The 119,878-nt window shown below is 43.0% G+C and overlaps 2 protein-coding genes and 2 long non-coding RNA genes across 5 annotated transcripts; 3 read left to right on the top strand and 1 right to left on the bottom strand.

Moving 5' to 3' along the window:
• Positions 1 to 28,276: 28,276 nt before the first annotated feature.
• On the bottom strand, positions 28,277 to 109,447 carry LOC144597306 (uncharacterized). Of its 2 annotated transcripts, XR_013547732.1 has the most exons (5): positions 109,222 to 109,447; positions 48,547 to 48,629; positions 42,367 to 42,462; positions 38,803 to 38,945; positions 28,277 to 29,064 (listed from the first exon to the last, which is right to left on the bottom strand). It is a non-coding gene; the product is annotated as an uncharacterized LOC144597306 (long non-coding RNA). The 2 variants fall into 2 exon arrangements; XR_013547731.1 differs by lacking the exon at positions 42,367 to 42,462.
• LOC144600716 (interleukin-8-like) lies at positions 54,143 to 57,991 on the top strand. The gene is made up of 3 exons (XM_078412632.1): positions 54,143 to 54,251; positions 56,561 to 56,693; positions 57,063 to 57,991. The coding sequence occupies exons 1-3, from the start codon at positions 54,188 to 54,190 to the stop codon at positions 57,163 to 57,165; spliced, it is 300 nt and encodes a 99-aa protein (XP_078268758.1). The 5' UTR covers positions 54,143 to 54,187; the 3' UTR covers positions 57,166 to 57,991.
• Positions 78,745 to 81,468, top strand: LOC144600710 (uncharacterized). Its single transcript, XR_013548172.1, has 3 exons — positions 78,745 to 78,863; positions 79,764 to 79,893; positions 80,163 to 81,468. It is a non-coding gene; the product is annotated as an uncharacterized LOC144600710 (long non-coding RNA).
• On the top strand, positions 94,757 to 105,390 carry LOC144597302 (immunoglobulin J chain-like). The gene is made up of 4 exons (XM_078406484.1): positions 94,757 to 94,924; positions 99,126 to 99,252; positions 101,439 to 101,519; positions 105,071 to 105,390. The coding sequence occupies exons 1-4, from the start codon at positions 94,861 to 94,863 to the stop codon at positions 105,165 to 105,167; spliced, it is 369 nt and encodes a 122-aa protein (XP_078262610.1). The 5' UTR covers positions 94,757 to 94,860; the 3' UTR covers positions 105,168 to 105,390.
• Positions 109,448 to 119,878: the final 10,431 nt, after the last annotated feature.

The raw sequence follows: 119,878 nt of genomic DNA, 5'->3' as shown, positions 1-119,878 counted from the left end.
TAAGTTCACACAATCTGTGTAACAAAACAATTTTTACAATATCCATCTTTCTTCATATGAAAGTATAATGTTTAGTTTAGTTTAGAGAGACAGCGTGGAAACGAGCCTTTCAACCCACCGAGTCCGTACCAACCAGCGATCCCCGCACACTAACGCTATCATACACACACTGGCGACAATTCACAATTATACCAAGCCAAATAGCCTACAAACCTGTACGTGTTTGGAGTGTGAGAGGAAACCAGAGGTCTCGGAGAAAACCTACGCAGAACGTATAACTCTGTACAGACTGCACCCGTGGTCAGGGTTGAACCCGGATCTCTGGCGCTGTAAGTAACAACTCTATTGCTGCGCCTCTGTGCCGTGTTTTTATACACTGTTATCATTGCCAATTATTTGTTGTTCATACACACTATTCCGTTGTAAATCATGTACTAAGACACCAGAGTAGACACAAGGAACTACTTGTGCTGGTTTATAAAAAAAAGACACAGAGCTCAATTGCCTCTCGCCATTGAGATAATCTATTTTGTATTTTCCTTGCCAAAGTGGACGATTTCCTACATATATTGCATTTATGATATCTTTGTTCACTCACTCAATCTACATTAATCACTTGTGTAGGAAGGAAATGCAGATGCTGGTTGACACCAAAGATAGACACAAAATGCTGGAGTAACTCAGTGGGACAGGCAGCATCTCTGGAGAAATAAAATAGGTGACATTTCGAGTCAAAACCCTTCTTCAAACCCTTCATCGCCAGAGATGCTGGCTGTCCTGCTGAGTTACTCCAGCATTTTGTGTCTACCTAAATCACTTTGTAGCCCCCTATTCCACTCCACACTCTCCCCACTTATACAATCTGCAAAGTTTGCAAACATACTTTTGGTGCCAAGGATAAATCGAGGCTCCAACACTGACCCCTGTGGTACACCGAGTTACTTACATCCTGTCAACCAGAGAAAACCCATTAATGCATACTCTCTCCTGTTTGCCAACCAATGTTTCATCCATGCAAATACATTAACTCCTAGCATGAGCCTTTTGAAATAATAGATAGCAAAATCAGATAACAGTTTCAAATGAATGCAAACAAATCTACCAAAGCCCTTCTCAGATAATCAAGCGCAAGTTTATTGAAGGTGGATGGAAGAACCAAATACATTTTCTTCAGAATCTTCCACACTTACATGGTGTTTTGGATTGTCTACATTCCATCCTTAATGTGTGGAAAATCAGGAGGTTTCTTTATGGGTGTGCAATTCTGCCAGACCTTAATTTCCATCAATAAGGGCCCCACGATGGCGTAGCAGTAGAGCAACTGCCTTACAGCGCCAGAGACCCAGGTTCGATCCTGACGTCGGGTGACCTGTCTAACTGTTTCTTAAACGTTGGGATAGTCCCTGCCTCAGCTGCCTCCTCTGGCAGCTTGTTCCATCCACCCACCACCCTTTGTGTGAAAAAGTCACCCCTCAGATTCCTATTAAACCTTTTCCCCTTCAGCTTTAACCTAGGTCCTCTGGTCCTCCATTCCTCTCATGATTTTATGCACCCCAATAAGATCACCCCTCATACTCCTGCGCTCCAAGGAATAGAATCCTAGCCTACTCAACCTCTCTCCATAGCTCACACCCTCTAGTCCTAGAAACATCCTCATGAATCTTCTCTGTACCCTTTCCAGCATGCCAACATCTTTTCTATAACATTATGCTCAGAACTGAACACAATACTCTGAATGAGGTTCATCGACCTGAAACACTGACTAATTTTTAGCTGCTGAACATCTCTCTTCTGTAAAAAAATAATCTTGCAAGTAAGAAAAGTACTTATTGGCAGAGATCGCAACTTTTACAATGTGTGTGGTAAATGTTTGGGCAACTAATGTCGAAGGTGCTTTATACACCACTTACAGCATTTTGCATGTTCAGCAGCTTCCATGTCATGCCATGGGAGACCCAGATCAAACACTTGGCAATGTGCTGGATGTGCATAAAAAGTGTCCAATTCCATCTTGTAATCATAGATAAAATTTGCAAGTAATTCGTTCCCTGGCCTTCATCTGGCACTGACTGTTCCGGGTGATACTGTTGAATTTAAGAGAAGTAGGCTACAGAAGGAGTTACACAGTTCGGGCAGCAGGGTGGCACAGCGGTAACGTTGCTGCCTTATAGCGCCAGAGACCCGGTTCGATCCTGACTACGGGTGCTGTCTGTACGGAGTTTGCACATTCTCCCTGTGACCGCGTGGGTTTTCTCCGAGATCTTTGGTTTCCTCCCACAGTCCAAAGACGTACAGGTCTGTAGGTTAATTGGCTTGGTATAAATGCAAAATTGTCTCTAGTGTGTGTAGGATAGTGTTAGTGTGTGGGGATCACTGGTGGGCACGAACTTGGGCCGAAGGGCCTGTTTCTGCACTGTAACACTAAACTAAACTAAACTAAACACAGAAAAAAAATTATTACTTGTGCTGGAACAAATATATTCATTAGGTGGAAGGCTGATATTGAATAAAAGGGATACAAAGGGTCTCAACTATTTATAAGTAACTACATGCATCTGAATGATGTCATCTAACACTTTCTTTTAATCTTTATAGTCCAACATCATCACTTATATCAATGAGGCTTGGTATTGTTTGAGAGAAGGAATAAGCTTGTTACTAACATTTGTATTCTTATTTCTGCTCCAAAGAAACAAATCGAATGGAATTATAACTGCTTAACATGCAGGGAAGAACGATTGACAAAGAGAATCTGGTTTGTAAATGACAGGAAATTTAATTCTTCGTTTTTGAGTTTCATATACTGATTTTGAAATTGATAGTTTCAGGATGGTGAAGCCTGCAATTAGTTTCGAGTTTAGTTTAGAGAAACATGGAAACAGATACCTGGAAACAAGTCCCCACCGACCTGCAATCACCTGCAATTTCCATGTTGCCCCACTTCCGCATCCTACACACTCGGGGCAATTTACAGAAACCAAATAACCTACAAACCTGCACGTCTTTGGAATATGGGAGAAAACTTTTTTTCGCCTTCCATCACAGTGAGGAATATGGAGGAGTCACTGTGGTGGATGTTCATGTTAAAACCTATTTTTGTGTGTTCTGTTGCTTTTTTATTGGTATGACGGTTTTTTATTGGCGGCACGGTAGCGCAGCGGTAAAGTTGCTGCTTTACAGCGAATGCAGCATCGGAGACTCAGGTTCGATCCTGACTACGGGTGCTGCACTGTAAGGAGTTTGTACGTTCTCCCCGTGACCTGCGTGGGTTTTCTCCGAGATCTTCGGTTTCCTCCCACACTCCAAATACGTACAGGTATGTAGGTTAATTGGCGGGTAAATGTAAAAATTGTCCCTAGTGGGTGTAGGATAGTGTTAATGTACGGGGATCACTGGGCGGCACAGACTTGGAGGGTCGAAAAGGCCTGTTTCCGGCTGTATATATATATGATATGATATGATATGATATGACTGTATGGCAAATGAAATTCCTCGTATGTTGCAAAACATGCTTGGCTAACAAAGTATGATTATGATGATTATGATGAAAACTAGAGCCCACGCAGTCACAGGGAGAACGTCCAGACCTTACACAGACAGCACCCGTAGTCAGGATCGAGCCCGGGTCTCTGGCACTGTGGGGCAGCATCTCTTCACCGGCACCACTGTGTCACTCAGATATATTCTATAGTAGAATATAGGTAAAGATTGTAGAATTGCCGTAGAGAAAGGTATCATCTGTTCTAATTTAATTTGGAAATTGGGCATGTGATGGCAAGTTTCGCACATTCACATAAGGAGAGCTGAATGTTCATAAACCCTAAAACAAATAAATATTGACAAAAACATGTCAGATAACACAACATCAAAGCTGATTGTAGACAGATTGATTTGCAAAGAGATGAAATGAATCTATTCTTGTTGTGTTATTTTGATAGGGTCCTGCATTTCTGTACAAATGGAAGCAAAGGTCTACATTTCTGTTGGTAAGGGCAGCACAATGGCACAGCTAGTAGAGCCGCTATCACATAGGCCCAGAGTCCAGGTTAGATTCTGACCTCGGGTGCTACCTGTTTGGAGTTTGCACGATCTCCTTATGTCCATATGGGATTTCATATGAGTGCTCCAGTTTCCTCTCACATCTCAAACATTGTTTGGGTTTGTAGGTGAACTGACCACTGTAAAATTGCCCCAAATGTGCAGAGAATGGAAGAGGAACTCAGATAACATAGAACTAGTGTTATCCCAATCTCGTTGTACCCCTGTACAATGATAATAAGGATATATTGTATTGTATTGTAGTATGAACGGGTAATTGATGATCAGCGTGGACTCAAGTAGGCAAAGGGCCTATTTGCATGCTCTATTTCTAAATTAAATTAAATTAAAATGAACATACAATCAACATCTGCAAAAGCAAAATTCCTCCACCAGGTTGCTCTTGTGATACAATACCACCCTCTGAAAATAAAGATCCGAGACAAGACCCTGCAAAAGATGGATCACTCCGCTTACCTCCAAAGCCACCTGCTGGCAAAGGCAGGCATTGATGACAAAATTCACCACAGCATTTCAGTGACATAGTCTTTGGCTGTATGAGGCAAGATGTATTTGTCGACATGGCAGCAGTGGACCCTGCCTTTCTGTATAGTTCTGATTTATGAACTATCCACTACATGACCTATAAACACCAGAGCGAAACCACAAATGCTTCCTTCAAAAATTCTTCAAATACACTGGCAGATGAATACCCAGTATTAGTGTTTGCTCCAACACCACAATCCCCAGTTCTGAGGCTTGGTTGTGTTTGATTGGTTCCACTGGGACAAGCACATAGTCTGCCTGACACTAAATTCTTGAAGTAAACACACTAATCCATAGGGAATTTCCAGGAAAGGAACTATAAGGTGGACGGAGGAATAAGTTCAAGGATGCTCTCAAATCCTCTTTGGCAAATATTGGCAACGTCTCCATTGGCCCCTGGACCATGGCCAATCGAAAGAGAAGTACCATCTGGGTTGGCACTACGAATCCTGAGAGTACTGGACATTTGGATCACCCAGAAGCCTAGTGTAAAGGAGGAAAACATCACCTCCTTAACTACCCAGCCACCGCTCCTGTGACAACTCTGACAGAGTCTGCAGATCTTTCATTGGTTCCATCAGTCACCTCAGGAACCCAAAGAACTAATGTGGAAACAAATCACCCTCAATCCCAAGGAACTGACTAACAAGTATCTTATATATTTTATTCCTTTATTTTGGGGGTTTAAATACATGAATGTCTACCTGAAAGGAAAGTCTTAGAAAATTTGACATTGGTTGTTCATTTTTCACATCAAGTAACTCAGGCTAATTTGGTAATAGTCTCCGACATCAGATATTTTTACATAATTACCTTTAAAACAATCCATTTCAAATTCAAAGTCAGTCTATGAAGATTCAAATTGAAGAAATAAGTTTCCAATTTGTGAATTGAAAATACACGATGACATTATTCCAAGAAATGGCAGGGGGTGGATGAAAATGAACTGAACAGATCAATGATAGACACAAAAAGCTGGAGTAACTCAGCGGGACAGGCAGCATCTCTGGAGAGAAGAAATGGGTGATGTTTCAAGTCGAGACCCTTGTTCAGACTCAAATCAAAGAACAGATCAAAACTTCTTGTACTTTCCATAGATCAAAGCCTTAGAAATGTTAATGTTTTAGAAATCTTCAGACGAGAGCTGGAAGAGGGATTGGGCAGGACAAAGTCTGGGTAGATGATCGATGCCAGACATGAAAAGACAAAAGGTGTGAGATAAGGAGATAAGGATAGAAGAAGTGCAAAACTTGAAGCCAGAGGAAGGAATATAAGTGGAAGGGGAAAGGAAGAAATGGATGCGTATCTTGGTGGGGCACAGGGAAGGGGGAGGGGGGGAGGGGAGGGGAGGGGAGAGGGATATTCATACCATTGGGTATGAATGGCTGTATATTGAATAACATATTAAGTAACCTGTTAGAGAAATCAGCCATAATAAGCGGTCGTAATGTAGAAGCCATTAATACAACGAGAACAAATTATTTCCAGATGAAACCTTTAAGTCTATAAGTGTTAATCAGTTGTGAAATTACTTAAGGAGCGCTGTGTAAACTAACAGAACTGCCCGTGAAAGTGATTGCACTACCCCGGCTCAGGGCAGGAGGGCAATTAATAGACATGCTTTGGAAGCAGACATGCTTCAGAAATGAGACATTCTCGTTTGTATTAGCCGAATGTACCATGTTAATTAGCTTACATCAAACCAGGCATCAAAAATCTTCAGCTGAGATCTTTCGCAATGCAGAGATCAAGGATGGTTCCCAACCAGGCTGGCTACTTTGCCAATTACCATTCCATACATGGTCACAGACATACTTGTTCTGACAATCAATACAGGTCCACCACCGACTTTCCGGCAACTGGTGGTTCGGCACCTCCTTTAATCCGGACAAAATCACGAGAGTGCACGTGAAACCCCTCCCGGAAGACCCCCTGAAAATGCAGTGCCTAGTCCGGGTGTGGAGGCCGGTCTCCACCTCATCAGCACTTCCGCGATGAAGAAGGGTCTCAACCCAAAACGTCACCCATTCCCTCTCTCCTAGATGCTGCCTGACCTGCTGAGTTACTCCAGCATTTTGTGATACCTTCGATTTGTACCAGCATCTGCAGTTATTTTCCTACAGCACTTCCACGCTAATCGGCGGGTCGAATTTGTCCCCTGCGGTCGGAGCTCTGGAACACCGGCCCAGCCGGAGTTGGCAGATCCGTTCCCATAGCTGACCTCTGCGGCTGATTGCCGGGTCAAATTTGTCTCCCGCACCCGGAACTCTAGAACTCTGTCCCGGCCAGAGCCCGCAGTTCCACTCCCACAGCCAACCTCTGAGGCTGACTTTGCAAGCCGGTATCTCAGCTCCTCGGACAATTCCTATACCGTTGGACTCCTCTCGGAGACCGTGACCTCTGTTGCTCCAGCTAAACCGATCATCCAGAGGCTTTGGAACCAAGGATGCCACAAAATTGGAGGTGGACCTGTATGTTGGAAGTTTTGTGTACCCAGAGAGTCAGTCATCACAATGCCATGGTAAAATAGTTTGGATAGCTGGGTTTTTATTCTGAAAAGCTTTTCCAAAATTGATGAGGACTACTTTATTCTAACAAAGGTGTTTGATATTCAGAGTTTAGCCGGTCAGTTAAGATGCACTCCCATCATAAATGAATCACCCAGCAAAACCATTTGTCAACACCTAAAATATTGAAGTAAACTTTGCTAGTCTGACAATTGGAAATTGCCTGAAGCTATCTTTGTACTTTAAGGGCATAAAAACGCAATGTACTTTGAGTTCAGGGAGATATTATCAAGGGATTCTCCTAACAGGGTCTCCCCTGCATGTCTGTTTGTGCTGCGTAAAGACCTGTTACCGAGAGTTCTAGGCTAATGTCAGCCTTAATTGAAGTTGCCTGATAACAAATGACCTTAAAAGTGTAGAATGCAGTGAATCAGAAGATTTATTTTGAAAATGGAATTGTGTTTATTTATAAATCATAGGGTACATGAGAGAAGGACGCAAAAGGCAGGAGTAACTCAGCGGCGCTGTCCCGCTGAGCTCCTCCAGCTTTTTGTGACTATCTTCTGTTTTAAACCAGCATCCGCAGTCCCTTCTTCCACATGAGGGAAGGAACCAGAAGATCCTCTCTGATGCTGCAAAATGGCTGACTATGACTGTAATAAAAAATATAATGTTTGCTACTTTACTGGTATCACACACACTTTTATATAGAAATATGTGTTCTGCGGTGGTATGTTCTGATATAAATTCATTTTCCAATGTTGAATTCTGCATGAAAAAATATTTTCAGTTCAGCTCAGAGGAAACCGGCCCTTCGGCCCACCAAGTCCGTGTCGACCAGAGATCACCCTTTACACTCGCACTATCCTACACATTAGGGATAATTTACAGGAGCCAATTGACCTATAGACCTGTATATCTTTGGAGTGTAGGAGGAAACCGTAGCACCCTGAGCAAACAGGGAGACCGGACAAGCTCTGTATTGACAACATCCATAGTCAGGATCGAATCCAAGTCTCTAGTGCTGTAAGACTGCAACTCTACCGCTGCACCACTGTGCCTCCGATATTTCTACCACAAAATATCTGCATTACTTACAGGCCTACGATGTAGTTGCAGGTCTAACTGCAAACAGTAGTAATAGCTGGAAATGCAGCACAGAGCAATTATGATTGGAAAGAGGCAGCATTGTGGTGCAGCAGTTAGTCCTGCTGCCTCAGAGCACCAACGACTGGGTTCCGAACTTCATAAGTTCAGAAAACATAGGAGCAGAAATAGGCCATTCAGCATATTGTGTCTGCTTTGCCATTCAATCATCGTTGATATATATTTCCCTCTCAGCCCCATTCTCCTGCCTTCCCCCTGTAACCTTTGACACCCTTACTAATCAAGAACCTCTCTATCTCCGTTTCAAAAATACCCAAAGACGGCCTCCATAGCCTTCTGTATCAATGAATCCCTCAGATTCACTACCCTCTGGCTAAAGAAATTCCTCCTCCTCTTCTCTAAAGGTATGTCCTCTTATTTTGAGGCTACGCCCTCTGGTCCTAGACTCTCCCACGTCCACTCTATTTAAGCTTTTCATTATATGCTAAGTTTCAATAGGATTCCCCCCCTCATCCAAAACTCCAGCTAGTACAGGCCAGAGCCATCAAACGGTCATTATATGTTAAACCACTCATTCCAGGGATCATTCTTGTAAACATCCTCTGGACCCTCTCCAGTGCCAGCAAATTTCTCTTTTGATATGGGGCCCAAAACTGCTCGCAATACTCCATGTGATCTGACCATTGCCCTATAAATCCTCGGAGTTACATTCTGCTTCATATTCACGACCTCTCAAAAAGAATGCTAACATTCCATTTGCCTTCCTTACTATCAATTCAACTTGCCAATTAACTTTTTGGGAATCCTGCATTAGCACTCCAAAGTCCCTTTGCACCTCTGATTTCTGAATCCTCCCCCCATTTCGAAAACAGTCTATGCCTTTATTCACACCTACCAAAATCCATGACTGCACGTTTTGCTACGCTGTATTCCATCAGGCCTTTGTCCACTCTCCCAACCAGTTGAAAGTCCTGCTGCAGAGTCCCTGCTTTCTCTACACTACCTGCCCCGCCACCTATCTTTGTATCATCTGCCACAATATGGCCACAAAGCCTTCAATTCCCTCAGCCAAATCATTAATTTGGTGAAGAGTAGTGGCCCCAGGACTGACACCCGCAGAACACTGCTAGTGAGTGGCAGCCAACCAGAAAAAGCCCCCTTTATTGCCACTCTTTGCCTTCTGCCATCTAGCCAACCTGCTTTCTACGCTAGTACCTTCCCTCTGATACCATGGGCTCTCATTTTGTTTAGCATCTTCGTGTTCAGCAAAGGCCTTCTGAAAATCCAAGTAAACATCATCCACTAACTCTCCTTTGTCTATTCTGCTAACTACTTCCAACAGAAAGAACTCCAACATATTTGTTAGGCAAGATCTCCCCTTCGCAAAACCATGCTGACTTCCGCCTATTTTATCGTGTGCTTCTGCGTATTCAGAAGCTTCGTCCTTAATAATGGACTCTCCAATCTTACCAACCACTGAGGTCAGACTAACTGGCCTAGACCTTCCCCTCTATTGCTGCATTCCCTTCTTGAACAGTTGGATACGGGATTAAAGGATTGGCCATGCTAGAGACAGGAAACATGTTACCAATGTTGGGGGAGTCCAGAACCAGAGGCCACAGTTTAAGAATAAGGGGTAGGCCATTTAGAATGGAGATGAGGAAAACCTTTTTCAGTCAGAGAGTTGTAAATCTGTGGAATTTTCTGCCTCAGAAGGCAGTGGAGGCCAATTCTCTGAATGCATTCAAGAGAGAGCTAGATAGAGCTCTTAAGGATAGCAGAGTCAGGGGGTATGGGGAGAAGGCAGAAACGAGGTACTGATTGAGAATGATCAGCCATGATCACATTGAATGGTGGTGCTGGCTCGAGGGCCCGAATGGCCTACTCCTGCACCTATTGTCTATTGTCTATTGTTACTTCCCTGGGTGAAAGTCTTATCATAAGACATAATTTGTAATCTGAACTAATTGAAAGAAAAATGTATTCTTAAAATCTATAAGGTCATGACCAGATATGTGAAGAATCAAGGAAAGGGAAGAGTGGGGATTAATTTTACTGGAAGTCTTGGATCCACATTTACTCAATAAACATTCCCCCACTGAACTGAAGAGGCATGAGATTACTGCTTAACGTGTCCACTGGTCATGTTGTTCTTGGCTGTCTGGTGGAATGATATATTCTTTCCATTTGAGGTTTGCAGCTTTTTGACAGGTTAACTAAGTGTCTTCCAGGTTCCCTGTGTGCATGGCCTCGAAATAGAAGCAATACGCACCCGTGATAATGACCAAATGATAACATTGCGTGTTTGAATCCCACTTACTTTATGTTATTTTTTGCATGTGGGGCCAGGAAGCGGTGTCGGCCACTCAAGCAGAAATATAAGCAGGAATATTTAAGCAGGAATATTCTAACCGTGAATATTTAATTCCCATTCATCTCGCTTGAGCTGGGTTTCTCAAATTGTCACTTTAGGAGAGGGCAGCACAGTGGAGCAGCAGTAGGGTTGCTGCTTTACAGTGCCAGTGACCCGGGTTCGATCCTGACCTCAGCTGCTGCCTGAATGGAGTTTGTACGTTCTCCCTGTGACCGCGTGGGTTTGTCCGGGTGCTCCAGTTTCCTCCCGCATTGCAAATACGGGCAGGTTTGTCGGTTAATTGGTTTTGTTAAAAATTGTAAATTGTTCCTTGTGTAGGATAGTGTTAGTGTACGGGGTGATTATTGCAGACTCGGTGTGCCGAGTGGGCCTGTTTCCTCACTATATCTCTGAGGTCTAAATGTTAAGTCACAAGATAATCCCATTTGGATCATACTTAAAGTTCACGTGCTTCCATGGCCTTGGCCTGCACAGTTATGAATATGTATTGCAGGCCCAACTCAGTCTGCCTCAGATTTTTCTGTTTTCCCTACTTCCTTCTGATTTCTCCTAACGTTTCTTGTCCCTTTCCCTGCATACTTTGTCTCTCTCCATTGATCCTTTATATTGGCCGCTTGGCTCCTGTTAATCTAGGCTAAATAATTCCCCAACTTCCTATGATCACATTGGTCCCTCCCAGGCATCATGTAAAAACCTCTTCAGTGCCTCACCCGACAAAGGAACTCAAACAACTTACCTCTCCAGACTCCAGAGACTGGCGAGGGTTGCAGGAGCTGAAAAGAAGTCTGGAAATAATATTATTGCTGTCTGGGAAATAACTTCCTGATATCTCCTGGTGAGAACATGGTCTAAAGATTGGTGACAGTAGGTGTCAGAGACCTAGAGATCAGTCCCGGTAAGGTAGATGTGAACAGATGGCCAAACTACAACTTTGCTTTTGCCAGCAGCTTTCTTCATGAACTTCATGCTGCAAGTTCTCCTCCCACTTAGAACTAGGCGAGGGTTCCCTTTGTCCCCACTTCCCACTTCAAACCTCAGCGACCAAAGTGAAATACTCTGTATTTTCCTTCATCCCCCATATAAGGCCAGGCGTTTATATCATTGTCCCCCCTCCACCAGTTCACCAGCTCCCCCCCCCCCCCCCCACACCACCATCTCCAGGTACTTTCTCTCTTGGTCTTCCGAGATTCTTCCCTACAGGGTGCTTTGCTTCTTTCTTCCACCAATGTCCACTTCTCCTTCCTGCAACCACAGACTGTGTAGCACCCAACCTTCTTGAATTCCAGGCACCCACACTTACGATTCAGATGAGGCCACGCTTTTTGAGCACTTCCTCCAATCCAAAGGGCACTGTAATGGGCACTCAAAATACAACCTTCATAAGAAATGCAGTTTTGCATGATGTAAATTATTTGGTATGTTGGTTTTGTGGGCGGAATTTTGGGGGATTTCCTCCAGTGTCTCGGTGAATGAATGTGACTGGATGACTGGGACTACCGTAGTTTTAGGAGCTTACATGGGGTGGAATTTGTTCAGTGTGTTCAGGAAAGTTTCCTCTGGAAATATGTGGAGGGCCCTACAAGGCAGAGGGCAAAGTGTGACACATTGTCAGGTAACAGGGCAAGGCAAGGGATTGAAGAGTCAGTGGGCAAACACTTTTAGACCAGTGACTATAGTTCTATTACTTACACCTTACACTTCCTTATCTCTGTATCTCCCTCTCCCCTGATTGTCAGTCTGAAGAAGGGTCTCGACCCGAAACGTCACCCATTCCTTCTCTCCAGAGATGCTGCCTATCCCGCTGAGTTACTCCAGCAATTTGTGTCTAACTCCCTTGAAGAAACCTGCAGCTACCAAGAGTGGTGGGTTGGACCCTAATGCTGGACCAGCACTCAACCCTGGGTTCAACCTTCCTCTCACATTCTATGCCCTAACCTCATACAACAAGAGTTAACATGAACAAGTAATGAAGTCTTTAAAAAATTATGAATCTATTTGAAGTCGTTTCTAACATGTAATCATATTTTGATGTCATTGCTGTGATGAGGCCGTGTAAGAATTGCTAACGCCAATGCAACATGTATTAGAGCTACGAGGAACTGCAGATACTCAGATTTAAAGGACTTTCCTTTAGGAAGGAGATGAGAAGAAATTGCTTTAGTCAGATGGTGGTGAATCTGTGGAGTTCTTTGCCACAGAAGGCTGTGGAGGCCAAGTCAGTGGATATTGTTAGGGCTGAGATAGATAGATAGATAGATAGATGCTTGATTAGTACGGGTGTCAGAGGTTATGGGGAGAAGGCAGGAGAATGGGGTTAGGAAGGAGAGAGAGATCAACCATGAATGAATGGCGGAGCAGACTTGATGGGCCAAATAGCCTAATTCTACTCCTATTCCTAATGACCTTATGACCTTAACATGTTCCCAATGTTGGGGGAGTCCAGAACAAGGGGCCACAGTTTAAGAATAAGTGGTAGGCCATTTAGAACGGAGATGAGGAAGAACTTTTTCAGTCAGAGGGTGGTGAAGGTGTGGAATTCTCTGCCTCAGAAGGCAGTGGAGGCCAGTTCGTTGGATGCTTTCAAGAGAGAGCTGGATAGAGCTCTTAAGGATAGTGGAGTGAGGGGGTATGGGGAGAAGGCAGGAATGGGGTACTGATTGAGAGTGATCAGCCATGATCGCATTGAATGGCGGTGCTGGCTCGAAGGGCTGAATGGCCTACTCCTGCACCTATTGTCTATTGTCTATTGTCTTACTGGAATCTTGAGTAAAACACGCAATGCTGAAGGAACTCAGCAGGTCAGACAGCATCTGTGGAGGGAATAGACAGAAAACATTTTGAGTCAGGACCCTTCTTCAGACCGCCATTTGCCTCCACAAATGGTGCCTGACCCATTCAGTTCCTCCAGCTCTTTATGCTTCGAGCTACATATATTAACTCTGTATTCACATGTGGTAGGGTCAGAAATTAAAGAGAAGCAATATAAACTACAAAGAATGAGCTGAAGCAGCAGTGTGATTAAAATTGAAGACTGTTAGAATGTGAAGTTATATTTGAAATAGATGCACAGATCCAGGGAGATGCAGAGTCTCTTGCCCAGAGTAGGTGAATCGAGGATCAGAGGACATAGATTTAAAGTGAAGGGGAAAGATTTAATAGGAATCTGAGGGGTACATTTTTCACACATTGGGTGGTGGGTGTATGGAACAAGCTGCCAGAGGAGGTAGTTGAGGCAGGGACTATCCCAACTTTTAAGAAACAGTCAGACAGGTATATGAATAGTACAGGTTTGGGGGGATATGGACCAAATGTGGGCAGGTGGGACAAGTGTAGCTGGGACATGTTGACTGGTGTGGACAAGTTGGGCTGAAGGGCTGGTTTCCATACTGTATCACTATGACTATGAAGCAGACAGATAACTGGTAGGGAACAAATACATGAAGTTTATAAAGAAAGTGCTAACATTGTACAGCTTTTGGACAAGACAGTTGAGGGGCTGAACACCAATGAAGACATTGAGAGGTGCTGAAACATGCAAGAAACATAACATAGAAACATAGAAAATATGTGCAGGAGGAGGCTATTTGGCCCTTCGAGCAGCACCGTCATTCATTGTGATCATGGCTGATCATCCACAATCAGTAACCCGTGCCTGCCTTCTCTCCATATTCCTTAATTCCGCTAGCCCCTAGAGCTCTATCTAACTCTCTATTAAATTCATCCAGTGAAATAGCCTCCACTGCCTTCTGTGTCAGAGAATTCCACAAATTCATAATTCTCTGCGTGAAAAAGTTATTTTCTCATCTCAGTTTTAAATGGCCTCCCCTTTATTCTTAGACTGTGGCCTTTGGTTCCGGTCTCCCCCAACATTGGGAACATTTTTCCTGCATCTAGCTTGTCCAGTCCTTTCATAATTTTATATGTTTCTATAAGATCCCCTCTCATCCTTCTAAATTCCATGAATACAAGCCCAGTCTTTCCAATCTTTCCTCATATGACAATCCCGCCATCCCGGGGATTACCCTCGTGAACCTACACTGCACTGCCTCAATAGCAAGGATGTCCTTCCTTAAATTAGGAGACCAAAACTGCACACAATACTCCAGATGTGGTCTCACCAGGGCCCTGTACAACTATAGAGGACCTCTTTACTCCTATACTCAAATCCTCTCGAAATGAAGGCCAACATACCATGAGCTTTCTTCACTGCCTGCTGTACCTACAAGTTTCATTTCAGTGACTGGCGTACAAGAACACCCAAGTCTCGTTGCACTTCCCTTTTTCCTACTCTGACAGCATTGAAATAATAATCTGCCTTCTTGTTCTTGCCGCCAAAGTGGATAACCTCACATTTATCTACATTATACTACATCTGCCATGCATCTGCCCAATCACTCAACCTGTCCAAGACACCCTGCAACCTCCGAGCATCCTCTCCGCAGTTCATACTACCACCCAGCTTTGTGTCATCTGCAAATTTGCTAGTATTACTTTTAATTCAATCATCTAAATCATTAATATATATTGCAAATTGTTGCGGCACCAGCACCGAGCCTTGCGGCACTCCACTCGCCACTGCCTGCCATTCTGACAGGGACCCATTTATTCTTACTCTTTGTTTCCTGTCTGCCAACTAATTCTCTATCCATGTCAACACCCTACCTCCAATACCAAGTGCTCTAATTTTGCCCACTAATCTCCTGTGTGGGACCTCATCAAAAGGCTTTCTGAAAGTCCAGACACACTACATCCACTGGCTCTCCTTCATCCTTTTTATTTGTCACATCCTCAAAAAATTTCCCCTTCATAAATTCATGCTGACTTGGACCAATCCTTTTACTGCTATCCAAATGCGTCATTATTACTTCTTTAATAATTGACTCCAGCATCTTCCCCACTACCAATGTCAGGCTAACTGGTCTATAATTCCCTGTTTTCTCTCTCGCTCCTTTCTTGAAAAGTGGGATAACTTTAGCTACCCTCCAATCCACAGGAACTGATCCTAAATCGTTAGAACATTGGAAAATGATCACCAACGCGTACACGATTTCTAGAGCCATGTCCTTGAATACCCTGAGTACCCTGGGATGCAGACCATCAGGCCCTGGGGATTAATCAGCCTTCAGTCCCTTCAATCTACCCAATACTATTTCTCACCTAATGCAAATTTCTTTCGGTTCCTCTGTCTCCCTAAATCCTCTGTCCTCTAGTACATCTGGGAGATCGGTTCTGTCTTCCTTCGTGAAGACAGAACCAAAGTACCTGTCCAACTCTTCTGCCATTTCGTTGTTCACCAAAATAATTTCACCTGTTTCTGCCTTCAAGGGACCCACATTTGCCTTTACTAATCTTTTTCTCTTAACATACCCAAAGAAGCTTTTACTACCCTTCTTTATATTCTTGGCCAGCTTACCCTCGCACTTCATCTTTGAACCCTGTATTGCCCTTTTTGTTACCTTCTGTTGTCCTTTAAAAAATTTCCAATCTTCTGGCTTCCCGCCACTCTTTGATATGTTATACACCGTTTCTTTTAGTTTTATTCCATCCCTAACTTCCCTTGTCAGCCATGGTTGCCTCTTACCCCCGCTTAGAATCTTTCTTCCTCTTTCGAGTACCAAGTTACTTCAGCAAAAATATCGTGACCAGTTCAGAGAGGATGAGAATAGAAATTCTTGGCAAGGAATCTCGCAGTTTATGAGAAAGCAGACAAGCATGATAAATAATAGCTCAATCTGCAAAAGAAGAAGCAGGCCTCATAAATGAAGAAATATTAAATGTAGTATTGAAGTGACAAGATGCAAGGTAGCTCAGGAGATACCATGTTAAGTACAAGTACGATCAAAGAGTGGCACAGTGGCACACCGTGCTGCATTACGGCGCCAAAGACCCAGGTTGGATCCTGACCCTTGAGCGCTGTCTGTACGGAGTTTGTACTTTCTCCCTGTGACTGTGCAGATTTTCTCCGGGTGTTCCAGTTTCCTCCCAAAAAAAGCAGGTTTATGTTAATTGCCTTCTGTAAAATTGTTACTCTGTGTGTAGGATAGTGCTAGTGTACGGGGTGATCGCTGATCAGCGCGGACTCAGTGGGCTGAAGGGCTTGTTTCCACTCTGTATCTCTAAAGTAAAGTAAACTAAACAAAACTAAAGAGAAAGTATATAAAATACAGAGTCACTGGCAGGGCACGCGTAAGGACCAGGGGAAAGAAAAACTGCAGTCAACAGGACACAAGAGGAAGTAAAGATGCTACTGCAGCCACTCAGAGGGCGAACTTTGTTGTTATTTTTGGTAAGTTTTAAAAGTATGCGTTAATGTTCTCTGGTTTGTTTTATGTTGGGGGGGGGGGGGGGTGGGGGAGGGGGTCATGGGGGAAACTTTTTTCAATCTCTTACCTTGCCGGAGATGCGATTGTTTTGTGGGTCGTATCTCCGGTCGCTCTGCGGCCTAACATCATGGAGCTAACGGCCTTGCCTGGGGCTGACTTTGAGCCCCCGCGGGGCATGGACTTACCATCCGAGCATGCGATCCCTTGCCTGGGATCGACACTCTAATGCGGCCTGTGGACTAACATCACGGAGCTCGCAGTCTCGGGTTGAGACAGGTCGGGAGCTCTAAAAGCCGCACGATGTTTGACTGGTCCAGACCCGGGGTAGATCGCCGGCGCGGGGGAGCTGAGATCCCCCCCCCCCCCCGATGCAGGAGCTGGATCGCCCGGACGAGGAAGGCCCGCCGCCGGCTACGGGAGTCAAGATCGTCCCGTCAACGGAAGGTCAGAGGCCCCTGACCGCTGGAGGACAAAGAAGGGAGAGATTGAACTTTTTTTCGCCTTCCATCCCAGTGAGGAATGCAGAGGAGTCACTGTGGTGGATGTTCATGTTAAAATGTATTTTGTGTGTCCTGTTGCTTTTTATTGTTATGACTGTATGGCAAATGAAGTTCCTCGTATGTTGCAAAACATCCTTTACTAATAAAATATTATTGTGATTGTGAAACTGCTTGCGGAATAATCTGTGACTATCATTTTTCTTTAATCATTGTTTAATCCATCATCAGAAGGGTTGTTGTCATGAGGGAACAAATTGATTTTTTTGGATTGAACTACATGTCATCTACTTTATGATTCTATAATGCTGCATCAGCTTCATTTCAATAGTTCTGATTGAAGACTCATAGAGTCATGGAGTGATACAGTGTGGAAACAGACCATTCAGCCCAACTTGCCCACACTGGTATCCTAGCTACACTAGTCCCACATGCCTGCATTTGGTCCATATCCCTCCAAACCTGTCCTATCCATGTACCTGTCTAACTGTATCTTAAACGTTGGAACAGTCCCTGACTCAACTACCTCCTCTAGCAGCTTGTTCCATTCACCCACCACCCTTTGTGCGAAAATGTTACCCCTCACATTTCTATTAAATCTTTTACCCTTCACCTTAAACCTATATCCTCTGGTCCTCCATTCGCCTACTCTGGGCAAGAGACTCAGAGCATCTATCAGATCAAGTCCTCTCATGATTTTATACACCTCAATAAGATCACCCCTCTTACTCCTGCGCTCCAAGGAATAGAGTCCTAGCCTACTCAACCTCTCTCCATAGTTCACACCCTCTAGTCCTGGAAACATCCTCGTGAATCTTCTCTGTACCCTTTCTAGCATGACAACATCTTTTCTATAACATGGCGCCCAGAACTGAACACAATACTCTAAATTAGGGTCATCGACCTGAAACACTGACTAATTTTTCTCCACAAAAAGCGACCTGGCTTGCTGAATATTTTCAGCAACACTTTTTTTTGGTTTTCCAGCATCTGCAATTTTTTTTTTAGTGCATGTACGCATAATGGCTAGTTTCATGTTAGCTGTTGAACATCTCTCTTCTGTAAAAAAATAATCTTGCAAGTAAGAAAAGTACTTATTGGCAGAGATCGCAACTTTTACAATGTATGTGGTAAATGTTTGGGCAGCTAATGTCGAAGGTGCTTTGTACACCACTTACAGCATTTTGCATGTTCAGCAGCTTCCATGTCATGCCATGGGAGACCCAGATCAAACACTTGGCAATGTGCTGGATGTGCATAAAAAGTGTCCAATTCCATCTTGTAATCATAGATAAAATTTGCAAGTAATTCGTTCCCTGGCCTTCATCTGGCACTGACTGTTCCGGGTGATACTGTTGAATTGAAGAGAAGTAGGCTACAGAAGGAGTTACACAGTTCGAGTGCAACGGTGGCACGGTGGCACGGTGGCACAGCGGTAACGTTGCTGCCTTACAGCGCCAGAGACCCGGGTTCGATCCTGACTACGGGTGCTGTCTGTATGGAGTTTGTACGTTGTCCCCGTGACTGTGGGTTTTTTCTGAGATCCACGGTTTCCTCCCACACTTCAAAGACGCACATGTTTGTCAGTTATTGGCTTGGTATAAATGTAAATTGTCCCTAGCGTGTGTAGGATAGTGTTAGTGTGCGGGGAACGCTGGTCGGTGCGGACCCGGTGGACCGCAGGGCTTGTTTCCATGCTGTATCTCTAAACTAAAATAAACATATGGTCAAGAATGTCCACTATCTTGGCCTGCCCCAATTTGCAGCTGTACTGATCAGTCAAGGCTATGACTTCTTGGATTTTCAGGGCTGCACGCAACAGGTAATTATTTTCAGTCTTCCATTTTTTTTAAAAAATAAAAATCATCAAATATACAAAATATTCATAATGATTTTATTTTAAATTGCAGATGCTAGAAATCTGAAATTAAAAAAAGAAAGTGCTGGAAACTATTAGCAGATCAGGTAGCATTCGTGGAAAGATAGTATTAAAGTTCAGGTTAAGCAGGAACTTCATCAGTTCTGATGAAGGATCTTTGGCTTGATCGGTTAACTGTTTCTCCTTCCACTGATACTGCCTGCCCTAGAGTTATAATATCAGAGAGTCATATAGCACAGAAACAGCCCTCCAGCCAACTTGTCCATGCCAACCAAGATCCCCATAGACATTAGTCCCATTTGCCTGCATTTGACCCATATCCCTTTGAGCCTATCCATGCACCGGTTCAAATATCTTTATTATTATTACACCTGTCTCAACTAGTTCCTCAGGCAACTCATTCTCTATATATATATACCACTCTGCTAAATCTTTAGAACATTTTCTGCTCTTATTCTTTAAAATTGGCAAAATCTTGATTGAATTTGTTTGATGTGCAATTCCAATGCATTGATTTAAATTTTAATGCACACTTTTAAATTGAACATCATCCATTAGATGCACTAAACATGGTTTACCAATAATTCAATTAATTCAATAGCACATAATCTAATCCAACCCACAGGTTTATTGACACGCATTAAACGGAATCCAATCTATCTGCTTTGAGAAGTATATTGAATTTGGCAATACAGGCATTTATTTTGTTGGATTAAACAATATGTAATCTACTTTTTAATTTCATTATGTTCGACTGGGTCCATTTTACTCTTGAGTTTATTACATTTTAATTGATTATAATTGCCTGGTTGTTCCCACAATTGCATATTGATAGGTGGAATTTAATGAAAATATCCAAATTTATACGATGACAATGCATAACAAAGTGAATGCAGAAGTGGAAAACTACATCATGGGGAATCCCATCATCTCAAGAACAATTTGTGCTCTCATCTCTGGCACCAGGGTGTGAGATGAATATAACTCGTGACGGCTTTAGTTTAGTTTAGTTTAGTTTAGTTTAGTTTAGTTTAGTTTAGTTTAGTTTAGTTTAGTTTAGTTTAGTTTAGTTTAGTTTAGTTTAGTTTAGTTTAGTTTAGTTTAGTTTAGTTTAGAGATACAGCGCGGCAACAGGCCCTTTGGCCCACCGAGTCTGTGCCGACCAGCCATCCCCGCACACTATTATTGCTTTTATTGTTGGACTGTGTTTTTGGGGGTTTTGGGGTGTGTGATTTGAATGTCTATTTAATGCTTCTATTGTTGGACTGTGTTTTGGGGGGTTTTTGGGGTTGGGTAATTTGGGTGCCTGTTTAGTACTTTTATTGTTGGACTGTGGGTGATTGAATTAACATTTTGTTCAAGATGGCCGCGCCGTTGTGTTTGGCTGCCTGCCACTGTATGTTTCTTTTTTTCCTAGTCAGATGTGCAGCACTTTGGTCAACGTGGGTTGTTTTTAAATGTGCTATACAAATAAATTGACTTGACTTGACTTGACTAATGTGCTATCCTACACACACTCGGGACAATTTACACTTATACCAAGCCAATTAACCAACAAACATGTATGTCATTGGAGTTTGGGAGGAAACCAGAGATCCCGGAGAAAATCCACACAGGTCACAGGGGGCGAACGTACAAACTCCGCACAGACGGCACCCCTAGTTGGGATCGATCCTGGGTCTCTGGCACTGTAAGGCAGCAACTCTGCTGCTGCGCCACCGTACAACGGATGGGTTCTTCATTCCCAGTTGCCATTGCATTCAATTGTGTAAAGTCCATAGGGGCCAGGATTGGAACTTCTTCTCCTTCCTCCACAATGATACTTTATTGTCACCTGTGCCTATGAACAGTGAAATTCTTTATTATTGCATACAACCTGGTAATATCGTGCAGCAGACTACACCTAGACAGTACACAAAGAGTACAGTCTTACCTTCCTGCAGCGGTGAACCCAGCTTGCCCTCCGTGACCCTCTTCCATCTCGCCACCCCCCCCCCCCCCCTCTCCCCCCCTCTCCCCCCCTCTCCCCCCGGTCCCTCCTTGCTCTTGGCAGCTCTCCATCGGGACCCTCTTCGATCTTGCCCCCCCCCCCCACTTCTGGGTCACTCCTTGTTCTCGGGGGCTCCCCACCGGATCACTCTTTGATCTCGCCAGCCCCCCGCAAGGTCCCCCCTTGTTCTGTACTGTGGCCCACCGGGTCCCTCTTCGTTCACGGCAGGTCTCCGCCGGGTCCCACTTTGTTCTCTTGATGGCTCTTCCGCGGGTTGGTCTCGCCGGCTCACCCGCCAGGTTGCTCACAACCCCGCCAGTCGTTCTGCTATGTGGTGCATCCTGGGAACCTTCTGCCGCCCCGTGATTAAGTATGACAAGCCTCCATGACAGAATTGTGCTAATTCGGCCAAGGTGGGAATGGTAAAGCAAAGATGGGCCAGGGGATGTCCGATGGGACAGGCAGGTGGACACTTTGTGAGTTTGGGTGTCCCTCCCTCTGCAAGGTTCCTGGGCTTTCCAATGCCATTCCAAATGCTCTTTCCCCACTTTGAGCAGCCACGCACTGGGGATACACAGGAGTTGCTATGGATGTTGGATTTCTTCAAGGAAGCTTTGACCACATCATTGAATCCTTTTCACTGTCAGCTAAAAAATCTCTTTCCACGATAGGGCTCAAAATGGAGTGCCAGTTTCATCAGTAGGAAAGAACTGCAGATGCTGGTTTAAATCGAAGATAGACACAAAATGCCATGAGTAACTCAGTGGAACAGGCAATATCTCTGGAAAGAAAGAATGGGTGATGTTTCGGGTCTGAAAAAGGGTTTCGACCCGAAACGTCACCCATTCCTTCTCTCCAGAAATGCTGCCTGTTCCACCAAGTTAGTCCAGCATTTTGTGTCTATTGGCAGTTTCATGAGGCAGCTGTCAGCCATGTGAATGGTATGGCCAGCTCATCATGGAAGGCTGATATCTTTGCTTGACAGCGGGGATGTTGGTCTGACGTTGGTCTGGAAGAGGATACTGACATTGGTTATTTATTCTGCCAGTGAATTTGGAGCATTTTCCTCAAATAATGTTGGTAGCACCCTACTGTCCTTGAAGTGCCCATTATAGGTTGTACAGGACTAAGCGCATGGGAGGACACAGTTCACAGCCGCTCGGTTAGCCTTGAAAGGTGAGGAGGAGGAGGAACTTCTTTAGTCAGAGGGTAGTTAATCTGTTGAACTCTTTGCCACAGAGGCCAAGTCAGTGGATATTTTTAAGGCAGAGGTAGACAAATTCTTGATTAGAACTGGTGTCAAGGGCTATGGGGGGCAGGCAGGAAAATGAGATTAGGAGGCAGAGATCAGCCATGATTGAATGGTGGAGCTGACTAGATGGGACGAATGGCCTAATTCTCCTCCTATAACTTGTGAATTTGTGAACATTCGTTGGTGCTACCAATGCTGGGCTCTCCACAATCAATATTCTGTGGTCACTGTTAACCAAAACCAGTGAACCATCCACATAAATACTGTGGCTACGAGAGCATCACAAAGCCTCAATATCCCATGGTGAGTGACGCACAAAAACAAGGCACAAGGTAGGGTAGACGATCAGAACCTCCATTCCGCAGTGGAAATGTTAAAAACATGGGGGCATAGGCTTAAGATGTGATGTGCAAATTTTATAAGAGAGTTCAGGTCAAGTTTTTTACACAGAGGATGGTGGATGACTGAAACGTGCTGCCAAGGGTGGTGGTGGAGGCAGATACAATATTGGCATGTAAGAGGTTTGTAGATATGCACATGGTTATGTAAGGAATGGAGGGGTGTGGGTCATATGCAGGCAGATGAGATTAGTTTAGCTTGGCATTATGTTCAGCACAGACATACATATAGGGTCAAAGGACCTGTTTCTGTCCTGTACTTTTCCATGTGGATTGCAGACTTAATGTATTAAAGCTTTATTAATTAATGTTGTTAATGGACAGTAAATTATACACCAAATCCAATTCGTCCAAGCCTCAATGATAGAGAAAATATCTGTTTCCTGCACGTTTAACAAAAAATTATCCAGTTAGCAAATAAGCATTTTTAAAAATTAGTGCAGATCATAGAGAGAGAATCAATTTAATGGTTTCATGCAAAACCCAGCAGCTGTTTGCCTAACAAATTGAAATAGCCAAGCAAAAATAAGATCTCTGCTTTTCTTTCCCGAGAATTTTGTATTTTGATTACATGATATTGATGGTTTCCCAGTATCCACCTCCCCTCACATCCGGAATCTTGGAATCATCTTTGATCAAACCCTCTCCTTTGACAAACACATCAAACACATCACCAAGACAGCCTTCTTCCACCTCAAAAACATCGCCCGTCTCCGTCCATCCCTCTCCTCCACAGCTGCAGAAACCCTCATCCACGCCTTCATCACCTCCCGTCTGGACTACTGTAACAGCCTCCTCTATGGTTCACCCTCAAAAATCATCAACAAACTACAACACATCCAGAACTCTGCTGCCCGTCTACTCACCCACTCCCCGATCCGTGACCATATCACCCCCGTCCTTTACAAGCTCCACTGGCTCCCCATCCCCCAGAGAATCCAGTACAAAATCCTCCTCATGACCTACAAAGCCCTCCATAACCTGGCCCCATCCTACCTGATTGACCTCCTCCACAGACACACTCCAACCCGTAACCTCCGCTCTGCTGCTGCTAACCTCCTGTCCCCCCTCCCCCCCAACCTGGACCAAACTCAGATCCTGGGGGGACAGGGCTTTCTCCATCGCTGCTCCCACACTATGGAACTCACTACCCCAAACCGTCAGAGACTCCTCCTCACTCACCACATTCAAAACATCACTGAAGTCTCATTTGTTCAGCACTGCCTTCAATTACTTATTTATCTATTTATTTTCTTTTATGTTTTAGTAAACCTTGTAAAGCGTCTGAGTGTTTAGAAAAGCGCTATATAAATGTAATGCATTATTATTATTATTATTATGATTATGGATTATTATTATTATTTCCTCAGGACCCATGTTACAGCAGACCAGTATTTGAGCTAGTTAAAAATACAAATATACAAATGTACATGAAGGTCAGCAAAAATCCAGTGAAGAATAATTAATTTTTTTGAATAGTATAGAGCAACAGTTGAGTGGCAGCAGGAAGGAACAAAATATTGATTTCTATCTGCAAAATGCTTGGTGGGAGTGTACGGTGTGGGCAAGGGCAAATATTTAGAATAGCAATCAATCTTATCAAAAATGTGCGTCAGTACAAGTCAGGAGGTTATTAAAAAGGTGAAATGAAAGATTTACACTGTAAAAGCAATATTGCAAAGGTGGTCAACCCATCTGGATAATGAGACCAAACATGGCCCAACTCTCTAGTTATTGACATTTCAATACGTATCTGGCTGCTTCATATTTCATGCAAAGGTGCACGTAAGAACCTGTCCTTGTCTGTAACCTTGTTCAAGATTCCAGCAACTGTAAAGAGGGAGCCTATAATTAGCTGATATGCTGTTCCTTTGCTTCTCCCAAGAGATGATCATCACTGCGCCCTCCTCCTGCCTGGACAGGTGTGACAGAAACGCTGAAGTGGCAGAAATAGATTAATTATATGCACATTAAATGCAACATGAAAAATAAGATATTTCACTGTGTTCTGACAACAGCAAAAAAGGAATGGTAAAGTACAGTAAAACAACTCCTACCAGAATATCTGAAATCCAAATGCCATCTGAAATCCCAACTTTCTCTCAGACAAAGTCGCATGCCGGCTGCTTTGTTATGGCCATCTCACATTAAAATAAATCACCAATCAGCAGTTTGTATTCCTCAAAATGAAGCTGAGGAACTGAATGGAACTCAGAGACACTCCCAACAATAGAAGACCAGATCTTCACCTGCTTTCTCAACCTAGGACCTCAGATGCCCTGACTTTGACAATGTTGGCCTGAGTAAGACATAATGGACAGGTTTAGTTTAGTTTAGTTCTAAGGTCATAAGGTCATAGGATTAGGAGTAGAATTAGGCCATTCGGCCCATCAAGTCTTCTCCACCATACAATCATGGCTGATCTATCTCTCCCTCAGAACTCCATTCTCCTGCCTTCTTCCCATAACCTCTGACACCTGCACTAATCAAGAATCTATCTATTTCTGCCTTAGAAATATCCACTGATGGCCTCCACAGCCCTCTGTGGCAAATAATACCACAGATTCACCACCCTCTGACTATAGAAATTTCTCCTCATCTTCCTAAAAGAACGTCCTTTAATTCTGAGGCTCTGACCTCTAGTCCTAGAATCTCTCACTACTGGAAACATCTTCTCCACAACTACTCTATCTAAGCCTTTCACTTTGAGAGATACTGCGCGGAAACAGGCCCTTTGGCCCACCAAATCTGCACATTAACACTATCTTACATACTCTAGGACCAATTTACATTTATACCAAGGCTATCAACCTACAAACCTGTGCATCTTTTGATTGTGGGAGGGAACTGAAGATCTCGGAGAAAAACCACGCGGTCACGGGGAGAATGTACAAACTCCGTAAAGACAGCACCCGTAGTCGGGATCGAACCTGGGTCTCTGGCATAGAAAGCGATGTAAAGCAGCAACTCTACCGCTGTGCCACCGTGCCTCCCCAAGTGCCGGCAGGTGATGACAAACCCAAAGAATATGGCAATGAGAGCACTTTCTTCTGGAAGGGAAAACCTGAAGTGGAACAATATCTCTAAGGAGAAGATGGTGCCATCACGAATTAGCTCATCTAACAACTCAATGACACCTCCAGTGGAACAAAGGGACATCGAATGACATCTAGTTCACATTAACCCAGCACATAGCAGTTGTCAGTGCATCCACTCTGTTATTGGAAGCTACAAACAAGACCAAGGAGAATTTCTACTCCAACCTTGAGAAGACCTAGACCATGGTAGGCTTTTCCCTTTGAGAGTGGGGAAGATTCCAACAAGGGGACATAACTTCAGAATTAAGGGACAAAAGTTTAGGGGTAACATGAGGGGTAACTTCTTTACTCAGAGGATGGTGGCTGTGTGGAATGAGCTTCCGGTGGAAGTGGTGGAGGCAGGCTCGATTTTATTATTTAAGAGTAAATTGGATAGGTATATGGATGGAAGGGGATTGGAGGGTTATGGTCTGAGAGCAGGTAGATGAGACTAGGTCAGAGAAAGTGGTCGGCGTGGACTGGTAGGGCCGAACGGGCCTGTTTCCGTGCTGTAATTGTTATATGGTTATATGGTTATATGAGCTGGCATGGAGATAAGCTAATCCATCTGAGTGACTTCAGTGCCAGCCTCAGGAAGGATGCTAACTTCAGGCTGGACATGATTGCCCACTTCAGCATTTATGTCACACCTGTACTTCAAAATGAAGTTCTCCTGCGAAGAAATGTGTAGGACACAATCTTGTGACAACCTACGGCCCGCTTCATCGGAGGGATAAGAATGAGGACATCCTCGATCTAGGCACTGTCACCAGTTATATTATGTTATCGTCTAACCAAGAAAGCATGAGGATATTTGTATCATTTGAACCATGACAGCAATAGATGGCAGTTGGATTCACCTTGTCTAATCCTTGCTGTTGTTTCAATTAGCCAGGTACCAAAATAGTGGTGGCCACCAAAATGTTGCAGCAAGAAAATCAACATCAAACATCTCGAGAATCCCAAACCCCACCAAGAATCCTTTTCTCACTCAGAACCTGATAAACGATCTGATGCCCACCACCACCACTGCCTCACACAACAAAAAAGAACAGAACGTGTTGTGCCCAGAATCAGGTTCACCTTTAAGTCCATCAGCCATTTCTTAATAAGATGGTAGTTTCTTTACAAACCTAGAGTCCTGTGCTACCATCTAGTGGCTCGGCTTGAAACAAGTTAACTTAAAGGGTCAGGCAGATTCTCTGGAGGACATGTTTTGGGTTAGGATCCTTCTACAGACTGATGCTAAAATGTTTTGAACTCGCCATTTAAACTGCTCTGGTTTGCATCTGTGCAATTGCTGTTCTGAAAAGTGAAAATAAAACAGATTCTTTGCAGCTATATTTTTTTACTTTTACACTTGCTGACTGATTAATACCATTAAAGATTTCATTAATGTTACTTCTGATATAATACTCAAAGATGTTAGTGAGGCCACATCTGGAGCATTGTGTTAGGTTTTGGTTACCCTGCTATAGGAAGGATGGTTTTCAGCTATCAAGAGTGCGGAAAAGATTTATGTTGTCAGGTCTTGAGGGCCTGTGCTATAGGGAGCAGTTGAACTGGCTAGGACTTTATTCCTTGCAGCACAGGATAATGAAGGAGTGACCTTACAGAGGTGCAAAGATTATGAGGAGAAAAGATATGGTGAATGCACAGAATCTTTTACCAGGAGTAGGCGAATCAAGAATCAGGGAAATAAGTTTAAGGTGAGAGAGGAAAGATTTATTAGGAATCTGACAGGCAACTTTTTCACAAAGAGAGCGGTGGGTATATGGAACGAGTTGCGAGAAGAGGTAATTGAGGCAGGCAATATAACAACATTTAAATGACATTTGGACAGGTACATGGACATGGATTAGAAGGTTATGGGCCAAACACAGGCAGGTGGGACTAGTAGAGATGGGCCATCTTGGTCAGCATGGGCAAATTGGGCCAAAGGGCCTCTTTCTATGCTGTAGGTCTTTATTACTCTATGACTCTAGTAACTTTTCAGAAACTGGATGAAAATCAACAAAGATAGACAAAATGCTGGAGTAACTCAGCGGGACAGGTAGCATGTCTGGAGAAAAGAAAATCAACAAGCTGCCTCAGGACAATCAATAGTACCATCCACTGAATATATTTTGAATGGATTGGTTTTCAGTTGCATGTATCTCATGAGGCATTTGACTCTATTTTGTATTCACTTTTAAATGTTAAATATTGCTGCTGTTTGGAGCTGGTTGTGTTAAATCAAGTTCTTTACCTTCAGTCTGAATAATCACACGTAATACTGGATCAGCACATCAGATTTATTCCACAGTGGGGTTCTTCCCGCGAGGATCTCCAGAAATAATACTAGTGTCTGAAAAGGTCTCAACTCAGGGGAGGGGAAGAACAACTTTTCCACGATTGTTTACTATTTTATACAGAAAGGAAAAAGGGGCGTAACAGATAAAATTAAGGACCAATTACAAATCTAATACAATTCCCATGGTTACAGAGAAAACAAAATCATTGATACAGGTCACATGTTCAGAAACCAAACCATTAATATAAGTCACATGCTTTTGGAGAAACGCATCAATTTACCTAGAGTGGATTCAAAAATGTTCCTACTTTCACACGCACCCATATAAGGAGTTGTTATTAAGAAATAAACTTTCTTAAACTCTATACACGAGCAATCTCGCAGCTGCATGACCTTGCTTTACCGTTTCAATACACAACACTCACACAGTCAGACAGAGTAGTGGGAGAGTAATTTAAGGACAATAGGCCCATCTCTTCTGTACACTCCTTATCATTCGTAAAGGGACAAACACATTCTGTTCCCAAGGATAACATTTCTGCCACAAGCATCCATCTTACTGCTTTCCACTGAAAATAAGCATTCATTTTACATTAGCTAAAACAACAAAAGAAACCATCTCTACTACAACAAAATATCAATATCTCTAATTGACTATATCAGCTAATAGCATAGATTCTCAGTTGGATGTCCTACCAATGTGAGCCGGCTTCATTCATCTTCTTACATTGATTGCAGATCAGATTCCGTAGAATGCATTTCCAACATCGACTGCACATCCTGCTAAAAAAATACTGACTTCAACTTTAGCTTTTCAAAGCTTATTGCTTGCGCGTTCCTTACACAGTGAAGTGAATACTTCCAACGGCTGTTAATTGCTTATCTGTACGTGCTCAATGTATGTTGTATACCGTTGAGCAAAAGAGGCCAGTATATGATTGCAACACCAAAATGGAGCTCACTCCACACAACCCAATGCGCATGGCAAACTGAACGTTCCTGATCATAATTTTTCCATTCCCTTCTCACTGGCTGTGAATCTTATTCCTGAATCCTTTAGGAAGCCCCAACTGGTTGTGGGCAAGAGTACAATGTCAAGAGTACAACTTCGGAGTGTCAGGATCAGAAAAGGTACTAACTCCATCCATGGCTTGGAAGGGCAGAGGTAAATCACAATGCACCTCTGCTGATAAATTGCTTGGAGGCTCATATTGTCGACCCCCCCCCCCCCCCCCCCGTGGTGAGCCCTGTCAACTGACCTCAGTCAGGCGGAACGACAACAAACAGAGACAGCAGAAGCAGAAGCAACATACAAGCAACATACTAGGAGAATGGAGAACCAGCTGGGAACAGACTTCGCGACCTCACTGTCGCACCGAACACCACAGCCCCACCCGGCTCGGACATGCCCCGCAAAGAGAGGGCCGCCCTGAACAACCTCCGTACAGGGGTCGGCCGGTTCAACGCCAACATGCATCGTTGGGGGTTGCGTTCATCAGCAGCCTGCATGTGTGGAGCAGACCAGCAAATAGCGCAGAACGTCATTTTCGACTTTGCTGTCCTACGCCCTCTGGTGGAGGGATAGATCTTACGGTCCTCGACAACAGCACATTAAACTGCATCTGGAGGGCGTTACATTACTTCTGCTGCCTCAAACGCAAGAAGAAGAAGCTTGGAGCACAATCTTATAACAATCTACATTCTGTTCTAATCAGAGAGAAAAGAGGGCGAACACCTTAGATCCAGGCACTGGCATCTATTACATTATGTGTGAAGAATAGACCCAAAACATCCAGAGATGCTGCCTGGCCCGCTGAGTTACTCCAGCTTTTTGTGTCTATCTTTGGTGTAAACCAGCATCTCCAGTTCCTTCCCACGATACGATACGATACAATAAATCTTCATTCTTTCCCGGAGGGAAATTGGTCTGTTGACAGTCACAACACACAAGATACACAAAAACGAAATTAAAAGTGAAAAGAAAAAGACAAACGACTGTTGGTTGGCTGGCATGTGCACAGCTCCTTCACTGGAACGAATGAACAAACAAATAAACAAACACAGACTTATCCCATGGGCAGATTCCAAACTAGAGTCCCCCCCCCCCCTCCCCCTCCCCTTATACCGGGACCCCTTTGTTTCTCCCATCGTCCCTCACAGCGATCCCCCCAGTCCTCCATTGTTCTTCACAGCAGTCTCCCCAAGCTGGGTCCACATTGTCTTCCCCTCCCCCCCTCACGCTCATCGACTGCGAGGCCCCACCGCCATCGAGGCTCCCATTGCCACTGAGGCCTACATTGCCGCCAAGGCCCACTCTGCCGCCTCCAAAGATGTCATCTGCATATGTGGCACTGAACCACAAACTATGGGGCATCTATTGAGATGTCCTCTATTGGAGCACGAATGCAAAGCTGAGGACCTTGCAGAGAACGATCATATTGCTAAGAGTTGTGTTCAGCTTTGGCTGAAACACAATATCTAGCATGTGTGGACACGACAAGAAGAAGAAGGAAGTTAGCTGGATCAATCACTGCCTAATTACCATTTTTGGTTACATCAGTTGACGTCAAAAGAATGGTGGGCCATTGCTCTCTAACAAAATGTTTAAGAGAGGCATGAGGAGATAGTTTCTGAGGGTGATTATCGTTGGTTTAAAGGATGCATAGGACTAAAGCCCTTATGTAACTGGGATCAGGAATGAGCAGTCCTGTTCCTCCCAACATTCGGGGGCAAGAAACAGAGTAACACTGTTCATCTGTTTGGCCTATACAGATGTAGGATTATATTCAGATACCGACCGGTCCAGTTCACAACCAACGTGAGAATTGTTTTGGGATTGTGATTTGAACATTGCACCCTGAGGTTTATGTATTGAAGAGCCCCTCTCCACCCTTCACCTGCGTGCACTAGGAAGAAAATCCTGCATTTAAAATGATGATGGGTGGAAGCTGTTCAGCAGCAACATTCCTACTGTGGACACAAAAAGCTGGAGTAACTCAGCGGGACAGGTAGCATCTCTGAAGAGAAGGAATGGGTGACGTTTCGGGTCGAGACCCTTCTTCAGACAGATATTCCTAATGTGTTTGAGTTCAGTGCAATACCTGGCAAAGATCTGCAGAGAACTTTTAATACTAGATCGATTAGTATGGCTGCTGGGAATTAATTGAGAATTATTGCATGGGCCAAGTTATTTTTGTTTAATTCCTATCATAATGCGAGATCAATACCAATTTTTTTTAAACTGTATGTAGAAAGATTTGGCTGTTCTTAATTAAGGGCAAGCTTAATTTATTTCACTGTATTTAAATAAGAAGGTTATAAATGTCATTATTGGATTTCCCTCACCCTTAAGTTATGTTCAAATATAAAACATATATGATATCCCTCGTAAAATATAGGGAGCAGAATCCACATTCATTTCTTTATCTCTCACATTTATAAATCAACTACATTTTGGTTTAGTTACCAGTCAGTTATCTCTTCTGAGCATTTTTCAATCTGAATGGAGCAACTTTCTTCGGTCTGTTATAGAGTCATAAAGTCATCTAATAGAGAAACAGACACTTTGGCCCAACCTGTCCATGATGGCCAAGATGCCGCATCTAAGTGGTCCAATTTTCCTGTCATTGAGCCCATACTCCCTCTAAACGTTAGAGAAACAAGGTACTGCAGATGCTGGTTTACAAAAAAAGGTACAAGGTGCTGGAGTAACTACAACAAAAAAAAAGACACATAGTGTTGGAGTAACTCTGCAAAAACAAGACAACAAGTGCTGGGATAACTCTGAAGATGGGTCCCAACCTGAAAATCAACTATCCATGTTCTCCAGAGATGCTGATTGGCCTGCTGAGTTACTCCAGCACTTTGGGTCTTTTTTTCCCCCTTTAAACCTTTCCTATCCATGTACCTGTCCAAGTGTATTTTAAATGCTGTTGTAGTCCTTGCCTCAACTACCTCCTCATAATTCAAATCCCCCAATACTGAAAATCAACTCAATGGCATTGTCTTCAGGTCTATAATATCCTCTCTATTTCTCATATGGGAAAACATGGAAAAGAAAGCAAACAATCTCACCTTTCAGGCAAGTATAGTGATGAGCTCATATTTCACCTGGGCAGTTTGCAGCCCAGTGGTATGAACATTGACTTCTTCAACTTTAGATAGTTCCTCTGTCCCTCTCTTCCCCTCTCCCTTCCCAGATCTCCCACTGTCTTCCTGTCTCCACCTATATCCTTCCTTTGTCCCGCCCCCCTGACATCAGTCTGAAGAAGGGTCTCGACCCAAAACGTCGCCCATTCCTTCTCTCCTGAGATGCTGCCTGACCTGCTGAGTTACTCCAGCATTTTGTGAATAAAGATCTAATCATTACCTCTGCTGATTTGCATTCTAGACTTTGGCTGTGCATTTCAAAGCTCTATTTGGTATTCTTGATTACTGCTTTGGCACAATTGGATGGATTTATAACTGAAGCTAGTTTCTTTCAATTTCCCGGATTATCTTAGAGTAACTCAGCGGGACAGGCACTGGAGAGAAGGAATGGGTGATGTTTTGGGTCGAGACCCTTCCTCAGACATCTCAGATCCAAGACGATTCAACAGATTTGACAAGCCTAAAACGTCAATTCTGTTTCTCTTTCCATGGGTATTGCCATCCATCTTTCTTTTGCACCTGGTGGTACTTCATTGTTATAAGGGCTAAATTCTATTACTTCCACTCCTTTGCACTTAAATGCCTTCTGTAGATTCTGGATCGGTTACATCCATTGCCATACACCACCTCTCACCCCCCCCCCACCAACCTCCCCCTCCCCTCCACCAACCTCCCCCTCCCCTCCACCAACCTCCCCCTCTCCTCCACCCCTCCCCCCCCCCCCTCTTCCTGCCCTCCCACCACCTTCTCCTAATTTGTAATCAGCTCCAAAGTTAATTTAGGATCTCATTTCTAAATCCTGGTCACTTGTTTATATTGGACAATAGTATCTTCTTTGCAGAGCATAATTGTAAATTAATTTATTAATTGAGCAATTACAATAAAATAAACAGCAATGCAAATCACTCTGACAAATACTGTAGTTTCCTATCCTTCAAATAATTTTGTATTTACTCCCAGGATTTACCTCTCATCTCCTCCATTTTCACATCTAATGAATAGACTTCCATCTGGAACAAGTTTTTCTGAAGCTATTAGTGAGGATATTGGTCTACCTGGATTGTCTGAAACCATGGTGACTGCCGTTCACTATGCTTTTCATATCATATCATATCTATACAGCCGGAAACAGGCCTTTTCGGCCCTCCAAGTCCGTGCCGCCCAGTGATCCCCGTACATTAACACTATCCTACACCCACTAGGGACAATTTTTACATTTACCCAGCCAATTAACCTACATACCTGTACGTCTTTGGAGTGTGGGAGGAAACCGAAGATCTCGGAGAAAACCCACGCAGGTCACGGGGAGAACGTACAAACTCCTTACAGTACAGCACCCGTAGTCAGGATCGAACCTGAGTCTCCGGCGCTGCATTCGCTGTAAAGCAGCAACTCTACCGCTGCGCTACCGTGTCATACAGTTAACCCTCAGGTTAACAAAGTTAATTATTTTACATTCAATAGGAATAAGAACAATGAACTGGCTGTTACTAGTGAAAATCCGGTACAAAAACTCTGAAAGGTAAACAGAATATACAGACCTGTACAGATCATATAAGCAGATATGGAAAGAACAACAGAATTCACATGTGTACGAAGGAACAGGAGATGTGTAAGAAAGAACTGCAGATGCAGGTTTAAAATCAAAGGTAGACACAAAATGCTAGAGTAACTCAGCGGGACAGGCACTGGAGAGAAGGAATGGGTGACGTTTTGGGTCGAGACCCTTCCTCAGACATCTCAGATCCAAGACGATTCAACAGATTTGACAAGCCTAAACCTTCAATTCTGTTTCTCTTTCCATGGGTACTGCCTGATCTGCTTGGTGTTTCCAGCACTTTCTGCTTTTATATTAATCCATTGCTGTGTCAGGCTGATATATCAACATTGTAAGTGGCACTTACACTTACCATATCAACATAGGTATCATTATAGCCTCTTTCAACTATCCAGGATCTCTCCTTGCCGAGTAATTCCTTCGCCATCAGTCTGTGCGTTTTACAAATCTTCCCTCGTTACTTTCTGCAATCCAGATTCAACTCTATCTCTCCTCTGAGAATTATTTACTCTCAGTTCATTTATCTAATCTTGGACGTTCATCCTGTTTGTCATAAAAAACACTTTTTTCCTTGGGATATCTTTGAAAAAGTCCATTGCTCATGTATTGTCTTATCGATTCTTGAAGGAAGTAGCTATTAAGAATATTTATGTCCTAATATTTGTCAATTATCATTCTCTATGGTTTACAACCTCCCATAGATTATCCTCTCAATTTTATTGTTGAGTTTGAAATAAATCCTTTTCATTACATTCACCTCCAACTCTACATTTTTGAGATCTCTCTGAGCATCTTTTTATCATCGTTTAACCGTATGCTTGTAAAGTTTAGTTCAGTTTGGAGATACGACGCAGAAATAGGCCCTTTGGCCCACCGAGTCCGCACCGACCAGCAATCCCCGCACATTAACACTATCCTACACAATCTAGGGACAATTTACATTTATACTACAAACCCGTACGCCTATTAACCTACAAACCCGTACGTCTTTAGAGTGTGGGAGGAAACCAAAGATCTCTGAGGAAACCCATGTGGTCACGGGGAGAACGTACAAACTCCATACAGACAGCACCTGTAGTTGGGATTGAACCCGGGCCTACGCTACTGTTAGCGCTGTAAGGCAGAAATTCTACCACTGTGCCACCGTGCCGCCCTAAATATTTTTTGAATCCCAGTTGTCCCCTTCTAAAAGCCTCAAATCAGGAGAAGGCAACCAAGAAGACATCAGTCACTGGCAGGAGGGAGGGGAGGAGAGCCTGCCTGAGACTACTCAGCATCTCAAGGAGGTCAGCAGCAGAGTTGAAGGTGGCATGACAATTCAGAAAGCATGGGAGGACTATGTGGGCATTTCCATTAATTTACCATTTAATAGCTTCAATTTAAAAAAAGGAGACATGGTCCTGTAGAAACAAGGAGCTGCAGACACTGGTTAATACACAAAAGGACACAAAGTGTGGAGTAACTCAGCAGGTCAGGCAGCATCTCTGGAGAACATGGATGATACATGGTCACATGTGGACACACGATCGCATACAAACAACATGGATACAGGATCCTGTAATTTTGTGGAAGGTCATTGGGAATGGTCATTGGGTCTTGGTGTAACGGAAGGGAAGCTTGGACCCATGGAGATCGTCCCCTGTGCTACATGGAAAATCAAGAACATTTCCAATAACTGTTGTGACCTTTCTCTGCTGGACATAAATCCAGCTGCAGCTGCTGGGTAATTGTGTGATGGAGTTGGAACTGCAGTTGGGTTCACTTTGGACCATTCATGATGCTGGGATGTGCACGCTTGGCAATTTCACAGGTGATGACTCCACAGGTACAAATGAGAATTGATGATCGCCAGGCTAGGCAGAAAAGAGCAGGAGGTGTCGAGCCATCCCCTTCTCCGGCCAACAGACTATCTCAAGAGAAATGGGAGATGAATTCAACAGAACTTCAGTGATCTACCATGTCATCTTTTATCCGATTAATTCAATCATTTGATGACTATTCACTTGACATCCATTGATTTTTAAATCAATTACTACAATTTAAATTGCTCCTGGTATTTTCCTAACTTTTAGTTGTTACTAGACAAAGTGGACCCGTTGGGCCCAAACCTCTCCTGCATTGGTGCAGCACCCTGTCTTCCCCCCCCCCTCCCCTCTCTCCTCAACCCCCCCTCCCTTCTCCCCACTCCCCCCTTCCCCCTCCCTCCTCCCCACCCATCCCCTCCTTTTAAACTTTAAAATGTGAATAACTTTAAAAATATAACACCGATTTCAATAAAACTACTTGCATTATCACTAAAGTGACAATGGTGAGTAAGGTGGGCCTACAATTGTTGCGCTATCGTGTACCGTTTTGGCTGATGTTCAGTCACAAACAAGATAACAAAATGAGAGTTTTAGTATATAGATTAAGCTTGAAAATAGTTGCAAGTTGCTGGTTGGATGACGTTTACACAAACTATCTTAAATATTGAGCGGCACAGTGGCGCAGCAGCAGAGCAGTTGCCTCACAGAGCCAGAGGCAACTGAAAATAATTCTTCAGACTGGGTCTCGACCCGAAACGTCACCCATTCCTTCTCTCCAGAGTTGCTGCCTGTCCCGCTGAGTTACTCCAGCTTTTTATGTCAAGCTTTCTCATCCTTTGGCACCAAGTATGGACAAAGGTGGAGGAAATCAACCCATCTTAAATTTTATTAGGATTATGTAAATCGGCTAAATAAACGAATCCGTTCTCATTTCTACTATAGCACTTCACTAAAAATCACCCTCTAAAACAAAAGTAAATTTTGATTCATTTATATTGTCTTGAAGCAAATTCTGATTTGATTCTGTATACAGTATATTTATTTTTTATTGTCAGCTCAATATAAACATTTATTGTTCAACTCCAGGACGTAAACCATTTTATTAAGTAATTATAACAATGTTGTTGAAAGCTTCAAGTTCAGGGTTTTGCTATGTATAGTGAAGTTATGCTTCCTAGTTTAAGTTTCAGTGCTACCTTATAAGTACAAGATGTTATGCTGAACAAAATAACTGAAAATGCCCTAAAGGTGTAATTAAGTGAAGTAAGGAATAGAATTATGGGGTCATATTAAGAATAAGTGCAAACATCACAAAATAAAAGGTTATATCATTCATCAAATGCAAACTATTTTAACTATTGAGGCAGTAGAGAAGGTTCAGTAATCATCTGTGGTGAACTATACACAAAACTAAACGTGGACTTGGATTATATGCTTATTTGAAAACACTTTCAAGTTTGCTTGAAAATGTAACCTTTCATATTTGGATGTGTTTACATATCTCAAATTTGGATGTGTTTACATATCTCAAAACAAATGTTGGATCCTATGCATAGATAGATAATAATATTTCTCAATATTTAGTTTAGTTTAGTTTGGTTGAGAAATGTAGCATGGAAAAAGGCCCTTCAGCCTACCAAACCCATGCTGACCATCAATCAAAGGCTTCAAAGGTTTCAAAGGTCTTTTATTGTCACATGGACCAATTGAGGTATAGTGATATGTGAATTACCATACAGCCCTATGAAAAAAAACAACAACACACACAACTAAATAAAAGTTAACATAAACATCCACCACAGCAGATTCCCCCCATTCCTCACTGTGATGGAAGGCAAAAAAAAGTCTCATTTTCTTCCTCTTTATTCTCCAGCAGTCGGGGCAGTCGAACCATCCGTCGGGCGGTCGAAGCTCCCGCAGCCGGTGGTTGAAGCCCCCGCATCAGGGCGGTCGAAGCCCCCGCGTTGGGGCGGCCGAAGCTCCTGCAGCTTGGTGTTCACGAAGTTGGTCATTAACCAGAGACCGCGGGCTCCATGAGGTTAAGTCCACAAGCACCCACGGTTGGAGCTCAGAGGTCGATCCCTGGCAAAGGGATCGCCGGCTCCGCGATGTTAAAATCCCGCAGGCTCCCCGCAGTGGAGCTCTCAAAAGTCAGTCTCCAGCAAAGGCCGCCAACTCCTCGATGTTCGGCCGCAGTGTGAACGGTGATACGATAGCGGCACGGTAGCGCAGCGGTAGAGTTGCTGCTTTACAGCGAATGCAGCGCCGGAGACTCAGGTTCGATCCTGACTACGGGTGCTGCACTGTAAGGAGTTTGTACGTACTCCCCGTGACCTGCGTGGGTTTTCTCCGAGATCTTCGGTTTCCTCCCACACTCCAAAGACGTACAGTATGTAGGTTAATTGGCTGGGTAAATGTAAAAATTGTCCCTAGTGTGTGTAGGATGGTGTTAATGTGCGGGGATCGCTGGGCGGCACGGACTTGGTGGGCCGAAAAGGCCTGTTTCCGGCTGTATATATATGATATGATATGGAAAGAAATCGCATCTCTGTCGAGGTAAGAGATTAGAAAAGGTTTCCCCCATCCCCACACCACCCCCCCTACATAAAACAGGCTAAAGAACACTAAAAACATACAGTTATCACCTACAATTAAAACACAAAGAAGGAAGGGGCCAGACAGACTATTGGCGAGGCAGCCATTCCTCGGTGGTCACTAGTTTTATGTTATCCCACTTTCTACTTCACTCCCTACACTAGGGGAAAATTTAACTAGAAACCTGTACGTCACAGGGATTGGGAAGAAACTGGAGCACCTGGAGGACACCCACACAGTGACAGGGAGAACATGCAAACACAACCCAGACAACATCTGAAGTCAGGATCTAACCTAGGTCTGTGTTGTAGAAAGGGAGGATGATAGAAAGTAAAAAACATAAAGAACCACAAATTCAAGCCCAACCAGCACCCCCCTCCTCCTTCCCAATCTTTGCACACCCCCAATCCTTACTTTCTGCTCGTCTTTAATTTCATGTTTCACGTATCTTGTTGTGTTTTATGACTGTTGGCAGACCAATTTCCCTCCTGGGATAAATAAAGTTCTATCGTATCGTATCGTGTCGTGCCGTATCTTCATCCCCACACTTCCTGATTCTAGTTAATAGAAGATGGAAAAGAGAAGATGGAGGTCATTCACTGCCAACAACGGGGCCTCTTACTTCAGTCGGGGTGCACGCCTTATCATTCTGTCTCAGCTTCAGTTGTAACGTTAGCCAGGCTGACAACGGGAATGACAGCAGCTGAAGGGAGGACGAGAACTACAGAATGAAACTGAATACATTTCCGGCACCGCCTGCAGGCAAAGAGAAGTGTCTCAAGCAAACATTTAAAATATCCCAGCAATTGATAGATCTTTCTCATCCCATCTTCTGTTGCCCTCCACCGCACACAACCCCATTTGCTTGCCCCACACTCTTTTAGGAAGCCGCCTGTGCTTTTCTCTCATCCTTCTACTATCTCTCCAGGCCCCTTCTTCCCTCCACTCCCAATACATCCCATTCTTCTGTTAACATGCATCTGACTTCCAATGTGTTCCTCCAGCCACCATGCTCTATCGGGCCACCCATCTGACAGCCAGTTCCTCTCCACCATTCTTTTCTGACTACAACTGCTGGATAGTCAGTTCTTTCAATAATTTGAGAAGACCTGAGAGAAGCCGATGTTCAGAGTTGCCCAAAGACTGCTCTGCCAAATCCCCACTCTCAAACCACTTAATTTATGGGCGGCACAGTGGCGCAGCAGTAGAATTGCTGCCTTACAGCGCCAGAGACCCGGTTCGATCCTGACTGCGGGTGCTGTCTGTACGGAAATTGTACGTTCTCCCCGTGATTACGTGCATTTTCCCCGGGTGCTCCAGTTTCCTCCCACACTCTAAAGATGTTCAGGTTTGTAGGTTAATTGGCTTGGGTAAAAATTGTAAATTGGCCCTAGTGCATAGGATAGTGCTCGGTTTGTGCAAGGGCCTGTTTCCATGCTGTATCTCTAAACTAAATTTCAGATCTACAATATAGAGTGCTTTCTCATGAATGTATGTTTATTTACCATGGGATACAGGTTTACCATCAACCCATGTGCTGGAAGTATAACTCACTAGCAGCTTGCATTGCACTCATTTTTTGAAATTCGACTGAAGTCCAATGAACAACTTAATACCTGTTGAAATTGTTAATAACATACATGATGCATTTTGCACAAATGGCCAGGGACATATTTCTAACTCCATGTTAATTTGGATTATCATGTTTTTTTGGTAAACGTGAACAATTCAGTGAAAATTAAGACAATTAATAAGATTAAGTTCTGCGTATCCTAAAAGCCTTTGAACATTCTTTTTAAAAATGCCAATATTTATGATGGTAAAGAGAATCCATCGAAAAATATAAACCCAGGTTTTGATGGAATCCAATAGTCTAAATATAAATTCAGCCTAGATTTGCAGTTAAGAAAAAGACTATAAATGATTACAATCAAGCCGTCTGCAGTTTACAGATACAGGATAAAGGGTATATTATTTAGTGCAGGATAAAGTCCAATAAAGTCCAATTAAAGATAGTTCAAAGGTCTCCAATGAGATAGATGGGATGTCAGGCCTACTGATAAGAAGATGGTTCAGTTGCCTGAAAATTGTCCCTTGATCTGGAGATATGCATTGTCTAATTACTGTACATCTTGCCTGGTGGTGGAGGGTAGAAGAGGGAGTGACCGGGGTGAGACTGGACCTTGATTATGCTGGTGGCTTTGTCAGGGCAGCGTAAAGTGTAGATGGAGTCCATGAAAGGGAGGTTCGTTTGCGTGATGGTCTGGCTATGTCCACAACTCTGCAATTTTCTCCAGTCTTGGATGGAGCTGTTGCCCCAAACCATGCTGTGATGCATTCTTATAAAATGCATTCTACAGTGCACCTGGAGAGGTTGGTGAAGGTTGTTGTTGACATGCTGAACTTCCGAAGCCTTCTAAGGAAGTAGAGACATTGACGTGCTTTCTTGACTATTGTTTTGATGGGACTGGTCCTGGGCTAATTGCTAATGATATATGTACTTGAAGCTTTTGACCATCTCTACCTTGGCATCATCAATGTATGCAAGGATGCGTGTTACACATGCAAACAAAGAGGCCTGCTCAGGATAACAGATTGAGAGGATTTGGGGCCTCAATACTGAGGATGCTGGCCTGAGAGAAGACATTGTTGTGGTTTGTTTGTAGAAACAAGAAATTGCAGATGCTGGTTTACACAAAAGGACACAAAGTGCCGGAGTAACTCGATGGGTCAGGCAACATCTCTCCAGAACGTATAGGTGATGTTCCAGGGGAACTCAGAGGTGCTGCAGCCATGGCCATTTTCAAGACAGGAAACTAAAGAGTCTCTCTGCTCTTGGCCACGGGGCAGAACCATGCCAGAATCTTTTCCAACCACCCCTTGTGCAGTATGCAGAAAATTCAGCACAGTGTGCAAAAACAGCATGAATTTGCAGCACTCACCCACTAGATGACACTAAGAACTGCAGAAAAAGTTAGCGTTTGTGTGGACCATCCATAGAGTCATAAAGAGATACAGCACAGTAACAGATCCTTCATCCACCCAGGTACACACCGACCGTCAATCACCTATTTACATTAATCCTGTAATAATTTCATTTTTTATTCTCGCTGCATTCCCATTGTTCCCCCAGATTTTAGTCCTCACCTTTGCATGAGGAGCAAATGAAAGTGACCAGTTAAGCTCCCAACTCACACATCTTTAGGATGTGGAAGGGATCCAAAGTGCCCAGGGCAAAGCCAACACAGTAATGGGGATAATGTGCAAATTCCACACAGAGAGCACCCAAGCTCATGAATAACCCAGACCTCTGGTGCTGTGAGGCAGCACTTCTAAAGGCTGTGCCACTGAGCCAACCGAATTAATTAAAGTACAATAGTGCAATATCTTAATTTCCTTTTTTTTAATGGCCTTTCAGAAAATGATGATTCATTTTTATAAATGTGGTCTCATTCCTTCAGTTTTAACAGTTAGAAATTTTAAGAGGATATTAAAAAATGACTAGTTTTTCAATTTATCTTTATTTTCTTTCCTTCTTTTTTAATCCTTTATCCTTTTAATTCCATCCTTTCTTTCTTTCCTCTGTACCTGATTTGACAATTAACCACCCATTTTAGCCAACATTTCCATGTTCAGATTTACCTGCATCAAAGAGATCCTTCAGGTTGATTGCTGGTGAAGATACTTTGGCGTCTATTCATGTAGGTGCGAGATTTCGTACAGAGGTACATGTTAAATCACAAGTCCATTGTCAAAATTAATTTAAATCCTATTAGCATGTTTGATGGCTTTCTCTGCCAACAATGAGCAAGGACTGGTCTGAAGAAGGGTCTCGACCCAAAACCACCCTTTCCTTCTCTCCAGAGATGCTGCCTGTCCAGCTGAGTTACCCCAGCATTTTGTGTCTATCTATGATTGTGCATTAAAAAACATCTCCAAATAGAAAATGCTTTACATCCAAATTTGCAAATGTAGTACCTCTCCAATGCAACCTCTTCATTATTTTTCAATTACTTCCGAAGATAATGCCACCAAATTGAAAAATGCAAAGTTCAAATAGCGAATTTTGAACATCTGGAAGAAATGATTAGATAGTAAGTCAGAGCAATAGTTATTTGATTAATGTAAATCCAGTACTTTCAAGAGTGTAGATAAGGCAGTTTTAGCATTTTGCAATAGAGCATCATTCATTGAAGCAAAGTAGAATTGCTGTTGCATTAGCTAGATTACCGCATAAAGGCTTAAAAGGGTAGTGAATGCACAACACATACTGCACTTTGTAGACAAGAACATCTTGGTCACAATCATAGTGATTGCTCAAGATACTCAGCAAGGTGTGCTCCTGAAAGGCTGGACTAGTGTGCAACAGAATCCCAATGCAGACATACAGACTTTATACAATTGACTAAGTTTGTTTGAAGTGGGGACAACAAGTTGTTTTTACAAATCTTCTCACAAACCAGGTCACAAATGAACTACATTCAGAAGCAGAATATACTGCCACTGTCAAAATGAAAGCAACTGCCAGGTGTTCTGTATATTGGGAGACAAGACACACTTATGAGCAAGTTTGCCATAGGTTCAGCTGGAAAAGAGAGATAGGAGTGGGCTAAAGTCCGGCAAATGATTGGTGGTGGCAGGTGAGGAAAGATGATATAACATAACAGAACTTTATTGTCATTCGGTATAAATACCGAACGAAATTTCAGAAGTCACAAGACACAGCAAAAAAAGAAAAGAACACAGGACACACGACCCCAACACCAACATCCATCACAGTGACTCCAAACACCCCCTCACTGTGATGGAGGCAACAAAACTTCCACTCTCTTCCCCCCCGCGCCCACGGACAGGCAGCTCGATCCCTACGGAGGCAACCGACACGCACAGCCCCCGCAAGGGGATGGAAGGCCCCGCGGCCGAGCCGCACCGGGCACTGAAACGTCCCGCGGCCGAGCCGCGCCGGCGATGTTAAGTCCAGCGGCCGAGCCGCGCCGGGCGATGGAAGGCACCGCGGCCGCTGCTAAGTCCCGCGGCCAAGCCGCACCGGGCACTGAAACGTCCCGCGGCCAAGCCGCGCCGGCGATGTTAAGTCCAGCGGCCGAGCCGCACCGGGCACTGAAACGTCCCGCGGCCAAGCCGCGCCGGCGATGTTATGTCCCGCAGCCGAGCCGCACCGGGCGATGGAAGGATCCGCGGCCGCGCCGGGCGCTGAACTGTTCCGCGGCCGAGCCGCACCGAGCACTGGGCGATGGAAGGCCCCGCGGCCGAGCCGCACCGAGCACTGAACCGTCCCGCGGCCATACCGGGCGATGGAAGGCCCCGCGGCCGAGCCACGCCGGGCACTGTTAGGTCCCGCGGCCGAGTCGCGCTGGCGATGTTAAGTCCAGCGGCCGAGCTGGAAGGCCCCGCGGGCGATGGAAGGCCCCGCGGCCGAGCTGCGCCCCGGGGAAGAGACCTAATAAAAGAAAGGTTTCCCCCACCCCACCCCACCCCACCCCCCCCACACATACACAGCCAAAAACAGAACAAAAACCATCCCAACACCGACACACACAAAAAAAAGACAAACAGACTGCCAGAGAGCTGCAGCCGTTTGGCGCAGCCACACGTGACCAAGTGATTGGAAGTTGGATGGAGTTGGTGATAAAATCTGGAGTTGAAATGGAGACCAAAGGATGTCAGGTAAGGAAGGAAAAGAGAAGTGAAATTTAAAGTCGGAGGGATGCATGGAAGAGGACAGAAGAAATGGGGAAAACAGAGGACCAATGAGAAGTTTGGGATGGTGAAGGAAAAGGTGATTTGGGTGGTGGGAGAAAGTTTGGAGCCAGGTTTGGAGAAGTTGATTGAGAGACAGCGACAGATGCTGGGAGGGGATAGGTGAAGGCAAAGGGCTGTAGATGGTGGAACCTGATAGGAAAGGAAGGTGAAGCATGGAACCACAGAATGCCGTGGAGGATAAGTCAGTGGATATTTTTGAGGCAGAGATAGATAGATTCTTGATTAGTATGGGTGTCAGAGGCTAGAGGTGTAGCCATGTTACCTATGGTAGTCTGAGTTTGTAGTAAATGTCAGTTGATGGTATGTCTCTTGAGTTGCAGATGGGGATTCCAAGAAAGGGGAGAGAGGTGTCAGAAATGGTCCAAGTGAATATGAGACTGTGTGGAAGTTAGTGGCGAAGTTGAAAAAATTAACAAATTCCACATAAGAGGCTGCACAAAAGTAGTCACTGATGTCGAGGAGCAGGGCGATCAGGAAGGTCTATTCTCACTGGGTTTCCTAAGAATTGAGACAGTTCCATGTTGGTCATTTGCATCCAGATCCCTCAAAAGTAATGAAATCTAGCAGAATTTAAATTGGCCAGACAATGCTGTGTGGACACTGAGGCAAAAGATTAAAATATCACCGCATAACAATTAATTAAGTAGTAAGTCTTGCGTGAAACTTGGATTTTCTTTTCCATTTTGAAAATGTGATGATGACCTGGCGAAGATGTGCCTACAATAGACAACAGACAATAGACAATAGGTGCAGGAGCAGGCCATTCGGCCCTTCGAGCCAGCACCACCATTCAATGTGATCATGGCTGATCATTCTCACTCAGTACCCCGTCCCTGCCTTCTCCCCATACCCCCTGAAAACCTTGACAGATTGGTATATCTGGAAGAGCACATAGAGGAACCTCAGAGAGGGAGAGTGTAGCTCTGATTTCTCCTGCCTACTGTCTAGCCACGTTCAAAAGATTCTCAGGAGACCCATTATAGCATTTGGACATTAAAAGAAAGCTTAAGATGAGAACAATGTAAAGCAAAAATTCTCTTAAATCTTAACATGTAAGTTAAGATATCTGAGTTAATTGAGTTTTGTTATTATTGGGAACAGTGCAATTGCAAGTGAGAGGCTGTTAGTCATATGTGATGTCCTGGTTGCATTTCACACTCCATGTGCAACTCCGAGATCAGCACAACAGTCCTTAAAATGATCAACTGATCGACCAAGCCAAAGTTCATTTGACTTGACCAAAAATTAAGTACTTCTCTTAAATTTCATCCTTGTAAAATGTGGACCATCTTTTATTTTTTGCTTTTTAATTACATGTGGGAAATACTTTGCTCTCGAAATTAATTCATTACTTTGTATACATCAGAACAGTAAGCGCAGTTCTTTACAGAAGACATCCAACAAACAATGTTAACTAATAGGGGCACAGCGGCAAAGCGGTAAAATTGCTGTCTTACAGCGCCAGGGACCAGGATTCCATCCTGACTATGGGTGCTTGTCTGTATGCAGCTTGTAAGTTCTCTCTGTGACCTGCCTGGGTTGCCTCCAGGATCTCCGGTATTCTCCCACACTCCAAAGACGTACAGGTTTGTAGGTTTTAATTAGCTCGGTATAATAGTAAATGTAGTGCGTGGGGATTGCTGGTTGGTGAGGACTCGGTGGGCCGAAGGGCCTGATTCCAAGCTGTATCTCTAAACTAAACTAAACTAATAAAATCCATAATTTGCTGCAAGCTGTTATGCCTTCAGCTTCTGTCTGCCACAAATGAAGGGGCTTCCATGTCAGTTGAAGATTAGAAACATAGAAAATAGGTGCAGGAGTAGGCCATTCGGCCCTTCGAGCCTGCACCGCCATTCAATATGATCATGGCTGATCATCCAATTCAGTATCCCGTACCTGCCTTCTCTCCATACCCCCTGATCCCTTTAGCCACAAGGGCCACATCTAACTCCCTCTTAAATATAGCCAATGAACTGGCCTCAACTACCTTCTGTGGCAGAGAATTCCACAGATTCACACTCTCTCTGTGATTGTCCTCCACTCTGTTTTCGTTTTGTCAGAGAACGTTTTTTTTAGATTTCTAACAAGACTGGATAGACTAGATGCAGTCTGCAGGGCTGGAGAGTACAAAATGAGGGTTTGCAACTTTAGGATATGGGATCTACCATTGAAATCACAAAAAAAATCTTCACCTATTACAGAAGGCAGAGGGGGCCAAATCATTAAAGGATATATTTATTGCACTAAATAGATTTAGGAATATCAGGAGAATGCAGGTATAAGGTAAAGAAGTGGATGATCAGCCATGATGATGTTAAATAGCCTGCTCCTGCTGCTCTTTCCATATTTGTATGCGTCTATATACCTCACACATTGCAAACTTTGTGCTTATTTGTACTATGTGCATGAAAGTATGCATGTGCATGGAAGTACATAATGTGTTATGTTGTGCGCATATCCATTGTGAGGTGCCATTCAGATTTGACAAACAATTTTACGTTATAATTCAATCATGCTATGAAATTCAATTGTTCAATGAAAATCTTGCACTGTGCAATTAAATTTCTAGGACAGCAATGTGGCACTTTCTATCAAAATGGACCATTATATGAGTCACCAGGAGAAAGGACGTAAGTCATTGGATTTTACTTGGTGTTCTAGCTGACCTGCTGGAGGGGTGGGAGGGGGAAATGAGAAATGTTCAGCAACAACTGCTGTAAGAGGCTAGCATTGGAAGGGGAAGTAGAACAGCCTCCTCGTTTCTTTTGGGAAATTAAGAATAAACTGAATGTTAAATCTCTTGAAGGTAAAGCCTTAAATTCAAATTTTCATCACATTCTATCATTTGATATCAACAGATTGATTCTTATGTAGGTAAACGGAATCTCTTCCTTTACAAAGCTGAAAGCTACGATCTTCCAATCAAGGGCTGGAAAGGGCCTGTCACCTCCTGCAGGTAAAGATTCATAGAGATGAAGACCGTTCTTACCTGTAAACTTATTATCTCAAGATAGTAAGATATCTTAACTTATTATCTCGGTAGTGATCACATAGAAACATAGAAACATAGAAAATAGGTGCAGGAGTAAGCCATTCGGCCCTTCGAGCCTGCACCGCCATTCAATATGATCATGGCTGATCATCCAACTCAGTATCCCGTACCTGCCTTCTCTTCATACCCCCTGATCCCTTTAGCCACAAGGGCCACATCTAACTCCCTCTTAAATATAGCCAATCAACTGGCCTCAACTACCTTCTGTGGCAGAGAATTCCACAGATTCACCACTCTCTGTGTGAATAAAAACTTTCTCATCTCGGTCCTAAAAGACTTCCCCCTTATCCTTAAACTGTGACCCCTTGTTCTGGACCTTAAACTGTGACCCCCTTGTTCTGGATCACAGATACTATTGCACCACTACTACTGCACTAAGCAGGTATTATTGCAATGTTAAACACCATTTAGACAGGATAGGATAGGTTTAGAGGGATATGGCCCAAAAGCAGGCAGGTGGGACTAGTGCAGATGGAGCCTGTTGGTCGGTGAGGGCAAGTTGGGCTGAAGGGCCTATTTCCACACTCTATGATAGCTTCATCACCTTTGCTCTGGATAGAGAGAAGGCATGTGGATTTGTGATGGTTACAGCTTCCTTTAGATTCAGTAAGTAATTGACTGTGTTCTTCTGGTGTTTTGCAACACTGAAGCTCCTTATGAACCACGAAAAATGATGCTCAAATATTCACTTGATGTCAGAATAAACTCAAAAACATCCATATAGTTATTGACAAACACTATGGAAACTTGCATGATGCATTCGTTCTGAGGCAACTGCATTGGATGGATACGTTGTTCTTTGGAGACAAAAGCTATCCTCTCTACCTCTGTCTCTTCACATCAGTCTTTTAGAAGGATGAGAGGGGATCTTATCAAAACATATAAGATTATTAAGGGGTTGGACACATTAGAGGCAAGAAACATGTTCCCAATGTTGGGGGAGTCCAGAACCAGGGGCCACAGTTTGAGAATAAGGGGTAGGCCATTTAGAACAGAGATGAGGAAAATCTTTTTCAGTCAGAGAGTTGTGAATCTGTGGAATTCTCTGCCTCAGAGGGCAGTGGAGGCCAATTCTCTGAATACATTCAAGAAAGAGCTAGATAGAGCTGTTAAGGATAACAGAGTATGGGGAGAAAGCGGGAACGGGGTACTGATTGAGAATGATCAGCCATGATCACATTGAATGGCGGTGCTGGCTCGAAGGGCCGAATGGCCTACTCCTGCACCTATTGTCTATTGTCTATTGTCTAGTACAGAAGTCACAATGGAAAACAATGATATAACTGCAGCCATGGGACCAAGTGGAGTTAAATGAATATTGTTACCAGAGTCTTCAAGATGCATTTTCACTTCCTCGACCTCTTGGGAAACGTCCTGAAATGCATCTAAGGATGGTCTCACATTCCATCTGTGTATGATATGTGCAACATCACAATCAATCACAATCATAATCACAATAATGCTTTATTAGCCAAGTATGTTTTGCAACATATGAGGAACTTCATTTGCCATGCAGTCATAACAATAAACAGCAACGGGACACACAAAACACATTTTAACATGAACATCCACCACAGTGACTCCTCCACATTCCTCACTGTGATGGAAGGCGATAAAGTCCAATCTCTCCCCTCTTTGTTCTCCAGCGGTCGGGGGCCTCTAACCTTCCGTTGACGGGTCGACCTTGACTCCCGTAGCCGGCGGTGGGCCTTCCTCATCGGGGCGATCAAGCTCCTGCATCAGGGGGAGGGGGGGGATCTCAGCCCCCCCCCCCCCACCGCTCCCCCTGCGCCGGCAATCTACCCCGAGATGGGGCTTATCGAACCTTGTGCAGCTTTGGAGCTCCCGACCGATCTCAACCCGAGACTGCGAGCTCCTTGATGTTAAATCTGGAGCTTCCTTTCACAATGCAAAGATTCAACTGTTTTTCTGCTATTTTAACACCCATGTGATGGACTACATCGTCGTCATTCTCACCTGGATACACATTCTCCATATCCAATATCCTCAACTGTTCACTGTATCAGAACTGTGTTATTAGGTTAATGGCTCCCAGTTGGCCGTCTTACTGGCAGTAGATGGGAATTCAATGAAAATTGAAGACTTCCATTACAGTAATATGGAATATGAAATGAATGTGACAAGTAGGATTACTGTAGACAGGTACGATGGTCCACATAGGAATAGTGGACTGAAGGGCTCATTTATGTTTTGTACAACTCTCTGATTAACATGACAAATAAGCAGATAATACTGACTCTGATCCTATATTTGTTGGCATGGATCTGGTGGTTTCTAGATGTTTAAAGATAGAATACTTTGATTTAGATAAGCTGTTATTGCCTGGTTTCAGGCTATCAATTCTAATTAGTAATGTTTAGATCATGCATTGTTTTATGTCTGGCCTTTAAATTGCAAATTAGAAAAACTGCATTGATTTTGTGTTGGTGGCAATATGTCTGATTTCAGGGGCAAAATCAAAATGTTTTCGATTATTTAAGACAAATCGGCAGTTTATTTGATTTAAAGAGAATATTAATGGCATTTAGATTATAAAAATATGCACCTATAAATAAATCAAATAACTCAGGTTATCTCAGTGAAACATTCTGCAATATTACAATGCAGATTTTAGTTCATGTTTCTATGGAAACTGCCCACATTGTTCAGGTTTTGATATTTCCAAAAAACATGGGCATCACTGTATGTTAATTTGCATTTAAAATCCCAAGTCATATCATCTCACACCAAAAAACATAATTATGATGCTGCTTCATGATTAAATCTTAACAATGCACACTTCATGAAAAAAACTGTTTTATTTACTCATATACACTAATGAAAATGGACAGAAGAATGAATGGAAAATGAAATAGATAGTAGAACGTAAGTAAATAATATAAAAGAGGAGGAGAAGGTCAATTGGCCTCTTGTAATGTAAGGGTTAAATGGACTATGTCAGCTAAAATGTTGTCAGCTAAATTAACAGCCCAGCATTTCAAAACCTGCTTAGGAAAACAAGTAGATGATTTCAAAGAATGCCTGGGCTAATTCAAAGGGACCAGTATATCATGAGGACATGTGCAAGGTTACTGAGATAAGCTTTGCTTTCCCAGAGACATCCGAGACTAGCCCGGTGTCCAATCGGACACATAATCCACATCATTATAATATCAAGGAGGATAGCTGGTTTGACACATAATCACGTTGTTCTTAGTGATAAAAATTATTATATAAATACATACTTCTACCATGAGAGCATGAGCTCCATCTGCAGGGAGAGAAAAGAGCTTCACCAAAGAGAGAGAGAGAGGGAGAGAGAGAGAGGGAGAGAGAGAGGGAGAGAGAGAGAGGGAGAGAGAGAGGGAGGGAGAGAGGGAGGGAGAGAGAGAGAGAGAGAGAGAGAGAGAGAGAGAGAGAGAGAGAGAGAGAGAGAGAGAGAGAGAGAGAGAGAGAGAGGGAGAGAGAGAGAGAGAGACTTGTTATTTTGCATTGTTACTTTATTGATAGCTGATAGTTTTTCTGTGTTTTACTTGTAGTTTGCTTTCATAAATAGTTATTTGTGCTCTTCAGCATGTGCTTTCTCCATTCCTTGATCCAAATCCTTGAATCCTGCATATATTTTGTTACACCTCTCGAGCCAGTTCTGCCAATCCATTAAATCATGGCTAATCCAATCCAATCATGACCTCTAAATTCATTCTTCTCTCTCTCCTCATATCCTTTGTAGTTCAAATATCTATTCATCACTGCTAGGAATGTATTCAGTGGCTCCTCACCCACAGTCTTCCCAAAAAAAACAAATAACTCATAACCCTCTGACACTGAAATATCTCCTCATCTTTGCCTTGTGGGCAAAGCTTTAATCCGAGCCTGGTCCTAGATACCCTCATTCTCGCAAGCTGCCTGTCAATCCCTCTCAGAATTTTCTATCAAAAAGGTGATAGAATGATCACATCCCATTCTTCTAAATTCTAATTAATATAAATCCAATCTAATCTTCATAAGATCTTGCAGCACCTGAGATCCAGGCTCGATCCTGACTACGGGTGCTGTCTGTACGGAGTTTGGATGTTCTTTCACGTGGGTTTTCTCTGGGTTTCCTCCCACACTCCAAAGTCGTACAGGTTTACAGGTTAATTGGCTTCAGTAAAATTGTGCATTGTCCCCTGGTGTGCAGGATGCTGCTAGCATACGGGCGATCACTGTTTGATGCGGACTCGGTAGGCCTAAAGGCCTGTTTCTGCACTGTGTCTCTCACGTCTGAAGTGAAGTGAAAGCCTAAACCCTTTCAATAGAGTGAATTATCTCTCTACTACTTCCAATGCAAGTAAATATGATGACAAAGTGGATTCTCAACAATGTCATGTAAAGTTGCATGGTGGTGATTGTTTTAGGTTCCTCCCTCACTGTAATCCCATGGTTATCTATCATTATTTGGATTTTTTTTCTCTTCCACCATAAAAACTGAGCCAAAATAATCTTTGTTATTTCTCTGCTTCCCATTATTAATTTCCTGCTCTCATCTCTTACTTTGGCATTCCACTTCCATTCTATATACCTGCAGAAGATCTTGTTGTTGGTTTATATATTATTTGCTCTTTTATTATCTAACCCTATCTTTTCACTCTAAACATGTTATTTTTCTAGTTCTTTGTTGGTTTCTAAATATTTCTTCTCCTTTGTTCACTTGTATATTTAAATAAACATGAAGCTTGCAAACCAGAAGGATTGATAGTCTTTCCTGAGTTAGTTGCTCTCATACAGGCAAACAAGTCAGGATGTGAACGAAGGAACTGCAGATGCTTGTTTACACGAAAGATAGACACAAAGTCCTGGTGTAACTAAATGGGTCAGGCAGCATCTCTGGAGAAAAGGTCATCAGGTCTTGACACAACAAATTGAACAGAATGGCACTGGCTCTCTTGTGTCGAGGCGAAGCAGAACTGCAGATGCTGCTTTACACTGAAAAAAGACACAAAAAGCTGAACTAACTCAGCGAGCCAGGCAGCATCTCTGGAGAAAATGAATAGGTGGCATTTTGGGTCAGACTGAAGAATGGTCTCGATCCGAAATGCTACCTATTCCTATTCTCCCATTAGGTTCTAATCAATTTTTTTCCTGAATGTATAAAGGATAAAACTGGGCAGAATATTCTAAATACAGTCTGATTAGCAGTTTGGCTTGACAATAATTGTCACACCTTGTGACAGCCTAATACCATTTATTGGATTATTATTTTTATTATTATTGTGATGCCAATGAATTCATGTTGATCTCTGCTCCCAAATCTGGCTGACTTTCATTCAGAATGTAATTCCTTTTTCAAACCTCAACACTTGTCACTGATATCAGACACAAAGTTCTGGAGTAACTCAGCGGGTCAGGGAGCATCTCTGGAGAACATGGATAGGTAACGTTCGGGTTGGGCTCCTTCTTCAGTCTGATGAAGGGTCCCAACCCAAAATGTCACCTATCGATGTTCTCCCAAAAATGCTGCCAGATCCACTGAGTTATTCCAGCATTTTGTGTCTAATTTTTGTAAACAGCATCTGCACTTTTTATCCATTTCTCTGATACCAAATTCCATTTAGGGGTGGCATAGTGGTGCATCGGTAGAGTTGCTGCCTTGCAGCACCAGAGGCAAAATCCTGACAGCGGGTGCTATCTGTATGGAGTTTGTACGTTCTCTTTGTGACCGTGTGGGTTTTCTCCACGGGCTCCGGTTTCTTCCCACACTCCAAAAATGTACAGGTTTATAGGTTAATTGGCTTCAGTAAGCTGCAAAAATTGTCCATAGTGCGTGTAGGTTAATGTACAGGTAATCGCCGGTTGATGTTGACTCAATGGGCCACAAGGCCTCTATCCGCGCTGTGGCTCTAAAGTTGAAAGTTAAGTATAAAGTCTACCATTCTACAGACCTTACTCCCTTTTGTTGTTATCCTTTATGCTGTGTATACAGGGGAAACCAAAGCATGGCCTTCCTGACTGCCAATGCATACATTTACGCGTTTGTGCATTCATACTATTGTTCATGATTCTGGTGTCCAGGCATATGAAACATAGAAACATAGAAAATAGGTGCAGGAGTAGGCCATTCGGCCCTTCGAGCCTGCACCGCCATGCAATATGATCATGGCTGATCATCCAACTCAGTATCCCGTACCTGCCTTCTCTCCATACCCCCTGATCCCTTTAGCCACAAGGGCCACATCTAACTCCCTCTTAAATATAGCCAATGAACTGGCCTCAACTACCTTCTGTGGCAGAGAATTCCACAGATTCACCACTCTCTGTGTGAAAAAAAACTTTCTCATCTTGGTCCTAAAAGACTTCCCCCTTATCCTTAAACTGTGACCCCTTGTTCTGGACTTCCCCAACATCGGGAACAATCTTCCTGCATCTAGCCTGTTCAACCCCTTAAGAATTTTGTAAGTTTCTATAAGATCCCCCCTCAATCTTCTAAATTCCAGCGAGTACAAGCCGAGTCTATCCAGTCTTTCTCCATATGAAAGTCCTGCCATCCCAGGAATCAATCTGGTGAACCTTCTCTGTACTCCCTCTATGGCAAGAATGTCTTTCCTCAGATTAGGAGACCAAAACTGTACGCAATACTCCAGGTGTGGTCTCACCAATGCCCTGTACAATTGCAGCAGAACCTCCCTGCTCCTATACTCAAATCCCCTCGACAGGAAAAAAAGAAAAAAGTAGAAGGTCCTATCCTACAAAGAATTAACAATATCACAACTTTGACATTATCTGCAAATTTCGACAACACTTCATCGGATGTTTTATTTTTTCTAACATCCTGTTGATTAGTTTTTCTGCTGCAACAGGGTGATTGCAACATTTTATTTTACCCCCACCCCCAACTCCACCAAATTTGGTTAGAAACACTGGTCTTAAACTGAAGCAGATCCAACTGCAGAACCAGAGAGAAGTGTCAGGGAGCACTGGAATCCGAGAATGAACTGTGGTGCCACAGTCGCAATTCTGCTGCTGTTTGGATATTGTGCGACTTTCTCTCAGGGTAAGTGAAGCATCTTGCACTTTTGCAGCTTACTATCTTCCTGAAGTGTCATCTTGGCCGAGAAGCAACACATTTCTTTCTGATCTGGCAGGTAGCGATTTCAAGTCCCTGGATGTGAGGACATCATTTAGCCTAAGAAGATAACTGCAGATGCTGGTACAAATCAAAGGGTTTTATTCACAAAATGCTGGAGTAACTCAGCAGGTCAGGCAGCATCTCGGGAGAGAAGGAATGGGTGACGTTTCGGTCGACCCGAAACGTCACCCATTCCTTCTCTCCCGAGATGCTGCCTGACCTGCTGAGTTACTCCAGTATTTTGTGAGGACATCATTTAACCTATTGGTTTAGTACAGTACTGTTGAGCTATGTTCCTACAACTATCAAAAACATGAACAACCCTAATCGTACCTGAACAACAGAACAGTATAAACCACCACCTGGACTTTTTTATTCCTCTCATTGTGTTTTGCACAAATGCCCTGTTTTTATTTGCAATCATTTCTTTTTTTCTTACTGTAGAATTTTAAGTGCAATTTATGAATAATTTATATACTTGCCTGTGTCTGAGTCCATGTGCCTACGATACTGCTGCAAGCATGATTTTCCTCGTACCTGTAACTCAGTGCACTTAATATAAATTCCGCTTGACTTGACTTGAGTGCTGCACATTAGCAGGTGTTTCAAGATCCAGGGAGACGGCAAATAAGTGACAGATGCAATGATTATTTTATGCATGGAATTGATACTGTACTGGGATTGAATGTCCACGAGACTGGTGAAAGAAGAGCCAATCAGAATATTAAATAGTCGGATAGATCAGCATTTGAGGGAAAGTAATTGATCGGTGTGAGAGATGGGGAGGAAAGAAACTGAGTGGATGCCCCTGTGGGAAGCCAGTACTAATTCATTTGGCTGATTGGCATCATTTAAAGAGATAGATTTCATTTTATAAACAGACCATTGGCTAAATAACTTTAGAAACAAGGATCTGCAGGTGCTGGTTTACAAAAATATATACAAAGTGCTGGAGTGACTCAGCAGGATGAGGCAACATCTCTGGAGAACATGGATATGTGATGTTTTAGGTTCTTGACCCGAAGATAGGTCCTGACCCTGAAATGTCACTTATCCATGGTCTCCTAAGATGCTGTCTGTCCTAGCCTGTCCCGGCTGACTCTTCCACAGCAACTAGACAATAGACAATAGGTGCAGGAGTAGGCCATTCGGCCCTTCGAGCCAGCACTGCCATTCAATGTGATCATAGCTGATCATTCTCAATCAGTACCCTGTTCCTGCTTTCTCCCCATACCCCCTGACTCCGCTATCCTTAAGAGCTCTATCTCGCTCTCTCTTGAATGTATTCAGAGAATTGGCCTCCACTGCCCTCTGAGGCACAGAATTCCACAGATTCACAACTCTCTGACTAAAAAAGTTTTTCCTCATCTCTGTTCTAAATGGCCTACCCCTTATTCTTAAACTGTGGCCCCTGATTCTGGACTCCCCAACATTTGGAACATGTTTCCTGCCTCTAACATGTCCAATCCCTTAATAATCTTATACGTTTCGATAAGATCCCCTCTCATCCTTCTAAATTCCAGTGTATACAAACCTAGTCGCTCCAGTCTTTCAACATACGACAGTCCCGCCATTCCGGGAATTAACCTAGTAAACCTACGCTGCACGCCCTCAATAGCAAGAATATCCTTCCTCAAATTTGGAGACCAAAACTGCACACAGTACAAACTACTAGAGTAAAGGACAATTGGACATGTTGTTTTCAGGATGAGATATTAAACAAAGTCTTCTCAGGCACATATAAAAGGTTGTATGTCACTCATTAAAAAAAAGAATTGTCTTTGTGTCCTGAACAAAATTTATGCTCAAGCAAGATATTTAAAAATCAGATAATCTTGTCATTTAAATTATTTCATGCTGTACATAAAACAGCTGTGTAATAAAGCACAAATTGATATCCTTAGGTTTATCGAAAGGTAAAGTTAAAATAGAAGAAGAAAGGACGTGCCATCTCTCTCAGGCTATTTCAAACAAACTGGGTTTTTTACCTGATTGATTTGTACTGGCACTGCGGTCAACTGCAGTGACTAATCCAAAAGTTTAACATAGGAATCAAAATTTAAGGACAAAAAGACATTAAATGCATTGTGATCCCAATAATGAAGTCTCTGCTTCCAAGTTTCAAGTAATGTAACAAAATTATAATTAATTCTCATGGCACATCACATGTATACAAATACTGTTTAAACCACCATTAAGAGAATGTTTTTTACAACATTTAATTCATTTTGCAGTTGTTCCTGTAGATGAAGATGAGGATGCACGATGTCGGTGTCCTGCCTATGAAAAGGCCAAGATAAATGGGGGTTCCATAACACAAATTGATATATTTCCCAGTGGTGCACGTTGCCCAAAAACAGAAATCATGTAAGAGTTGATGATGTACTTAAACTTGTTACTTATATTTCCATAGTGGTTTTGCTGATCATTTGGAGAAATTGTGTAAATGCATTTATATGGGGATCACAACATGCTGGAGTAACTCAGCTGGTCAGGCAGCATCTCAGGAGAGAAGATATGGGTGACGTTTCGGATCAAGACCCTTCTTCAGTTGAGTCTCGACCCATTTATATGGGCAGATCATTTATATGGGCAGATCATTTGCAAAGGTAGAAAGGACAATTAGGAGAATTCTTACAGAAGGCTAATCCCATAGTTCTTAAATAAGCCCATGGCAATGTAAATGTAAAATTTCAAGTTATCAAAAAGATATAAAATGTCCCCTTTCTGTTTCAGAGCATGGTTTAATCCAGGATGCAATCCAGAGCAAGTCTGTGTGGAGAGGACAGCTCCTTGGCTAAAGACATTCATTGAAAAGTTATTGGCAAATACAAAGTAAAGGAAATAAAGAACTTCATTTGCTGAAATTGTGAAATGTTCTTTTTGCTACAACGTCACTGTAAAATGATTTTAATTCTGGAAACATGATTGTACCTCCAATATAAGTGTTTCATTTCATTAACCAGCTTTCTAAAATTAATTAAAAATAGGTAATGGGGACATAAGGAATTGCACATGCTGGAGTAACTCATGACATTGGGTCAGGAAAGTCAGGGTCGCCTCCCAAATCAATGGCTATCCATTTCCTCCACAGATGTTGCCTGACCTGCTGAGTTACTCCAGCACTGTGTGTTTTAATCAAGATTCCAGTTACTGCAGCTCCTTGTGTTTCGATATTGTTTATCTGACAGTTTATGGCAATAGAAAAATATACTTATTTCACCATAGGGCCAATAAAAGATCATTTCCATCCAATCTGCAAAGAAGTGTTTATTCTGCTTGGTTCTCTGCCTCTTTATTAATTCCACAAGCACGCTCTCAATGCACCTGCCACAGGAATCACTATCCTGATAATAATCACACAATGATGCCACAATTTTGCGGTTGCAGCTCCTAGACTGTGGAACAGCATCCCTCTCCCCATCAGAACTGCCCCCTCCATCGACTCCTTTAAGTCCCGGCTCAAAACCTATTTCTACTCCCTAGCGTTTGAGGCTCATTGAGGAGGCGCTGTGAACTGTTTGCATGCTACTGTATGTTTCATTTTTTTCTTATTTTAATTAGTACCTAATCAGATGTACAGCACTTTGGTCAACGTGGGTTGTTTTTAAATGTGCTATACAAATAAAATTGACTTGACTTGACTTGACAATGAAAAATTGTAAACATGAAATATTTCAATAAACTGCTTTTCGCTCCAACAATTTTACTGTGGACATCGTTCTACTGATTGGCTTCATTTAAAGAGAGAGATTTGATTTTATAAACAGACCATTGGCTAAATAACCTTAGAAACAAGAAACTGCAGGTGCTGGTTTACAAAAATATATACAAAGTGCTGGAGTGACTCAGCAGGATGAGGCAACATCTCTGGAGAACATGGATAGGCGAGTGGTACAAAGAGTGAAATGGAATGTGTGACGATGTTGTGGCTGTGATGGAAAGAGCAGAGAGGTGATTCAACAGGTAGTGTGCCTTGGTGACCACCCATCTGGTGGATCCAATATCCAGCATCTTGATTTATTCACAAAATGCTGGAGTAACTCAGCAGGTCAGGCAGCATCTCGGGAGAGAAGGAATGGGTGACGTTTCGGGTCGAGACCCTTCTTCAGACTGATGTCAGGGGGGGCGGGACAAAGGAAGGATATAGGTGGAGACAGGAAAATAGAGGGAGATCTGGGAAGGAGGAGGGGAAGGGAGGGACAGAGGAACTATCTAAAGTTGGAGAAGTCGATGTTCATACCGCCGGGCTGCAAACTGCCCAGGCGAAATATGAGGTGCTGTTCCTCCAATTTCCGGTGGGCCCCACTATGGCACTGGAGGGGGCCCATGACAGAAAGGTCAGACTGGGAATGGGAGGGGGAGTTGAAGTGCTCGGCCACCGGGAGATCAGTTTGGTTAATGCGGACCGAGCGCAGGTGTTCAGCGAAGCGATCGCCGAGCCGTCGCTTGGTTTCGCCGATGTAGATGTCCAGCATCTTGAAGTACTTTGAGAGGCTGGTGGTGTGTACACTCGCTCCAGCCTCCCACACAGCCTTGATCCACTGCAAATCGCCAACTACCTGCAACAGGTCAATGCCATCTCCCTCGCCCTACACTCTTCACTGCAACATGTAGATAACAAAGACACCTACATCGAAGGACTAATTGTTGAGCATAGCTCTGCCTTCAACACCATAATTCCATCCAAATTCATCCCAAAACTGCTGGACTGGAATCAGCACCTTCCTCGGCAACTGGATCCTTGGCCTCCTCACTCTGAGCTTAAGAGCTCTTAAGGATAGCGGAGTCAGGGGGTATGGGGAGAAGGCAGGAACGGGGTACTGATTGAGAATGATCAGCCGTGATCACATTGAATGGCGGTGCTGGCTCTAAGGGCCGAATGGCCTCCTCCTGCACCTATTGTCTATTTTCTATTGTCTATTCTCTGGACTGCTCAGGAAGGATAGGCAACAAAACATCCTCCCCCCTAATTCTCCACTCCAGTGCCTTGCAAGAATATGTTCTAAGCCCCTTAATATACTCCATATACTTTCACAATTGTGCAGCCAAACTCTGCTACAACTCCATTTATACTTAACTGAAAAGGACTTACAACACCTTTGTTGGGACAAAGTAATTCACATGGATGGTCTGAAAGCTTCCAGAGTCAGATGCAGCAGACACTTAAACGAGTGTTGTGAGGGTTGATTCTCTGAGTACACAAACAGGGTCTTGGATTCATGCAGTTATACCGTGCATGCACAGAAACAAGCCCTTCGGCCCTACTTGCCCCTGCTGACCACGCTGCCCCATCTACACTCGTCCCATCTGCCCATGCTTGGCCCATATCTCTCCAAACCTGTCGCAGGACCCAGGAGAGTCAGGCCATGTAGTGTTGGAGTCCGCAGTGTGGAGGCGGTGGGCCTGGTGCTGAGCCGGGAACTCAGGCGAGGCAGTGGGCGGTGGAGAGGCGAGGGTCGGTGGAGGCCCACGGGGGGGGAAGGCTGGAGTAAAGGTGCAGGTCAGCGGCTGGAGCATCTGTGGCCCAGGTCAGCGGATGAACCAGGGAGACGGTGAGAATGGCGGCAGCAACGGCGGTGGTCTTGGGGAGGCAGTGATGGTCGGTGGCACCAGTTCCGGTGGTCCGAGCCTGGGATAGGCCAGGTCAGAGAGGGGGTGGATGTTATAAAGCACAAATATAAAGCGCATAATACAAATTATAAAGCACAATTGCATATCCCATGGTATGTACATAATGAGGTCACCGCTTCCAAGTTACATGTATTGTTGAAGAGATAGAACTAAATGCTCATTAATTCTAAAGCACATCACATGTACATGACTATTACGTAAACCGCCCTGAAAGGAACGATTTTTTCTAACATCTATTACAATTTGCAGCTGCTCCTGCAGATGAAGATGAGGACGCATGCCGTCATGTCAATGAAAGGAGAATGTTACCCAGGAATTAAAAAAATAGATTGATATCTTTCCCAGTAGCAGGAGATGCGAAAGGACAGAAATCATGTAAGAACTGATGACATACTGAAACTTTTCACGTTTATATTTCCATTGTGGTTTTTGTGATCATTTGGTGAAATTACATGGGCAGGCCATCTGCAAAGGTAGAAAGAGCAATCGGGAGAATTCTGACAGAAAGTGAACCAGTCAGAGCCCGAGTATACTCCGGTCAGAATGTTGGCATCTCAGTGCCACCCCTAAGTATTCGCGTTGTGGCTTAGTGTCGTTTTATGGCTGTGAGATGAGTCATCCTTGACCTGGCATAAAAAACCAAGAGATAGACGCAAAATAAAAATAAAGAGGGAAGAAGCGTGGACATTATTACCTTCCATCACAGTGAGGAATGTGGGGAATCTGCTGTGGTGGATGTTTCTGTTAACTTTTATATAGTTGTGTGTCTTGTTGCTTTTTTTAGTATGGCTGTATGGTAATCGAGTTTCACTGTACCTTAATTGGTACACGTGACAATAAACTATCTTTGAACCTTTGAAACTGCTGGAGTAACTCAGCGGGACAGGCAGCATCTCCGGAGAGGAGGAATGGGTGACGTTTCGGGTCAAGACCCTTCTTCAGACAGTCTGAAGTTCCTTCCTGCACATAAAAAAACCAGCACAGGGTGGCCCAATAGTGAAAATAAATCTTGGCAGTGAACAGTTAATCTCATACTTCTTAAATGGAAAATCATGGCAATTTAAACATAAAACCTCAAGTTAACAAAGAGACTTAAAATCTCCCAATAAAACCTCAAGTTAACAAAGAGACTTAAAATCTCCCATTTTTGTTTCCTTGACTAAAGAAATTTATTTTGTCAACTTAAAGGTTCTTCTAGATATTCTTGATATTTCTTCCCATTCACTGGGGGAAATCTGTGCACATTCACCTTATCTCTGTCCCTAGATGATTGGTCACCACTCAGTCTTTCTGCTCCGTAATAAAGTCCTAGCCTGCCCAAACTCTCGCTATAACTCAGGCCCTTGAGTCTTGGCAACATTCTTGTACATGTTTTGTGCATTCTTTCCAGCTTAATAATAATAATAATAATGCATTACATTTATATAGCGCTTTTCAAACACTCAAAGACGCTTTACAGGGATTACTAGAACATAGAGAAGTAAATAAATAGATAAATAAGTAAACGAACAGAAAAAGGAGACAGAAGGTGAGGTGACGGTCAGTGGTTGAAGGCAGTGCTGAACAGGTGAGACTTCAGTGATGTTTTGAATGTGGTGAGTGAGGAGCAGTCTCTGACGGTTTGGGGTAGTGAGTTCCATAGGGTGAGAGCAGCGATGGAGAAAGCCCTGTCCCCCCAGGATCTGAGTTTGGTCCGGATGGGGGGGGACAGGAGATTGGCAGCAGCAGAGCGGAGGGTGCAGGTGGGAATGTGCCTGTGGAGGAGGTCAGTCAGGTAGGATGGGGCCAGGTTATGGAGGGCTTTGTAGGTCATGAGGAGGATTTTGTACTGGATTCTCTGGGGGATGGGGAGCCAGTGGAGCTTGTAAAGGACGGGAGTGATATGGTCACGGATCGGGGAGTGGGTGAGTAGACGGGCAGCGGAGTTTTGAATGTATTGAAGTTTACTGATGATTTTTGAGGGTGAGCCATAGAGGAGGCTGTTGCAGTAGTCCAGACGGGAGGTGATGAAGGCGTGGATGAGGGTTTCTGCAGCTGTGGAGGAGAGGGATGGACGGAGACGGGCGATGTTTTTGAGGTGGAAGAAGGCTGTCTTTGTGATGTGTTTGATGTGTTTGTCGAAGGAGAGGGTTTGATCAAAGATGATTCCAAGATTCCGGATGTGAGGGGAGGTGGATACTGGGAGACCATCAATATTGAGGATGAAGTTTTGGGTGGATTTGGTGAGCGTTTTTGGACCAATGATGATGATTTCAGATTTGTTGCAGTTGAGTTTGAGGAAATTTGATTGAAGCCAAGATTTTATTTCAGTGATGCAGTTTGTCAGTGTAGAGTATGTGGTAGTGGAGATTGACTTGGTGGAGATGAGGAGCTGGATATCATCGGCGAAGCAGTGGAAGTTGAGACCATGACGGCGGATTAATTGACCAAGGGGGAACAGGTAGCTTAATGACATCTTTCCTATGGAAAGGTGACTAAAACTGTATACCATACTCCAAGTGCAGTTTCACCAACGTCTTGTACAACTGCACATACTTTCCAAAATGGGCCTGCAGTTGACCATTACTTCTGGGCGATTTTCTGTAACTTCTCACTTGTTGACAGACACTAAATATTTGTTTAAATTCTCTGTAATGTCATTATTTCTCAACACAGTTTCTTTTGTCTCAGTCTATGAGGAAATCATATTGTGCTTTTTTCACTTCGTAAATATAATAAAAATCTTTACTGTTTTTTTTAAATTTTATGTTTCTTACAAGATTAACCATTCTGCCTTCTATTTCCTTATCAATTTCTTGACAGTTTCTCTGTTGAAATCCTGAATGTTCGCACCTTTTGGCTGATTCATCATTCTGACCGCATAGCATGACTTTTCTCCTGTTGTGTGTTATAAGACACTAATAATGCTATACAGCACAGAAACAGAGTCCACGGCAATCATCAAACACTTTTTTTCCTATTTCTGCACAAATCCCACTGCACACTGCTCCCTAATTATGCCCGCCCCCTCCCCCCCCCCCCCCCCCCCCCCCACTTCAACTCCCATCACCCTCTTATAACAAATGGAATAAACTATACTTCTACTGCAGATGATCTGTGTGTGCATAGGATAAGCAACCCTGGGAACATCACTGTTTATTGCAATGATATCAATTGTGGATGATCAGCCATGATCACAATGAATGGTGCTGCTGGCTCAAAAGGCCAAATGGCCTCCTCCTGCACCTACTTTCTATGTTTCTATGTTTCTATCATGACCTTTCCAGCTGAATATTTTTTCAGTTAAGTGGAGCACCACAAAGCAGCAGAGGAACCTGGTGCACTTTGTTAGCCATAGTCAATTTAAAAAACGGTATTAATTTGAAACCTGCTGAGTGGAGGCCAATGAAAGGCTCTAGATTTGTTTGGACAGAGATTCTAAGTAAGCTACGCCAGGGGAACATTCAGGTGACTGAACTATGCAACTGAGAGCCATTCGGTCTGAAGAAGGGTCTTGACCCGAAACGTCACCCATTTCTTCTCTTCAGAGATGCCGGCTGTCCCGCTGAGTTACTCCAGCATTTTGTGTTTATCTTCGGTGATCGGCGATGTTTGTCACTGCAAACAACACCAGGGAATTTCTCAATCATCCATCATACATTAAGTTTTGGAGAGGAAAATCATTATGATGCTGCAAATTCAGAGGTTTCTTCAAAAATTCTCTCAGTAATTTAATTATTAAAAGCAATCTGTGAGTTGCTATTTTGGAAATGTCCAGGGGAGTATTTTGGAAATGTACATGTGCATGAAGCACAAAGGCTTGCTGATCCAATGACAAGGAGGCCCTGGATCACTGGAGTCCAACTCTCGTGAATGCTTCACACACACATATGTACCATGGACACACACACACACACACCATCTCCATTTGTTTCTCTTTCTCACTCAGAAAATGTATTCTGACAACAGAGCCACACACACACTCTCTCCCCGTCTAAGAATAGAAAACTCATTAGACATTGCACCCAAATACGCACACATGATTTGCCTAGACCTATTTTCTTGCAACCCTCCCCTCACACCTGAACCCACTCTGCTTCAATGCTCCCTCCTCAGTCTCCCTATCACTGACCCTTCCCTTTCAGTTTCACCCTCTCCACCCTTCTTCACTTACCTCCCTTTACCCTGTACTCTGCCTCTCCACTCCCCCACTTTGTCCTGCACCCATCCTAATCTCCCCCACCTTCTGACCACCAGCCATTCACTCTCTCTCCTGAGGCAGATCACCCTCGAGCACGGCCCCTCACACCCTTCAATGCTCCTGCTGGCTCGTCTTCCCCAGCCCCTGTTCCTCCCCAGAAATCCAGGAGTGGCAATCTCCGAAGACCTCATCCCGAGCCACTAACCTGTCAAATGTCCCCCAGAAAACCATGAAAGAATCTGCAGCCAGACTCTCATTTGTTGTCTGACATCTACAGATCGTAAGCACGTTGGTGGACCTGTTGATTGAAAGATCCAACATGTAAATGGGCCCTTCAGCCCCACATGCCCACACCCACGAACAACTATTCGATCGCATTGGTTCCATATTACCACACATTCACATCCATTTCCTGCGCACTAGGGCAATGTCAGCTAACCTACAAACCTGCATATCTTTGGGATGTGTGAGGAAACTTGAACACCCAGAAGAAATCCACGTACTCCCAGGGAGAATGTACAAACTCCACACAGACAGCACCCGAGGTCAGGATCAAACTCGGGTACCTGGTGTTGTGAGGCAGCAGTTGTACCAACTGCGCCACCGTGCCGCCACTAATCCCAGTGGCATCTTCCCAGCCATTGGAAATGAATTCATCGAGGTGGAATGGAATTCACATGTACAATTACCCAGACTCTGTGGGCCTCAGTTTCATGGCTGTCTTCATGCCTATGGGACCACCTGCATTGTCGTTTAACCATGACTCCAAAAGACAATTTAATGTAACTTTATCATTAAGAAATCAGTCAATTAATTACCCCAAATTTAAAAAGTGTTTGATACACTTACTCTCAAACCATTTTTGTGTAGATTTTGATGAACTGGGGAGCTATGAATATAACCTCATGATTTATTAAATTGTCATAGAGTCAAGAGTGGAGAGAGAGTCGAGTGTCATAGAAACATAGAAACATAGAAAACAGGTGCAGGAGGAGGCCATTTGGCCCTTCAAGCAAGCACCGCCATTCATTGTGATCATGGCTGATCATCCACAATCAGTAACCTGTGCCTGCCTTCTCCCCATATCCCTTGATTCCACTGGCTCCTAGAGCTCTATCTAACTCTCTTTTAAATTATCCAGTGAATTGACTTCCACTGCCTTTTGTGGCAGAGAATTCCACAAATTCACAACTCTCTCGATTAAAAAGGTTCTTTTCACCTCAGTTTTAAATGGCCTCCCCTTTATTCTTAGACTGTGGCCCCTGGTCTCCCCCAACATTGGGAACGTTTTTATCATATCATCATATATATACAGCCGGAAACAGGCCTTTTCGGCCCTCCAAGTCCGTGCCGCCCAGCGATCCCCGCACATTAACACTATCTTACACCCACTAGGGACAATTTTTACATTTACCCAGCCAATTAACCTACATACCTGTACGTCTTTGGAGTGTGGGAGGAAACCGAAGATCTCGGAGAAAACCCACGCAGGTCACGGGGAGAACGTACAAACTCCTTACAGTGCAGCACCCGTAATCAGGATCGAACCTGAGTCTGCTGCATTCGCTGTAAAGCAGCAACTCTACCGCTGCGCTACCGTGCCGCATCTAGTTTGTCCAGTCCTTTTATAATTTTATATGTCTCTATAAGATCCCCTCTCATCCTTCTAAACGCCAGTGAATACACGCCCAGTCTTTCCAATCTTTCCTCATAGGACAATCCCTCCATCCCAGGGATTAACCTTGTGAACCTACGTAGCACTGCCTCAATAGCAAGGACGTCCTTCCTCAAATTAGGAGATCAAAACTGCACACAATACTCCATATGTGGTCTCACCAGGGCCCTATACAACTGCAGAAGGACCTCTTTACACCTATATTCAAATCCTCTCGTTATGAAGGCCATGCCATTAGCTTTCTTCACTGCCTGCTGTACCTGCACGCTTACTTTCAGTGACTGGTGTACAAGGACACCAAGGTCTCGTTGCACTTCCCCTTTACCTAATCTGCACCTTTGAGATAAAAATCTGCCTCCTTGTTTTTGACGCCAAAATGGATAACCTCACATTTATCTACATTATGTAGATAATGCATCTGCCCACATCTGCCATGCATCTGCCCACTCATTCAACCTATCCGTCACCCTGCCACCCAGCTTTGTGTCATCTGCAAACTTGCTAGTGTTACTTCTAATTCCATCATCCAAATCATTAATATATATTGTAAATAGTTGCGGCCCCAGCATCGAGCCTTGTGGCACTCCACTCGCCACTGCCTGCCATTCTGAAAATAACCCGTTTATTTCTACACTTTGTTTCCTGTCTGCCAACCAATTCTCTATCCATGTCAATACCCTACCCCCAATACCATGTGCTCTAATTTTGCTCACCAACCTGCTGTGTGGCACCTTATCAAAGGCTTTCTGAAAGTCTAGATACACTACATTCACTGGCTCTCCTTTATCCATTTTACTTGTCACATCCTCAAAAAATTTCAAGAGTGTTTTATTGTTAAATGCCCCGAAACAGAACAATGACATTCTTTGTCTGAGGTCTGACAGTCTGAAGAAGGGTCTCTACCCAAAGGCTCACCCGTTCCTTCTCTCCAGAGATGCTGCCTGTCCTGCTGAGTTACTCGAGCATTGTGTGTCTATCTTTGGTTTAAACCAGCATCTGCTGTTCCTTCCTACACAATGACCTCCTTCTTGCAACAGCACAGCAAGCATGAAAACATAATACAAAAACAAAACCCAAAGTCCCTCGTGCGATCAAGGCAGTTTGTACTCCAGAATTCAGTTGGAGTTCATGGTATTCAATAGCCAGGGTGGTTGGGATGAAGCTGTTCCTGAACCTGGACATTATAGATTACTTCCCAATGGCAGGACTGAAATGAGATCCAGGCCAGGGTGGTGCAGCGCCTCCTGTAGATGCCTTAGATGATGGGGAGGTCAGTACCCTTGATAAACTGGGCCACTCTTTGTCATCTTTGTCCCGAGTGTTCGAGTTGCCAAACTAGGCCATTGTGAAATCGTTGATTTCCTCCACCATTGACACATCGATGAAGACAGATTTATGGATCCTGAGTTTTCATCTTCCAAAGACAACAATCAGTTTCATGGTTTTACAAAATGTTGAGAGGCTTGTATACGCTGGAATTTAGAAGGATGAGAGAGGTTCTTATTGAAACATATAAGATTATGAAGGGATTGGACACGTTAGAGGCAGGAAACATGTTCCCAATGTTGGGTGTAGTCCAGAACCAGGGGCCACAGTTTAAGAATAAGGGGTAGGCCATTTACAACGGAAATGAGGAAAAACTTTTTTCTGTCAGAGAGTTGTAGATCTGTGGAATTCTCAGCCTCAGGTTGTGTGAGTGGGCAGATGCATGGCAGATGCAGTTTAATGTGGAGGCTTCGGCTCGGGCCGCATGGATGCCGACATCGGGAGCTCCGGCAGCGGCAGCGTGTTTGCCCACCCCGGATCGCGGGGATTGGGTCGGCCCACCGCGGACATTTCACCGTCCAGCGCGGCCTGAAATAGGCCGCGGGATTTTTCTCTGCTCGGCAAGGGGCTTCAATGTCAGGAGCCGTGACCGCCCCGACGTGCAGCAGCAGCGGCAGCGTGTTCGCCCGCCCCGGATCGCGGGGCTTGGGTCGGCCCGATGCGGACCTTTCACCGTCCGGCGCGGCCTGGAACGTGGCAACGACACCAGCCTGGCCGCGGGAGAAGACGGCAGGGGAAGGGAAAAGACATTCTGGCCTTCCATCACAGTGAGGAGGTGACTGGAGGAGACTCACTGTGATGGATATTTCTTTTTTTTGTGTGTTGGTTGGGGTTGTGTAATTTGCTTATTTGTGTAATTTGCTTATTTTATTGCTTTTATTGTTGGACTATGGGTGACTAAATTTCGTCCAAAAAACTTGTTTTTTGGATGACAAATAAAGATATGAATCTTGAATCTTGAATAAATGTGAGGTAAGAACAGGAAGGCAGATTATTATCTGAATGTTGTCGTTAGGAAATGGGGAAGTACAAAGAGAACTGGGTGTTCTTGTTCATCAGTCATTTAAAGTAAGCATGCGGGTACAGCAGGCAGTGAAAAAAGCTAATGGCATGTTGGCCTTTATGACAAGAGGAGTTGAGTATAGGAGCAAAGAGGTCCTTCTGCAGTTGTAAAGAGCCCTAATGAGACCGCACCTGGAGTACTGTGTGCAGTTTTGGTTTGTAAATTTGAGGAAGGATATTCTTGTTGTTGAGGGCGTGCAGCGTAGGTTTACTAGGTTAATTCCCGGGATGGCGGAACCATCATATGTTGAAATACTGGAGCGACTAGGCTTGTATACACTGGAATTTAGCAGGATGAGAGGGGATCTTATTGAAACATATAAGATAATTAAGGGATTGGACATGCTAGAGGCAGTAAACATGTTCCCAATGTTGGGGGAGTCCAGAACCAGGGGCCACAGTTTAAGAATAAGTGGTAGGCCATTTAGAGCAGAGATGAGGAAAAACTTTTTCACTCAGAGAGTTGTAAATCTGTGGAATTCTCTGCCTCAGAAGACAGTGGAGGCCAATTCTTTGGATGCTTTCAAGAGAGAGCTAGATAGAGCTCTTAAAGATAGCGGAGTCAAGGGATATGGGGAGAAGGCAGAAACGGAGTACTGGTTGTGAATGATCAGCCATGATCACATTGAATGGATGTGCTGGCTTGAAGGGCCAAATGGCCTACTCCTGCACCTATTGTCTATTGTCTAGTGAGAGCAAGGTTACTGTTCTGGCACTATTCAGTCAGACGATCGATCTCCCTCCTACATTCTGACATCATTTTCTGTAATTCGTCCAAAAATTATCGTGTTGTCGGCGAATTTAAAGATTCTTCTTCTGAAGAAGAAGGGTCTCAACCCGAAACGTCATCTATTCCTTTTCTACAGAGATGCTGACGCTGCATTACTCCAGCACTTTTTCCAGCTTAATGACATATTTGCAAACGTTAACTGACCTGAACTGCACCCAATAGGCCAAGCGTGCTCTCATCAACATCTTGCAAAGTTGTAACATGATATCCCATCTCCTATTCTCAGTGCCCTGACACATGAAGACAAGTGGGTAGAGCTAAAGAGCCAGTGGTCAGAAAAAAATTGCTAAAATGGAGAATTATCTGAGTATTGTACCTAAAGTAGTCAATAAACACCCACAGGGTCATTCAAATTGATATCAACAGCTTGCAACCATAGTTTACATAGTGATGACTTAGGAAATGATGGGGACAAGACAAAGTCTCACTATAGTTGTTTTGGTCAGCATTTGGGACAGAAATTTTTGTGAAAAATTTGGGAAATGTGTGAACTTACCCAACATGTGTAATAGGAGATAAATTAGTCCTTATTAGTAAACATTGGTGGAATTAGAAGCTGGATTGCATTTTTTTGTGTGCATGAAATGCACATTGAAAGATAAAATGATAATCACATTTCTTGGGGTTTTCAATGACATTGACAGACTTATTTAAGGGTAGGGGAAGAGTTAAGATGAATGCAAGACCTGTTCACTGCAAAGCAATAACCAATGTTAAAAGAGGAAATATGTTTGCAAAATTTAATAAGATAAATGCTAGAACATTTCTAAAATTATACGAAAATATTGAGCTTTGTCCACGACTGCCCCGACATGCAGCGGCGGCGGCAGCATCTTCGCCCGCCCCGGATCGCGGGACTTGGGTCGGCCCGCTGTGGACCTTTCACCGTCCGGCGTGGCCTGGCAACTTCAACAGCCTGACCGCGGGAGAAGATGGCAGGGGAAGAGAAATGACATTCTGGCCTTCCATCACAGTGAGGAGGTGACTGGAGGAGACTCGCTGTGATGGATTTTTCTTTTTGTTTGTTGTTTTGTGTTGGTTTGTGGTTGTGTAATTGCTTATTTGTATTGCTCTTACTATTGGACTGTGGGTGACAAAATCTCGTCCAAAAGACTTGTTTTTTTGGATGACAATAAAGGTAATTCTGATTCTGATTCTGATTCTGATTCTGATATTTGGAATGGTAAAAACAGATGATAGTGTAGAATATGTGATGATCATTTAATGAATGTTCTTGAATGTAACCCACCAGAGATTTGGTGAATGCAAAACAAAATGTCAGATCCAAATTTAACGAAACATCAGCAATGTATCTCATATACTTTTCACAGAATAGAAGGAGGCCGTTTGGCCTGAGGCATCTATGCTAGCTCTCCCATTCTCATCAGTTGCATTCCCCTGGAAAGACACAAATTGCTGGAGTAACTCAACAGGTCAGGCAGCATCCCTGGAGAACATGGATAGGTGACGTTTTGGATCAGGATCCTTCTTCAGACTGAGCCCCATCGATGTTGCCTGACCTGTTGAGTTGCTCCAGCATTTTTATCTTTCCTTGTTAAGGCACCATCACATTTCCTTGTTTCTACAGTCATATTTCCCACCTTATTTCCTGGATCCCATTCTCTCCCACATCCATCTTTGCCCTCTGATCCTGTTGCTGTTCACCAGCACAAGGTGCAATATATAGAGTCATAGAGTCATAGAGTGATACAGTGTGAAAACTTGCCCACACCGGCCAACATGTCCCAGCTGCACAGAGGCAGGTGAGTATATAAAATGAGCTGCCAGAGGAGGTGGTTGAGTTAATAACTATAACAATGTTTAAAAGACATTTGGGCAAGTGCATGGACAGGAAAGGTTGAGAGAGATATGGTCCAAATGTGGGCAGGTGGGACTATTGTAGATGGGGCACCTTGGTCCGCATGGGCAAGCCTGGCCAAGGAGCCTGTTTCAGTGCTGACTCTATGACTCTATGGCTCTACAGTGTTGGATCTCATAGACATTGTGTATTCCACATGATGCATACCACACAGATCGGGCCACTTGCATGAACAAATTTGTGAGTTTGGGCAATGACTGAGCTCATGGCCGTCGGATCCTATCCCCAAGTTCCAACAACTTGGGAAATTGGGAAGGGCAAGTTAATGAAGTGTTTGTGGAAGAGCCTTTTGGGAGCAGTGACCACAGTTCAATTAAGTTTAAGATATTTATGGAATGGGACAGAGAGGGCCCACGTGTGAAAATGCTCAACTGGGGTAAGGCCAACTTTGAGGGTAAGAGAGAAGGTCTCGCTCAATAGACAATAGACAATAGACAATAGGTACAGGAGGAGGCCATTCGGCCCTTCGAGCCAGCACCGCCATTCAATGTGATCATGGCTGATCATTCTCAATCAGTACCCCGTTCCTGCCTTCTCCCCATACCCCCTGGCTCCGCTATCCTTAAGAGCTCTATCCAGCTCTCTCTTGAATGCATTCAGAGAATTGACCTCCACTGCCCTCTGAGGCAGAGAATTCCAGTTGACTGGAGCAGGTTATTTGAGGGGAAAGGAAAATCGGCCAAGTGAGATGTTTGTAAAAGTGTGCTGACGATTATTCAGGCTGTACGTCCCTGTTAGAGTGAAGGGCAGGGCAGGCAGATGTAAGGAAGCTTGGTTGATGAGGGAAATTGAGGCATTGATCAAAAACAAGAAGCATGTGTGGGATTGGTATAGGCGGCTGGGATCAAGTGCATCCCTGGAGGAGTTTTGGGAACTAAGGAGTGAACTGAAAAAGGAAATCAGAAGGGCAAAAAGGGGCCATCCCAAAAGATTTTATAAATACACGAGACCAAGTGGACTTGTTGGGCCCAAAGCTCTCCTGCATTCGTGCAGCACCCTCTCCTCCCCCCCCCCCCTCCCCCCTCTGCACTCCCCTCCGCTCTCCCTTCCGCTCTCCCCTCCGCTCTCCCCTCCACTCTCCCTCCCCACTCCCCCCTCCCCCTCGCTCCACTACCCCCTCCCTCCACTCCCCCCTTCACTCCTCCCCTTCCCCCCTCCTATTACCTCCCTCCCCCCTCACCCCCCTCCCTCCTCTGCACTCCCCTCCGCTGTCCCCTCCGCTCTCCCCTCCACTCTCCCCTCCACTCTCCCTCCCCACTCCCCCCTCCCCCTCGCTCCACTACCCCCTCCCTCCACTCCCCCCTCCACTCCCCCTTCACTCCTCCCCTTCCCCCCCTCCTACTACCTCCCTCCCCCCTCACCCCCCACTCCCCTCCCCTCCCCCCACTCCCCCCCTCCCTCCACTCCCGCCACTCCACCCCCCTCCGCCCCCTCAACCTCCCTTATCTCCCCTCAACCCCCCTTATCCCCCCTCCTTCCTCCCTCCCTCTCCTCTTCCCCTCCCCCCCACTCCGTCCCCCTTCCCCTCCCCCCCACTCCATCCCCCTTATCCCTCCTCGCCCTCCCTCCATCCCCTCCCCTCCCTCCCCCCTCCCTCCCTCCTTAGGAGATAGATTTAAACTTTAAAATGTGAATAACTTTACAAATATAACACCGATTTCAATGGAACCTCTTCCATTAGCACCAAAGGGACGACGGTGAATAAGGTGGGCCTAAAATGGCCGCGCTATCGTGTACCATTTTGGCTGTAGTTCAGGAACAAACAAATAAACAAACGAGACAAGGGGGAAAAGGGTAACTAGAATCAAAGCGGGCACCTCTGTGTGGAGGCACAGGAGATGAGCAAGGCCCTCAATGAGTTTTTCTCCTCTGTATTTATCGAGGAGAAAGACAGTAAGATGGAGGAACTTGGGGCAGTCAATGGGAATGGCTTGAGAGCAGTACGTGTTACCATCAAAGAAGAACTGAAGGTACTATTGTGTGTGAAGGTAGACAAATCTCCAGGGCCCGATCAGATATATCCGAGGACATTGCGGAAAACTAGAGAGGAAATTGCGGGAGCCCTGGTTGAAATTTATGAGTCGTCCTTAAACACAGGAGAGGTGCCGGAGGACTGGAGAGTGGCAAATGTTGTGCCTCTTGTCAAGAAAGGCTGCAGGGGAAATGCTGGGAACTGTAGACCGGTGAGCTTAGCATCTATAGTTGGAAAGTTACTAGAGTATTCTGAGGGTATAGGTTTTATAGGCATTTGGACAGGTAAGGGCTGATTAGGGATAGTCAGCATGGTTTTGTATGTGGAAAGTCATTTCTCACAAATCTGATTGAGTTTTTTCAAGATGTGACCAAAAAGCTACATGGATTTCATTAAGGCATTTGACAAGGTTCCTCATGGTCGGCTGCTCTGGAAGGTTAGATTGCATGGGATCAAAGGAGAGATAGCTGAATGGATAGCAAATTGGCTCCATGGAAGGGAGCAGAGGGTGATGGTGGAAGGCTGCTTCTCGGACTGGAGGCCTGTGAATAATGGTGTACCTTAGCATCCGGTGTTGGGCCCGTTACTGTTTGTCATCGACGTCAATGATTTGGATGAGAACATATAGGGTGAGATTAGCAAGTTTGCTGATGAAACAAACGTGGGTGGTTTTGCATTTAGTGAAGATGGTTGTGAAAGATTGCAGCAGGATCTTGATCCATTAGCCAGGTGGACGGAGGAATGTTTGATGGAATTTAATACAGAAAAATGTGAGGTGTTGCATTTTGAGACATCTAACAAGAGCAGGACCTACACAGTAAATGGTAGGCCTCTGGGTAGCGTTGTAGAGCAGAGGGATCTAGGAGTGCAGGTGCATGGTTCCTTGATGGTCGAGTCGCAGGTAGATAAGGTGGTCAAAAAGGCTTTTGGCACATTGGCCTTCATCAGTCAGAGTATTGAGTATAGAAGGTGGGAGGTCATGTTGCAGTTGTATAAGACGCTGGGGAGACTGCATTTAGAATATTGTGTTCAGTTCTGGGCACCATATTATAGGAAATATATTGTCAATCTTGAAGGGGTTCAGAGAAGATTTACGAGGATGTTGCCAGGACTAGAGGGTGTGAGCTATTGGGATTGGTTGAGCAGGAGGATGCGGAGTGATCTTATCGAGGTGTATAAAATCATGAGAAGAATAGATAGGTTGGAAGCACAGAATCTCTTGCCCAGAGTAGGGGAATCGAGAACCAGAGGACATAGGTTCAAGATGACGGGAAAAAGATTTAATAGGAATCTGAGGGGTAACTTTTTCACACAAAAGGTGGTGGGTGTATGGAACAAGCCGCCAGAGGAGGTAATTGAGGCTGGGACTATCCTCACGTTTAAGAAACAGTAAGACAGACACATGGATAGGACAGGTTTGGAGGGATATGGACCAAGCACAGGCAGGTGGGACTAGTGTAGCTGGGACATGTTGGCCGGTGTGGACAAGTTGGGCTGAAGGACCTGTTGCCACACTGTATCACTCTGACTCTATGACACTAACTCTGCATCTGTTGGTTGTTATTAATCTCCTGAAAGATTATATTCTTCTGAGATCACCCAGACACTCAGTCTGAGACAATAATCCATCTTTTGAGCCACCCATTTCTGCTGGTCAAGCCCCGTGATGCTCTCTCTGAGCCCATCACTGTGCTGTCAGTATTTGCAACAGGTGCATTGTCATATCAACTGCCAGCCGATCTCTTGAAAGGCACATATCCCAGGGAGAATTATTCCAGGCTTCGCAACCAGGCATTCCCCAGACCTTTCCATTTTGTGATTGGGACGTGCGAGAATTTCCAAATCATTTCCTTCGCCAGATGGACCTGCTCTCCCAGCATTTGCCCCTCCACCCACTCACCACAGCCTCAAACGGTTCAAGCCTCATCCTGTGGCCACAGCTCACATTCGTCAAGTCATTTCTATCTTCTGCATTTCTCTTCTGCATTTGGGGTTTTGCAAATTTGTTTTTTTCAGAATATCTGTTGCGATATTTTTCCATGAAACGCTTATTTTATCACCAGAGATTTCGTCAGTTTGATCATTTGATAAAAATGAGGTTGAGCAGTAAGCAAATTTCAGCAACTCTTCAATATCTTCCTGAATATTAATCGTTGACTTGTCCTTGTGTTGGGGGTTGAATTGACTAACCATTGTCACAGCACCATCCTAAATTCCAAAGGATACCCATGAATCGAGTGGGACATAAAGGCTGGCACTGCCAATGACACTCACGCACCATGCTTCAACAGGACAAATGTCTGACAGGAAGTACACAGGACTCCATTTTATGAAAACATCTTCTCAATGTGCACCGACTACCTGAGTGTGATACTTGAGCAAGCAGTCTATATGGATCAGCCTGCAACACTGACATGTAGATCACATGGAACTCAACAGTGCAACCAAAACAGCTCCCACATCTCAGCCCAAGAAGAAAATACATCAAATTTTCCCCATCAATGCTACTTAGAGGCATCACACAATCCATAGTAACGTGCTTGATTGTTTATTTTAAGAACTGTTTTAGTTGCACTAAGGTACGAGTAGGGTTTTTTTGCACTAGAATTGTAGTTATTGATGAGGTACGAGGGTAAACTAGCCAATAATATAAAGGAGGATAGTAAAAAAGAAGGTAGTTGAGGCCAGTTCATTGGCTATATTTAAGAGGGAGTTAGATGTGGCCCTTTTTGCTAAAGGGGTATGGAGAGAAGGCAGGTACAGGCTACTGAGCTGAATGATCAGCCATGATCATATTGAATGGCGGTGCAGGCTCGAAGGGCCGAATGGCCTACTGCACCTATTTTCTATGTTTCTATGTTTCTATGTTTCTAAAAGCTTTTTTAGGTATGTAAAGAGGAAAAAAATAGTCAAGGCAAATGTGGGTCCCTTGAAGACCGAAGCAGGGGAATTTATTATGGGGAACAAGGAAATGGCAGACGAGTTGAACCGGTACTTTGGATCTGTCTTCATTAAGGAAGATACAAGCAATCACCCAGATGTTCTAGTTGCAAGAGATCCTAGGGTGACGGAGGAACTGAAGGAAATCCACATTAGGCAGGAAATGGTGTTGGGTAGACTGATGGGACTGAAGGCTAATAAATCCCCAAAGCCTGATGGTCTGCATCCCAGGGTACTTAAGGAGGTGGCGCTAGAAATTGTGGACGCATTGGTGATCATTTTCCAAAGTTCTATAGATTCAGGATCAGTTCCTGTGGATTGGATGGTAGCTAATGTTGTCCCACTATTTAAGAAAGGAGGGAGAGAGAAAACGGGAAATTATAGACCAGTTAGTCTGACATCAGTGGTGGGGAAGATGCTGGAGTCAATTATAAAAGACGAAATTGTGGAGCATTTGGATAGTAGTAACAGGATCGTTCCGAGTCAGCATGTATTTACGAAGGGGAAATCATGCTTGACTAATCTTCTGGAATTCTTTGAGGATGTAACTAGGAAAATTGACTGGGGAGAGCCGGTGGATGTGGTATACCTCGACTTTCAGAAAGCCTTCGACAAGGTTCCACGTAGGAGATTAGTGGGCAAAATTAGAGCACATGGTATTGGGGGTAGGGTACTGACATGGATAGAAAATTGGTTGACAGACAGAAAGCAAAGAGTGGGGATAAATGGGCCCCTTTCAGAATGACAGGCAGTAACTAGTGGGGTACCACAAAGCTCGGTGCTGGGACCACAGCTATTTACAATATACATTAATGACTTGGCTGAAGGGATTAAAAGTACCATTAGCAAATTTGCAGATGATACAAAGCTGGGTGGTAGTGTGAACTGTGAGGAAGATGCTATGAGGTTGTAGGGTGACTTGGACAGGTTGTGTGAGTGGGCGGATCCTAGGTTAATTCCCGGAATGGCGGGACTGTCATATGTTGAAAGACTGGAGCGACTAGGCTTGTATACACTGGAATTTGGAAGGATGAAAGGGGATCTTATCAAAACATATAAGATTATTAAAGGGTTGGACACGTTGGAGGCAGGAAGCGTGTTCCCAATGTTGGGGGAGTCCCGAACCAGGGGCCACAGTTTAAGAATAAGGGGTAGGCTATTTAGAACGGAGATGAGGATGCATCAAGCACCTTGCACCCTGAAAAGATCATTGTTCACAGTTCTGTCCAGACTCTTGTCAGTTGTAACCTTAAACTCACAAATGTTCCTTGACACCACGTTTCGCCAACCTGCTTGCAGACTACCAAATGCAGTAGACGAGGTTTACATTTGGACCTCTCTCTCACCTGGAAGGGCTGCTGGGGTTCCTGGAGGGAAGTGAGAGAGGAGATGTAGGGACAGGTGTTATGTCAGGTGTGGTGGTAGGAGAAAGTACCTGGCGAGGAGGCAGATTGGGTGGGAATGGATGACTAAACCAAAGAGCTGCACAGGGAGATTCTCTATGAAAAGCAGAATGGAGTGGGGATGGGGAAGGTGTGACTGGCAGTGGGTTCAGGTTGAAGGTGGCAGAAATGTCGGAGAATAATGTGTTGGTTGCGGAGGCTGGTGGAATGAAAGATGTGGAACAGGGGAACTTAGTCCTCGTCCATCTGTGGGGATAGGGAGCAAAAAAGGTACTGCAGGGCATAGAAGAGACACAGGTGATGGATCCATTCACAACAGAAGGAGGGGAAACCACATTTACTGAAGGAAGAGGACATCCCAGATATCCGAGAATGGAAAGCGCCATCTTGGGAAAAGATGCAGTGTAGACAGAGAAATTGAGAATAAGGGATGGCGTCCTTACAAAAGGCAGGGTGAGAGGAGGTGTAGTCAAATTATGATTTAAATGGCAAAAGATAGCAGAAACATGCAGAAACATGCAGCACGAATACAGAAGGCTCTCATAGTTGCAGCGCGGATCAAGAAGGAAGCAGAAAACTGCCTTTCATTTCAAAAGAGATGGAATGTAAACAAAGGGTAAGGCTATTGCATAAAGCATTAGTGAGATAACATTAGAGTACTGTGAGCAGTTTTGTGATCCTGTTATTTAAGGAACAATAGATAATTATTGGAGACAGTTCACAGGATGTTCACTGGATATGGATTGTCTTATGAGAGAAAGGTTGAAATGGTTGGGGCTGTACTTATTGTAACTTAAAAAATAAGAGGTGATCACACTGAAACATGGAAATACTGAAGGGATTTGGCAGCCAGGTGTTGGAAGGATGATCCTGCTTGTAGTAAAGTCTGGGACCAAAACACATCAACGCAGAACAAGGTGGAGGACTCATGTATGAATGAGACAAGGAAGAATATCTTCTCTCAAAAATCGGTGACTTAATTGAATTCCTTATCCCAGGAAAGGCTGAATCTTTGAATATATTCAAAGTGGAGATAGATTTGTAATCAGTAAATGAATCAAGTGTTATGGGACAGGGTGGGAGAGCGGATTTGAAACGTTGGATTAGCCATTGTTTTATTGAGCATGAGAGAGGATCAAGTGCCGTATGGCCTACTCCTATTCCAATTTCAATAGACAATAGACAATAGACAATAGGTGCAGGAGGAGGCCATTCGGCCCTTCGAGCCAGCACCGCCATTCAATGTGATCATGGCTGATCATTCTCAATCAGTACCCCGTTCCTGCCTTCTCCCCTTACCCCCTGACTCCGCTATTCCCATGATCTCCATCACACCATCACCTTTTTTGCAGCTATCCTTTTCTTAAAAACAAACTGTGTATTTTGATATGATCTACAAATTGCAACATATCTGCTTATTATCTGTTTGACTATCTTGGTGTCATCAGGGTTTTCTGCTGCACCAGTGATTGCCCTTTGTAAGTTTGTTATATTGCGCAACCCCCGGTTAGTTGGAATATAAATGGCAGAGGAAATAGAAGGCACCAAGAAAAGCCAACTGAATCAGGAAGGCTGAAAGACTGCTCGGGAAGACTGGAATCCGACAATGAACTACAGTGTTAGTGCTACATTCCTGCTGCTGCTGCTGCTTGGAATTTGTGCAGCTTTGTCCATGGGTGAGGAAAATACCCTAGATCTTGTCATTTATAGTCTTTAAGCTTTATAGTTGTAATACAATTGGATTTTTGATTAATTCGGCCAGTTGAATGGAACTATTGAAGACAGTTCACCGGAATTTAGAAGATTGAGGGGGGATCTTATAGAAACTTACAAAATTCTTAAGGGGTTGGGCAGGCTAGATGCAGGAAGACTGTTCCCGATGTTGGGGAAGTCCAGAACAAGGGGTCACGGTTTAAGGATAAGGGGGAAGTCTTTTAGGACCGAGATGAGAACGTTTTTTTTCACACAGAGAGTGGTGAATCTGTGGAATTCTCTGCCACAGTAGGTAGTTGAGGCCAGTTAATTGGCTATATTTAAGAGGGAGTTAGATGTGGCCCTTGTGGCTAAAAGGATCAGGGGGTATGGAGAGAAGGCAGGTACGGGATACTGAGTTGGATGATCAGCCATGATCTTATTGAATGGCGGTGCAGGCTCGAAGGGCCGAATGGCCTACTCCTGCACCTATTTTCTATGTTTCTACGTTTCTATGAATGTTCATTTGGATAATCTTAGACATGAATTGTCTCGGTGGAAAAGGTTGAAAAAGTCGAAACGGGTTACTCATTGTAACTTAAAAAAATGAGAGGTGATCACACTGAAACATAGAAATTCCGAGGGGGTTTGGCAGGTTCTGATTCAAAGGAAAAGACAGTGTGTGTTCTCTAGGTTGTTCTGTTTGATGTTCTGTCTTGCAGGTTACTATGTGTCCAGATGAAACTTGGTATGTCCTTCCTCGGTCTTAGAATAGACCTTGTTGTAACAGTGCAGAAGGCCAAAGAAAAGGCCACATTGTGAACACAAAGTAATAAAACTCATTTTAAGGAATATATTTTTACAACATGTCATTCGTTTTACAGCGGGTCATATAAATAACAATGGAGCATACTGTACCTGTAGACATTATGCAACAAAACGCATGTCCAAGAATGATATTTATAAAATTGAAATCATCACTGCAGGCCACAAATGCAAGTTTACAGAAATCAAGTAAGAATCGTTCATGCATTTAAATTTTCATGTTTATATTTCAATGGGTGGGATTCATGATAATCTGGAGAAATTGTACGAATTATAATTTTATCTGCAGATGATCTGCCACAAGTAAAACGGACAAACAAGAGAACTCTGACAAACATTTTTTAATTAAATGATGTTGTAATTTACCTCCCCCCCCATCCCCCCCCCCCCCCCCCATTCCCCCCCCCCCCCAAAAATCTAATAACTAGAAAGATAAAATGTCTCCCTTTTTCTTTCAGAGCTTATCTGAGAAAGAATAAAACGTCTTGTTTGAGTGGGAAGGCTGACTGGGTGAAAACGCTTATTATTGGCATGCTTAACAGTACTCAATAGTCGGATACATTTTGAAAGGCTTCATTGCCACAATGGTATCCTGAGGTGATGAAACAGGTTTTATACCTACAAACGTTTTTACGGTGAAGTGATTTTAATTCTAAATAAAAAGGATTGTATCTCTGATATGATTTATGCATTAAATACATGGCATTCTAAAATGTATTTGTCTGTTCCTAAATATAATGCCAAATCTTCTATCTCTTCCCTATAAGGGAAAGCCTCCAATATTAAATCATAGAATGAAGATCACAGCAGATCATTCAGCCCAAATGTCTTTGCTAGTTATGTAAAAGTGATATTCAAGTACACCCATCTGTGGCACTTCAACTCCCACCCACCACCAAAACTCCACCGCCATTTCAGGTATTCTCAAAGCCATGGAATTTCTCTTTATTGAAAGCTTCCAACGAACTCTTTATTGAAAGTTACCATTAAATCTGCTTCCACTGTCTTTTCAGAGAGAAACATCAGATTAACAGCTCTCTTCCTTGTGTTTCTCCTGCAAATTTCTTTACATCCGTGTCATCTAGACACTGGTGCTTTCGCCACGAACAACACTTTCATCTTACTTTCTCCATTTTATGTTTCATGATATACTGGATAAATGCTTCAAATCTCCCCTTCACTCTACCTGTGCCTTGTTAAATAATCCAAGCTTCTCCATTTTCTCAATAAAATAGAGATTCCAAAAACATGGGTTCATTCTTGTAAATCAGCTTTGTGGGACTTTGATTTTGGACATGTAATTTGTTGCCAAGAACTGGAAGGATTACATCAGCTAGAAACCTATGAAAGGTTTATCATAATACCTTGCTTTTTTTTATTCTATGATGAGATGGACAAAGCCAAGAATCCCTGTCTCCCTTTTCAATGGCAGTTATTGGCACATCAGGATGGGGGTGATTGAGCTTTCCTGATCTGATGACATTGGTAATCCAGGGGCACGGTACTATACCCTACTCCACGTTTTCCAGACACATCTTTCCAGCTACTGCTCCATTCTTTTCAGGGTCTCTATTATTCTGTCATTCACCTTTTCTCTGTCATTCGGTAACACAAGGAACATTAAATTAGAGTAACCAAAGTAATGTGGATAATTGGCCTTCAGTTTAAGAACATGCTTCATATTATTTTAAGCTATAAGTGGCGAGGCACAGCGAGAAATCTGTCTGTAAAGAGCTTGCTATATTATATGTATGAGAAATTGTTTGCGCTCAAGTTTTTTAAATAAACTGCTTTGAATCCAATAATTGTATCCTGGTCATCATTTTAAAGAGGCACAGGGAGAATGATACAGGCCACCAAAGCTAAGTTAAGTCCATTCGATTTATAGAGGTAAAGAACACAGAAAAAGGCTGAATGAGTCTGACGATGGGTCTCAACCCGAAACATCACCTATTTCTTTTCTCCAGAGATGCCGCCTCACCCGATGTGTTCCTCCAGCATTTTGTGTCTATCTTCAACAGAAATAGACAAATCAGCCTACCATGTCCATGATATCCAGTTCTCATCTATATTAATGCCATTTACTAGTACTTTGTCTGTAACCTCCTATGCTTTGGCAATACAAGGGGTCATCCACAAGCTTTTATAATGTTGTGAGAAACCCATCCCCACCACCACCACCACCAAATGTGTTAAACATTTTAAACATCTTCTACGTGACTGTTTTTCCTCAGTTTTGCTCTAATCACTTATCTCTTACTCGCAATTTAATCTATCTTATCCCCTCCCCTCTACATGCCCAAGGTAGTGCAAGAAGTGGTCTTTAGAGTTCTGTTGCCGAGGTAGGATTAGAGTTGTTCAGGTCAGTTCAAGAATCTGACGGTGTAAGAGAGTAACGATTCCTGAACCTGGTGGTGTGGGACTTCAGGCTTCTGGATCTCCTCCCTGACAGTAGCAGCAATAAGATGGCATGGCCAAGATGGCAGGGATCATATCATATCATATCATATCATATATATACAGCCGGAAACAGGCCTTTTCGGCCCTCCAAGTCCGTGCCGCCCAGCTATCCCCGCACATTAACATTATCCTACACCCACTAGGGACAATTTTTACATTTACCCAGCCAATTAACCTACATACCTGTACGTCTTTGGAGTGTGGGAGGAAACCGAAGATCTCGGAGAAAACCCACGCAGGTCACGGGGAGAACGTACAAACTCCTTACAGTGCAGCACCCGTAGTCAGGATCGAACCTGAGTCTCCGGCGCTGCATTCGCTGTAAAGCAGCAACTCTACCGCTGCGCGATCCTTGATGATAGGCAACACCTCATGTAGATGCTTTCGATGGAGGGCGCGGGGGGGGGGGGGGGGGGGGGGGGGAGCTGTACCTGTCATGGACTGCAACTCTTTCATTCCTGTGCGATAGAATTGCCATACCAGGCCATGATGGGACCAGTCACAATACTTTCTACAGTGTATCTGTGGAATTGTGTTGGAGTATTTGGTGACATGCCGGATCTCTTTAAACTTTTAAGAAAGTAGGGTTGCTGGCACTTCATGCTTCCATCTACGTGCTGGGCCTGGGCCACGTTATCTGAGATGTTAACACCCAGGAATTTGTGCAATGTCTCGTAACCATCAGGATTAAATTCCATTTGCAATTCAATCTGATATGCTAGCACCAGCTATTCTGCTGCCTTTAACTCTATGACAATTCATTGCCCAGCAAATATAACACACCTTGATTTAAAGGAATGGAAGGTGGCTAACCTTGTATATTCCCTGTATGAGATGTGACAGTCTTCCAAGGAATTGCAAGTGTCCTTTTTAACATACCTTTTATACTATGAATAGGAACATACTGTATAGCGCTGAAGGAAAGTGTAGGACGAATGTGTAGGAAAAAAACTGCAGATGCTGTTTTAAATCGAAGGTAGACACAAAATGCTGCAGTAATTCAACGGATCAGGCAGCCTCTCGGGAGAGAAAGAATGGGTGACATTTCGGGTCGAGACCCTTCTTCAGACTGAGACCCTTCTTCAGACTGAAGAAAGGCCTCGACCCGAAACGTCATCCATTCCTTCTCTCCCGAGATGCCCCCTGTCCCGCTGAGTTACTCCAGCATTTTGTGTCTACCTGTAGGACGAATGTGCGGATGATAGCTTGGTGACAGAACTTATAAAGTAAAACAGTTGGCCCAGTCTTTCCTTAAAATTCTCTAATACAATTTAAAATGTTGTTTCCAGTAACATTTCAAGCAAAGGATTTCAGATCGCAACCAGCTCATCTTAAAAAAAATGTTTCCTCATGCTGCCCCAGATTCTTTTCTCAGTGATCAGATTATGTTTGATTCTGACTCATGGATGTACAAGGAGGTCTTAAGGCCTCTTCATCCTTCCCCACTATTCAATAAGATCGTGGTAGATCCAGCACATTATCCACTTTCCTATCCAGCTCCCATATCACATAATTCCCTTAAAATCAAAAAATCTATTCATTTCAATCGTTAATTCATTATTCACAATGCCATTATTATTTCTGGAGTGCCTTGTTAGTATTTGCTGTAAAAACAATTGCAGCATTCTCCAAGTTACTGTTTCCTGACATACTGGTCTTCAGTTCCACATTTTTTTCTCTCCCTTCTTTCTTAAATTGTGTGGTATCATTTGCTATCTTCCAGTGTGCAGCAACTGATCTTAAAGCAATTGCAATTTTAAATGATGTCAACCAGTACATTTACTACCGCTGAATTTAATATAAGAGACTGAAGCCTCTCCCTGTCTAAAGGATACAGAAATGAAGAAATCATTTAAAAATCCCCGATGAACTTAACATTCCCTTGCTTATATTTCCATGGGGTATCCAGTACATCTGGAGAAATGTTGTATTTACTCGACCAAGTGGATCCATTTGGCCCAAACCTCTCCTGCATTGGTGCAGCACTCTCTCCTCCCCCCTCCCCCTCCCCCACCCCCCACCTCCCTCCCCCCTTGCCCCCCTCCCCCTTCCTCCACCTCCCTCCCCCTCCCCACATCCTCCCCCTCCCCACATCCTCCCCCTCCCCCCCCTCCTTTTCCCCTCCACCCTCCCTCCCCTCCCCACTCCATCCCCCCTTATCCTCCCTCCTCTCCCCCTCCCTCCCTAGGAGATAGATTTAAACTTTAAAATGTGAATAACTTTAAAAATATAACACCGATTTCAATGAAACTTCTTCCATTAGCACCAAAGGGACGACGGTGAGTAAGGTGGGCCTAAAATTGTTGCGCTATCGTGTACCGTTTTGGCTGTAGTTCAGGAAAAAACAAACAAGAGTTTTAGTATATAGATGTGTGTAGACCATCCACCAAAGTTAAAAGGTGCAAACCAAAGAATCCTTACAGAAGTCTAATCCCTTACATTTTGAAATTAATATGTTGAAATTTTACATGTAAGATTCCAAATGAGCGATGGAAGTTTCTTTCTGAGTGGAGATGAAATCAGCTAGGAAAATCTGTTTGGATTGGAAGGATCCTTGGGTGAAGAATGATATTGAAGTTTAATGGTAAGTGCTACAATAGAGAATTCATTCCAAAGAGTTTCATTTCATTTAGGATAATCTCAAGGTCATGAAACATGCTTTATAGTGGAAAACTTTCTTCATTACAAAGTTATTTTAATTATAGTTCAATTATACATCCATTATAAATTGTTCATCAACATGTATGATCCTTGAAAATATATATATCAGCACTTAAACACATAGAGTCATCGAGCATGGAAATCATTCAGCTGAACTTATCTATGCTGACCAAGATGTCCCATATCAACTAATCAAATTTGCCCACCTTTGGCCCATATCCCTCGAAAACAGTTCTATCCATGTACCTGCCCAAGTGGCTTTTCAATGCTGTTATAGTATCTGCCTCAACAACCTCCTCTGGCAGATTATTTCCACATATCCACCATCTTCAGAGGGAAAAAGTTGTCCCTTATGTTCCCACTAATTCTTGCCACTCTCACCCCAATCCTATGTCCTCTAGATCCCAACCTCCCCACTCTGGGTAAAAGACACCATGCTTCACCTCATCCATTCCCCCCCATGACTCTGTACACTTCCTCAAGATCACCCCTTGAGCCTCCTGCACTCCAAGGAACAAAGTCCCAGCCTCCTTACAGCTTAGGCCCCTCAGTCCCAACAACATCCTCACACATCTTCTCTGTACTCCCTCCAGCCCAATGACATCCCTGTGACCAAGACTGAACACAGCACTCTAAATGTGGCCCCACCAATGTCCTGTACAACTGCAACACAACATTGCAAACACCACACTCTGTACCCTGAATGCCATAGGCCAATGCAAACCAAGCCCTCTCCATCATCCTACCCACCCATGACACAACCTCAAGGGAACTATGCACCTGCACCCCTACATCCCTCGCTCCACCACGGCCTCAGGGCCCCACATACACTATGAAGGTCCCATCTCAACCCTACCTCCCAAAATCCCAAAGCACCCCTCACCCACCTGCACCAAACTCCATCAGCTATTCCTCTGCCCACTCGCCCAGCTGATCAAGATCCCACTGCAATCTGTGATGTCTTGAGAGGTCGGGAGCTTTTCTCTTGAAGGTTGGGAGGTGTGGGTGCCGGAAATGAAGACAGAACAGTTCTTGTTTTCAAACTTAAATTCCACATATTTAGTCTTTTCCAAAAACAGGTAAACTTAATTGTTTGCAGACAGGTACACAAAACCAAAACAGGTAGTTAAATCAAAACTGTAGCTTGCTGCCTTCTTACAAAATATAACTCAAACACTGCTTCTCTCCCTTTTAGCTCTCTCACTGAGGCAATCAGCTCAACTAGTTCAGCTGAGCAGCAATCAGTGTCAGCAGCAATCAGTGTCAGCAGCAATCAGTGTCAGCAGCAATCAGTGTCAGCAGCAATCAGTGTCAGCAGCAATCAGTGTCAGCAGCAATCAGTGTCAGCAGCAATCAGTGTCAGCAGCAATCAGTATCAGCAGCAATCAGTGTCAGCAGCAATCAGTGTCAGCAGCAATCAGTGTCAGCAGCAATCGGTGTCAGCAGCCATCAGTGTCAGCAGCAATCAGTGTCAGCAGGGCAGACAGCCCTGCTGACTATGGTTTTTGTAGTCTTTTGCTGGCAGCCATGATGGTTTGTAGTCCTTGTTGCATCCACCGGGAGGAAATGTATCTCCCCTCTATGACTCTACCTCTCATGGGCGGCACGGTAGCGCAGCGGTAGAGTTGCTGCTTTACAGCGAATGCAGCGCCGGAGACTCAGGTTCGATCCTGACTACGGGTGCTGCACTGTAAGGAGTTTGTACGTTCTCCCCGTGACCTGCGTGGGTTTTCTCCGAGATCTTCGGTTTCCTCCCACACTTCAAAGACGTACAGGTATGTAGGTTAATTGGCTGGGTAAATGTAAAAATTGTCCCTAGTGGGTGTAGGATAGTGTTAATGTACGGGGATAGCTGGGCGGCACGGACTTGGAGGGCCAAAATGGCCTGTTTCCGGCTGTATATATATGATATGATATGATATGATATCACAAATCCTTGACAACCATCTTCACAGTCCACAATACCATCTACTTCAGTGTCATCTGCAAACTGCATACTAAAACTGTCAATAGTTTATCCAACATATTTTTCTTTAGCAATAAATTATCTGCTGAAGTAATTCCCAGCATCTGTGGGGTGGAGGAGAGTAATGATCGATGATTCTAACCAGGAGTGTCTAGGACCAGAGGTCATAGCCTCAGAATACAAATATGTTTTGTTCAGGAAGTAGATGAGGAGGAATTTCTTTAGTCGGAGGGTGGTGAATGTGTGAAACTCGTTGCCACAGAAGGCTGTGGAGGCCAGGTCAATGGATATTTTTAAGGCAGAGATAGATAGATTCTTGATTAGTATGTGCATCAGGGGTTATGGGGAGAGGGCAGGAGAATGGGGTTGAGGGGGAGAGATAGATCAATTATTGTAAACCTCCTCTGGATCCTCTCCAACATCAGCACATCTTTCCTCAGATTTGGGGCCCAAAACAGCTCACAATACTGCCCAAATGCAGTCTGACCAGAGCTTTATAAAGCCTCAGCATTGCATCCCTATTTTTGTAGGGCTGTGTCCTCTTGAAATAATTGTTAACATTGCATTTGCCTTTCTTACTACTGATTCTCCAATTTCTCAATATAACTCAGGTATAAATCCAAGGATACCATCTACCCTTGTGCAACATTCCAAAGTTACCCTGCCCTGAGACTTGTGTGTTCCCACCTTCAGTCATGCCTCCTACTGCAATGTTATGTAGCCGCCTCTTCATACTCAAATATTTCTCTTCACATTTCGGTCCATGAGATTTCACTCACCATGTGTCTGCTCACTTCACCAGCCTGTCTCTGATTCTTGCCCCTCCCACAGTTTACACTATTATATGTTTTCCATGTAGTCTTCACCCAACTCTGTGCCTTGTCATCTCGTTAAGTATACACACAAACTGATTGTCCCTGTCGCAAGAGACACAATGCTGTTAATAATGAAGCAGTGATAGAGCACTCAAAAGGCCACTTGTCCTATCGTGTCGCTGTCAGCTCTGTGAACGTCCATCTACATATCAATCTCCCCTCAATCAATCAATCTACCCTCAGCAACCCTTTTTGTTAAATTATCCAAGATCTCAATCAAGCAAAGCCCAGCATTTATTTCCACCCCTAACTACCCTTGATCCACTGTATGATGAAGGTACTCCCAAGATAGTGTAGGGTAGGGCTTCTAATATTTCGACCCTGTGATGATGAATAAAGATTGAGTAATTTGGGATGGAATACAATTCTGCTGCAGCTTCTGAAGGCCCACAAAGACTTCCTCAAGACACTCCTCAGTTCAGTTTTGTTTATTATCATGTGTACCGAGGTGAAAAGCTTTTGTTGCGTGCTATCCACTCAGCAGGAAGACAAAACATAATTACAATTGAGCCATTTACAGTGTATAGATACATGATAAGGGAATAACGTTTAGTGCAAGGTGAAGCCAGCAAAGTCCGATCAAGAATAGTCCGAGGGTCACCAATGAGGTCGATAGTAGTTCAGCACTGTTATCTGGCTGTGATAGGATGATTCAGTTGCCTGATAACAGCTGGGAAGAAACTGTCCCTGAATCTGGAGGTGTGCTTTTTCACACTTCTATACCTTTTGCCTGATCGAAGAGGGGAGAAGAGGGAGTGGCCAGAGTGCAACTCGTCCTTGATTATGCTGCTGCCCTTGCCGAGGCAGTGTGAGGTATAAATGGAGTCAATAGAAAGAAGGATGGTTTGTGTGATAGTCTGGACTGCGCTCTGTCCACAATTGGCTGCAAGTCCTTGCGGTCTTGGTTGCTGTTCCCAAACCAAGCTGTGATGCATCTGGATAAAATGCTTTAGAAACACAGACATAGAAAATAGGTGCAGGAGTAGGCCATTTGGCCCTTCGAGCCTGCACCGACATTCAATGTGATCATGGCTGATCATCCAACTCAGTATCCCGTACCTGCCTTCTCTCCATACCCCCTGATACCTTTAGCCACAAGGGCCACATCTAACTCCCTCTTAAATATAGCCAATGAACTGGCCTCAACTACCTTCTGTGGCAGAGAATTCCACAGATTCACCACTCTCTGTGTGAAAAAAAACTTTCTCATCTCGGTCCTAAAAGACTTCCCCCTTATCCTTAAACTGTGACCCCTTGTTCTGGACTTCCCCAACATCGGGAACAATCTTCCTGCATCTAGCCTGTCCAACCCCTTAAGAATTTTGTAAGTTTCTATAAGATCCCCCCTCAATCTTTCTTGTCATCTCAATCCCTTTCAAGTATTACTGAATGTTTTTAAATTGTGAGAATTCTGCTCAATATAATGTCCCTGCCCCCTTTCACCAATGATAAAATACAAATTGTGGTGGTGATCCCATGAGTTAGCACTCAAACTGATTTTGATTTCACAACACAATTAGAACTGGTTGTTGCACAACATTTCACAATCTGCATTCATGGACCATCCCTTCTCATGAGTTTACCTCCATCTTTAATATGTTTATTTGATTTCCATTGTCAAATCTTGCATAAAAGCAGATTGTACAATGAACATTACTGCCCTTTCAGGAATTTGTAGTCTTTCAGTAATTATCAGCACCCGGCTCCTTAATACATTCAACGCTACTACCTGGAAAAAAAAAACCAAAATATTTGTGAGTTGGTCCTATATTATTCCGCATAATTAAGTGGAGAAAGAGCATGAAATTAGCTGCAATCCCGGCACTGTTCACTTCGCATACAATAGGCTGCTCGGTTACTCCTAGATCCACACAGCTTGCTTCACTGAGGCAATATCTTAATCGGTTCATCTATCGATGTTCATATCTGCATTCAATTAGTGCTCCACTTAATAAGCTCTTAATTAGTGGTCGCAACCCAGACCATCACACAATCCAACATCTATTCCATTGACTCCATCTAAATTTCAAAGCATAATTAAGGACGAGTCTCACTCCAGATATTCCCTCTTCTCCCATCAGGCAAAGGGTACAGAAGTGTGAAAATGCATACTTCTAGATTCAGGGACAGTTTCTTCCCAGCTCTTATCAGGCAATTGAATTTTCCAATCACCAACTAGAGAGCTGCCCTGACCTACCATGGACCTCATCGGATAAACATAGACCATCTTTAGTCAGACTTTACTGGACTTTATCTTGCATTATTCCCTTTATCTTGTATTTGTACACTGTGTACGGCTCGATTGTAATCATGTATTGTCTTTCCACAGACTGGATAGCGTGCAACAAAAAAGCTTTTCACTGTACCTCGGTACACATGACAATAAACTAGACTAAACAAAATATTACCGAGCAGCAAGGTGGTGCAGCAGCAGAGTTGCTGCGGCCTTACACCTATTGCAGTGTTGGAGACCTGGATTTGATCTACGGGTGCTATCTGTACGGAGTTTGTACGTTCTCCCCGTGACCACGTGGGTTTTCTCCGACATCGGTTTCTTCCCACACTCCAAAGATGTACAGGTTTGTAGGTCAACTGGCTCGGTGCGGACTCGTTGAGCCGAAGGGCCTGTTTCTGCGCTGTATCTCTAAACTAAACTAAACTAAACTAAACAGTAATTTAGGAGTCTTTTGGATAGACATTTTGGATAGACATTTGTACCAGCATCTGCAGTTGTTTTCTTATACAGTCTTTGATCGGACTCTACTGACTTTATCTTGCGCTAAACATTATTCACATTATTTCCTTTATCGTATCTGTACACTGTGAATGGTTCAATTGTAATCATGTATCGCCTTTCTGCTGACTGGTTAACACGCAACAAAAGCTTTTCACTGGATTTCGGTTCACGTGACAATAAACTAAACTAAACTAAACTAAACTAAACTAAACTAAGACAAGGCAATAATTAGTACACTGATACCAACAGATTACTCTTCAAGCCATAGACTAGCCTGGGTCAGGATCATGCAACTCCTACCTTGCAGCACTTTGGGGAGCTGTAAGCACCGGTACTGCAGTAGATCAAGAAAACAACAGCATTGTCCCACTGATCAGCTATTGGAAAATGCTGATACTCTAGCAAGGCCCACGTGCCATACTAAACAAAAACTAATAATTCCACACTTTTTATCTCACCATCAGCCTGCCGTGGATCAACAAAACATTCAATTGACCACATTGATGCATACAGGACCTAACTTATCTATCATTCCAGTCCCTTCTGGAAGCAGTATCTGTAGAGAGGGACCTGAGGCATTGGCTCCGTTCCTCTCTCCAGCAGTGCAGCATGACCAGTTGAGTATATCCAGCACTTCCTGCTTTTGTGCATGTCTTGTTTGACATATCCCTTCATCCACCTTAATGTTCCTGTGTTGCATTCTCCTAAAGGCTACAGCTGTAGATGTTGGTTCACTGGCTGTGTATGAGGCTGTGGACCATGAAAGACTGATTGCCTTGAGCGGCTCTGTATCTGGATGGCCCAGCTCCTCACTACACTTATCATAACATCATGTTGTCATGAAAGCTCACCTCGCTGACAAGCGACATTAAACACAATGGCGTGGTGACAATGGTCAAATCACCACCCCAGTTTGTGTGTGACAGGGCTGCTGATTTGTGCGGCACAAGGCAAAAACTTTTAACAATCCAGTAATCTGATAGAGGACATATTGTTCACATGCCCTGGCACCTCCTAAACCTTTATGAACCTAGCTAGAGTCATGAAGCCTTGATCTGAAATTGCACAATAGAAGTCTAAACTCCAACTACAGCATTCAACGTTTTAGTGCCCTCTACTTGTGCAGAGATCTCTGTCACCCAACACTACAGCCTGGTTAGCTCCAAGTGGCTGCCACTTCCATGCTGGAGAGGATAGACATGAGGCTCTGCACAAAGCCATGTGAAAGGTTTGGAGCAGAACTCCCCGTATCCAGGGCCGTTTTTACAGCATTATGGGCCCCCGGGCAAAGCAGTATACTGGGGCCCCTACCGTTACTCTCCCCCACCCCCCTTTCCCTACCAGCCCCCCCTGTCGTGCCGGCGAAAAGCACTTACCGAAAAGCACTTAGCGATGGACTTAGGGTGCTACATTGTTGCGAAAGGCACTTACAGATCGCTGTGAGAAGCACTGAAAATGTTGCAAAAAAAGCACTTATTGAACCTACATTTTTAAAGTTGTATTTATTTATTGCAAGTCACTTAACATACACAGATCAGCATGGGGCCCCCGGGCAAGTGCCCATCAGGCCCATGCGTTAAGACGGCCCTGCCCATATCCCTTAATGTTAAATGCAGTTTTAGGGCAATGTTAGGACAATGTTCGAAGCATCTTAATGGTGCATAGATTGGACTATCAAAGTCCTCATCCAAGCCTTGCAGAACAGAATTTGTGTGTAACCTCATCCTCTGGGGAATTCTACTTAACCTCGCCTGTTTGCAGAAGTAATAGCTACCAGAATCTATAATGAGAAATAACTGTGCTGTGAAATTATCAAGGTGATGTAAACAAAGGGGGGGGGGGGGGGGTTGTCATGGCATGGTTATATCATTATTATAAAGGGATGTATTCCAATAACTATCAAGGGAATTGTGGACATAAATGAAATCAATCGTAGTTCAAAGGCCAATATTCATCTCTAGTGAAATGTTCATCTTCATTGGTCTAAAAAACAACTGGCACCCTTCACTCTCAACAGAACTATTTTTTCTGAGACTGAAGGCTCTAAGGCAGCATTATATAAAAGGACAGGCACAATCCCTCTGTATTCATTGGGGCAGTGCTATACATTTATGTACAAACATAAATCAACCCAGACTATGATCCTGGTAACAATATCAGCTTCATGAGCTAGTGCTGAAACACTGATAATTGCTGCAAACACATGAGTTCATGTTCATCAGCTGTGAATCTGTGGAATTCTCTGCCTCAGAAGGCAGTGGAGGCCAATTCTCTAAATGCATTCAAGAGAGAGCTGGATAGAGCTCTTAAGGATAGCGGAGTCAGGGGGTATGGGGAGAAGGCAGGAACGGGGTACTGATTGAGAATGATCAGCCATGATCACATTGAATGACGGTGCTGGCTCGAAGGGCCGAATGGCCTACTCCTGCACCTATTGTCTATTGTCTATTGTCTAAATCAGCCAAAAAAATAGAGAAACCATTTGAGAAAAGAATGGGTGTTCCAACACATTATCCACTCCTGGTTTTGAAGAGGGTTTTATTTTATCAACCAATCACACAGGATACCATCAAACCAGGTAATCCACACACACAAGAGCGACCACTAAAATCCCCAAGAACTAGCTCACGCAATATCTCCATTGCCCTCAAGTTCAAAGTGAAGGTCACCCCACTGCCCTGAAATGCAGCCTCACAAATCTGCAGCTGGTCTCCACTGGTAACCGTTATAAATCACTGCAGCGTAATAAAGGTAAAAATAAACTCAACCTTTATGGTGGGGAATTTTTGACTTTTTGGTTGATGTGACTTTATCATTCAGAGGGGAAGCTGCATGTGCAGCATTTCCCAAAGCTCAGAGCAGGCATTTGTGATCTTACTGAAACCATACCATGTTAGTTTTTAGTTTAAGTTTTAGAGTGGAAACGGACGCTTCTGCCCACTGAGTCCGTGCCGACCAGCGATCCTTGTACACATCTTACACACTAGGGACTATTTGCAGTTTTTACCAAAGCCAATTAACCTACATACCTGGATTGGGAGGGAAGGGGTTGGATAGAGCTCTTAAGGATAGCGGAGTGAGGGGGTATGGGGAGAAGGCAGGAACGGGGTACTGATTGAGAGTGATCAGCCATGATCGCATTGAATGGCGGTGCTGGCTCGAAGGGCTGAATGGCCTACTCCTGCACCTATTGTCTATTGTCTATTGTCTATTGTCTACATCTTTGGAGTTTGGGAGGAAACAGGATCACCCGGAGAAAACCCACACGATCACAGGGGGGATGCACAAACTCCATGCAGACAGCACATAGTCAGGATCGAACCCAGGTCTCTGGCGCTATAATGCAGCCACTTTACCATTGCGCCACCATGCCACCCTAAAAGAAATGTCCTTGGACTAGCAAGATGCCTCCTCCACACACTATTCTACTCCAGAAAGTGTAGGTTCCTCTTCCCCCAGGATATATCAACCCCTTCCCTCCCAACCCAGCAGCAGAGAATTCAATCTTTCCTTGTGAACATTCCCCGCTGGCTGGAAAATTTCTTCTTGCATTGTGGCGTGACTCTTTAAAGGGAGTCAGAGGTGTAAGGATACATGGCAGAAGCACGAGGTTTGGGTAATAACGCCTTGTCTGCATGACGCACAGCAGCATTTCATGAGGGAAATCATCCCATAGTTTTCATGCAGGCACTAATAAACGCCCTCGTGTCAGAAATGTTCAAAGCCGCATCAGAGAGATTGCTAACATTGATTTAACATTGACAAATATTGTTGCAAATACATTTCTAAGTAACTATTTTTACCATTACTTTTCTTTTATTTCTTTAAAACCCAGTAAATTTCTTCAATAGATTTATTTTTAGTTTCCTCATATCCCCATTGTGTGGATTCAAGCAATATTTTGTAACTACTCTGCGGTTTTCTGATTTGCATTTAAAATGTCCCTTGCATCTGTCTTTGGAGGGCTCTATATTTCCTCAGCCATCCGCTCAATATACCTGTTCAACCCTTTAGTTTGTCCTTATTAATACTAGTAAGTTTTTATTTACTTGTTTGTTTTTGCAGCCCATATTACTGTCACCATGGTTTACATCTCACTTCATCTGTGGGTCCCCACTACTTCTTGCACTGTTGAGAGCCACAACTGGATTTTTTTTTTTTACTAAGAAAAATCATTGCCAGCTATCCAGTTTTGTTGTATGAATTTCTGAATTAATTTCAGTTGCAAGTTTTTGATGTTGAAAACTCCCCAATCAAAGGCTGGAGATCTAACATCTGGTTTCTGTCTCAAGCTACATCTTAAATTGGAACCGAAAATAACATGAAGCTATTTAAAGGAACAAATTCAAAAAACAGGCAAAAAACACTTTGGTCTTTCATTTTGTTTGAGCACTCTGATCAGACTAAGTGGAGAGCCACAAGACAAGAGGAAGCTCAAAGAAGGTGAAGGTTCAGTTATGAAGAACAAACAAATACTGAAGCCTTTTGCAGCAATTCTGCTTTTCTCAATTCTTGCAGCAGGTGAGATGTTTAATTATTTCATTTTTCATTGTGCAATGTGATGAGTAACCATTTCCTGTTTTGTTAGCAATAAAAACCTCAAAAGTGCAACAAAAAAAAAAAATGAAGAAGCTTTCTTCCTAAATAATCAGAAACAACAACAATGAGTTGATTGTATGTGGAGACATTGGTACAAGCATGTGCAGAAATCATTGATTAGACTTGTTGTAAATTGATTTGTGGAAAGTACTACTAATACAGCGGCACAGTGGTGCAGCTGGTAGAGCAGCTGCCCCACAACACCAGAGACCCGGGTTTGATCCTGACCTTGGGTGTTGTCTGTGTGGAGTTTGCACGTTCTTTCTGTGATCACTTGGATTTCCTCTCGGTGTTCTGGCTTCCCCCCAAAGACGTGCGGGTTTGTAGGTTAATTTGCCTCTGTAACCTGTCCCTAATGTATAGGGAGTGGATGAGAAAGTGGGATAACATAGAACTGGTGATAGTCGATATATCGATAGTCGGCGTGGACTCGGAAGGCTGAAGGGCCTGTTTCCGTGCTGTATCTCTAAACATCGTCTGCTCATGCAGTCTCTTTGCACATGAATATGATCGCCTCAGCATGCAGCGGTCCCATTGATTTATGAATGATAACATTGTTCGTGCTGTGTATTCCCTGTGGCCATGAATGTGATCATCTTTGGCACATCTTGACTTTTGTTTTAAATGACTAATTTATGTAATTCCTCCCAAACTTGAGCAACCACTTGAAATGAGTTTCTGCTACAGAGGTTTTAGTTTCTAATCACCATAAATTAACAACAGATTAGTTCCAGTGGCAATCTGTAGCACGTGAATCAAGAGAAAGGGAATATTACCACTTCATCAATTGAGGGGCTAGGATTCTTAATCTCCATTTAGTTATTCAAGCAAAGTATCATAACTGGTCCTAAAGCATCCATATTGATATCCATCCCCAAGCTGAAAGGCTACTGGGCCTCCTTGAGGATTAATTAAGACTTTTTGAAATAAATAAAACAAAAAAACTTAATGAAAAGATTTAAAATTCAAATAAAATGCAATTGGAGAATAGAAATGTATAAATAAATGGTCAGATTCACAAAAAATGATTACAAATTTTAAAATCACATATAAAGCAAATTTAAAAACGAAGTTCTGTTTCTTAAAACTCTACTACATTTCAAGACTCCAAAATTCATTATTTCATGATTTAATTCAAATGAATTAATGTATATCAATTGGTGTTAACTTTGAAGATACTTGCAACTTTTTTTCATGTTCTTGCATGTATTACTTGACTCCTGATATAACCACCTCCACCTCTACCCTTTGCCCTCCAAACCCTGTGCCAAACGCATACTCACTACCAAAAAAGAGACATTTACGTTTCTAATGCCAGCCATTATATTGCTATTTTTGAATAAGATAACCACATCTTTGCCCTAAGCTACATCAGGAGTACCTGTTAAGTAATAATTGCAAGAAAATGAAAAATAATTGCATCATCAAAAATCTAATTTTTAATATAAATGCATTTTGGAAAAATAACGATAAGCGGGAAAATATATCTGTTAAAGATATCAGTGAGATTGTATTGAACACTAAGTGAATGGAGCACTTATGAAATTATATCCAGAGGGAAATAAAATATTGACAACACAAAACAAAATGCAAATTAAGGAAAAATGTAATTAATGTAAATGTTAAAATAGTAAAGGAAAAAAATAATGGATTTTTGGTAAATAAATCTTCAAGCCGTGATGATTTTCACTGTAGGGGTTTTTTTTTGTAATTAAGTAATGTAAAATTATTTATATAATTTTTCAGAGCTCTGCTATCATCACATTATTTTAGATAGGATAAACCAGATAACCACAAATCCGCCAGCTTAGATAATGTTCTGGTCCCTTTGTTTGTGATGAATGTTGATGGCATGTTGGTGTCACTGTGAAGACCGGCGCTCATCTGCCAGAAGCTACGGAGATCTGTGAAAGAGAGTGACTGAGCAACTGTTCACATTCTATGTCCATTTGGATATCATGTAAAATCTCCACGTTCGCAATGGCTACATTGCCTGGTAGCAATGTTGGTTGTGACGAAGGTGTAGAGGCTTCAGGAAAACAGGCAAGAACTGATTGTGGCAACATGTACATTTGATTACTTTGGTAGAAAAAATTGAAAGCCAGAGTCTTTTTAAGTAATGAAAGATTGAATGATGTGATAGTTAGAGGAATCTGAGTAAATTTCCCCAGTGTGGGACGAATAAAGGAATATATATATGAGTTATGTCGGCTTTTATTGCAAGAGGATTTGAATACAAAAATACAAATGGCTTAAAATGGCTTAAAACAATTAACTGTGCCTACTGAGGCTGCATTTAAAATATTGTGTACATATCAGCCTAATTTAGGAAGGTAGATTTGCCATACAGAAAATGCAACAAAGGTTCACCAGGCTGATTCTAATGAGAGAGGTTGCGTTATACGAGGTTTGATTAAACAGATTGGGACCAGACTTTCTTAGATAAATCTCTTAGATTAATGACAATGAGAGGTGATCTCACTGAAATATATGAAATCTTTATGAGGCAACAGGATAGATTTACGGATTATTTCCCTTGATTGGGGAGGCTAAAACCAAGGTTTGACCATTCAGGTCTCAGATGACAAAAAATATCACCCAGAAGATAATAAATGTTAGGAATTCTCTATCCAATGAATCTGTGGAAGAGAGTCATAGAGAGCAACAGATTTCTAGATATTAAGGGAATGAGCTTGGTACAAGAAAACAATGTTGAGGGGAAAGATCGGCAATGATCTTAACGAACAACAGAGGTACAAGGGTACGTAAGGCCTACTGGTTTTTTCCCCCTATGTTCTTACATTCTAACGTGTTATAGGTTTGAGTGCAAGAGTAAAAATAAACATTTTCTCTTTCAGAGGATCTTTGAATGGTGTTACTCATGGGTCATATAGAGTAATTTACCATTTGTAACGAAGACTTGAATAAAGTTATTATTTTCTGAATAAACCGAGATATATTATTTTGCATAGTGACACCTGCTATGTGGTAGTTAGTTCTGATATCTATATACTAAAACTCTAGTTTGTTTGTTTGTTTGTTCCTGAACTGCAGCCAAAATGATACATGATAACGCAACAATTTTAGGCCCACTTTACTAACCATCGTCCCTTTGGTGCTAATGGAAGTTTCATTGAAATTGGTGTTATATTTTTTAAGTTATTCACATTTTAAAGTTTAAATCTATCTCCTAGGGAGGGAGGGGGGGAGGGAAGGAGGGGGGAGGGGGGATAGGGGGTTGAGGGGGATGAAATGGGGGGAGGGGAAGGAGATGGGGATGGAGGGTGGGGGGAGGAGGGGAGGGGGGAGGAGGGGAGGGGAGGGGAGGGGAGGGAGAAGGGGAGGGGGAGATGGGAGGGGATGAGAGGGGAGGGGAGGGGAGGGGATGGGAGGGGATGGGAGGGGATGGGAGGGGATGGGAGGGGAGGGGGAGAAGGGTGTTGCACCAATGCAGGAGAGGTTTGGGCTTTTATTATCTGTAATAAATGTTGCAAAACTAATTTCACATTAAACTATGCTGATGAGGTCTGGGCATTCAGGGATGGTGTTTACAATCATCTAGAATTCTGCTCACCTGGTTTTCCTTTCCAATCGTCTGCTCTTGCCAGCCATTGCCAACCCCAGCACGCCAATGTCCTTTTATTAAAGACCATCAATCCTTTGTACTTTGCTCTTATCAACAATAGATTTAGAACATGCAGTTGGTACGCAGAACAGTCTTAACAGCATATAGACACAAAGTGCTGGAGTAACTCAACGGGTTAGGCAGCATCTTTGGAGAAGAAGGATGGGTGACTTTTCGGGTTGGGACCCTTCTTCAGACTGTTGTTTCAGTCTGAAGAAGGGTCCCGACCCAAAACGTCACCCATCCTATTTCTCCAGAGAATCTGCCTGACCCGCTGAGTTACTCCAGCACTTTGTGTCTATCTTTGGTATGAACCAACACCTGCAGTTCTTTGCTTCTATATCTTATCTTTACATTCAGATACCATCGTTTTTTCTGTACTCGCAAGCCAATTAACAGATACATTCAATTTGCACCTGGATTTGCTATTGTAACTTCCACACTTATAATAAGTGCTACTGATTCAGAAAACTAATAACCACATCTATTTTATTCCAGCTGATGCTGAAAGCCATCTTCTAGTTAAATCACAATGTAAATGCTTGACTGTGACATCCAAAACAGTTGTTTCTGAATTGCCTAATGGTGCACGCGTGGAGCAGCTCATGAGAGATATACACATTGTGTAAGTAAATGCATTTTCATATGTGAATGTACCCACATGGTTGAAAAAATGAAAAGGTTAATTATTAGAGACTCTAGGCAATTTTGTGCTGTGGCTCATCGAATCCTTATAACAAAAAAGAAGCAATCAATACATAGTCAGAATCAGACCATAACACAACCCCTACAACCATTCTCATTCCTTGCTTGAGTTATTTCCTGCTTGCTCTATATTCCCCGAAGGCCCTGCCTGATTTCATCTTCCTGAACCTTACATATGTTTCCTTTTTCTTTTTGACCAAATTTACAACCTCTCTTATCACCCAAGGTTCTCTTACTTTGCCATCCTTCTTCCTCCTCCTTGCTGGAACATGCTGATCATGAACTTTGATCAACTCTGATAATCTTTAGCTAAATACCAAATATCTGATGTGGACTTCTCCAATAAATGCTGCTCCCAATATACTCTCTGAAGCTCCTGCCGAATAATGTTATACTCTGCCTTATCCAAATTTAGTACTATTTCCCCTAGGTCTCAACTTTTCCTTCTTTATAACTATCTTAAATCTTTTGGAGTTGTGATCAAAGTTCCTAAAATGCTCTTCCAAAGAAACACCAGTTACCTGGACAGGCTCATTTCCCAATACAAGGTCCAGTATGGTCCCTCCACTCGTTGAACAATCCACAAATTGGTTCAAGAAACCCTTTTGGATACATCTAACAAATTCTGCCCTGTCCAAACCTTTTGCGCGAAGGAAATCCTAGCCAATATTGGGGAAGTTAACGTCACCCATTATAACAACCCTATTCCTATTGACTCTTCCCATAGTCTGTCTATATATCTGTTCCTCTATCTACTGCTGGCTATTGAGAGTGCTAGAGTATAATCCCATCAGAGTGATTGCATGTTTTTCAATATTGTCTCAGTGGATGAGCCCTCCAGTATGCCTTCTCTGTTGTGCCACTGTGACATTCTCCCTGATTAGTAATGCAACTCCTCCACCTCTTTACCTCCCTCTCTGTTATGTCTGAAGCATCAAAATCCTGAAAACGTTGAGCTGTCAGTCCTGTCCCTCTTACAACGAAGTCTCCATAATGGCCGCAACATTACAGTTTCATGCCACACTACGAGATGCATTATTCCGACTTATGGTCCAATTATTCATATTGGTGCTTATTTCTCTAAATAAACTGAACACTGTTGCTGCACAAAGATAAAAATTGAAAATAGTGGTATCCATAGTTAAGATTACCACAGAGAGCTGAACATATCTGCACTGAATGAAGAGTTAGCTGTTGTTTTGTTTGCTGGGTGAGCAATTCATAGGAAAAGTAGTAGGGGTGGCACAGTGGCACAGCAGTAGAGTTGCTGCCTTACAGTGCCAGTGACCTGCATTCGATCCTGATTACGGGTGCTCACTCTGTGGAGTTTGAACGTTCTCCCTGTGACCACGTGGGTTTTCCCCAGGTGCTCTGGTTTCCCCTCACACTCCAACAATGTACAGGTTTGTAAAACAATTGCATTCAGTATGTTGTAAAAAAATTGCCACTAGTTTGCAGGATAATGTTAATATATCGGGTGATCGCCGGTTGGCACAGATGATGGGCTGAAGGGCCTGTTTTCTAAAGTCTAAAGTCTAGTGACTATAAGAAGTACTTGGCCATGGAAAAGAATAGATGCTATCTAATCATCTGTGAAAGACTTATCCATCCCTGCACATCCTAACATAATGCAAAACCTTTCCAGTTCATACTTCCTGTTTTATCTGAAAGACAACTTCCTGGAATAATTTCCACGCCTTTGAGATAATCAATTTACACGCTGACTTAAACGTTCACTGCATATTATTTTCTGAAGCAACCTTACATCATCCAAAACTGACTCAGTTTCAACTTGGTATAGTCTTTATACTCAGTGAGGTTTGTTACTTAACGGGTACAATAATTATGTAGGATACCCTTCTTTTCTATTGCTACAGTAATTGCTACTTGGCCATAGGCAATAATCTTCAAATGATTATTTAAATTCTTAACTTTCTTCCTTTAATTACTGATATTGCCTACCCACGTCAACAATTATGTGTTTGGACAATCACAACTGACAATGCTGTCAGCTGAAAGTTGTCCATGTGTAGAATGACTTCAGGGCATTTGGCTGCCAATTTCTAGTAATGTTAAAATGGGTCTTAATTGTTCTTTTATTGGCAGAGTTCCCACGAGGAGCAGAGAGAACATTTCAGATCCAACCGCCCCTCTTCGGAACACGTTTGTCTACAAAATCTCAGATTTGTATGATTTATATTTTCATCTCTTTTTTTTGCAATATATAATTAGAGCAGGTTTCAGAACCCAGCCTGCACCTGGTATTCAAATTTTAATACATGGTGTAATTCAGAACAACAGCTCAAGTATGCTGCAATCCGGCGGTAAGAATAGGAAAGCAGAGTATTATCTGAATGGTGTCAAGTTAGGAACAGGCGATGTACAAAGAGATCTGGGTGTCCTAGTGCATCAGTCACTGAAATGAAGCATGCAGGTACAGCAGGCAGTGAAGAAAGCCAATGGAACGTTGGCCTCCATCACAAGAGGAGTTGAGTATAGGAGCAAAGAGGTCCTTCTGCAGTTGTACCGGGCCCTGGTGAGACCGCACCTGGAGTACTGTGTGCAGTTTTGGTCTCCAAATTTGAGGAAGGATATTCTTGTTATTGAGGGCGTGCAGCGTAGGTTTACTAGGTTAATTCCCAGAATGGCGGGACTATCATATGTTGAAAGACTGGAGCGACTAGGCTTGTATACACTGGAATTTAGAAGGATGAGAGGAGATCTTATCGAAACGTATAAGATTATTAAGGGGTTGGACATGTTAGAGGCAGGAAACATGTTCCCAATGTTGGGGGAGTCCAGAACAAGGGGCCACAGTTTAAGCATAAGGGGTAGGCCATTTAGAACTGAGATGAGGAAAAACTTTTTCAGTCAGAGAGTTGTGAATCTGTGGAACTCTCTGCCTCAGAAGGCAGTGGAGGCCAATTCTCTTAATGCATTCAAGAGAGAGCTGGATAGAGCTCTTAAGGATAGCGGAGTCAGGGGGTATGGGGAGAAGGCAGGAACGGGGTACTGATTGAGAATGATCAGCCATGATCACATTGAATGGCGGTGCTGGCTCGAAGGGCCGAATGGCCTCCTCCTGCACCTATTGTCTATTGTCTATTATCTATTGTCATTAGTGGAGCGGCTGGCTTCTGCTCCTGTGATCTTAGATCCAGACCTCAGGTGCTGTTTTATGGAGTTTGTACTATGCGGGATCCTGAGCATTCTGGTTTCCTCCACATTTATATATCATGAAGGTTGGCAGGTTACCAGGCCATTCTCTATTACTGCTAATGTGCAGATGAGTGCTGGAATCTGAGGAAGCATTAATAGTGAATGTAGGGAGAATAAAATGTATCAGTGTTAAATAATTCAAAATTGATCCTTGATGGTTGCTGCTGACTTGGTGGGCCAAAAGACCTATTTCCCTGTTGTTTTTCAATATGACTCCATAATTGTATGAAAGCTTCAGTTGGACATTTTGGCAAAAACGAGACCTAAAGGTACATTCACAATTGTTTTGGTTTTTAATTGTGCCAGAGGAACCATCTTCTCAGATAAGTGAATGGGTAAAATAGTCAAAACAACTAAGGAAATAAGCAGAAAAAGACACAAAATGTAGGAGTAAATCAGCGGGTCAGGCAGCATCACTGCTCAGGATGCTCAGGATCCCGCATAGTACAAACTCCATAAAACAGCACCTGAGGTCTGGATCTAAGATCACAGGAGCAGAAGCCAGCCGCTCCACTAATGACAATAGATAATAGACAATAGACAATAGACAATAGATAATAGACAATAGGTGCAGGAGGAGGCCATTCGGCCCTTCGAGCCAGCACTGCCATTCAATGTGATCATGGCTGATCATTCTCAATCAGTACCCCGTTTCTGCCTTCTCCCCATACCCCCTGACTCCGCTATCCTTAAGAGCTCTATCCAGCTCTCTCTTGAATGCATTCAGAGAATTGGCCTCCACTGCCTTCTGAGGCAGAGAGTTCCACAGATTCACAACTCTCTGACTGAAAAAGTTTTTCCTCATCTCAGTTCTAAATAGCCTACCCCTTATTCTTAAACTGTGGCCCCTTGTTCTGGACTCCCCCAACATTGGGAACATGTTTCCTGCCTCTAACGTGTCCAACCCCTTAATAATCTTATACGTTTCGATAAGATCTCCTCTCATCCTTCTAAATTCCAGTGTATACAAGCCTAGTCGCTCCAGTCTTTCAACATATGATAGGAGAACATGGATAGGTGATGTTTTGGGTCAGGAGCCTCGTTCAGACTTTCTTGTTTCTACAAGGAAATTAGCAGAATGTTTTCACACCGAGGGTTATTAGGATTTGTGATACAAAATTATACATAATGTGAAAGAGCAACTTCCAATAACAATAGAAACCATATTTAAAGAGGACTAATTTGCAGTTTGAGAGAAAAAGCTGGAAGTGGAAATGAACTTCACATCTATTTTGAGACACCACAAACATGGCAGTCTGAATGATTTCTAATGTTCCAAAGTTGTGCTTAATGGCATATTGACAATAGTGAAAGGACAAAATAAATAAGTGGTGTTATGTGGTTTAGATTAAAACCAGAAACTTCTAAACAGTTCATGTTCCCATGGCTCAGATATAACTGATAGAAGCTTCCTTTAAATGCATAAGGGGATCTTTTGTTTATTTGAAATCCGGGAATTAACCTAGCAAACCTACACTGCACGCCCTCAATAGCAAGAATATCCTTCCTCAAATTTGGAGACCAAAACTGCACACAGTACTCCAGGTGCGGTCTCACTAGGGCCCTGTACAACTGCAGAAGGACCTCTTTGCTCCTATACTCAACTCCTCTTGTTATGAAGGCTTTCTTCACTGCTGTACCTGCATGCTTCCTTTCAGTGACTGATGCATTAGGACACCCAGATCTCGTTGTACAATTCTTTGTTATGTTTTCATTCATTTTGCGTTGGTTTGACGTATCACCTATATTTATACAGTTAAATCCTTTTATGGCTTTCTTTCAGTGTAAATATGAAGGACCCTGGATGACAGGGGATATTGAGGCACTGGTCAGGGAAATGGAGGCATATTTCAGGTATAGCCATCTGGGATCAAGTGAATCCCTTGAGGAGGATAAGAGATGTAGGGCTATACTTAAGAAGGAAATCAGGAGGGCAAGAAGAGTAACTCCTGAATAGTAAGTTTGTGAATTACATCAATATTGGTGATGTAGTGGATAATGAAGAAAGTTATCTAAGATTACAACAGGAGTTGGATGAATTGGAGGTGTGAGCCAAGCTAATAACTTTGACAAGTGCCTATTGCAAGTTAAACCGGGGCATGATATACACAGTAAATGGTATGACCCTGGAGAGTATTGTAGAATGCAGAGTTACAGGTACATAGTTCCCTGAAAGTGGCAACACAGATAGAAAGGGGGGGGGGGGGTGGGGGTAAAGAAGGTATTTGGCACACTTCCCTTTATTGGTTAGGGGCATTGACTATGGAAATTTGGACGTCATGTTACAGTTCTATAAGAGAACGAGCTACCAGAATGAGTTGTAGAGGTTTACAATGTTGAAAAACATTTGGACAGATAAGTGGATGGAAAAGGTTCAGAGGGATAGGGGAAACTGGGCTCGCTCAGTTTCACACATTGGTCAGCACGAGGGAGTTGGGCAGAAGGGCATATTTCTGTGCGGCATAGCTCTATGACTGTGTTAATGAGAAATATATTTTTGATTGTATATTTTGTTGCAGCTGCAAGAATTGCAACCAAAAGCCAACTTTACCTGGAGAGCCCCAGTGCAAACCCCCACCTCCCCCTGCAGATACCTGCTACGGCCCTAACATCTAGAGAATGCCAAAACCGTAAAAACAACATGGATGCTGTGTGGAATCCCAAATGCCACAAGAATCCACAGCCTACAGCGCCCTCTACTGAAACAACACATGATTCGGCCTCCATGTCAGATGTTGTTCCTAGAACTACATTGTGTTTTCTTAATGCATTTTTAGCTTTATATAGTTGCATTAGCTTTCTGGCTTCCTTGAACATATAAAATGCTTCATTGCTTCAACTTGTTTTGTGTAAATCCTATTCTTTGACTTGCAGCATCATTTCTAATTTATCATAGTTTGCTTTTACATTTTTTGATGACAAACAAAATGAAGCCCACATGTCAATACAGCAGACCACCAGTCAGTAGGTTTTGTGGAAACAGACGTTGCAGAAATATCTTAACATACGGGCCTGAATTCTGTAATCAGCAGCAAAGCAAAAACACCCACTATTCCAGGGAATCGCTGGTAGGTAGTGACTTCAAGTGGACTGATCCTTGTAAGTCACAAGCACAATGCAAAAGGTGCAATTTTTGATAAGTACTTCAAACAACATGCAGAGCACAAATGCATCAGAGAAAAGAATATAAATTAGGGTCAGTGAATTTTATAAATATTTTTTAAATATTGTTTTCATTATTCCAACGTACTCATACTTTCAAATACTTTAGAATAATCACAATCCACAAATATAAAATTAATTCTTAATGGGCAAAAGATTATTTTAGCAATAGTAAAGTTTACTATCACATTAAAAATTTCATTATAACTTTTGATTATAAAAATAAACATGCTTGAGGTATTTTGCAGGGAGAATAATGTATAAATACCTTGATTATAGACCAATTGGAATGACCTACAATCACTGAGATAGAGAAGATTGCACAGTCTTTTACCCAAAAGAGGGGAATTAAGAACCAGAGAACAAGTTTAAAATGAGAGGGGATTTAATAGAAACCCGAGAAACATTTTCACACGGGGGGGTGGCGGATATATGGAACAAGCTGCCAGAGGAGGTAGTTGAGGCAGGTATCATAACAACATTTAAAAGACATTTGGACAGGCTGATGGATAGGAAAGGCTTAGGCAGGATAATGGGACAGACACACGGAGGTAAGACTAGCGTGGATGGGGCATCTTAGTCGACATGGACAACGTGGGCCAAAGGGCCTGTGTTCATGCTGTATGATTGACTATGACTAAGAGATGAACAGTGGAGGATATGGAAGAGGACGTAATTAGGCACACCAACTCTGTTATAACCCGTTATATTCCACATGTGATGCTGAGAATACCCTCAAATTCATGGTGCATAATACAAAATGTCAAAAGTATAGTCATCGATGTAACAGTAAAGTACAGGTTGAAGGTGGAGTAGTGGATAGAGCCAGGCCAGTATTGAGGGGGAGGAGAAGAGTCAAATCATGCCAAGAATGGAGGAGACCAGAAAGAGTCAGGCCTGTGATGGAGATGGGGGGAAAGGAGCAATAACAGAGATGAAGGAGGGGAGAGTCAGGCCAGGAAATAAGGAAGGTGAAAGAACCAGGCTAGGATTAGAGGAAGAGGAAATTGCCAGGCCAGGGATAGTGGAGGGGAGAGGTTCATGGATACTCATGGGGTCTGTCTCCCAGATGCAGGAAAGTTGACATTTTCAATTGAAGTTTCCCTTTACCTGGATCTCTACGAATTACTTGAAAGATCTCAAACTAAACAGCAAAATTTTAAGGAATTTAACATTTCTGCCCCAGTATTGTGTAAGAGCCTTAGATGATGTCCACCTAACCAAGCAGGAAAACTATTCCTTCCTGATTTTTATCTTTTGAGATATGAATATTTTTAATTTCGTTTAGAGATACACATGCAAACACATGCAAAAAAAGTTTGCTGATCACACTAAAATACGTGGTACCATTAAGAATCACAGCAGGATCTTGATCAGCTGGGTAAGTGGGCCAAGGAACAGCTAATGAAGTTTAATTCAGATAAATGTGCAGTGTTGTATTGAGAAATTGAACCATGGCAGGACCTTCACAACAAGCACTAGTGGTCTGGGGAGTGTTATAGAGCAGAGGAATCTAGGAGCACAAGTACATAGTTCACTGAAAACGACATTATAGGTAGATGGGGTGGTGAAGAAAGCTATTGGTAGATTGGCCTTTATGTTAGCAGATTCTTTGCTAATATGAAAATGGCTCTTTTATCCCAATTAGTTAATTCTCAATCCTTGCTAATAAATTAATCACAATGCAATGAACTTTTATCATGTGCAGTTCACAAGGAAAGTGTCAGCAAATTTTAATGTTAAAATGCCAACTCTCTCTATACATCAGAGCAATGTGTACTAAATCACTCACATTGCTGCACCGTAAATACCCAATGATTCTCTGAAAACGACATTACAGGTAGATGGGGTGGTGAAGAAAGCTATTGGCAGATTGGCCTTTATGTTGAGGATGTTATGTTACAGTTGTATAAGACAATGATGAGGCCACACTTGGTGTTTTGTGTTCAGTTTTGTTCGTCCTGCTATAGAAAGATACAATTAAACTGGAAAGGGTGAAGTGAAGGTTTATAAGAACATCGCCAAGACCCGAAAGGGCTGAGCTATAGGGAGAGGTTGGGGAGGCTAGGACTTTAATCCTTGGAGCGCAGGAGGCTGAGGGCTGATTTGAGAGAACTGTATAAAATCAAAAGGGGAAGATCCTTAATGACATTGATGTGCAGAGACCTTGGAGTCCAATTTTATAGCTCACTAAAAGTGGAAGCACAAGTAGATAGGGTGGTAAGGCGTATGGTATGCTTGCCTTCATTGCTAGGGGAGGAAAGGAAAGGCGACCGATTCATATTTTCCACAGATTTATTTGAGAAACGATGCATACAAGTGAAAAGCAATTGGCAGACATTTATTCTTTTATAGCCATAGTTTACCTCAGCTATGTAAACATTATAATAACATGTAAGAGTGCCCATATTACATATTAATCCCTTGGATTAATTGAAACAATGCAGTAGCGCATAAACTATTAAATAAAGCTTAGAAATGTTCCCAGAAAAAACTAATTCCAAAAGGGTTCCTTGTATATTGCCAATTATGAAGATCAACATCACAATTAATGATTTTACATATACTGAACAACCATCCAACCACCCAACGATCTTCATACTAACCCAATAGAAATATTATCCAGTGGTCTTCCAGATGCAAACAAATACGACATAAATCATTCCTTAAAAAGTCAACAATAACAAAATTAAAAAACTTAGTTGGTCCATTGCTCAGACTGAAAAACGTTTTAGTACTGAATATTTATTAATCTCAGTAATTTGATAAGTGCATTGAAATCCCCATTTTCTCAGGGACAGTGCAATGACAAACTTCCTTAATTATCTATTTATTGAATTTAGTCACTGATGGCAATGCCAGAATTGGATCCTAATCCTACTTTCTCTTGAACTAAGTTGATTTGCATGCCCATTGCTCGGACAGATACGAGTTGCTGCCTGCCTAAAGTCCAGAGAAAGATGGACAATTTCCTTCCATAAAAGGATATTAATAATCCATATAGATTTTAATACAGCTTTATGGTGCATTTTTATTCAAGATTTCTTTTTTTATTTAAGTATTCAAATTTATATTGGGACTTGAATTCATGGCTCTGGATGACTAATCTTATAAAATGAAGTAGTTCCCCAGTTCATATTGGAACTTAGTTACCTTATGGTATCCAAAGCAAGTTTACAGTTATCCATTCCATTTCATAGAAATACTATTACAACAAATAAAACTGTTTTAATTATTTACTGTGTTAATTATTGGATTTGGTAGTAAACAGTTGCAACATTCAAACTGCAAAATTCCAATAAGACATTATTAGGAACTCATTTGAGATTAGATATATCTTAACATGATTTGCAAGCTATAATTCATTAAAGCATTTGCATTGCAATTGTACTTTGATAAGCAATTAACAGGTTAAAACTTCAATACTGACTATGGAATTCATTACTTCAAAAGGAACATTAATTATCTTCACTGCCACACATGCTTAAAAGGACATTTCTGTAATCACCTGATGTGTCACTCTGCAAAAGAAAAGGAACCCGTTAATGGTTGTTCGTGAAAATTGAGCTGTTGTGTTCAGAAACCATTTCAACAATCCAGGTTGAGAATAAATCCTGTGTGGCAACATCAACACCAGCTTGTTTTAGATGAAGCCATGACATAGAAGCTACAGTATACATAGCTGCATATCACCTTACAATGTAGAGAACTGTAATGTATTCATGCATATTCATGTGCCATGTTAATGAGTGGGCGTTCCTTGAGCTAGGAATGCTGGGTAAATAAAGGCTGGTGTGATTCAGGCAACTAACGTGTGAGTGTCCTTTATCTTTATGCCGTGTTGAACATAACAAAATTGGCGACGAGGACGGGATTGTGGAGGAGACTGAGTTTGTTTTGCATAGCTTTTGTACTGCTAAGTTTTAGGTGCTTTGCTACACCAGAACAGGCAGGAAATCTGAGCTTGTGCAAGAAAAAAAAAAACTCTCCTCGTTCCTTTTGTTTAGAAAAAAAGAGAGGGACAAAATGGCGGCATCCACGGGCTATATCGGAAGCCTGGGCATCTTTGACAAAAGTAGAGAGCCGTTCAGCTCATATATGGAGAGAGCAAACATGTTCTTCATGGCAAACAACATCACAGAGACCAGTGGTGAAGGAAAGGTAGTGGCTGAAACAAACAGGGCCGTTCGTGAACGCATGAAAGCGATTCTGCTCACGGAGATCGGACCTGAAGTGTACGGCATACTCGTGAATATCCTTGCGCCCATAAAGGCAAAAGATGTGCCATTCTGTGACATTAGAAAGAAGTTGGAGGAGCACTTCAACCCAAAGCCTCTGGAAATTGCAGAAAGCTACAAATTCGGCACGAGAAACCAGAAGCAAAACGAGACAATCAGTGAGTACATTGTTGCCTTAAAAAACTTAACGTTGCACTGTAACTTTGGAGCCTTTCTTGAACGCGCACTACGCGACAGATTTGTTTGTGGTCTAGTGGACGAACGAATTCAGTCCAGACTCATGAGCACTCCTGATCTTACGTTTGAGATAGCATGCAAGATTGCTACTACGATGGAGATGGCATCAAAGAATGCTCGCGAGTTTCGTTCACCACATACTGCAGTGGCCGTGTATACTCACAAAGCAGCGCCTAGGGCCAAACTGAAACCGAAATATGGCGGGGAGCCGAGTGCAGCCAGTTGTTATCGTTGCAACGGTAATCACCCATCCCAATCCTGTCAGTTCAAAACAGCTAAGTGCTATAACTGCCAGAAGAAAGGTCATATCGCCTCAGCATGTCGGGCCAAGCTTACAGTGGGAAACACACGACAACACCAGAAAGGAGTTCACAACTTAGAGATGAACCCGGATGACAATGAACTTGGGTTGTACATCATTCATGCTACTGATGTCAATAAGCCTACAACCAGCCAAGACAAGGACTTTCGAATTAAACTATTGGTTAATGAACAGTTAATTGATATGTGCATTGACACGGCAGCTGACTGTTCGGTCATGAGCAAAGACTTGTACGAAACAAAGTTCTCACAGACACCATTGTCCGAGAGTAAGGTCAAGTTGAGAACCTACTCCGGCGAAGCCTTGGAGACGTGCGGACAAATGGATTGCGAAGTTCAGTGTAATGGACAGTCGGTAACACTGCCCATCATAGTGGCCAGCTACAGAAATAAACCAACCCTCCTTGGAAAGGATTGGCTGCGTAAAATAAAATTAGACTGGAAGAACATTTTCAGCATTGATGTGTCCAAATCACGTCTTGAAAATGTCGTTAGCAAACACGCTGAAATATTTGCTGACAGTTACACGGGAATAACAGGATACTCTGCACACATTCGACTGCAGCAAGATGCGACACCTGTATATTATCGACCAAGACCGGTACCATATGCGCTAAAGCAACAAGTGGAGGAAGAACTCAACAGGTTGGAGCGGAATGGAGTACTCGTGAAGACAGACCAGAGCAACTGGGCAACGCCAGTTGTGGCTGTGCTTAAGGCTGACAAAACTGTTCGACTATGCGGTGACTACAAAGTCACAATCAACCAATCTGTTGATGACGAACAGTATCCTTTGCCAACCTCGCAGGATCTGTATGCAGAACTTAGCGGAGCAAGAGTCTTCACTAAGCTGGATTTGTCTCATGCTTATGCCCAACTCAATGTTGACAAAGAAAGTCAGCAGTGCTTGACCATCAACACCCATAAGGGCTTGTATTCATACACAAAGCTGCCCTATGGTGTGAAATCTTCCCCGAAAATCTTTCAGTCCGTCATGGACAAAATGTTGCAAGGCATTCCGAACTGTGTGTGCAACCAGGATGATCTACTGATATTCACAGTGGGCATGGAAGAACATCTGGAGATACTCGAGCAAGTTCTCACATGATTGAACTGCCACAACGTAAAATTACGAAAGAGCAAATGTGCATTTGCACAATCAGAGGTGATCTACCTTGGACTCAAAGTAGATTCCAACGGACTGCGCCCTGTGAAGGCGAAAATTGAAGCAATTGTGAATGCTCCAACGCCCAACAATGTGTCAGAGCTACGATCATTCCTTGGGATGGTGCAATTCTATGCACGATTCCTTCCAGATTTAGCAACCGTGCTAAAGCCACTACATCATCTGTTACAAAAGGATGAGAATTGGATGTGGGGAAAGGAACAACAACATGCATACGACATCTGCAAGAAAAACCTGACAAGTGACAAACTCCTTGTTCACTACGACACGACGCGCGAGATGAAACTTGCTTGTGATGCTTCAAGTTATGGTGTAGGTGCAGTGATTTGCCACGTAATGGATGACGGACAGGAAAAGCCTATTGCTTTTGCCTCCCGCACCCTATCACCAAGTGAGCGCAACTATGCACAGATAGAGAAGGAAGCACTCAGCATTGTGTTCGGAATCAAGAAATTCCACCAGTTTCTTCTTGGCAGACCATTCACCCTTGTGACTGATCACAAACCACTACTCACGATACTGGGTCCCAAGTCAGCTATACCTTCCATGGCGGCATCAAGGATGCAGCGCTGGGCAATTCTGTTGTCCCAGTATGACTACAAGGTGGAGTACAGAAGCTCCAAATGCAACGCAGTCGCAGATGCGTTGTCCCGATTGCCCCATGAGAACTCTGATGTGGGAAGCGAGAACTCAATCTACACACTGCAAGTCGTAGATGAAGACTTTCCAGTGATTGCAACAGAAATTGCAGCTGAAACAGTGAAGGACACTGTGCTGAAGAGTGTTTATGAACAGACATTGAATGGTTGGACTGAAGTCGAGAGTGGATCAAACTCGGAACTGAAGCCTTTCTATAATCGACGACACGAATTATCATGCGAGCAGGGATGCATAAAGTGGGGTTATAGAGTGGTTGTACCAGAGTCTTTAAGAAACAAGATTATGTACGAACTTCATGCCGAACATCCTGGCATAGTTAGCATGAAGTCAATTGCTAGAAGTTTTGTGTATTGGCCTGGTATAGACAGTGACATTGAGTCACTGGTGAGCAAATGTAGCGTGTGTCAAGATTGCCACAGTAAACCACCAAAAACACCACTGCAACCCTGGTCATGGCCAAGTAGACCGTTTCAGAGAGTTCACGTAGACTTTTGTGAAAAGGGTAATGATAATTTTCTGGTGCTAGTAGATAGTCATTCCAAATGGATTGAGGCTAAGCATATGGGGTCAAGCACTACTGCTGAGCGTACCATAGACGAGTTGAGATCAATTTTTGCATGTCATGGTTTACCAGAAGAACTTGTTTCTGATAACGGACCTCAGTTTCGTTCAGAACAGTTCAAACAGTTCATGCAGCGTAACGGGGTAAAACACACACTTGTTCCTCCATACCATCCAGCCTCCAATGGGGCGGCGGAAAGGTCTGTTAGAGTAGTCAAAGAGGCTCTCAAGAAACAGGTTTTGCAGGGTAGTTCAAAGCTCAGCATGAAACATCGTTTGGCTAGTTTCTTGCTGAAGTACAGAACTTCACCACACACAACTACGGGTTATTCACCTGCAGAACTGTTGATGAAGAGAAGGCTAAGAATACGCCTAAGTCTAGTTCAACCCAATTTGGCCTCGAGAGTTGAGCAAAAACAGTTAAGTCAAAAACACCACTTTGACTTCCACAAAAAGGAGAGGAACTTCAAGCCAGATGAGCAAGTTCGTGTGCTCAGTCCTCCCAACAAGTCCAGTCGAGACAAATGGGATGTTGGGAAAATAGTGGAAGTGTGTGGAACAAAAAGATACTTAGTGGATGTTGGAGACAAGATCAAAAGTGTTCACGTGGATCAAATGATTCCAGCCAAAGACGAACCGAAAACTGAACATGAATTCCTAATCCCTGAGTATTCATCTGAAAGTGAGTTAGAAAAGACTATTGTGGTTGATACACAAAATTCAGTGAGTACAGATAAAGAGACAGACTTCTCTAGTCAAGGTCAGCGTACTAACATAGAGCCAAACAAGCCAACAGTTGAGTCTACATGTACATCTGTTATGCCTGTTGCACCTGTTACTGTTAAACGATCAGGCAGGAACCGCAAACCAGTAACTAGGTTAAATTTGTAAATATGGTTAAAAGTATTGATGTAAATCAAGTATCACAATACCAAAATTGTAACTGAGTACTTGGATTTAATACTTAAAAAAAGGGAGAGCAGTGTAATGTATTCATGCATATTCATGTGCCATGTTAATGAGTGGGCGTTCCTTGAGCTAGGAATGCTGGGTAAATAAAGGCTGGTGTGATTCAGGCAACTAACGTGTGAGTGTACTTTATCTTTATGCCGTGTTGAACATAACAAGAACATAGGGTGGCACGGTCACGATGGTCAAGTTGCTGCCTTACAACGCCAGAGACGCAAGTTCGATCCTGCCCACAGTGCTGTCTATATGGTGTTTGTATGTTTAGTTTAGTTTAGAGATACAGTACGGAAACGGGCCCTTCGGCCCACCGGGTCCGCGCTGACCAGTGATCCCTGCACATTAACATTTTCCTACACCCACTAGAGACAATTTTTACATTTACCAAGACAATTAACCTACATACCTGTATGCTTTTGGAGTGTTCTACCCTCGTGGCCATGTAGGTTTCTCCTCCCCCCCCTCTCTCCACTCCCCCCCCCCCCCCCCTTCCCTCCCCGTGTGCTCTGCTTTCCCCCCACACTCCAAAAACATACAGGTTTGTAGGTTAATTTGGCTTCGGTAAAAATCGTCCCAAGTGTGTGTAGGATAGCGCTAGTTAACGGGGATCACTGGTCGGCACAGACTCAGTGGGCCGGAGGGCCTGTTTCCACATTGTATCTCTAAGCCAAACAACTAAGCTAAACCTCGATTACTGCAGATTCAGAGAACGCATTGTATGTGTCCAAGTATAATTGGCAAGGTAGTTGGTAAACATCATGGGACATCTTAGTGCTGTCCATAAACTGATTAGGCCGCCATGCAAGGCCTCATTATTAACTTGGGCGAGTCGTGCACATTCAGGAGGTAATGACTGGCCTACAACTATCACAACCATGATTCTTTTTGCAAGGCAGAAATCCAGCAGTGGAGATTTTGTTCTCGATTCCCATCAACTTCAGTTTACTAGAGATCATTGGCAAATACCATCTTTCTGTTTGGGGCAAATCACTTTTATCCTAATGGTGGAACTTGGCTCTTTTATTCAAGATGGACAGGGCTGCAATAAGAAGTGCAACCTTATTAGAAATCATTCTTGATTTCTGATGTTTGAGAGAAGGTTTTATTTCTACTTTAGTACTGACCAAGAGCAGACTGATAAAGCAGTGATTATGCAGATAATGCTCATGTTTAGAAGACAGGGCAGATTAGGTGACTTTCCACATAGTTGGGAAAATGCTAGTGTTAAACTACACCAGGATATTTAGGTTTAGGTTTATTATTGTCACGTGTACTAAGGTACAGTGAAAAACTTTGTTTTGCATGCTACCTATCTTTACTTATTTTAATCCATTCATAAATTAATTACACAGGCAAGCTGCTTTGATTTCCAAGTAATTCAACATTTAAGAATAAGTTACAGTTTAATAACTGCGAAAAAATTAATACTTAAATTTTGGGAAAAACCAGTAACCCCCACAATTAAAATGTGGATTACGGAAATGACCGAGACCTTGCATTTGGAAAAAATAAGGTTTGCCTTAATTGACCTACCAGATCTATTTTTTTTAAATATGGTCTCCGTTTATTGAATTTTTAAAAAAGTAAATGGGTTTGTCACAAAACTAAAATTTAAAACTAAAGTTAAAACTTGAGTTTAGGGTTGGATGTACAACTATACTCACTAACTCCTGGATCTATCCCCATAATCTATCCCTGTAATCTTTATATTTGTAATTCTCTTTTTTCTTTGCTTTCTCTCTATTAGTTTATAGTCTTTTTTTTCAGTCTCTTTTCATCTTTATTTTTTCTTTAAAAATTTAAACATTGAAGCTATATAAGAATTCTATAACCAGTTTGTCGTTTATTATTATTTGTACATATGCTTTAAAAAAATTGAAAAATTAAGAATAAGTTACCTTTTTCTCTTGTCCTTATTCTCGTTTCCTGTAAATAATATAGCTAATAATGAATACTATCTATCTTCTGGGGGTGGACCATGTCACTTTTAAATTACAGTTAAATTGTCACTTTTGTAATTGGATCTCTAACTAACAATTTTTTTTATTAGGACGATGATTACTCATTAGTAATCATTAGTATTAATTAGTCAAAGTCGTAACACAAACAAATGAGCACTTCGGCCCACCACAGATGAGTGCTCATCTGCTCTCATCTTATTTACCTGTATTAAGACTGTATTAAGCCTTTTGTTGTGAAAGTCTCATAAAATTACTAATGGTATCTGATCCCACCATCTCCTCTGGCAGCATGTTGCAGATATCAACCACTCTAGCGCAGCGGTAGAGTTGCTGCTTTACAGCGAATGCAGCGCCGGAGACTCAGGTTCGATCCTGACTACGGGTGCTGCACTGTAAGGAGTTTGTACGTTCTCCCCGTGACCTGCGTGGGTTTTCTCCGAGATCTTCGGTTTCCTCCCACACTCCAAAGACGTACAGGTATGTAGGTTAATTGGCTGGGTAAATGTAAAAAAAAATTGTCCCTAGTGGGTGTAGGATAGTGTTAATGTACGGGGATCACTGGGCGGCACGGACTTGGTGGGCCGAAAAGGCATGTTTCCGGCTGTATATATATGATATGATATGATATGATATATTTAAAAAACTAATCCTTTAATTCTCCTACCTCTCCTTTATTTTTAAATATATTTCCACATCCACCACTTTATGTAAAGACACATCACTGACTGATCCATTACTAGGTGGCACATTCTGTTTTACAGTCATGCCTTGATCATACTGTGGAGAGTTTTTCCATAGTTGTCATAGAATGCCTTACGAATATCCATCAGGTCAACTTCACTCCTTGAAATCATAACCCTGATGAGTGTGTCATCGTTGGTGCCACTTCCCTAATTACAAAAGAGAATATGTCAAAATAGTCACTTCGCTACTTTCAACAATGTTAGGTTTGACAATGTGTAGGCGAATTATAGAATGTGCAATAATTTTTTCTATAGATCGGTATGAAGAATGAACACCTAATATGACGTTTATCATTTGAAGAACTCCAAGCAGCACGTCTAACTGTTCTTAGTAACATGCATTTCCATTTAGTACAAGAAAACATGTACAAATCAGATCATTTTTATATTTAAACAGAACCTTTAATAATAAACTAATTAGATTTATTTGAGATTAATTAATCAATTAACAGACTTTCATGGCATTGTGAAGTGTTTCAGCAAAATACTCAGGAACACCTTATACACTTGACTGAAATTTTTAAAAAAAACATAAAGTGTATATAGATTATTAATGCTACCCTTTGTTTTACGAAGGCTAACAAATTTAAAGGTCTACTTATAGAATTAGGTTTCCATTGATCAATTTGCACAATTGTTGGTAAAGGCCGAACAACCCAATTGGCCATTAGTATATTGCTGTATCACTCACCTGACGTTGTGAGTACACAATCCAATAATATTCCTCATTTCAGCTATCTCCAAGAGATAGAAATGTACATTTTCCAGAAAAAGAAACTCGATCAATTTTGTCAAAATCCTAAATGATTCAATGTCACATCCTGACCAAATCTTTAACCATGAGAACCACACGTCTAATTTACCCTAGTTTATAAGAATCCTCCCTAGAAACTGCTAGTCTGAAGTGAAATTCAGCTCGGGCACCTCAAACTATTTTTTACCAGGCACAAGTCAAATCAAGGACCACTAAAAGCTCAGATAAAAATACTACAGCAGAGTTACCCCTCAGTGCAGAGTTACAAGTGGATAGGGGACACAAGATACTATAGGTGTTGTGTATGGAGCTAACATACACTGACAGAGGAACTCAGAGGGTCAAGCAGCATCTGTAAAGAAAGAGTGTTGGTTAACGGTTCAGGGTGAGACCTTCCATCAGAACATAGGAGACTAGGTTAATTCTCGGAATGGCGGGACTGTCCTATGTTGAAAGACTGGAGCGACTAGGTTTGTATACACTGGAATTTAGAAGGATGAGAGGGGATCTTATCGAAACGTATAAGATTATTAAGGGGTTGGACATGTTAGAGGCAGGAAACATGTTCCCAATGTTGGGGGATTCCAGAACCAGGGGCTACAGTTTAAGAATAAGGGGTAGGCCATTTAGAACAGAGGTGAGGAAAAACTTTTTTAGTCAGAGAGTTGTGAATCTGTGGAATTCTCTGCCTCAGAGGGCAGTGGAGGCCAATTCTCTGAATACATTCAAGAGAGAGCTAGATAGAGCTCTTAAGGATAGCGGAGTCAGGGGGTATGGGGAGAAGGCAGGAACGGGGTACTGATTGAGAATGATCAGCCATGATCACATTGAATGGCGGTGCTGGCTCGAAGGGCCGAATGGCCTACTCCTGCACCTATTGTCTATTGTCTATTGAGACTAGCAGTTAAGGTGGGTTTATCTTACTTTACATTTTACACTAGCTAATTAGCCCCTCTGAAACCCGTAACTCCAAACACCAAGAAGGGCAAGGACAATTGTTTGGGACACAGTCATATGCAAATTCCTATGCTCTCCTTACATATAACCATGTTCCTTGAGCAACAAACAAAGAGTTCTGTTTAGTTTAGAGATGTTTGAAATGACAGGAAGCTTATTAATGGTTATGTCTATTTGACTTGACCAAATAGTTTCTTCTTTGCACACAGCTGGCTACAAAAATTAATCTCGCATTTTCCTTTAAGATGTTCGGTATACATTATTTAAATGGGACTTTTCAGTAATTTCAGTCTGCAATGGAAATTTTCAGATGTTCAACCATAAAAATCCCCCAGTCATAACCTTTAATCTATTTGCAATTGCATCATTACACATGGAAGTCTTCATTCTTTAAAAAAGAGTTTAAGAAAAGAGAGTTATCTAAACATTGAACCATCCCACAATAAGAGTGTGAAACTTGCACATTGGAGTTGATCTATGCCTACTCATAATATAGTATCTGTTTACAATCAGCGTGAAAGTAATTATGCTGATTTTGAACATGAAACAATGCTATTAAGTTCTGAAGAAGTCTGAAGAAATGTCTCGACCCGAAACATCACCCATTCCTCTCTCCAGAGATGCGGCCTGTTCCGCTGAGTTACTCCAGCATTTTGTGTCTGTCTTCGCTATTAAGTTCTAAGTGTGAACTCCCATTCGCTCCTGCCACAATGCACAAGCTGGTTTGGAATGATGGCGTCTGAATTAATAATAATAATAATAATAATACATTACATTGGTATAGCGCTTTTCTGGACACTCAAAGACGCTTTACAGGGTAAATAATACATAAAAACAAATAAATAAATAAACAAAAATGGAAGAATAAGGTGAAGCGACGGTCAGTGGTTAAAGGCAGTGTTGAACAGGTGAGACTTCAGTGATGTTTTGAATGTGGAGAGTGAGGAGGAGTCTCTGATGGTTTGAGGTAGTGAGTTCCAGAGGGTGGGAGCAGCGATGGAGAAAGCCCTGTCCCCCCAGGATCTGAGTTTGGTCCGGATGGGGGGGGACAGGAGGTTAGCAGCAGCAGAGCGGAGGGTGTGGGTGGGAGTGTGTCTGTGGAGGAGGTCAGTCAGGTAGGATGGGGCCAGGTTATGGAGGGCTTTGTGGGTCATGAGGAGGATTTTGTACTGGATTCTCTGGGGGATGGGGAGAAATTAGGAGAGAAATAAATGTTGCATTGGCAGCAAATGGTGATAGATCTGCCATTCCGTGTGGAATGATCTGGAGGCTCAGAAGCACAGGCTAAGCAGTGGTACAGCTGGTGAAGCTGCTGCCTCGCAGCACCTAGGACCTGTGTTCGAACTTGACCTCGGGTGCTGTCTGCGTAGTGTTTGCACGTTCTCTTTGTGAATGCGTGGGTTTCTTCCGAGCGCTCCGTTTTCCTCCCACCTCCCAAAACGTGCGAGTTTGTCAATTAATTGGCCACCGTAAATTGTCCCTAGTGTCTAGGAACTGGACGAGAAAGTGCGATAACACAGAGCTAGCGTGAACAGGTGATCAATGGTCAGCGAGGACTCATGGGCCCAAAGGGCCTGTTTC

Source organism: Rhinoraja longicauda, chromosome 1 (genome assembly GCF_053455715.1).
Source record: "Rhinoraja longicauda isolate Sanriku21f chromosome 1, sRhiLon1.1, whole genome shotgun sequence".
Classification (NCBI taxonomy): domain Eukaryota; kingdom Metazoa; phylum Chordata; class Chondrichthyes; order Rajiformes; family Arhynchobatidae; genus Rhinoraja; species Rhinoraja longicauda.
This window is presented reverse-complemented; position numbering and strand designations above follow the sequence as displayed.

What these genes read in the sequence shown, in the direction of transcription:
- LOC144600716 (XM_078412632.1), top strand. Translation starts at nt 54,188, where the DNA reads ATGAACTGTGGTGCCACAGTCGCAATTCTGCTGCTGTTTGGATATTGT. An exon ending in TTGTGCGACTTTCTCTCAGG is followed by an intron (nt 54,252 to 56,560) that starts GTAAGTGAAGCA and finishes TTCATTTTGCAG; the next exon opens with TTGTTCCTGTAGATGAAGAT. An exon ending in TGCCCAAAAACAGAAATCAT is followed by an intron (nt 56,694 to 57,062) that starts GTAAGAGTTGAT and finishes TTTCTGTTTCAG; the next exon opens with AGCATGGTTTAATCCAGGAT.
- LOC144597302 (XM_078406484.1), top strand. Translation starts at nt 94,861, where the DNA reads ATGAAGAACAAACAAATACTGAAGCCTTTTGCAGCAATTCTGCTTTTC. An exon ending in TTTCTCAATTCTTGCAGCAG is followed by an intron (nt 94,925 to 99,125) that starts GTGAGATGTTTA and finishes ATTTTATTCCAG; the next exon opens with CTGATGCTGAAAGCCATCTT. An exon ending in ATGAGAGATATACACATTGT is followed by an intron (nt 99,253 to 101,438) that starts GTAAGTAAATGC and finishes TTTTATTGGCAG; the next exon opens with AGTTCCCACGAGGAGCAGAG.